This window comes from Lissotriton helveticus, chromosome 7 (genome assembly GCF_964261635.1).
Source record: "Lissotriton helveticus chromosome 7, aLisHel1.1, whole genome shotgun sequence".
Taxonomy (NCBI): Eukaryota; Metazoa; Chordata; class Amphibia; order Caudata; family Salamandridae; genus Lissotriton; species Lissotriton helveticus.
In genome coordinates, this window is record NC_136068.1 from 408494932 (window position 1) to 408639110 (window position 144179).

A 144179-nucleotide genomic window follows, 5' to 3' on the forward strand; every position below is an offset into this window, starting at 1 on the left:
ATACCACAAACACTAGACATTAAGGCGCAAACAATCACTGGTCTCCCTACTTTTCCATATCTGGGAGTGTCTTTTGAGTATCAGAACAATTGGCTTTCTTGCATATCTAACCAATGCTCCAAATTTAGTCAAGCTTGTAGCGCTCTGTTCAGATTTCCCTTGTCGATAGGCAATAAACCCATTCTGCCCCTACTGTAAATTTATAGAATGGAATGCCTTCCAGTATTTACTTACGGTGCGGCAATTTGGTGGTACCGTAAATGCAAGGTAATCAAGCAGGAAGAGGACCGGTTTTGTAGAAAATTATTGTGCCTGGGTATGAATAGTGCATCCTTTTTTATTTATGAAGAATTGGGATTGGAGTATGTGGGGAATCAGGTTTAATTGACCCAATCGTTACATTTGATCTCAATATGGTGTGACGAGGGATCACATTTTAACAAGAGCATGATTGAGGATTGTCTCTAGTGTATGTACGGCCACAAGATACTGTGATTAAATTATAATAAAACTGTTGCTCGCTCCTTAGACTGTATGGACCTTTTTAATAGGTCACAGTCTCTTAAGAAAGGAGATCGGAGCCTTCTCAAGGAACAATTTTTAAACCACCTGAAGGATGAGAGGGAAGCCAGGGCACTTGAGAAACATACTAATGGATCCTTCTTGCTTCCGAAAACTGTAACAGGCACCAAACCGTACCTTCAATTATCAATGAGAGAGAGAGGACTAGGTAGCTGGTCCATATTCCCAGGTATTATATGTTAATCAAAAAGAGGACTAGCCTATTTGTGAACAATACTGGACCCAGGACTGTAGGACAAGAGGGAAAACATTAGGTTTCTTTATGAAGCCCTCACCCACCAACCTAGTTGGTGGCACGCTTCATCATCGGGCCCACCCAGTGACAATGAGTGTGCCCCGGGTGTGCTACTATGGCTGAATACAGCGGAGCTGGTATGTTACTGAGTGTGTAGTGTGAGTGACGTGAAAGTGAAATTTTAAAAGTCTATACAGTGGTCCCAGTTCCCGAGGGGATAATTACATTTTAATGTCTGGGCCTCTGTTAGCATTGAAAACAAGTCCGGTGGATGTTGGTGGAGTGAGTATTAAGAACTCCTACATCCAAGGTGTGGTCTACATGTTTCAACCAGACCTTTTCTATGAAACTGGCTTTCCTCAGGACCGTTAAATAAGTGACTGTGCAATCTATACTTTAAATGAGTATGTGATCGAAAAAATTTGAAGCACACACTAAGGTGCTATATATGTAGGAGGGAGATTCGCTCTCCAGGCATTACTGGACAAACAACACGTATGACGGACAGTAATGCCTGGATAGGGAATCCCCCTTCTACATATATAGCACCTTAGTGTGTGCTGTACTTTTTTTTTTTGTGTAACTTTTTAATATTTGAAATACAAAGAAACAGAACATCAAACAAACAAGCAAGGCAGTACAGTAAGAATACAGCCATTAGGTCTGTGCTCAAGGAGGACGGGAGATACATGATAGCAGGAGAAAAAAGTCTTTGAATACAGATGAGGGGAGAGAGGCAGAGGCAGAATTGCATATGAACAGCACAATATACCACAGCTGGAAGGGAGGTAGGTCAGGGCGACTGGGAAGGACTCGGGATAGCGGTAAGCGGGGGCGTACAAATATCTCCACAGTATGAATTCCAAGGTTTCCAAATCTTCCCCCATTTTTTGGGCCTGCCTCTTGCGATATATACTGTTTTCTCTCGAAACATGCACCAGTCCAAACTCTCTTTCCAAGCAGTCACTGTAGGCGGCCTTGGGGATCCCCACAACTGAGCAATATCCCTCTTCGCAACCATACTGGCCGGCGTCACCCACCGAAGCTGCGACACGTCATAGTCATTCGGACCCCATACATTCAATAAACATTGTCGGGCTTCCGGCATCATCACAACACCCGTGACATCATCCATAATCTCATGTATACGTTTCCAGAATCGCACCACCTCAGGGCATTCCCATATGATATGGAGATAGGTTCCAAGGAGACCACACCCACGCCGACACATGCCATCCGTGGAGAAACCCATATGAATCAGACGGGGACCAGTGACATAGATTCTGTGCAGGATCTTGAGTTGGACCAGACGGAGGCGGGCCGGAATCGCCACCTCCTTGGGAGAGGAGATCGCGGACTGCCAGTCCTCGTCATCCAGTTCAATACCATCAGCAATCCAGGCCTCAAGCAGACTCGATCGGTCATTAATCATTTTCTTATAGAACAGTGAGATCGTACTATCCGGCACATAGCCATCCAATATACGATCTTCGAGGGGGTAGGAATCCGGAACAGCACTACCCACTGGCAACACAGAGTTCAGAGCATGACGTACCTGGAGGTAACGAAATCTTTCCCTGTCACTCAGCTTATGCTCTATTTGCAGTTCCGAGAAGGCCTTAACCTTTCCTTTAACCCAGAGATCACGCACTTTACCAATACCGATCATGTCCCACTTATCAAATCCCTTCGTCCTCCATAGGCCACCCAACTTCGCAGAGGCATAGAGCGGTGTTGCACCCGTTAATTTATCACTCCAGCCCATAGCTGCCGTTGCGCTATGCCATACCCGCACAGATATAGCGGTGGGTCCTGTGAGTTGTGAACGGGAGGATCCCGAATAAAGTGCCCTATAGTAATCACCACCCGGGAGCAGCCACTTGTCTATTTCAAATGCTGGATTCAACGCCGGGCCATACATCCCATGGTTGATAGCAGCAAGGTGGGAAGCCCAATAATACCTACGAATATCCGGGAGCGCTATACCGCCATCATACCAGGGAAGTGTCAATTTCGGAAGAGCTATGCGCAAACGTCCGCCCCATATTAGTTGCCTCTGCAACGATTCTACTTCCAGAAAGTATGTTGACGGGATGACATCAAAACTATTCTGGAGGGCATATAGGAACCGCGGTAAGGACATCATCTTAAAAAGGGCAGAGCAGCCTAGGGGAGACAACGGTAATTTACGCCAACGCGCTACATCGGAGTGTAACCGTTGGAGCGGGGGGAGCAAATTACGGTCGTAGCGAACCGCCGGATCCATTGAGACAAACACACCCAAGTACTTAAAGCCAGACTGCGACAACTGGATGGGACAGCCACCGTGGTAAACGAGGAACATCACCCGCAAGTACATAAATGTAGGATTTCGACCAATTAATGATGACGCCCGAGTTCTTCCCGAAGGAGGTAAGTACGTCAAACAACACATTGAGCGATTTTTGGGGAGATGTAAGGTACAATAAAATATCATCCGCGTATAAGGAAATGCGGTCCTCAAATTCCGGCGTCCAGCGTATACCCTTCATCGAAGGCTCCCACCGTAGCCAAGCGGCAAGAGGCTCCAACGCCAAAGCAAAAAGGAGCGGGGACAACAGACAACCCTGTCGTGTGCCCCTCCCAAGAGTAAAAGGCACGGAAACGCGGCCATTAACTACCACCTGGGCTAATGGTGTTTCATACAGGAGTTTGACCCAAAAAATAAAACCTGCGCTGAATCCAAACTTGGCGAGTACCGCCCAGAGATAAGACCACTCGATTGTATCAAAGGCCATCGTGGCGTCCAAGGTTCACGCAGCGTTGGGGCCCTCGCGAGAACACCATGCAAACGTCGCAAATTTAATGCCGTGTTACGGTGCAGGATAAAACCCGATTGATCCGGATGAATCAGGTCGCCAATAACCGTAACCAGACGATTAGCAAGCAATTTGGCGAGGATCTTGGGCTCCGCATTTAAAAGCAAAATGGGTCTATAAGACGAGCAGCGATCTCGTGGTTTACCCTCCTTATGGACCACAACAATGGTCGCAAGGCGCTGATCTCTGGGGAGGGAGCCAGTATCTCGCGCAGTCAAAAACATATCACGGAGATAGGGAGCTAAAGTATCAGGGTGTAGCTTATACAGTTCAACAGGAAGGCCATTGGGACCCAGAGCCTTGCCGGAGCGAAGGGAGCGCAGCGCGAGAGCCACCTCATCCACCGAGGGCGTGGCATCCAAGCAATCACGCTCCGATTCCGACAACATGGGAGCGCTATGTCCCGAAGCAACAAGTGCGAATCCTCTTCAGGCCGGTCGGACACCGAGGTATAGACAGTCCGAAAATAATCAGCAAAGCATTCAACAATGCCAACAGGATCAGTTACACTCACACCACCACACGTCTCAATCACCGGAACCACTCGATTCGCTCTCTCCCTTCTGTCCAGCCAGGCAATCAATTTTCCTGCTTTATCACCCACATCATAGAGCCGTCCCTGCTGTTCCCTACTCATTGTCTTTGCTGCATCAGTAACCACAGTTTTATATTCTAATTGTTTAAGGCGGAGGACATGTAATGCTTCTCGAGACACCCCCGCTTTAATGCCGTCTCCAGGTCTGTGATTTCAGTTTCGAGCCGAACAATTGCCTCGTTCTTACATTTCTTGGCACACCCCACCAAAGACAATGCCTGTCCCCTGATCACAGTCTTAAAAGCTTCCCACAACGAGACAGGTGAGGATACAGAACCAGCATTCTCAGTAAAATACAGATCAAACGATTTAATCAATTCAGCGCGTGTTTTAGGATTGAGGAGATACCAGGGGTTAATCGGGGCCACCCTGCCTTCGGTCCCGATGCTAAGATTAAAATGATGTCTTTTCGCGCCAGTGGAGCAGGGAGGCCGTCAATACACACTACAATTGACTAAAAAGAAATATAGTCCGTGGTACAATTAAGAAGTACTTCATGCCGTTACAAATAAGTAGCATCACAATCAAGGCTATAACGGTGTAGGACTCTATCTGTTTTTAAATTGATTTTATCTTGCAACTACCAAATCCAGAAACGGTGTCTCCCCTGGTACAATATCGTTACCATAACCATGACTCAAGTATGATTGCAATACCCGGATGTAAGTAGCTGATACCAGTATACATCGCAAGAAGTGCACAGCATCGAACCTGTCTTCTGAATCCAATATAAAGAGATTCTTTGATAAAACTATCCATTGAGAAACAGTCCTGAAGAAGGTGTAAAAATTGCTACTAGACCGAAACGCCACGTCGACAAGTTTTTTCAGTATAAATATTTGATTTGGATAATCAATTACCTTGTATGACTATTGTGATCTATTACTGTTTGTGACTATTGTTATTGGAATTTTGCTATGTTTTAATTGTGTGGATATTGCCCATGTCCTAATTTTAATTTGTTTTTATTGCCTAGACAACTGTTTTTTTAATAATGTATTGTACCCAATAAAATGTAATCAATACAATTTGGTATTAATGAACTCGCAAAATTTTTTTGTATGCAATCTCACAGTGGTTTATAGTGTAAGGTGGCATGGTTATTGTTGACTGTCAGTCTGAGATTTTATACTCTGAGCACATAGGGATTCTTTCCTTTGCAATACATTCTTCCCCTGTCCCTGATTGGATTTTCTAGGGGTCCTCTCTTTAGTTTCTTGTCTGAGGATACAGAACCAGCATTCTCAGTAAAATACAGATCAAATGATTTAATCAATTCAGCGCGTGTCTTAGGGTTGAGGGGATACCAGGGGTTAATCGGAGCCACCCTGCCTTCGGTCCCGATGCTAAGATTAAAATGAAACCAAATAGAGGAGTGGTCCGATATACCCCGGGCCAGGTGTCTAATCTCTCCAATCAAGGGGGACAGTGCCGCCGGTATCAGGATATTATCTAATCTAGAAAGACTGCAATGAGTTCCAGAGTGGAAAGTAAATTGTGTTTGCTCCGGATGCATTAATCTCCAACAGTCTATGAGGCCCAATGTTTCCAGGAAGTCGCCCAACCAGGATTGCGCAGCAGGAAGATCTCGGGGGGGGATAGCGGTCTATCCTGCCAGAAATGACGGAGTTAAAATCACCACCCAGTATCAAGACACCCTCCGGGAGACCCAGAACCATCTGCCCCAGGTCCGTAAATGTCGTGGATTGCAAGCCCGGCGGGACATAAACTGACACCAACGAGATTGGCTTTCCCTCCCACCTCCGGACAAGTGCAACATATCGACCCCTGGCATCGAGGATCACATCATCAACCTCGAGGGGGAGGGAAACCCTAAGCAGAATACCCACTCCTCTAGAACTAGATGTAAATCCAGAATGGGCAGCAAGACGATAGCCCTGTCTATTAAGGGCGTGACAAGTGTTTCCTATCAAGTGTGTCTCTTGTAGCAGAACGACATCAGGCGAAAGGCGCCGCAACAGCTGCATAACCACCCCTCTCTTTATGCGATCACCCAACCCATTCACATTCCAGCATAATACCCTCAACCCCCTAACCCCCATCCAGATCCACAATGAACTCCCATCGCAAAACGAGCATCACAGCAATGTCAAAGATAATGAAAGTAACCTGCCTTGAAGAAGAAAAAACAAACAATCCCAGGACATGTCCCTCCCTCCCCCCGAGGTTCCCAACACAACTCCCCCCCACCCTGCACCCCTGCACCGACTCAAAAGCCACCCCAATTTGCAGTGTGCCTGTCGCCCTAGCAATTACAAACATGAACTAATCTACACAAAGAAAACCCCAGAGGGGGAAAGGGTCCCGCCATCCCCGCTACCTCCGAAGATACGAACGGAATGATCAAAAAAGTCAGTGAACTCCGGCTGATCACGGTGAAAAGTGTTCCGGACACAGGCACCATAATCATTCTTGGTCCATCAGTCCCCCTTCTGCACCACCAGTATGTTCCTGGCCAGTACGGCGAGTCGGCAAAGTGTCCAACCAGTCACTCACTTCCTCAGGCCTGACAAAGAAAAATGTTCGATTGTCATATTCAACACGCAGTCGGGCCGGGAATAACATAGCATATTTTAGTTCCATGTCTCTTAGTCGCCGTTTCACACCTTGAAATCCCATCCGTTATTTCTGGACCGATTGAGAAAAGTCAGGATAAAAATTCACAGTGGCGCTCTCAAACTGCGTAGGGCCGCTTTGTGGTGTCGGGTTCTGTCAGGCCTACATACTCTGCAAAATGTCTCGAACACCATATAATGGAAATTGGCATGGAAACTGGAAAATGCAAAAGACAAGTTTATTAGGACCCCATGGGGTGGTGGTACATTCCTACAGCACCCTTCGGTAATGCAAGAAGTATCACACCAAACATCGGTGCGCGACCTCTTTTATACAAATTAACAGCAATAAAAAGGTAGGCGGTATACATTTGAACAGTTTTAGGTACATATAAGGACATTTTTGGAACACAGCCAGCATGTGGGAGGGACTTAATACCACTGGTCAGTTTGGGGAACATTCCTAAGGAGTGACCACTCGTTAGTCCAGAGATCAGATGTACCCACGCGCGAGACTGACCATTGCTAAAAATAGCCTGTTGCTGGGCAGGGTAAAGGTTCACTGGCATGGAGGAAGGACGAAAGGGCATGCTGACCACGAGGCCGCATGTTCATACAAAATGGAAGCCACCAGATACAAAATGGCCCCCGCACATTTGGTCAAGTTAACAGAAAAAGCTCGTGTAGCTGAGCTAAATGCTAACTCAGGACTGCCAAATTACGACAGACGGCCCTTTTAGCGTTTAGCTGAAGCTACCTCATAATGGAAGTAATCCGGATGTTCATCATCAATATCAATCCTCATTATTTTCATTGCTTCGACATTACTCATCTGTACATTTTTAGCAATAGCTCGTTTGGATGGGATACAGGCTGTAATACATACAGAGCATAAAGTAGGGCCACATTGAATACATAAACAACAGAAGAAGAATATCCCAATAATCACGCATAGAACCGTTAACAGTTTCCAACCCCATGTACTGAGCAGAGTCCAAAACCAGCCAGAGAAGTCCAAGTACCATTATCAGGGTGAATTTCAGCAGCAATTTTGTGCAATTTAGAAATGGCATCATACACAGATGGCGAATTATCAGGGACATAAACACAACAACTACTTCCGATGATGCGGCATGCACCCCCACGATCAGCTAACACTACGTCCAGAACCATTCGGTTCTGAAGCGTAACAATTCTCGTAATCTGGAGTTCTTCAGTTATATTCCCTAAAGCAGAGGCAGTTTCATTAGCAACTGCTTCCACAACACGTGTTAACCGCCTTATTTTCCTGCTGTTTAAAGCAGCACCAACAAAAGAGAACAGGCCTAAATTAAAATCCACATATTGTTGTAGTGAGGTATCAGTTTGGTCAACATCATCAATGTCCAATGTTCTCCTAACTCTATTCAATATAAAATCGTGATACAATACAAAATCATTATGGTACATAGGCGGGGCAATAAACACAGGGGGTAATACAAAAGATATATAACATGTGCCTAACCATCCAAGAGGAAGACGATGATAACCTTTATTACCGCAAATAAAATAAGTGTTTCGTGAGGCCACAAAAGAAATACCATTGGGTGTATCAAATGTGAGAGTAGTATTGCATTCACTCCTCCCTACCGGAATTGTTCCTTTATTTCTAATGCAAAGATCTGCTTTTGTATCAATAACTGTAATCACATGCAAACTAGACATATTTGTAAGTCTCTGATTAGTGAAGATACGAGGTATAGATACATTGTCCGGTAGATATTCTTCCCACTCGAATTTAGTTCCTTCTGCTTGTGGATAGCCATTTTGATCGTTATAACAGACCTTGTTCAATCGGAAAAGTAGTCCACCTTTTGTTGGCCATCTTAAGGTAAAGAGAAGAGTGTACCAAGCATTACACGAACCATTGTGAGCAAAAGGAAGAGGAATAAGTGGAGTTCCTCCTTTCTTCTGATGTCCAGGCAACATCCCACATACCCAACAATTGGAGGTATTTGTCATATTGTGTGTATGGTGTAGAATTTGAATGAAACTGTTATTCAAGTAAGTCTGTCTATGTCTCTCTTCATGATAGGGCAAAGTAAAATGGAAATGTTCGGATGGAATTGGAGTGGTAGGCAGTAAATATTCCCGTGCAGGAAACAATCTTTCTATAGTCCAGGCTATTACTGCTATTACCACTATTGTCGTAGCAAAAAGAACTGCACCCAAAATTCTTCTATTTCTCAATGTCATAGGTGCCATAGTACAAAGAACAAAGTCTCAAAAACCAAACTAAAAAATAAAAATATAGTGCTGAGAACCGAGGCTGCCGCTGGTTTCTTCTCCGAGATTCAAGACGGGTGTCGCTACACTGGGCAGAACTGATCCCCCCCCCTTGATATTCCCCGCTTCCGTTTTCACAAACCTCGGAACGGTTACTAACCAGTCACGAAAAATACAAAAAATATTATTTCCTTGGCTGCAGATTGTACTTCACTCCACCAGAAACAGTGTGGTCCGGGAAGGCTCCCTCCGACTCGTGAGGCATAACAGCTGGGCTCCTCTCCGCGTCCAAGATGTCTCGGTAGTCAGACAACACAGTAGGGTTCACCAGATCCGGAGAGACACGTCGGCAGTGCGTTGAATGTATCCACCGCTTCTTATTCGTGATGCGCACAGCCGTTCGCGTTGCCAGCAGTACCTGTTCAGGGCCACGCCACTTTGGCTCCAAACTGCTGGATCTCTCAAACACTCGGATCATGACATGATCGCCAGGACGAAGATTGTGAGCCTCTCCAATGGAATTGTCGGGGAGCGCTTCTCGAACCTGTTGATGAATAGAAAGTAAATCATTTGTTAATCGTGCCAAATAATCGTTCATCATTATACAAGGCACATCATGTATCAAACGAGGCTTTGGAACTCCCCAAATATTCATGGGCCTTACGAACACCACTTCATAGGGTGTGAGGCCAGATCGGGAATGTGGCACTGATCTAATAGACAGCAATGCCAAAGGCAAAGCGTCCGGCCATTTCAAAGACGTGGATGCCACGATCTTCGCTAACTTCAGCTTCAGAGTCGCATTGTACCTCTCTACCAGACCTGCTGACTGCGGATGGAATACAGCGTGAAATTTTTGCTTAATTCCCATTCCTTTCAGGACATGCTCCACTACTTTCCCAACGAAATGAGGACCATTATCATTCCACAAAAATTTACAAACACCATAACGCGGGAAGTACTCTTTGAGTAACACCTTAGCTGTTGTCAATGCTGTATTATCCTTCGTAGGGTAGGCCTCAATCCATTTACTGAAGGCACACACCACCACTAGGACATATGTGAGGTTATTACAGCGCTCAAGCTGGATGTAATCCATTTGCAGTACTTCGAATGGTGCAGTAGGTGGAACGAACTCTCCTTTAGGAGTATAGGTCCCTTTAGCAGGATTGTACTGTAGGCATATCAGACAGGTCTGCACTACTCTCCTAGCCGTGCTGGCAATCTCAGGATGCTCCCAAACTCGTGTAAGCAATTTAGTAATTGCAAGAGCTCCACCATGTGCCAGCCCATGTGTCATTTGAACCATTGCTTGCAAGTAAGCAGCAGGCAATTTCCATTTTTCCATGTCTTTGCTTCTCCAACAACCCTCATCATCCAGTACTCCTTCTGTTGCCCAGTTTGCGAGTTCTGCTTCAGATGCTGACTTCTGTATGTCTAGAATTTCTTCTCTAGCATCATGCTATCGCTCAGCTTGTGATCTCACCACATACATAGGGGAGTCATTTTGCAACATAGCAGTCTCTCTCGCTATGCGGTCTGCAAAAGCATTTCCTTGCCCTATTTTGTCTGTCACTTTCTTATGTGCACTACATTTATTATCGCAACCTTCTTTGGACATAATAGTGCATTCAGGAGGTCACATTCCAATTCGCCATACATGATGTGTGTTCCATGTGAGGTCATAAACCCTCGTTCCTTCCAGAGTAGGCCAAAATCGTGCACTACTCCAAAAGCGTAACGGCTATCAGTATAGATATTCACACATAGACCAGCACTTAACTCACATGCTTTCGTTAAGGCTATCAATTCAGCTGCTTGGGCAGATTTTTGCGGTATTCGTGCTGTTTCTACCACTGTTTTGAGTGTTGTGATCGCATAGGCTGCGGAAGCCGTACCATCTGGCAATCTCACACACGATCCATCAACCCACAGTTCCCCATCTACATCTGGAAGTGGCGTGTCCTGTAAATCGACACGACCCTTTGTTTGTTCGTCAGTCAGAAAAACACAATCATGTTGTTCTTCCTCATGGGTCTCAGTAACAGGATATGGCAATAAAGTAGCAGGGTTCAGAGTGGCGCACCTCTTCAGTGTAATGTGTGGCGCCAACAGTGTTAACTCGTATCCTGTTAAACGGGCACTGGTTAGATGCTGCGTTTTCGTTTGGTTCAATAGCGCATCTACCGCATGGGAAACTAACACCAACAATTTGTGCGACAAGACTATTCCCTCACTCTGCCGTATAGCTACTGCTGTTGCTGCAACTGCTCGGAGGCATCCAGGCAGTCCTCGAGCCACAGGATCGAGTACCGCTGAAAAGTATGCGCAGGGCCTCTGTTTGTCTCCGTGTAACTGTACTAAGACTGACAATGCGCACCCATCCTTCTCATCTACATACAATATAAAGAGCTTTGTATAATCTGGTGTACCTAACACTGGTGCAGAACAAAGAGCTTGTCTCAATTGTTAAAAAGCATTCTGACATTCGTCCATCCATTCAAGGGGAATTGGTGCAGTTTTGGACAGCAATGCTAACAAAGGTTTTATAATGTACGAAAATCCTAGTATCCATTGCCTACAAAAGGACGTCAAACCTATGAAAGCGCGAACATCCTTCTGAGTGCAAGGGACTGGTGTATCTAAAATTGCTTGAATTCGATCTGATGTCAATGCACGTCCCTCCTTAGACAAAAGATGACCGAGGTAGGTCACCTTTGGTCTACAATATTGTAACTTTTTTCGTGAAACCTTGTGATTGTGTTTAGCAAGGAAAGAAAGTAAGGAGAGTGTACTCTCCTCGCATTGCTCCTGTGTTTCTGCCGCGAGCAAAATGTCGTCGACATATTGGATAATAGCTACCCCAGACTGCAAATCAAAAGAATCAAGCTGTCTTTTCAAAGCCTGGCTGTAAATGCTAGGACTTTCTGTGTAACCTTGAGGAACTCGACAAAATCTATAAGATTTATTATTTAGTGTAAAACCGAACAAGTATCGGCTGTCAGGATGAATGGGGATCGAAAAGAAAGCATTTTTCAAATCGACCACCGTAAATGTAGTAGCTGTGGGTGGAACTAAAGTAAGTAAGGTGGTGATGTCAGACACTACTGGATACTGGGGTACAACTATCTTATTAATTTCCCTCAAATCAATAATGAAACGATAGATCTTAGTATCTGTATCTTTCTTTAGGATCGGAAGACTTGGACTGTTGCAAACATTGTAGGGAACTTCCTCTACCACCCCTGCCATTATCAAATCATTCACAATGTGTGTCAAAGCTTTTTCGCCTTCTCTGGAGATCTTGTACTGAGGAACGCGAGGCAAAGTTGCTCCCTCCTTTACAGTAATATGTACAGGAGGAATAATCATTTGACCCACATCAGTATCGGAAGTAGCCCATAAAGTGCTAGGAAGGGAAGCTAACGCATCGGCTTCCTGCATGAGGCACGATCTCTCAATTTCTGGGTAGTTCTCATTCAAAATAACCCGCACCCCTTCAGGGGCACAGCGTATTGTTGCACGAAAATGCTTTAGCATATCAAGTCCCATAATATTATCTGGTGTATTTGGAGATAATAGAAACGGACATGGGGCAATGAATTTATCAACGTGAAATGTAAGGGGTTGAGACAATGGGCTTAGAGAAGGTGTTCCATCGAACCCTATTGCTGTAATTGTTTCGCCAGACAGGGGAGCCCTTGGAACCAAGTGTTTGGACAGAGCGCTACGAGTAGCTCCTGTGTCAACCAGAAACTGATCAGTAGAACCCAAAACATGTGCTGATATATATGGACCACTTTGATCGACTGGTACTTCAACCGATTCCACACCCCATCCTACGCAATCCTATGCATATCTATTGTCCTTAGACTCAGCATTCTCTCCTTCAGCTATCTGATATTGATTCCGCCGATCAAAAGTATTATGTTCAGCCTGACCACGACCCCTCTCTTCAAACCTACCACGATCATTCGCTCCACCTCTCGGTCCTGAATAACTATTCCGTGACCTTCCACTTCCTCGACCCCTCTGACTACGCTGTTCACGAAGTACCGGACAATCTGCAATCCAATGTCCAAACTGCTTACAGTATGCACACTGATCCTCAGAAATGTCTGAACGAGGGGGAGACGCAACATACAATCCTCGTCTACTCCTATCATTCCCTCTCGATTGCGTAGCATGAACCTGAGCTAACATCACCTTCGTCTTTAAGTCCTTCGCTTTCTTATCACTACTTTCTTTAGCCTCCAATTCCTGTCGTTCATAATACTGAGCCATAGTTAATAAAGAAGCGGGCGTTGCAGTGGTCCATGAACTTTCGCTAGCCTTTAACCGTTTTGCAATCTCCGGTAGGAGATTAGCCACATACTTGTCTACGAACAAGTGCCTGCCCGTGTCCTCTGTTAATAATTGACCACTGTAATCATGGAATGCTTCCTCAAAACGGGAAAAGAAATCAGAGACCGATTCGTCCGACTTCTGTTTACAAGACGCCAATACTGTCCAATCAATTTTCTTAGGGGGAACAAGCGTTTTTAATTTATTTAAGATAGCCGTCGGTAAATCTAAAATCAATTGAGACGGCTTACATGCTGGTTCCCTATCTAAATCAGCTCTAGCTATGTCCTTCCACTCTGCACCTAAAATCGTTCGATCATCAAACTTACGAATCGCCCTCCACATATCAGGGGGCAATATCAAACCGAAAAAGAGATCAATATCAACTAATGTCATGATGCACGAAGAAATAGCGCCCTCCACACCTTCATAGAAAGCTGCTGGATTTTTACGGGGGTCAGGCAAAGCATTCTTAAGTGCCATAACATCTGCTCTATTCCATGGCGTATAAACCTAATTATACACAAAATAGCCCTTTGCATCTTTAGACATCTTATCATCATCCGTGCCTTCCCCTTTAGGAGGGACATACAAAGGCGCAGCTTCCCGCATAGGCATAACATTAACCGCAACACTCTTATCTGATCCATAGATAGGGCACTCTCTGGAATTTTCCGTCGATCCAGACGCTGATGGATCCGATGCCTTTTTCGCCGCTCGCAATAGTGTCGCCTCATCCCGTAGCAGAATCAACCGCCGGAAAAATTCATCCGCCTCTGAAAGAACAAAAATACCTTTACGAAAATTCTCACGACCAACTGATATATCTTTAGGTTCCAACTCAGGAGATTGCTTCCTAAACCGCTCAACAACTTCATCTGCAAAATGATCTAAAAAATACAATTGTTCCTTGTCAGACCACTTACTCATAAGATCATCAACCCCTGAAACAGTTATAGCATTGATATTAAGTTTACGAGCAACCGAACGCAATTCCGTCATACGATCGGTAGGTAACCTGGTACGCTGTTTATTCTGATTACCCTTGTCCGAATCCTCGTCCGGAGCCATAGGCGGAACATACGGAGGCGGGCAACGATCTAACAATGAAAAATCATCTAATTCATTAGTAAGGACAGGATAAAGAGGATGTCGAATAGGAAACTGACCATTAACTTGTAAATTACGTTCTCGACTCCTTTTTCTTTCTGTTCCTGCAATTCCTTCTCCTGCAGCTGTAAAGCTTTATCCCGAGCAGCCTTTCGCTGCTCTTTGTCCGCCAAGGCTTCTTCACGCTTCATTCGTTCACGCACCGCTTTCTCCCACATACGCACACAATCGAACATATCCTGTCTAGACCTGCGCTGAAACAAACATTGTTCCACATACTGAACTTTTCGTAAGTCAAACGACCCATGTAGTGGCCATTGCAATTCACAATCAGTTTTGGTGTATTTGTGCCATAATGTGCTATACATAATGGGAGGAAGGCCAAATTTAATATACATTTCGCGATTAGGAGTTCCCTCTGGGGGAGCCGGCTGAGATTCATTTAATCGATAATTGGTACCATTTCCAAAGCAGCACATTCCTCGGAGTGTGCTGAGAACAGGCATGTTCAAAATATCACGAAAACGCGATATTACAAAAAAAATGGCACTTAAATGTACTTTACGCACGGTGTGCCGTTCAAACAAATTCAAAGTCAGAGAAATATCCCTACATGCCTGCCTATGTGAGGTGCACTCCACATATAATTCAAATCATAGGTCCAAACGTTAGCTAACTCAACTCATACAAATTCAAATTCAAATTCAAAAAGCCACAGTAAGTGTCAGTAGACTACCTTACCAAACATAAGCTTACCAAATATTTTCAAAAGTGTCCAGATTCCAACTCCCAAGTTCCGTAACCGATTTTGGAAAAGGGGGTGGTGTTGGACAGAGTTTCTGAATGATGCAGAATACTCTTACTAAGTCAAGAGATCATGGTTTTGATCCATCACCTGTTTTTTAGCTCATTGCACCATCCCAGCTCAGAACCTGGCTATATGCAAATTAGTCTGTTCCTGTCCCAGTGCATGATGGGAACAGGGCAAACCAAACTACCAAGCCAATTCTTATACTGGGAAGGAAACAAGCTTCCGGGGACCGGTTTCTGGCATCACAGCCTTCGTCGGCCCGGCTTGCTTGAATCCTGATGGTGCAATATCCCTACATGCCTGCCTATGTGAGGTGCACTCCACATATAATTCAAATCATAGGTCCAAACGTTAGTTAACTCAACTCATACAAATTCAAATTCAAATTCAAATTCAAAAAGCCACAGTAAGTGTCAGTAGACTACCTTACCAAACATAAGCTTACCAAATATTTTCAAAAGTGTCCAGATTCCAACTGCCAAGTTCCGTAACCGAATCAGCCAAACGGGCACTACACGACAAGCCAAACGATCAGGATCTCAGTCGAAGACCGGCGCCACCTGGAAGGTCAGATCAGAAGGAAAGGAAAAAACACCGTGGGTGCCAAGACTCGGGTCACTCAGTGGCAGCGTACGCGTCCATAGCGAGTTTCCAATCCTTCGCCGCGACCTCTCCTTCGGGCATCCGAGTCGCCGATGAGTCCCTTTGTGGTCACCAATTGTGGTGTCGGGTTCTGTTAGGCCTACATACTCTGCAAAATGTCTCGAACACCATAATAATGGAAATTGGCACGGAAACTGGAAAATGCAAAAGACAAGTTTATTAGGACCCCATGGGGTGGTGGTACATTCCTACAGCACCCTTCGGTAATGCAAGAAGTATCACACCGAACATCGGTGCGCGACCTCTTTTATACAAATTAACAGCAATAAAAAGGTAGGCGGTATACATTTGAACAGTTTTAGGTACATATAAGGACATTTTTGGAACACAGCCAGCATGTGGGAGGGACTTAATACCACTGGTCAGTTTGGGGAACATTCCTAAGGAGTGACCACTCGTTAGTCCAGAGATCAGATGTACGCACGCGCGAGACTGACCATTGCTAAAAATAGCCTGTTGCTGGGCAGGGTAAAGGTTCACTGGCATGGAGGAAGGACGAAAGGGCACGCTGACCACGAGGCCGCATGTTCATACAAAATGGAAGCCACCAGATACAAAATGACCCCCGCACATTTGGTCAAGTTAACAGAAAAAGCTTGTGTAGCTGAGCTAAATGCTAACTCAGGACTGCCAAATTACGACAGCTTGTCCGGGCCGCCTGCAAAATGGCGCCGCGATCTCTAAAGTTGAAGATCCGTGCAATAATCGGACGGTGGGGGAAGACCAGGCTTCGCCTGCCCCCCTGGCACTCTGTGTGCACGTTCGATGGCAAAGAATTTGCTCAGGCCCTTCGGTGCCAGATGATTAAGAATGAGGTCCTCCACTCGAAGATCAGTGGCGAGTGGACTAGATTCTTCCGGGACCCCAATAATACGCACGTTATTGCGCCGTGCACGGCCTTCAAAATCCTCCAAGCGACGGGCAAAAAAGTCATTAGCAGATCTAAGATTGCGCACGTCTGTTTGCAAGTCGGACACGTCCGTGGTAAGGCTGGATGTCTTTAGGTCTAACGATTTCACTTTCTCATTCATCTTAGCCAAGTCAGTTCGAATGAGGTTGACATCGATAGCCACCGTGTCCAACTTCAGAGCCAAGGCTTCATACTGTTGTCCAATAGAAGATTGAATACCAGCAATGGCGCCCATCACGTCTTGTAGGGTTAAGTCCGCCAACATAGCAGGATCGACAACCTCCTCCCGGGTCTTAGGTGCGCCACCAGGGGATCCTTTAGAAAGTGTATAGCGATCAATGACATTCGTCTGGGTTGAGCCTCCGCGGATGGTGGTCTTGACCTTCCGTTTCTCACCCTCAGGCTTGCCCGTCATGGCGAGTCGGGTGTCCTGGAGGGAGGCTTGGGATCTGGTCCAAATGGCTCCTTAAAATTCACACACGGGAATACAGGAGGCAAAGTTGAGCCAAGTGGAGTCCACAGCCAAACAGTCACCCGCTCGAAACTCAATGAGCTGGCATCGGGGCTCTGCCGATCAACAGACACACCGCATATATGAGGCAGTGCGCCGGAGAAACTAAACCGAAAGTGAAGTGAGGCTGTGGTCTGATCCCCTCAAGCCGTTGTTGTTAAATTACGACCTGGGCACTGCCACAACTCAAGGTCCAGGCTGTTCCATGGAGAAGGCCGCAAATTTCAAGACAGCAAAGCTCGGGGACCCTGCGTCCGATTTCGACCCAAAAACCTGCTAGTACATCAGCCGGGTTGTGTCTTCAATGATCTTCCATCAAATCAGGATATTGTACAGGATAAATCGGGAGGGAGCGAAGGTCCTCAGGAGCCCTGTGCTCACGCGGCCATCTCGGGTGCGCGCGAAGCTCCTCCCGTGTGCTGCACTTTTAACTTGTCATTGTGATGACTGCCCCCCCAAACCCTGATACATCTGGTTTATTCTGTAAATTGTATGAATTTTTGTGTAAAAAGTATTTGATATCACTTTTAAAATCTATGGGTTTCGCCCAATTTTGACCTGCCTTATTACATTTACAGCTATGACTTGATCATGTGGTGACACTGGTGGTCACGGGCTATCTAAAAAGAGCTCCATATTGGAATTAAATTAAGTGCGCCTAACTTACAATGATTTGACAGATAGATTGGTGTGTTCACTCCTAAATTGTACCTAATGTTTATAGAGTAATGAATCTGCCCGTACTGTGGTGGATTGTATATTTTAATGTTTTTAATATATTTATGTGGTTCCTATACTTTTATCTTTGATGATTATGATGCATAATCGAATAAAGATTCATTACTACTTACTACTCCACTTTGTTGGAAGCAGGCTGAGATTGCATCTGTACAAAACAAGAAGTTGAGGTCCTGGAGTCTTCCTGAGTTTGAATTGACCTCCCTGCTGTTAACTGGTACAATTTGGACAAACTGCTTCCAACCATGCCCAGGGACAGCTCCTCCGCTAAAGTGGAGGAGGGCTGCTCCACTGCTCTCAGACCAGGAAAAACTAAAATGATAACATTGTTATTATTATTTTATTTTTTGGAGACTCAGAGCTGGGTTAGGGGGAGCGGAGCTGGTGCCACAGGTGGAAGAGTGGTTCATGCACTTGAGTGCGCATGACTGTTTGACCGGCCACCTTGGGACGACCAAACCATGATGTGCACTTAGCATATTATCCACTGGGCTGTAATACACAGCTTAGGTAAAGAACATGTCTAGTCTCCCGGTGCCCATCTGAGCACCAAACCACAGTGCTCAGACCAATCACAACCTTGAATTGCAGCATCATGATTGCATAGGGGAGCCTGTGTGCTTCCGGGACTCGTCAGCAAAGCAACAACCCAGGAGAGGTGGCTGGCATGAGGAGGTAAGTCTTTTTTTTAAATATATTTTGTACCCCCTATCTCTCCCCCACCCCGCCAACCCATTCCCTGCCAGCCACCAATGACCATATCCCAATCAGCTGGGACTGGTGGGGCTGTATTATACTATTAAAGGCTTTCCAGAGGAGTGTGTTTTCTCTGATTTCAGGTCCTTGATCGGTGTGTTGCTGCTCCTCTCTACTGTACTTGTGGTACAACTCCTCACAATGAATCCACGAGGTGTATCATTGTGCATTTATTACCTAGGTCAGAGGCCTCTGACATGAAGGAGTTTGTTATACTGATGAAGAGTATTATAGAGGGGAAAGCTAGTAGAGGCTATTGATAATTTGGTGCAACAATCTGTATACACTGCGTTAGCAGCTGCACTTCAACACTTTACTTGACAGATAAAATGTTACATGGAGCATTTGCCACTGCTTGAAAGGACTTTTCAGCTGTCCATCTGCGATGATTCTTTGCCTGCATGTGGTAAAGCTAAGGGAAAAAAATTACAAGTGGCCCCATTGGAAAGCTTTCGACAAACTTTCTGGATCTTTTATGTTGGACCATGGCTATAGTGCTCGACAGTCAGAGAATGCTGTCTCCAGGTCTTCTTCGGGGAAGAGTTCTAATTATTTGGATGCTTTGTCTGCCAATTCAGACCACTCCTATAAATCGCAGGATCTCTTGTTGTCTATGCATAAAAATTACAAATTCTCCGCCCCACTTTCAAAAGTGTCTGCTGAGGTTGTTGAGACTTCTAGACTGCCGTCCTTTGACCTGGATAAAACTGTGCACTCCTGATTGGTATTCCTGCAGTGGCTTAATACATGCAGTGCTGGCTTTAAAGTTGCTTTGCTTCATTTCAGTTTTTTTTTTGCAGTCCCATTTTTCTGGCGAACAAATGGGGAGGATGTTACAGCAGGTATTGAGCTTTAACAAAATTCAGAGGTAGCTTCCTGTACAGGCATTTCAAGATGGAGGGTACCCCCCTTTTGAGAGATCAACTTCAAGAGAATAATTGGATGGTTGATTTGGAAATAAAAGATGCCTATCTGATCATCCCAATCTTTGCCCTGCACAGGGGGTTTCTACAGTTCCAATGGCAGAACCTGTGGTTCGAGGATGCTGTGCTTGCCTTTGGTCTGTCCTCAGCTCCTTGGTGATTCACCAAGATGATGAAACCAAATATGGAAACTCTGAGATCCAGAAGAGTTAGATTGATTGGCTATCTGGACAATCTGATTCTGATGGCTCAGGACAGGGCATTCTAAATGATCTATTTGGGCTGGACAATTCATTTTCAACAAGAATTGGGGTTTATGGTGAATAACAGCAAGCCTGTGTTGGATATGTCACAGTGTTATCAAATATTTGAGATTTCGAGTAGATTCAGTGATGGCTCAATTGTTACCAACCCAGAAGATGAAGGACATCAACAAGGAGATATGTCTTGCTTTGAAAAAGGTATCCTAGCAGGTGACAGCCAAGTCCATCCAGACTATTTAACAGAGACCGTAAATTACAGGGCCCTTAAGAGACAGAAGAACCATCACCTTCAAAAGGGCCTGGTCTATGCAAACTGTATTCCGTTTTCTCAAGAGGCCAAGGTGGAGATGTCTTGCTTGCTGAACCACATTGAGGAGTTGAACAGCAGGGCACTTTTTGGTTCCCAGCCAGAGATCATAATCGAGTTAGATGCCAGTAGATAGGTAGTCAGCTGTTCCCCTGTCCCTACCAGCGGTCGCTTATCAGCAGGGGAATTGTGGCTCCATTTCAATTGAATGGAGCTGTTAGTGGGATCCTTTGCTATCAAGACCTTGTCTCCACAGAAGGCAAGTTCTTGCATTCTTCTTATGATGGACAAAGTGTTTGCGGTTTTTACATCAACCAGGTGGAAGGGACAAGGTCACAGAGGCTATTGGAGTTTGCCATAGATTTTGGCACTACTCCCTTCAACACAGGATGTCAATGGTTGAGGAGTATCTCCCAGGACATAACAATGTCATAGCAGATTGGAACTGCAGATATTTGTAAGATGTCAGCAACTAGAAGTTGCATCTACTTGTATTTCTGTACCGTTGTCTTTGAGGTCAATGCAAGATCAATCTCTTTGCATCTCACTTCAACAATCAACTGGAGAAGTTGTTCAGTTGGCGGCCAGATTCGGGAGCCCTGGTGACAGATTATTTCCTTCAGGTTTGGAGTTGAGCTGTACAGTACATCTTCTTTCCCTTCATGATGATTCTGAGAGTGAAGGCTCAATTAGGGAGATAGAAAGCAGATTTGATACTTGATGCTCGTTTGTGTAAGGCACAAACTTGGTTTCTGACTCTTCCAGAGTTTTTTGTGACCCTCTGGTAGGCCTTCTTTTGTTTCCAGAAATGTTGTTAGACCAAGAGCTGTACGGTCATCCCCTGGTGTTAGCAGGGAGTCTTGATCTCATGGGTTGGAGACATTCAGGGGACATTTGAAAATACCTGGCTTTTAAGAACAGGCTAACTTCTCAATCTAATAGTTTTGGTCTGTTAGTGACCATAAACAATATACTTAAGCCTCAACAAGATTGGTACGTTGGTGGGATGAACACCAAGTGGATCCAATGGGAGCAGAGATGCTGTTTGTGTTGACTTTGTTGTCATGATTGCCTTCTGAGAGTTTGCCAATAGGTCAGTTAACAATTTGTGATCGCCCATCTCCACTGGTCATTCTCACATTGATGGCATGGAAGGAATTTGTTTGTCTAACCCACCAAAACCATGGTATTCCTGTTTATGGAATGTGGTTATAAACATATGACAGAATTGGCCAGATAATTTTGATCTTTCTCTGAAGCAGCTGTATGTGAAGCTGTGAATGCATGTTTGCTTGATTTCATGCGAGAGGGTTTTGAATGTGGGAACACTAGATATAACAGGCAGAGTTCATTCTCCTGAACGTGTATAATTTCTCATTTTCAGACATACAAAGGCCTTTCAAAAAGTGTCTCTTATGCGCGTTTCTGAATAACCCCAAACTGTGTCTCATACAATGTTTGAAGGCATATGAGGATGGTACGAGAGAGCTTAAAGTGCCTTCGAAAGGACAACTTTTGATTGCTTTGCAAAAACCTTTTTCACCTGTCATGTCAGTTAATTTGGTGAGGTGAGTCAAGTGGGTAATTTCTGAGGCTAGAATTAATGTAGGTAGGTTTCGTGCACATTCGGGTGACAGAGCCCCTTCAACAATGTTATGGCACAGGGACACTGTAGAAGGGGCACTAGCGAAAGAGATGAAAATAAGATGCAGTAGAAGGGCCGAATTAATGCAGGGAGATCTGGAGATTTGGGCAGAGATGCTGGCAGCATTTCAGGCCATGGAAGGGGATATACCGTACTCAGGGTGAAGACACAGAGCACTAACAGTGGTACACAACACCACAATACATGGGTAGAAGGAGAAGAGTATAGAGGGGTGGACACCATAGTTAGAGAGGGTAGCTCTGATAAGGGTGGGGCTGTAGGGGGCCCTGGACGATTGAGCGTCTCTGGTATTCACACTGTTAATGGAAATGGATGCAGAATGTGTAAATCCTTGTAAGGGAGGTGTAGGAAAGCGCCGGTTTTGGATGGTCACCCTCCACTTTTTTCTCCAATGCTGATGGTTATGACTGTTAGTGCACTGGAGCTTACTGCCCAGGCGCCAGTGCTGTCTTCCAAAAACTGGTATGTGCAAATTGGCAATCCCAATTGACAATGACGTTACCCCCCCCCTATACGTCCCTAGTATTTGGTACCCGCAGTACCCAGGGCATGGGTGGTAAAGGGGTAACCAGAGCTTGCAACACTGTTTGCGCCACTCTGAGTGACCCAAGTCAACTTCTGACAGCAGGCCTACAGGAGAAGTGCAAACTGCTCGAACTCAACTTTGCCCTCACCATGTGGGGCAAAGTAAATGCACTATCTCTGGGGTATGCCATTACCCCCAAGGAAGGCCTCCTAAAACCCAGGAGGCAGGGTGCCTTAAATCAAAGGTATGTAAATGTAAGTACAAGCTTATGTGACCCTATAGTGCATTTTCCCCTTAAAGGACACAATAAGTGATGGACAGTCCATTGGATAACATGGTCTGGCACCAGGGCAAACCTGAGGTTGGCAGCTTCATTATGGCACTGTATAAATTTGTCATGTTTGGTATAAAACTCCATGCCTTATCACCCTTGACACAAATCTAGTTTTGAGGGTGATATGGCATGCACCCAGTTGGCTACCTTAGAGGTTGCACACTTGGTTGCCCAGCTTCTCTGTTCTCTGACTAGCAAACCCTTGTTTCCCGCATTTGCTGCAGCCAAGACAGGAATCTGACCCCCTACCAGGCAGTGTGATCACTCCCAGGAGTCAGGAACAAAGGCTAGGGCAGGAAGGAGGTCTCACTTCCCTCATCTCAAGCAGGCTAGTGAAGTGGCACATCAAGGTGGTGAGTTTCAAATGCTGCACTGCCTATGAAATGCATCCAGGCTGAATCCCAGAGGAGGTAACAGCCCTGCCACAGACACATTTGCACCTGACAGATAGGAAATTAGTTAGTCAAGGAGGTGTACACCCCTAAATGGCTAGCCACACCTCAAGGGGATCACCTTGGTTTGCATACTAAAATTAGATTTCTGTCAGCTTTAGGAGTTGCAAAATAGGGGGCCCAGGATAGGAAAGGTGACCTACACCCCGGGGATGTGGTTACCTCATGGGCGCATTAGCTTCAGGGACTAGCAGTCCATTGGATGCTTGATCCCACTCCCCTAACTCCCCTCAATCTAGGATTTATGGGACACCCTTGGCACGATAACCTCAGTTCTGAATAACCTGCATCCAAGAGGATAGAAGAAGAGTTACGTGTCAGCGACAACATAACTTGCACCAAGCAAAAGAGGAATACCCTGCAACGCAGGCAACTACCTGATTGAAACTTGCTCTAGACTATCTCTTGGTTCCCCCTGACAGAGGGACCCCTGTGGAAGCCTGAAGCACCCTCAGACTCCCCTAGTCTAGTGGCCTAAGTCCCCTGCAAACTGCACGGAAAACAATGCTCTGGATGAAAGAATCGCTGGCCATCAGGCTCGCCCAAAGCCAGATGGTCTAGTGCATTGTGGGAACGGTAGTCCTGCCTTCCACAAAGTTACAAGCAGCTACTGCATTCCCCGGGACCACCGGACATCAAAGTTACTTTCTGCCGCACTTACAAATGCCAAAGCATGTTGGTAACCAGTCTGGCATTCAACGCTGCACCAAGAGGAACTCCATCAGATGTCCATCTGACATCATCAGCAGCCCTGTTGTTTCATTTTTGCGTCTGTTTCCCGCAGCATCATTTCTGCGGTAAAAGAAGCTCTCCCACAGCTCCCGTTCAGCACAAGGGACAGCCAGGACAACTCTGCGCCCCTGCTCCACAGGTCAAGAAAATTGAACTGACTGTTGTGGTATGGTGCTGGGCCTGCATCATCTTTACCCTGCAAGGGTACAACGCAGCTCAACCTGCAAGTGACCGATTGTCACTAGTGGTATTTCTGATTGACCACAATGTTAAACTTTCACTATCTTATTTTGCACTGATTTTATATTGCCTCAAAAATCTATAACTCCGGTTATATGAATGATATTCCTTTCATTTTAGTGTCTAAATTAAGATACAAATACACTTTATTTTTATAAATGGTGTTGGATTTCCCTCGAGACTTGGTAATTACTTATCGTCCATGGTGGTACTCTGCAATGATTCAAACATGTTCCTCTGGTAAAGCCTGACTGCTCTTTGCCACACTACCAGGCCTGAGCTGAGGATTTATTATCCTTTCCCCTCCCAGATGTTTACGTTAGTTTTTACGGAGTAATGGCTACTGCACCTCTCTTCTGCTTTAAGAAACATTTAGAAGAAGAAGTAGTATTTTCCTGTAAAATATGGTTTGTTCAGGAACATTGTTTAAGTGATGAAGAGGAAGCCATTCATATGGCCAGGAGATGTTGTTTCGTTGGTGGTGCAACAATTCTGAATGCAGACCCTTCTGAGAAATGTTTTCATGCTAAGGGAGGTTCCAGACCTCTGGAGCAGTTTGGCACTGTTTGAAGTGCTCAGACATTCTTCTTTGTTGTATTTTTGATCCTCTCTAACTACTATGTGTATTTCCTTCATAGTTGCCTGATTTTGCAAAGGAAGAGGAGAAATTAAGGTGCCTCCAGCAGCTTTCTGCCCTGATGGTCATGATTGGTAGAATGGTTTCATGAGAAGGGTAGATTGTTGTCTTTAACTGTCTTTTACTAGCTATTGTACATTTTTCAGTAAAGAGAGCGAAAAGTATAATCCCCGCCTCTGGGCCTTAATAGAATTGAAAATTCTTCCCATGGCAGCGAAAAACATTACATTTTTTATCCTCATTGTCCTAGATATTCCTATAAAATAGCTCATGTGTGCACATGGTATCTCTAAATTGTAGTCCTTTGCTGACTCCATTTAGAATCGCTGTTTTGAGGCATTTGATTTGCCATGTAGCACTGTACAAACTGACAAAAGGATGGAATTATACATTTAACTTCTCCAAAACTCTCGAAACGTATTGAGACAGGCCACTGCACCAATGGATATATTACAAGTATCTAGAGTGCAGGTAAGAAAAAAGAGTTAAAAGTGTGGTCTTGGGTGACTCTTGAATTTGGTTTATATGTGTAGGTTACACTCAGACAATGCCTTATTTGAAAAAATTCGTAATATGTCCTTCCACGATCAAATGAGGGATGAAATCAGTGTTAAAACAATTATTCTATGTACTATTCTGCATCATGTACACATCTGTGAAAAAGTATTTTCTGATGCCCTTATGGCACTACACAAATTCAAGTAAACATAAATGAACAGTTGCATGCATGCATTGTCACCCTACTATAGTCACCTTCAGAAAATACATGGTTTGAATGGATTAAGGCCATTAGCAAGAGACCACATGGTCCAGTCATATGCCTATTTTATATACCTGAGTCTGGCCTGGGTTCTTGAGTATTGCAATTACAGGCCCTTTGGCTACATATCAGAATTATTAGTGGTATGGAAGCTTGATAGAGATACCATTTCTTTGTTTATGCTCGGCATGGGACTTGAGGTGGCTCTTGGTCAATGGGCTGTTTCTTGAAGCGAATACTCTCTTGTTTACAAAGCTATACCCCATGGATATGGAAACAGAATGCATACATGTGCAAGCCACCATGGGGGAAAGAATGGGAGTATGAAACATCAAACCTCTGTGATTTATGTGGATGAAAATAGTGTATCATGATTTGTGTGCTATTTGTGAACCATAGAGGTTCAAATGGCAAGCATTGATTGACAAACAATGTCAAATGCCATTATGCAGTACATTCAGGGACCCTAATATTAATGAATACGTAGAAAAGCTGTAATTTTTACTGTCAACGTTTTATGTGGCTGTATGCTAGAATTATTCTTGTGCTTTTGTTCAATAAATGAAATTTGGTATGCCATACTCTTATTAACATTGCATTCTTATTTCTCTGCAGAACTTCCAAATTTGAATCAAAATCCAAGCACCATGGTGAACGAAACTACTGTAGAAGACTTTCTGCTTTTAGGTTTCTCTAAAAACAAAAACCTGGAGATCTTGCTTTTCTTTGTGTTTCTGATATTCTACATTCTAACGTTGCTTGGAAATCTACTCATCATTGTGACAGTAAAAGGTGAATCATCTCTTCACTCACCTATGTACCATTTCCTCGGTAACCTGTCTTTTGTTGACTTGTGCTACCCATCCGTCTCTGCCCCTAACATGCTTGTGAACTTTTTATCTGAGGCAAAAAACATCTCTTACAATGGATGTATGTGTCAAATATTCTTCTTCCACTTCTTTGGCTGTGTGGAGATTTTCATTCTTACTGTCATGGCTTTTGATCGATATGTGGCAATATGCAATCCTTTGCGTTACACCACCATCATGAACAGGCGAATTTGCAGCTTACTGGTATTTGCTTGCTGGGTGGGTGGAGCGGTGCACTCCACAGCACAGGTTCTTTCAATGATGACCTTGCCATTTTGTGGACCAAATGAAGTTGACCATTTCTTTTGCGATATCCACCCCTTGCTTAACTTGGCGTGCACAGACACTTTCATTATTGGAGCTTTGATTATATCCAACAGCGGACTGATCTCACTGGTGTGTTTTCTCATACTGCTCATTTCTTACACATTGATCCTGCACACAGTAAGAGGACGCTCAACTGAAGGGAAGCGTAAGGCCCTTTCTACATGTGGTGCCCACCTTACTGTTGTTACTATATTTTTTGGACCTTGTGTCTTCATTTACCTGAGGCCCGCTACCACATTTTCATTTGATAAGATAGTTTCAGTTTTCTATGCTGTTATAACACCAATGCTTAACCCTATCATCTATACTTTGCGTAACGCAGAAGTGAAAATAGCCATGAAGAAACTTGTGAGCAGAAGAATATGTTTTTCATAATATAGCACAATGTGTAATTGTGTATATCTGGCATGTAACTTGCATACAAGATATTATATATATCAAGAGAGATGGACTCGGAGTGCATAAGGTCCAGCAAACATGCACTGATTAGGTAATCATGATCACCAATGCATGCAGTTCCTAGTGAGTACAGATTTGTCTGCTTAGGTCAGTTAAGTGCCACAGAGTCTGAAGGCAGCATTGCTCTGCAGGAAAAAATGCCCTCGCATACCTAGATAGGTGTCATGCTTCATCATTCGGCTTTTACAGCACATCGGCTGGCGCTGCAATGCCTGCCCCCTTTTCTGTATCGTTTTTGGCCACTATAGGTGTGGCAGGGTATACTCAGACATGAGTCCATTTCTCACTGCTCCATCAGGATTCAAGCAAGCCGGGCCGAAGAGGCTGAAATGCCAGAAACCGGTCCCCGGTAGCTTGTCTCCTTTCTGGTGAAGAATTGGCTTGGTAGTTTGGTCTGCCCTGTTCCCATGATGCACTGGGCCAGGGACAGACTAATTTGCATATAGCCAGGTTCTGAGCTGGGATGGGGCAGTGAGATAAATAACGGTGATGGATCAAGCCCTGATCTTTGGACTGGGTAAGAGTGGTCTGCTTAATTCAGACACTCTGTTCATCACCACCCCCTTTTCTGTATCGCAATGCCTGACAGGCACCCTAAATGGGGGCTCTTTACCGGAGATCTTTATAAGTCAAATGGTGAAGTGTGGGTAAAATAGTAGATTGTTGTATTTTAAGTAAATATGTTAAAGAGCGGGATAAACATAGGACAGGGTATACTCTACAGAAATATTTTAATGATTGAGTCCTACTCCCTATGTTAAACTATGTGGCGCTACCTGCTAGAAGTGAATATCTAAGGTAGCTGAAGGTCGACATGTTTCAAGCGTAATATATATACACTGAACAGGAGTGAGAAGTATATAGTAAGGGTATACCCTCGGCTTTCATATTTACTATTGAATAAACACAAGGAGAAGGGAGACCCAGTTATTTGTGACATTGTCTGTCTTGCCTGCATCCGAGACAAATGAGCGTAATGCACCCAGGTAAAGTGGTGCTTGCTTCACAATTTCTCAGACAGTAAACTTTCTCTGAGATAGTGTGAAAAATGAAATATATATATATATATATATGTTCCAATCCCATTTTCCCGAAGAGAAACGGGTCTGACACATGCTCAGAGTTTGTCAGCAGCCTTTATTCAAAAATTAAAGCGCTCGAGTATGATGTTTGGTGGAAACGATTGGCAGACGCGTTTCAGCCTGTCGGCTTTCATCAGTGCCCAGTTCCATCAAGTGAAAGTTGTTCCTACTGAGTGCTGGTTTAAAATGAGTAAAGGTCCACTCTGATTGGCCTTTGATGTTGACCCAGCCTCCTCAGTCACTTTGGCGCTACTCCATGCCGGGGTTTCTTGCATACCCAAGTGAATGGATCATACAGTGAGGACCCACTCGAACAGCCCAGTGGCTTCCCAGTCATGCCGGAAAAGGTATGCAGTTATGCCCCGCACCACAGTGGAGAGTAAAATTCCAGAAAAGTGTCACCTCTGTCAAACTCCTTATCCAGCACTCGACTGGGTCCTCTCTCCCTGTCTGGCTTGTCTACTCAGGTGAGTGTCCTTTCCATGCGGGGGGGGGGCGCCGCGCTGTATTTTCGTACACTACCAGAGTCTTTAGCAGGTTATACGCGGAGCTCCAAACCAGAAGGGCGTGCCGGAAAGCGGTTCCTGCTGATGCCGCATAAACATAAGTTCCAATCCCATTTTCCCGAAGAGAAACAGGTCCGACACATGCTCAGAGTTTGTCAGCAGCCTTTATTCAAAAATTAAAGCGCTCGAGTATGATGTTATATATATATATATATATATATATACAGAGGACATACAGCAATGGTAAGAATCTTTCGAAGAAGGAGAAAATGGCATTAGATACATTGGCAAAAGACAAGTCCATCATTATAAAACCCTCGGACAAGGGGGGTAATGTGGTGATACAAACAAGGGAACAATACCGAAATGAAGCAATCAGGCAATTATCCGACAGCAGCTGCTATCAAAAAACTACTTAAAAAATATACCAACAATGTATACAAGCATATGACGATCTAATAAACAAGTGGTATAACAAAGGGATGCTTGGAAAGGAAGAACATCTGTACTTGCGCAGCTCTAATCCTACTTGCCAACATTTTATCACATCCCAAAACTACACAAAGACACCCTACACCCCCCTGGGAGACCAATCGTTTCTTCAGTACAGGGACTAACAGAACATGTCTCAAAGTTCCTTGATTATTTTCTTGCTACATTGGTGACTAAGTTATCTTCTCATGTAAAAGATACCAAGGACTTCCTAAATAAAATTCAAAATGTGCAATGGAAATCTGACTACCTTCTCATAGTACTTGATATTACAAGTCTTTACACCTGTATTGAACACTCAAAAGGAATAGAGGCAGTTACTGTTTACTTAAAGAGAAGACAGCTAAGATATGCACAACACAACTGCATGTTAATTGAGTTTTTGCAATTCTGCCTCACAAATAACATTTTCCTTTTTGTAGATGAGTACTACAAACAGGTGTTTGGTACGGCGATGGGCACCTGCTTCGCTCCCAGCTATGCGAACTTGTTCATTGGCTGGTGGGAGGAGCGGGTGCCCAGAACCTACAGGGATGACATATCAAGTGGCTCGGTGATTAGATGGCATCGATATATCGATGATTTATTCATCATCTGGCAAGGAACAGAGGAGACTGCACGTCACTACATCGCTACTCTAAATGACGATGACAACAACCTGCACTTCTCTGGAACAATTAGTCCAGTGGCAGTGGACTATTTGGACCTGAGAGTGCAGGTTGAAGGGGGGCAAATTGAGACTTCTTTATATCGAAAAGCTACAGCTGGCAATTCAATTTTGTTTGCAACTAGTAGTCATCCCCCTAAACTAGTACAAAGTATCCCCTATGGGGAATTACTCAGACTTAAGAGAAATTGCACACGCGATTGTGACTTTGAAAGAGCAGCATCAGAAAGTGTGGAAAGATTCATTGTAAGAGGATATAATCCTGTAACCCTAAATAAAACACTGGGCAAAGTAAGAGCCATCCCGAGAGACACCTTATTGACTCAAAGTAAGAACAGGAAAGCAGAAGGAGGCAAATTTCGACTCATTACTCCATATTCGGCAGAGGCAAACCATTTAAAACATATGCTGAAAAAAAACTGGCACATCCTGAAAACGGACAGTGTTATAGATGGAGATGTTCCCGATTTCCCGTTAGTTACTTTCACAAAGGCTAGGTCCATTCGAGATCAGTTGGTACGAAGCCATTTGGAAAGGGTACCACCAAAAACTAACACCCTCAAAGACATGAGGGTTTTTTTCCCCAGCAATAAATGTAAGGTGTGCTGTAACAGCAAAAGAGCGCTTACATACACCATTCAGGATACAGGCATGGTCAAGAAGATTAGCAAGTTCATCACTTGCAGCACACCATATGTGGTGTACTGTCTTATCTGCCCTTGTGGGTTGCGCTACATAGGGAGCACTGTGCACCCTTTAAAAATACGAATACTTAAACACATGAGGGCAATAGACAAGGTGGACCAATCGTATCCGGTCGCAAGACATTTTGCCGAGAAACACAAAAGCGATCGGAGCAAATTGATTTGTCTAGGTCTTGATCAAGTCCCTGATAGTGTTAGAGGTGGGGACCGATTAAGAAAAACTTCGGAGATTGGAATCGAGGTACATTATTGACCTTCACACTAAGTCCCCATGGGGCATAAATAGTGGGGAAGATCTTATGGTACACACTGGAATATAATTATTTGGTAATGTTAAAGCTGTGATACTGCTGGGAATGAATTTCATATGATGGCTCTGAAAAGAACAATGTTTGATATAACTTTAATTTAATAAGATTACATCTTTGGATTTGCTGCAAAATTCTATTTTGAATTTGAATTATGAGTTAGGATACGTTCCTTGATTGATTGAAAAAACTGGGACATTGAGTGGGCAATGAAATATGAACACTGTCAATATATATATAACCTTTTTTGCTAAGGTGAACATGCATTCAAAATATGTTTAAAATGTACATATAAATGAGGGTAAAAGAATCGTTGATTCGTTTAAACATAGACTTGATTAACATAAGAGGGAGGATAATGGCCGATACACGGCATAATTTGACTTGTTTTGAGACCAAGTAAATTGACAATATATGTGACTATACTTGGATAATGGAGAGTATATATGTAAAAAATGTGAATATTACATGTCCTAGATCAATTAGGTCTATGGTAACAAGTACTACTCCAAAATGGCGCTGCTAATTGTCAGTACGCCATAGTCCTTCCTTTGTTGTGGGGAAAATGTTTTAAATGTATGCCGATGTCTAGTGGCTACTGACATCGAGAAAGGCTAGGTGCCGAAACGCGAAGCGTCTGTCTGTTGTTGCAATAAACAACCTTTGAAACTAGCCCCGTGAGTGCCGTTATCTCTTTTCCGAGTTGAGAAGAATTGGAGCTTAATATATTTATATACATCCAAGAAAACTGCTCCGTTTGGGAAGAAGAAGTAGAGGCCACTCTGGGGACACGTTGGAAGACCTTTATTAGCACAGCTCAGGCATGATGCATTTTGGACTTACGGCCTTCTTCGGATGCCGCTGGACACAAGGAATTGCTCCACCCCCACCTTTTAGCATGTCAGGATTCTCTCCCATAGGCGGTAGTCCGCTTGTCCATAGGTCACCTGGTTGCCACTCCCCTGTAGCCTTGGAAAAACTACAGATCCCAGAGTGCAAGGTTTTTTGAAGGTTGTTTCCTGGGGAGAGCCTGAACGTTGTCAGCTTCTTAAAAGGTGCAGAGTGTCCGAATATGGGATCCTTGTTTGTAGATCTGCCACAAGGCTTCCTCGAGTCCCCAATACGTTCCAGCCTTGTAGTACAAATGCCCGCCGGGCCGTGAGTCAAGTTTGTCGTGAACTTGTCTCTTCGTTAATAACGAATTGCACTAGGCAACAGCCCATGGCTAGGCCAGCCTTTCAAGCCGTGCGGGAGTGTTCCAATCACTTGGATGCGAAGAAAAGCAACAGCAGTAGCAGGTACCAGTTTCACTCCGGCCCTTTGTCGGAATGGAGCCCCTTACGCGCCTCTGGTCAGCGTGAAAATATCCAAGAAAACTGCTCCGTTTGAGAAGAAGAAGTAGAGGCCACTCTAGGGACACGTTGGAAGACCTTTATTAGCACAGCTCAGGCATGATGCATTTCGGCCTTACGGCTTTCTTCGGATGCCGCTGGTCACAAGGAATTGCTCCACCCCCACCTTTTAGCATGTCAGGATTCTCTCCCATAGGCGGTAGTCCACTTGTCCATAGGTCACCTGGTTGCCACTCCCCTGTAGCCTTGGAAAAACTACACATCCCAGAGTGCAATGTTTTTTTAAGGTTGTTTCCTGGGGAGAGCCTGAACGTTGTCAGCTTCTTAAAAGGTGCAGAGTGTCCGAATATGGGATCCTTATATTATATATATATATATATCTCCACTGGTTCTCACACTCCTTCTGGACCCCACGGACACGTGATCAAGCCAGTTTGTCTGGCGAAACGCGTTGTGGATTAAACAACACTACTATCATTCTGAGTGCTGATTTCTGTACTTTCCTGAGAGCGCGCTGATTTTGGAACTTCTGTGAGTGATATATATATATATATATATATATATATATATATATATATATATATATAAGAAGGTTCATACCGAAACGCGTCTGTTGTTGCTGTGTTTGTTTTTTTGTCTATAAAGACTCAATCGGCCCCAGGGAGTGCTTTTTTCCTAATGGATGGAAATCCGGAGTGAAGGAGAGTGAAGCGGTAATTGATTTGCGGGAGCACCCCTGCATTTAAAGCACCCGCCTGAGAGTGCATCACTCTGGTGTTGTTGGAGCTGTGATATATATATATATATATATATATATATATATTACCTACTGGCGGTCGCCAGTAGGTATATATAGTTAGGATTTTTTCCCTATGGGATTTTTGAAAATTCTATGTCTAATAACTTTGGCGTTTGTGGACGGAATTGGCTGAAATTTTCAGGAAAATGGAACATTTTGTTTCTGAGCAGCCCCTGAAAATTTGGGGGGGGGTTCGTCAAGGGGGGGCCGAGAAAAAAGGGGGGTCCCAAAACGTGTTTTTCCAATGTTAATTTCCATAGGGCGGTTGGCCTCACTTTTAGCACGAACGGCTGAATGGATTTGCACGAAACTTGGCAAAATTGTAGGGACTGTTAGCCCGATGTGCCTTTGCTAGGTCTCAATATATGTGCTCCAGTGGATTTTGAGAAATTAACGTTCAAAAAAAGATATATATCTGTAAGCGCGCTCTGGGCAGCGCTCCGGTTCGCGTACTTTACGCGTAACGGAACTTCGCGAAGCGAAGCTGATTGGCTCTCCGGTGTCTGTCAACATTCTAAACAGTCCGGAGCGGCCGCCATCTTGTCTCTCGGTAGGATCGAGAGACAAGAGGAGGCCAAAACAAAGGGGGAAATGACCATAAGGGGGCATAGTAGATCCTCCCTGACCCCCTAGGTTTGATGTTGAGGCTTTAAAAGGGCCCCGCAGGGCAAAAAAAAATAAAAAAAATAAAAAAAATTGCGTGGGGAGCGCCCGGTTCGCGAACCGGGAAGCGTTCTGGGGAGCGTACTATAAGGAAAAAAGAGGTTAGCTTCCGGTTCGCGTACTTTGTTGAAAATTAGTGAAAAAAGTTAGAGTAAAATAATAATTGTGAGTGATCTGTGTAGTTGAAGCACACTAAGGGGCATATTATGAACACAGCCAATAAAATTATTGCTGTTTTTATTGGCAGAAAAGTGTTGCAAAAGTGGTTTTAGCGGCAGTTTTCCGCCGCAAAAGCGGCTTTAGCGACACATTTCTGCCGATAAAAGCTGCAAAACTTTTATTGCCTATGTTGATGATATGGCTCTATGTTATTTACATTTCTTTGCTGTTTCAATTAATCTTTTTCTGTTATTTTTTCTTTTTTGTTTTCTGTTTTTTCTCTCTGTTATTCCACATGTTTTACTCTGATTTTGAACATTCACTCACATTCTCCAAGAAACTCTTCTTTGTTATTGTTCTACTCTCTTTTTTTTCTTTCACTTCCTTATCTATTTTGTTTTTCACAATTATACCCTCTTCCATCTTTTCTTCGGTAAATAGATCTATTAAACAGTATCTCTGGTTTACTCCCTATAGCTGTCTTTCTTTTAACATTACTCTCTGTTTACTTCCCTTATACTTACTCTTCTTTTTTTTTATTTATTTTTTTTTTTTTGGTTCGCTCCCGGTTCGCGAACCGGGAAGCGAACGGGGAAGCGAACTAAAAGAAATAGAGCTTGCCAGAGTGCTAAACATTCTAGCAATTTTTTTTTGAAAGGGGAGGTAGTTCTGAAAAGAACTTTTTTTTAATGTTTTTGTTGTTTTATATATATTTTTTTTTTGAACATTTTTTTTTTTTTTTGTATTTTTTGAACAGTTTTATGTTTTTTTTTGTTTTTGATGGAGGGGAAACAACAAAAAACAGGCATTGAAAAGGGCTCAACAGGAGCAAAAAAAAAATTACTGTCTGGGGCGGTTAGGGCAATTGTGATTTACATAAGCTAGGTTTATTAACGTAATGCTCATGTTACCACATGACAGCAATGCACCGCAGTACATACAAGTAAATTTCATATGAGCAAAGTTCTCCTGAATGTTTGGCACGGTTTCCCGTGCCTCTGCTCCTGTCAACGATATTAGTGATGTTGACCTGGCCACAGGAGTTGTTGTTGGGTTAAATTGCATGTCACGTATCTCCGCCTGGCTGTAGTTCAATGGATGCCACCTGTTCATGTGACGATGCATTGTATAGTTTCCGTAGCTATATTTTTTATCAGTGCCTCTAGATAACCGGTCTTTACAAATCAGGCAGGTGACATACCTAGCATTTACTTTTTTTTGCCCTCGAGGGAGTGAAAAAAACTGCCAAATAAAGCTGGCTTTCCGACGGGAAACCCGGGGCACCTCTTGTAAGAACTGTGGTCCTTCGGTCTCCTCTTCCTCTAGTTCATCCTCTTCCTCCTCTGTCTGGCTGATGGACTGGGGAGGTGGTCCTCTCTTCCCATGAGGAGGTGGAGGTGGTGGTGGGGGTGCACCAGCTGAAGCAACTAATGAAGCCATTGCTCAACTATCAAAAATGGTCTTCCTCTCACAAAGATGAAAGTCAGAGTGAGGAAAGAAGGAGGGGGTTTTATCATTTGGGAAAAACAATAGTTCTAAACCAATGAAAAGTGTTATTTTTAGGTCACCTGACCTAGCCTTACATCATTATGAAACCAAAAGTGAAATGAACCAATGAAAAGTTTTATTAACAAGTCACATGACCTCTTACGCTTAAGTTACGCGCTGCGGAACGCGCCCCGGATCACTTCCGGGTCGCTGCGCTTCGCGCCTCGGTTCGCGCTCCGGAGCGCTTCCGGGTGTGCTAACGCGGCGCGTCATAAGACGCATTACGCGGCAACGCGATACGTCGCGCTTTCGCGACGCGCCGCGGATCGCTTCCGGGGAGCTGCGCTTCGCGTCTCAGTTCGCGTACCGGAGCACTTCCGGGTGCGCTAACGCAGCGCGTCATAAGACGCATTACGCGACAACGTGATACGTCGCGCTTCCGCGACGCGTCACGATGTTGATTTCTAACGCGGCAGTTGCGCTAACGGAAGGTTTACCATTTCGCGGACTGGGTCGCGGCATCAAGATGAGCTAACGGGAAGCTTCCCGGTTCGCGAACCGGGAGCGAACAAAAAAAAGTATTAAAAAAAAAATTATTAATAAACATATAAAATATATTTTTGGATTTAAAGAAGAATACATTTTACAGCTACAGATATTAGCTTTTAAAAAACCAATGAAATTCACTGAAAAAACCATAGGTTATAGACCATATATAGTTAGGAATTAGCATTTACAAAACCTTGAAAATTCACTGAAAAAACCATAGGTTATAGACCATATATAGTTAGGAATTAGCATTTAAAAAACCTTATTTTACTCACACAAAACCATTGAAATTCCATATATATTTAGTTGTACTAACTATATATCGCGCACCCGCAATCCACTGCTGATGATGTCACATATTACGTCATTCATGACATGGTCAGTGACATCACTGATGACATCACTGATGACATCTCAAATGACATCACTGATGACATCACTGATGACATCTCAAATGACATTACTGATGACATCACTGATGACATCTCAAATGACATCACTGATGACATCACTGATGACATCTCATTTGACATTACTGATCACATCACTGATGACATCATTCAAGTGATAATACGATGAACCTCTTCAGACTCTAATATAACCTTAGATACACTCAGTGTAAACAGACACTCATAGACTGTCACTCATCCATGGAGTTACTCAGACACTTAGTCAGTCATGCAAAGAATCAATCACACCTCCATTTCCTCAACTATACAGTTATACACACCTTACTTATTCAAACATATACTAAAACATATTTACTCACTTATACAATCCTGGATACAAGTTCACAATGATCCATACAGCCACTCACACATTCACTGGCTCTTATGCACAGTTATTTATATATGTCAACTCTCACATGTACTGTATTTTACATATGTACTTACTTTAACATGTAGCACTGAGATATCCATTCACTCACCAATACACTCATGCACACAGTCAACTGCCCATACAGCTGTTTCCACATGCACTTTTGAACCCATACATCTAGTGAATCAACTGCTCACACATCTATGCAGAGAGTCATACACCTCCCAGCCACCCACACACAAACTCAGTCTCCCATACAAATGCTTGGGCAACCAATCAATAACCCATATAGTTAATCATATAGCTACTGATCAACACATGCAGCAGTTTACAGAACAACAGACATAATGATGCACAAATTAAGACAGTTTAGTCACTAACCCATGCACTCAGTGAGACACATTTAATCAGTCACTCATACAGTCAGTCATGCCCCTACTAAATCCTTCATCAAGACACTTATACATCCACTCATTCTTCAATATGTAAGACATATTTTAACTTTACAGAAAAATACAGTCACTGGATGTTGTCATCAGTGATGTCATCAGTGATGTCATTTGAGATGTCATCAGTGATGTCATCAGTGATGTCATCAGTGATGTCATCAGTGATGTCATTTGCGATGTCACTGACCATGTCATAAATGATGTAATATGTGACATCATCAGCAGTGGATTGCGGGTGCGCGATATATAGTTAGTACAACTAACTATATATGGAATTTCAATGGTTTTGTGTGAGTAAAATAAGGTTTTTTAAATGCTAATTCCTAACTATATATGGTCTATAACCTATGGTTTTTTCAGTGAATATATATATATATATATATATATATATAGGTCATGTGATCAAGATCCCTGGAGGCGAAACGCGTCATGGCGGCAGCGCTGGTTTTACGAGATTAAAATCACCTTTGCACCAGCACTTCTGGGTCGACTCTTTGTTGCTGGAGACTGTTGGCGAACTGTTCTTTTTTGCCTAAAGCGACAATACTCGGAATATATATATATATATATATATATATATATATATATATTGTTAGAAGCGGTTGTCTCTAGTTGGCAGAGGTATACACTTCTGACAAATAGGGACACACCTTTTCTAGTCAGGGCAAGGGGATCACACACTTAGATAACCCCTGCTCACCCCCTTGGTACTTTGGCAAAGCAGACAGGCTTATCTCAGAGGCAGTGCGTTAAGCATTTATGACCACATACAGTAATACAGTGAATACACTACAAATGGCCACGACACAGTAGTATTATAAAAATAAGAATGTTTATATAAGACTTAGCACAAGACTAAATAACGACAAAAATATACCACAATCTTAATAAATACTCTTGGAAGGAAAAAATATTAGTTCAAGCATGGTTTCTTCTTAGCACAAAGTCTTTAGTAACAAAAGCAACTCTTCTTCTTTAAAACACAGTTCTTGGCAACAATGTAACCCACACAGGAGTCACACGACGTCGAGGCAAAGTTAATCCAAAGGTTCGGCGTCGACCGCGAGGAGCGCTACGTCGAGCCCGGAGTCGCACAGACCCCAACAACACAGTACCTTGGAAAGGTGAAGCACTCAATGATCAGCGGCTTCGAGATGTCCGGCGTCGCGTCTTCGGCGTCGATCGGGGCCTCGGAGTCAGGGCGATCTGCAGCGGCGTCGACCGAAGTCAGGCAGGAGCAGCGCTCACGAGATGAAGCAGGATACGTCGTCGTCGATGTTGATGTCGATGTTGCAAAAGTGAGCAGCGCTCACGGCGTCGAGAGGGCTCGGCGTCGATGCAATCAGCGGCGGCGTCGACACAGGGTCACTTGGAGCTGGAGCCGAACTCGCTACTCACTGGCGTCGCTACTGGCGTCGATCGGGCCCGGCGGCCGGCGTCGAAGGGGCGGGACACTGGAGCCGTTACTCACGATGTCAAGCTGGATTCGGCGGCGTCCGTCGGCGTCGAGATTGCTGGATTCTTCAGAGGTGCTGGATTTCAGGTTCCAGCAACAAGCACTTTTAGCAAATAGATGAAGTCCTTTGGCCCTGTGACTTCAACAGGAGGCTGGCACTCTTCCAACCCTTGGAGATTTTCTTTAGCAAGTTTGAGAGTACACACTCAGTTCCTCTCTCCTGGTTCCTTGGCAAAAATAAAGAAGCGACTGCAGGATTCCCCCAACAAACAGCACTCTGGCAGAAGCGGTAGGCTGTCCTTGGATCAGCAGGCTTCTTGTCCTTGGTTCAGGTTTCCTTGTCAGAAGTGATCTAAATTCTTGGTTCAGGGGTCCTTCTCTTATACCCCTTTTTGGCTTTGATCCCTTTGTCCATGCAGGGGAATTTCCCCCCATCTTGGGTTTGTTGTGGGTGTTGCCAGGCCTAGGCACCTGGCCTATTCACTGTGCAGGGCAGAGTCTTCAGCCGCCCAGCAGGAGCGGAGCCAGCATTGTCACTGGCAGCGGCAGGGCCATCAGTTGCCCGGCAATAGGTGGGGCCAGGAAAGTCCCTGGCAGGCACAGAGTCATCAGTCGCCTGGCAGGGGGGCGGAGCCAGCATTGTATCAGGCAGGGCAGGCTATCAGGAGCTACTCTTCCCCTACTCTCAATGCAAATGCCCCACTCACCCCACACTGACTCATTCAGACCTCTGGAGCCACCCAGCTCCTGTCACACGCACACCAGAACCAGCAGAGACCGGTAGATAGTTAGACAAGAAAATAGCTACTTTCTAAAAGTGCTATTTTCAAACACAGAGTCCAAAAACCATCCACACAAATGGATGCGTTATTAAACCCTGAGTTCAGGGATACCAAACTCGACATTGCACCATGCTCCCCGAGCCCGCTAGGATTATAGCATTAATAATCCTGGCAGCCCATTCTAACTGATGGAGAGCAGGTAACCTTACAATAGTGAAAAACGAATATGGCTGTAATTCACTATTAGGACATGCCAACCTTGTCAGGCTTGTCCTACCTTATGCTTAAAATGCACCCTGCCCTTAAGCCTACCATAGGGGTGACTAACATGAAGTTTAAGGGAAGGTTTAGGGACTGGCAAGTAGGTGTACTTGCGCAGACTGCGTGACAGTACCAGACTGCACGTAGGTCTTGCAATAGCAGACCTTCAGACATACTTTTACTAGGCCGCTCTTGTGGGTGGCACAACACGTGCTGCAAGCCCACTAGCAGCATTTGTATTTACAAGCCCTGGCACTCCTGGTGCACTCTACTAGGGACTGACAGTAAACCAAATAAGCCAAACATGGAATTCAATCAATACAGCAATTTCACATAGGGAGCACTTGCACTGTGGCACTGATCAGCAGTGGCACAGTGCCCAAAGCAATATACCAGCAAAAACATCGTAAACAGAGGAGGCAAACAGAAAAAATGGAGGAGAGACTCATGCCAATGATGTCAGGTCTAACATATATATATATATTCACACGAGTTCGCTCATCTGAGGCGGTTAAATAGTGGGAGTGTCAAAGCGTCTAACTCAAGTCGAGCCTCTGAAGACGAGCGTAGGCTCAGAAACGCGTCAGGCTTTTAATCGAGACATGAGAAGCTGCAGACTGGGGTGCGGAGATGTCTTTACCCGTTTGAAGCAAGGGCTGCTGGATGAGTGCATCCTTAACCTGTGGGTAACTCGGAGCTTTCATTTGCACGCGGCAGCCCAGCCGCGAAGGGTGCACCCCCCCGCGGAAGATCCATGGGGGTCACGGGTCGAAAGTCGCCGAACCTGTTGTGAAGCAGCAGCCAAGGGATCTATGGACATCTGCAACCCGGGGCCCATCCAGGGCTATGAAATGGCAGAACACGCACCCATACAGGGAAGAGACACGAACTACAAGTCCCACAAGGCAGTGCGTTCCAACTCACATGAGTTCGCTCATCTGAGGGCGGTTAAATAGTGGGAGTGTCAAAGCGTCTAACTCAAGTCGAGCCTCTGAAGACGAGCGTAGGCTCAGAAACGCGTCAGGCTTTTAATTGAGACATGAGAAGCTGCAGACTGGGGTGCGGAGATGTCTTTACTCGTTTGAAGCAAGGGCTGCTGGATGAGTGCACCCTTAACCTGTGGGTAACTCGGAGCTTTCATTTGCAGGCGGCAGCCCAGCCGCGAAGGGTGCACCCCCCCGCGGAAGATCCATGGGGGTCACGGGTCGGAAGTCGCCGAACCTGTTGTGAAGCAGCAGCCAAGGGATCTATGGACATCTGCATCCCGGGGCCCATCCAGGACTATGAAATGGCAGAACATGCACCCATACAGGGAAGAGACACGAACTACAAGTCCCACAAGGCAGTGCGTTCCAACTCACACGAGTTCGCTCATCTGAGGGCGGTTAAATAGTGGGAGTGTCAAAGCGTCTAACTCAAGTCGAGCCTCTGAAGATGAGCGTAGGCTCAGAAACGCGTCAGGCTTTTAATCGAGACATGAGAAGCTGCAGACTGGGGTGCGGAGATGTCTTTACCCGTTTGAAGCAAGGGCTGCTGGATGAGTGCATCCTTAACCTGTGGGTAACTCGGAGCTTTCATTTGCACGTGGCAGCCCAGCCGCGAAGGGTGCACCCCCCGCGGAAGATCCATGGGGGTCACGGGTCGGAAGTCGCCGAACCTGTTGTGAAGCAGCAGCCAAGGGATCTATGGACATCTGCATCCCGGGGCCCATCCAGGGCTATGAAATGGCAGAACACGCACCCATACAGGGAAGAGACACGAACTACAAGTCCCACAAGGCAGTGCGTTCCAACTTACACGAGTTCGCTCATCTGAGGGCGGTTAAATAGTGGGAGTGTCAAAGCGTCTAACTCAAGTCGAACCTCTGAAGACGAGCGTAGGCTCAGAAACGCGTCAGGCTTTTAATCGAGACATGAGAAGCTGCAGACTGGGGTGCGGAGATGTCTTTACCCGTTTGAAGCAAGGGCTGCTGGATGAGTGCATCCTTAACCTGTGGGTAACTCGGAGCTTTCATTTGCACGCGGCAGCCCAGCCGCGAAGGGTGCACCCCCCCCGCAGAAGATCCATGGGGGTCACGGGTCGGAAGTCGCCGAACCTGTTGTGAAGCAGCAGCCAAGGGATCTATGGACATCTGCATCCCGGGGCCCATCCAGGGCTATGAAATGGCAGAACACGCACCCATACAGGGAAGAGACACGAACTACAAGTCCCACAAGGCAGTGCGTTCCAACTCACACGAGTTCGCTCATCTGAGGGCGGTTAAATAGTGGGAGTGTCAAAGCGTCTAACTCAAGTCGAGCCTCTGAAGACGAGCGTAGGCTCAGAAACGCGTCAGGCTTTTAATCGAGACATGAGAAGCTGCAGACTGGGGTACGGAGATGTCTTTACCCGTTTGAAGCAAGGGCTGCTGGATGAGTGCATCCTTAACCTGTGGGTAACTCGGAGCTTTCATTTGCACGCGGCAGCCCAGCCGCGAAGGGTGCACCCCCCCGCGGAAGATCCATGGGGGTCACGGGTCGGAAGTCGCCGATCCTGTTGTGAAGCAGCAGCCAATGGATCTATGGACATCTGCATCCCGGGGCCCATCCAGGGCTATGAAATGGCAGAACGCGCACCCATACAGGGAAGAGACGCGAACTACAAGTCCCACAAGGCAGTGCGTTCCAACTCACACGAGTTCGCTCATCTGAGGGCGGTTAAATAGTGGGAGTGTCAAAGCGTCTAACTCAAGTCGAGCCTCTGAAGACGAGCGTAGGCTCAGAAACGCGTCAGGCTTTTAATCGAGACATGAGAAGCTGCAGACTGGGGTGCGGAGATGTCTTTACCCGTTTGAAGCAAGGGCTGCTGGATGAGTGCATCCTTAACCTGTGGGTAACTCGGAGCTTTCATTTGCACGCGGCAGCCCAGCCGCGAAGGGTGCACCCCCCTGCGGAAGATCCATGGGGGTCACGGGTCGGAAGTCGCCGAACCTGTTTTGAAGCAGCAGCCGAGGGATCTATGGACATCTGCATCCCGGGGCCCATCCAGGGCTATGAAATGGCAGAACACGCACCCATACAGGGAAGAGACACGAACTACAAGTCCCACAAGGCAGTGCGTTCCAACTCACACGAGTTCGCTCATCTGAGGGCGGTTAAATAGTGGGAGTGTCAAACCGTTTAACTCAAGTCGAGCCTCTGAAGACGAGCGTAGGCTCAGAAATGCGTCAGGCTTTTAATCGAGACATGAGAAGCTGCAGACTGGGGTGCGGAGATGTCTTTACCCGTTTGAAGCAAGGGCTGCTGGATGAGTGCATCCTTAACCTGTGGGTAACTCAGAGCTTTCATATATATATATATATATATATATATATATATATATATATATATATATATATATATATATATATATATATATATATATATATCAAACATCCAAAATTGAATGCAAAATTGAATTAAATGCAGTAGAGGAGTTTATTTCCAGAGCTGGAAATAAACTCCTTTACTGCATTCAATTCCCGAGTGCGCCTGTTGCTTTGAAGCACAATTTTGGATGTTTGATAATACTTCGGCTTTGGGAGGTCCGCCGAATGCGAGGCGCCACCTGACTTGGGAGTGAGAATCCCGAAAGGACCCCGCTGTGGAAGTTTGGATATATATATATATATATATATATATATATATATATATATATAATCCAAAGAGACGATCCCGAACCTCCAACCAGTGGCGAACAGAGACCAGTGAATCCCAAAGTTAAGGCAAGATGTTTTATTTCAAGCACCAATCTTCAAAAGCATACAGCGGACTGACGCGTTTCGGGCAGATGCCCTTGATCACATTGAAATGCATTTTTTAAAAGCCTGATTTATATACGTTGTGAGATACACCATGTGATTAATAGAAGTAAACAAAATACTGCAGGGCCAACTGGGATACTTCATATAAATGTTAAAAACATTTCAATTCTATTGCACGGATATTGCAAAATGGTTCCACATTTAATCACATTGATAAATACATCTAAAAGTGGCAAATAATACCTATATATATATATTACCTACTGGCGGTCGCCAGTAGTTATATATAGTTAGGATTTTTTCTCTATGGGATTTTTGAAAATTCTATGTCTAATAACTTTGGCGTTTGTGGACGGAATTGGCTGAAATTTTCAGGAAAATGGCACATTTGTTTCTGAGCAGCCCTTGAAAATTTGGGGGGGGTTCGTCTAGGGGGGGCCGAGAAAAAAGGGGGGTCCCAAAACGTGTTTTTAACATTGAGTTTTCCATAGGGCGGTTGGCCTCACTTTTAGCCCGAACGGCTGAATGGATTTGCACGAAACTTGGCAAAATTGTAGGGACTGGTAGCCCGATGTGCCTTTTGTAGGTCTCAATATATGTGCTACAGTGGATTTTGAGAAATTAACGTTTAAAAAAAGATATATATCTGTAACAGCGGACCGGGCAGCGCTCCAGGACGCGTACTTTTCGCGCAACGGAGCTTTGTGAAGCGAAGCTGATTGGTTCTCCGGCGTCTGTCAACATTCCAAACAGTCTGTAGCGGCCGCCATCTTGTCTCTCGGTAGGATCGAGAGACAAGAGGAGGCGAAAGCGAAGGGGCAAATGACCATAAGGGGGAATAGTAGATCCTCGCTGACCCCCTAGGTTTGATGTGGAGGTTTTAAAAGGGCCCCGCGGGGCAAAAAAAAAAAATAATAATAATAATCGAACGGCTGAATGGATTTGCACGAAACTTGGTAAAATATTAGGGACTGGTAGCCCGATGTGCCTTTGCTAGGTCTCAATATATGTGCTCCAGTGGATTTTGAGAAATTAACGTTCAAAAAAAGATATATATCTGTAACAGCGCTCCGCTTCGCGTAACGGAGGTTTGCGAAGCTGATTGGTCATTCTGTCACTGGGCTATAGTTGGGCTACATCTGGCTGATATTTGGGCTACATTTGTTTTTTTTCGTCTCTGGCGGCCATCTTTGGGCTACATTGGGCTACATTGGGCTTCATTGGGCTTCATTGGGCTACATTGGGCTACATTTGGGCTCCAACATATATATAGGCCAATGTAGCCCAATATATATTTTTCAAAGTTAATTTTCGTAAAAATCACTGGAGCATATATCTTGAGACATAGCAAAGGCACATCGGGCTACCAGTCCCTACAATTTTGCCAAGTTTCGTGGAAATCCATTCAGCCGTTCGAGCTAAAAGTGAGTCCAACCGCCCTATGGAAATGAAGGAAATGAATGGGTAATTTGTAATTAGCAAATAGCTCATCGCAAACTAGGAATGGTAAAGAATCGCTATTTATTCCTTAAAGTTCGCTATTTAGGAAATGCAAAAAACTTTGATGATACATATGGCGGTTCATCTCTAACAAGATAAGAAGCATAGGGATAGATTTATGATGACTGGCGCATCACCAGGGATGTGTTAGTCATTCTGTGCCGCTGTTCCGTCACCTATGGTGTGCTGCATTTACAATGCGGCGCATCATGGGGCAAAAACAGCACAGATGTGTGATGTATCTGTGCCGTAAAGGTGGCGCATTGCTGGAGTTGTATCGCAAGTGTGATGAAGCTCCAGCAAGGGTCGGGGGTGCCCCTGTCGCAGGGTTTCTGTTCTCACACAGAACTGTGGACAGAGGATTGGAACCTCGGCGAATTAGGGTGTCCCAAAACTCACCTTAGTAATCAAAAACCCCTTAGCAAGCTAGGTACAGTGTCACATTGGATATAACAAACTCTCAATGTTTAGACAATCCAGAATATGAACTTATAGTACCTCAGGATACGTGGAACTCATGAACAGTCGGTCGTTATATATTTCTTAGAAACCAGAACATGGAGTTAAGAAGAACACATGTGTATTTGAAATGTTTATTTACTAATGCCGTCTTCTCAGGCATAGTATCTTAGATAATACAAGTACACATATTATCAGTAGCAAAATTACCAGCATAGTTACTAGTACATAAAAAGCGAATGGTGACAGTATGTTAACATGCTGTAAATGAATAAGAGTTAGCAACACTTATAAGCAGCCGCGGGCCGTGGAGGGAGTTACGGTGGGGCAGGGAGGCGGGGAGGGGGAGGGGCAGGGTGGAGAGGGCTGCACCCTGCTTCTCCCCTTCCCCGCCTCCCTGCCTCACCGTAACTCCCTCCAAGGCCCGCGGCTGCTTATATCTCACCCTCCCTAATACACATATTATATTATTTGCTAAGAAGGTCTCTTTGTGTTGGTTTAGGGCGTGCCCATACTTTAGTGTCTTAGATTTGAAGGAATCACATCAGCATACACCAGCTCTCTCTTCATGTGAACCGCATCAACTGTTGTGTATGTGTGTTCGGCAAAGCAATATAAAACCCGCCTCATGCCCAGAATTGGCAGAAGCTGCACTTATGTTATGAGTATGAAGTCGTGGAGATCAGACCTCATAACAATTCTGTATCGTGTTGTTCTTGAAACTTTAGCACTCACTGTACAGATATAGTTTAACAAGCATAGCAGATAGTAGAGCAATAACATATTATTCTCATGTAAACCACGATGAACTACTAGGTTGAAAGCTAAAGCAACAACTAAGTGTCGTGTGCAGAAGTTGCAAAAAAGGAAAAATGGCGTTTAAACCGGTAATGAGCCCATGCTAACTTAACACGGTGTAAAGATATCCAGGACCTAGATGACACCTCCCCATGATCCGGAAACGAACTGAATAAGATAATAGAAGTGCCATCTCATGAGAGCAGATTGCAAGTTTATATGTGGACGGTCCGCAAGGTAAAGCATTAAAAACTAGGAAAATTTAATTCTAAAGAAAAATAAAACAGCCAAGTACTTTATCGAGTCTTAAGCCAATAGGCAAGGTAAATAATAAAAACCTGACAAATAAGTCAATGAATTGTCAATGAAATGCTAGTACTCAGCATATCAAACATGAAAAAGGTCTATGACATAACTGTGTATGCAAAATAAGCTGCAACAGCCTCCAATAGGAAGTCACCGTCTTCATCCGAAAAGAGTTCAGCCATCCAATTTAAAAGCGGAAAAGAACATACGTGCTCTCCCAGCACCGGATCCTCTATCACCATCAGAGGACAGCTCGGTGGGTTTTCAAGAAAGCTCTGTTCCAAGAAAGACTGTGTTGCCGCCAGTAAATTCCAGGGACCAATTAGTCCATGCATCAATGCCACAGCCATAATCCTTTCGCCAGGACAAACCAACTCGTGAGTAATGATAGGAGTCATCAGCTGATTAAAGTCGACGTCAGGAGAAACCGGTCCGCAGAGACACAAATCAATGGCCCAATCGAAATCACAGGTCAGGCAGTGAAATACAGGCTGGACACAGGTGAAGTAGGAGAATCGAAAAGATAATCCATATGCCGTGCTTAATATCGCCAACGGCATTGTGCCATAATATTCTAGCATGCGATTGCGGAACAGTGTCAGCAGCTGCAGGGCGGGAGGTTGCATAGGAGGGACATCCATATTTAAAAATGTAAAAAAGCACAAGAGCGTCCGCTGGTAATGCAAGTAAAAATGGCAATCCACGAAGCAGAGTGGAAAAAATAGAATGAAAGAAAGCAGGGATGACTCCAAAGATTTTCTCAAATGAAGTCACGAGACCACTGGTAACAACTTTAAAAAAGTGCGCCAGGGCCTTTGTGGAGGATGCGTTAAAGATAGTCCGAACCATGTCGCTGAAATGCAAAGGCAAATCTGAATTGAAAAGGGTCTGCACCTCTGTACGGGTGTTCGCTATGTGAAGCACGAAAGTTTCACGGGCCGAACTCAAGGCCACCTCTCTCTGAGACAAAAGAGCTCTTATTCTTGCCATGCCGTTGAAATCTGCTCCCAAGGTTGGTATTTGTGGCCAGATTGAAAACTCCCTATGTTCATGTGTGGGAGGAAATAGAACATTTCTGCAGCAAATAACCCGTTCACTTACTGTTACGATAAAAGGAATACTTTTAATTAACCCAGAACAATCTTCATTATTGAGCATCAAATAACTACCATTTTCCAACAACTTGAACGTGGGGATGATAGCAGGAACTGGCGTGCCTTGCAACACGCAAGCCATATTTGGTCGGTGTTTGTTGCATGAACCGTGTAACTGTATGTGCCTACACATTAGTGAATGATCTGGCGTCTCAGTGCATTCCTCTCCATTCAGATAAACTTCTTGATCATCTTTGAAACATCTGTATGTGTATGGAAGCGACCAGACCTCATGAAGAAAAGCACTACCTAAAGGTTCATAACGACCTATTGGTATATATTTCATACAATTTGAAAACTTATATAAAGCAAAAGGCAGCGTTATTAAACCGTGGATAAGGCACGTTGCCAAAAAACCCGCAATCCTCTGCTGATGATGTCACTGAGCATGTCATGAATGATGTAATATGTGACATCATCAGCAGTGGATTACGGGTAATAGTATCTCTAGTTTACTCCCCTATAGCTGTTTTCTTTTAACATAAGTGTCTGTTTCCTTCCCTTATACTTACTGTTTTTGGTTCGCTTCCGGTTCGCGTACCGGCGAGCGAACTGGGAAGCGAACTAAGAGAAATAGAGGTTGGCACAGTTCCAAATATTGTACCAATTTTTTAATAACGGGGAGGTAGTTCTGAAAAGAACTTTTTTTTTTATTGTTTTTGTTGTTTTATATTTTTTTTATTATTTTTCGGAACTTTTTTTTACTTTTTTTGAATTTTTCTGAACAGTTTTATATTTTTTGGGGTTTTTCTTGGAGGGGGCAATGAAAACGATTCATTGTAAAGGGCTCAACAGGAGCAACAAAACAAAAAAAAAGTATTTATTATTTTGGGCGTTTCGTACAAACTTGCATATGATAGTCAATAGCTCTGTTGATCAGAGTGATGCTTCTTTCTCCGTAGCAAATGAATCCATCGCAAAATACGCAGATGTGTTTTACTTCACCAAATCTCATTTGTATATTTGGCACCATCTCCCTGCCCTCTGGTCCCGTTACTTCCGGTACAACAGATCTTCTGGCCATAATAGGGAGATTATCTAGGTCGTTCCAAAACTGTGCAGCACTGTAGTTGTTAGGATGCCACCTAGTCATATGGCGATGCATTGTGTAGTTTCCGAAACTGTATTTTTTCTCGGTTCCTCTGGACAGTCTATCTTGACATATAAGGCAAGTTACGTATCTTGCATTTACTTTTTTCTGACCTTTGGGAATTTTAAAAAATTGCCAAATGAAGTTTTCTTTCCGGTGAGACGTCCTGGGCACCTCAGGCAAAAACTGCCTCTCTTCCTGCTCTTCCTCGTCTTCTTCCTCTTCTTCCTCTTCTTGCTGAATTATAACTTGAGCAGGTGGTCCACTCTTCCTTGGATGTGGTGGAGGTGGTGGGGAAGCACCAGCTGAAGCTACTAAAGAAGCCATTGCTCAGTGATCACAAAGGGTCTTTCTCTCACAATGATGAAAGTCAGAGTGAGGAAAGAAGGAGGGATTTTCATCATTTGGGAAAAATAAGAGTTCTCAACCAATGAAAAGTGTTCATTTTAGATTATATGACCTAGTCTTACATCATTAGGAAACCAAAAGTGAAATGAACCAATGAAAAGTGTTATTACCAAGTCACATGACCTGCTGTGTTTACGTTAAGCGCTTTGCAGGGCCTCCCGGTTTGCTTCCAGAAACCTGCGCTTTGCGACTCGCTTCGCGTACCAGTTCGCTAACGTAGCACGTCATATGACGTATCACGCGACAACGTGAAACGTCATGCGGACGGGAGGCGTCACGATGTTGTTTTCTAACGCGGCAGTTGCGGTAAAGAAACGTTTACCGGCTCGCGGTCTATTTCGCGGCATCAAGGTCAGCTAACGGGAAGCTTCCCGATTCGCGAAGCGGGAACGAAGAAAAAAAAATATTTAAAAAAAAAATTATTCATAAACATATAAAATATATTTTTGGATTTAAAGAAGAATACATTTTACAGCTACAGATATTAGCTGTTAAAAAACCAATGAAATTCACTGAAAAAACCATAGGTTATAGACCATATATAGTTAGGAATTAGCATTTACAAAACCTTGAAAATTCACTGAAAAAACCATAGGTTATAGACCATATATAGTTAGGAATTAGCATTTACAAAACCTTATTTTACTCACACAAAACCATTGAAATTCCATATATAGTTAGTTGCACTAACTATATATCGCGCACCCGCAATCCACTGCTGATGATGTCACATATTACATCATTCATGACATGGTCAGTGACATCACTGATGACATCACTGATGACATCTCAAATGACATCACTGATGACATCATGACACACCAATACCAGTTACTACATACACACTCACTGATTCCTACGTCTACACACACATTCACTCATTCACCCATACAATCACTCATACATACAGTCACTCATTATTACAACACTATCATATGCACTCATACACCTATGCAGACACTCACACACTGCCACTCATCCATGGAGTTACTCACACACCTAGTCAGTCCTGTAAAGAATCAATCACACTTCCATTTCCTCATCTATACAGTTAAACACAGAACACCATACTTCAGTGACATCACTGATGACATCACTGATGACACCTCAAATGACATCACTGATGACATCTCAAATGACATCACTGATGACATCATGACACACCAATACCAGTTACTACATACGCACTCACTGATTCCTACGTCTACACACACATTCACTCATTCACCCATACAATCACTCATATATACAGTCACTCATTATTACAACACTATCATATGCACTCATACACCTAGTCAGTCCTGTGAAGAATCAATCACACTTCGATTTCCTCATCTATACAGTTAAACACAGAACACCATACTTTTTCACACATATACTAACACATACTTACTCTCTTATACAATCACTGATACAAGTACACATTGATATGCACAGAGTCACACACCTCCCAGCCAGCCACACACACACTCAGTCTTCCATACATCCACTCATTCTTCAATATGTAAAACATATTTAAACTTTACAAAAACACACAGACACTAGATGATGTCATTTGAGATGTCATCAGTGATGTCATCAGTGATGTCATTTGAGATGTCATCAGTGATGTCATCAGTGATGTCACTGACCATGTCATGAATGATGTAATATGTGACATCATCAGCAGTGGATTGCGGGTGCGCGATATATAGTTAGTGCAACTAACTATATATGGAATTTCAATGGTTTTGTGTGAGTAAAATAAGGTTTTGTAAATGCTAATTCCTAACTATATATGGTCTATAACCTATGGTTTTTTCAGTGAATTTTCAAGGTTTTGTAAATGCTAATTCCTAACTATATATGGTCTATAACCTATGGTTTTTTCAGTGAATATATATATATATATATATATATATTACCTACTGGCGGTCGCCAGTAGGTATATATAGTTAGGATTTTTTCTCTATGGGTTTTTTGAAAATTCTATGTCTAATAACTTTGCCGTTTGTGGACGGAATTGGCTGAAATTTTCAGGAAAATGGCACATTTTGTTTCTGAGCAGCCTTTGAAAATTTGGGGGGGGTTCGTCAAGGGGGGGCCGAGAAAAAAGGGGGTCCCAAAACGCGTTTTTCCCATGTTAATTTCCATAGGGCGGTTGGCCTCACTTTTAGCCCGAACGGCTGAATGGATTTGCACGAAACTTGGCAAAATTGTAGGGACTGGTAGCCCGATGTGCCTTTTGTAGGTCTCAATATATGTGCTCCAGTGGATTTTGAGAAATTAACGTTTAAAAAAAGATATATATCTGTAAGCGCGGACCAGGCAGCGCACTGGTTCGCGGACTTTTCGCGCAACGGAGCTTTGTGAAGCGAAGCTGATTGGTTCTCCGGCGTCTGTCAACATTCCAAACAGTCCGTAGCGGCCGCCATCTTGTCTCTCGGTAGGATCGAGAGACAAGAGGAGGTCAAAACAAAGGGGGAAATAACTATAAGGGGGCATAGTAGATCCTCGCTGACCCCCTAGGTTTGATGTGGAGGTTTTAAAAGGGCCCCGCGGGGCAAAAAAAAATAATAATAATAATAATCGAACGGCTGAATGGATTTGCACGAAACTTGGCAAAATTGTAGGGACTGGTAGCCCGATGTGCCTTTGCTAGGTCTCAATATATGTGCTTCAGTGGATTTTGAGAAATTAACGTTCAAAAAAAGATATATATCTGTAACAGCGCACCGCTTCGCGTACTTTTCGCGTTACGGACCTTTGCGAAGCGAAGCTGATTGGCTCTCCGGTGTCTGTAAACATTCCAAACAGTACGTAGCGGCCGCCATCTTGTCTCTCGGTAGGATCGAGAGACAAGAGGAGGCCAAAGCGAAGGGGCAAATGACCATAAGGGGGCATAGTAGATCCTCGCTGACCCCCTAGGTTTGATGTGGAGGTTTTAAAAGGGCCCCGCGGGGCAAAAAAAAATAATAATAATAATAATCGAACGGCTGAATGGATTTGCACGAAACTTGGTAAAATATTAGGGACTGGTAGCCCGATGTGCCTTTGCTATGTCTCAATATATGTGCTTCAGTGCATTTTGAGAAATTAACGTTCAAAAACAAGATATATATCTGTAACAGCGCTCCGCTTCGCGGAGATAAAATTATATCTGTATTACCTAGGTGTTGCTAACACCAGTTAGCGACGGCTAGTAGGAGATAGCGACCATCTTGGGTCCCACTTTGCATGTGAGTGATATTTATCACTAATGACATGCAAAGTGGGCATGCCAAGATGTTAGCGACTGGAAACAGTCGCTAACATCGCTATCTCCTATTATCAACTTTTGGAAATATTCGAGATAAGCGCGAATATCTCCAAAAAGTAACAGCTGCCCTGAGCAGTTCTTAGCCATGTTATCCAATGGGAGGTGGATAACATGGCTAAGAGCATTAGCTCGGTAATGCATGAATATCGCGGAGTTTTCAGCGATATTAATGCATTGCGCTAGTTTTTTTATCGTATTTGCGATAAACCTTGATAATAGCAAGGTTTATCTGCGATAATTTCTGACGGTAAAAAAATCTTTGCAATGCATCGTTAGGGATAAATATCGCTTAACTTTGGTAATATGCCCCAACGTCTGTTAACGTTCGATTCGAAGGAAATCAGGAATTGTTGAAAAACATTGTGTGCGCCATCTTGTCTTTTTTCAAATGCCACACTTTTGTCGTGCATGGCAGCCATTTTTGATGCCTTGACCAGACCCACTCTGTGCACGCTGTCGATCCTTAGCATGGCTCCCCACCCTCGCAAGCATCTCACCCAGGCAGTGGTCACCCCCGCTCTCTGTCTTATGCATGGGTAATAAACCTCCCCCCATCTGCGCTGCTCTTCCCTGAGAATCACACCCTGTGCCCGCCCGACACCTCCCTTTCGCCCTATTCACTACCGCACCCTCTGACACTCCTTTTCCTCTGTGTCCGATTGTCCAGGCCGGTCCTAGGCTATCAGCTAGCCCTGCAGATGTAGTTTATGGCCACAGCTGTAAAGAATCACCCCTCTTCAAAGGAGTTATAGTAGATCAAGGCCCACACTCGATGAGATCCGTCACAGCAGAAGCGTTGCTATTATCTGAAAACCATCCTGTATTGTGATTGGGGAGGGGACCGAGCGTGAAGCGGAAGATTCCAGGGATGACTCTTTGTACATCAAAGTTTTTACAATTATGTGTCACATTAAAAATATATAGCACTCCGACAAAGTAGTAAGATTATAAAACTTTAATAATTTATAAATATATACAAGAAAACAAAAATAGTAATAACATATAAACATTTTTAGAGAAAAACAACGAAGTAGCGGTCGGCTGTGCGAATAGTCCCAACGCAGCACAACGTCCAGATTTCCGGCGTGGGGCGTCGCGGGGGGTGGGTCATCAGTAGCAAACTGTTGTGCGAATAGTTCCAAGGCAGCAGAACGCGCCGAAATCTAGATGACACGAAAGTGATGTCTAGTAAGTTGCCACCCAGCAAATAACGGCGTGGGGCGTCGCGGGGGGTGGGTCATCAGTAGCAAACTGTTGTGCGAATAGTTCCAAGGCAGCAGAACGATGGCACCAAGGTGATGTCCAGTAACTTGCCGCACTGGTTTTGGTATCCTACAATGCTGCTCCGAATAACGGCGTGGAGCGCCCCGGGGGAGGCGGCGTGAACGGGCCTCTCCAGGTGGAGTCTCATCTGTTTTAGTGGGGCGCCCCTTTACCGTTTCAGTTGCCATTCCGTCCGCTTTTGGTCCACTGTGTCAAAATCCGCCATTCAGCTGAGTTGCGCCCACTCTTGCGGTGCAGCGATAGGCGGCTGCCACAGGACTCTCAAAATGGCGGCAGGCTCTTTCCTTTTTGGGCGTGGTCCACTGAAATGGCCCTGGGACACCTTGGAAATCGGACGCTTGTCTGCTAGGTCTTGGACCCCATTCTCGAAAGCGTCCCCTCCGACTTGAGAATTCATCAAAAGTTTTGGGGGCCCCGACTCCTGCAGGCTTCTGGTGGGGAGCGGCTGCCATGATTGCTCGCGGAATGACCACGACGGAGCTACGAGATGGTGGTGCTCTCATGGTGACGCCAGTTTAGTCTGAAACATCCAGAAACAAGGTGGGGCTTTCATCGTTTGGGGGAAAAAAAAAGTTTTCATCCAATGAAAAGTGTTGTTTTTAGGTCATATGATCAAGCCTTCCATCATTAGGAAACCAAAAGTAAAATGAACCAATGAAAAGTTTTATAAACAAGTCACATGACCTGTTATGCGGCATAGGGTATAAAATGCGGAGAAAATACGTTGGCACGTGAGGCGGCGTCAGTAGCGGACCGATGTGCGAATAGGCCGAAGGCAATACAACGCGCCAAGATCCGGATGGCACCGAGGTGGTGTCATAGTTGAGAGTTCTGAGCAGCGGTTGTAACACTGTCTGAAGCTTATTTGCAGCTGCTGCAGCTTCACTACGCGCCAAGATCCGGATGGCACCGAGGTGGTGTGTAGCAAGTTGCCGCACTGGTGTGGCCATCCTACAATGCTGAAAGTCGGCGTGGGGCGCCCCGTTGGCCTGTGAGTTTGCGTCAGTAGCGGACCGATGTGCGAATAGGCCGAAGGCAGCACAACGCGCCAAGATCCGGATGGCACCGAGGTGGTGTCTAGTAAGTTGTCGCACTTCTGTGGCCATCCTACAATGTTGAAAGTCGGCGTGGGGCGCCCCGTTGGCCTGTGAGATGGTGTCAGTAGCGGACTGATGTGTGAATGGGGCCAAAGGCAGCGCAACAATATTTTCTACTATATTTCCGGAGTAGAAGACACCACAAGGCGCTGAGATGCCAAGATCCGGATGGCACCGAGGTGGTGTGTAGCAAGTTGCCGCACTGGTGTGGCCATCCTACAATGCTGAAAGTCGGCGTGGGGCGCCCCGTTGGCCTGTGAGATGGCGTCAGTAGCGGACCGATGTGCGAATAGGCCGAAGGCAGCACAACAATATTTTCTGACTGACACCACAAGGCGCTGAGATGCCAAGATCCGGATGGCACCGAGGTGATGTCTAAGTTGCGGACTGATGTGCGAATGGGGCCAAAGGCAGCGTAACAATATTTTTTGTATGGAAGATACCACTAGGCGTTGAGATGCCAAGATTCGGATGGCACTGAGGTGATGTCTAGCAAGTTGGTGTGGTCATCCTACAATGCTGAAACTCGGCGTGGGTCGCCCCATTAGCCTGTGAGATGGCGTCAGTAGCGGACCGATGTGCGAATAGGCCGAAGGCAGCACAACGCGCCAAGATCCGGATGTCACCGTGGTGGTTTCATAGTTGAGAGGCACTTCATCTGCAGTGGGGCGCCGAGATCCGGATGGCACCGAGGTGATGTCTAGCAAGTTGCTGTACTGGTGTGGTTATTCTACAATGCTGAAAGTCGGCGTGGGGCGCCCCATTAGCCTGTGAGATGGCGTCAGTAGCGGACTGATGTGCGAATGGGGCCAAAGGCAGCGCAACAATATTTTCTGACGAGAAGACACCAAAAGGTGCTGACATTCCAAGATCCGGATGGCACCGAGGTGGTGTCTAAGTTGCGGACTGATGTGCGAATGGGGCCAAAGGCAGCGTAACAATATTTTTTGTATGGAAGATACCACTAGGCGTTGAGATGCCAAGATTCGGATGGCACTGAGGTGATGTCTAGCAAGTTGCTGTACTGGTGTGGTCATCCTACAATGCTGAAACTCGGCGTGGGTCGCCCCATTAGCCTGTGAGATGGCGTCAGTAGCGGACCGATGTGCGAATAGGCCGAAGGCAGCACAACGCGCCAAGATCCGGATGTCACCGTGGTGGTTTCATAGTTGAGAGGCACTTCATCTGCAGTGGGGCGCCGAGATCCGGATGGCACCGAGGTGATGTCTAGCAAGTTGCTGTACTGGTGTGGTCATCCTACAATGCTGAAACTCGGCGTGGGTCGCCCCATTAGCCTGTGAGATGGCGTCAGTAGCGGACCGATGTGCGAATAGGCCGAAGGCAGCACAACGCGCCAAGATCCGGATGTCACCGTGGTGGTTTCATAGTTGAGAGGCACTTCATCTGCAGTGGGGCGCCGAGATCCGGATGGCACCGAGGTGATGTCTAGCAAGTTGCTGTACTTGTGTGGTCATACTACAATGCTGAAACTCGGCGTGGGTCGCCCCATTAGCCTGTGAGATGGCTGTTCTTTGGATTTGGGCCTGGTCCACCAAAATGGCCCTGGGACACCTTAGAACTCGGACGCTCGATTTTTTTTTCCTTTCCTGTACATGCAAAAAAAGGTAAATGCCCGGTACGTTACACGCTTCATCTGCCACGATGAACTCTCCAGAGGAACCGAAAAAAAATATAGTTGTGGTAACTATACCATGCATCGTCATATGGAGAGGTGGCACCAATTAATTATAGTGCTGCATAAAAGAGAGATTTGGAGGAGAACCCCTGACCTGCTAGTACATTCATCAAAGAAGTGGCACTGAGAGCTTCAGAGGCAAGGGAAACGGTCCCAAATATTTAGAAGAACTTTGGAAAGATTAAAATGACATGTTTAGATTGTGGCAAATTAATTTCATGTGGACAGATGAGTGTTACTCTAATAAATACAGCATATGAAGATCATCATAGTCGATGGTTGGTAGAGACATTTTGACTATATCCTGGACCTGCCCGTCCTCGCCCAAAATGGCGCCAGAATAAATGGGACTCGTAACTCCTTGTTGTGTACTGGTTGCAGAACCTTGAAATCACGTGATACGTATGCAGTTTTGAAGCACATGGCGGGCGGGGACGAGAATTGATTGAATATTTCGACATCCCTATTGATATTAAGTTCTGATGTGTTATTGATTACTGTACTGTTGAAAGTTCGAATTAACGTCACCCATGGTACTTGCCCGCAAATGTATATCTAGATAATTTTATTGTAACTGGCCCTGTCGTATTTTAATTATAAAATGTACGTCCACCGATTCCGTAACTGTTAGACACCTTAGTTCTTGCAACCTAATGGCCCGCCCGTTACGTTCCTCTACAGTGTAAATGTCTATTCATCATATACGATTACAGTTTGCTCTGTGGCAGGCCCACGTGGTTATAGGCTCGTATTTGTATAATGAAATTTTCTCAATAAAGGTTTTTAAAAGAAAACATGGTAGTAGTATATACATTGGTAAAGTTTTTAATAATAGTGACTGTTTTAGAATCATTAAAAGGCAAGTGAAATAAAGCAGACCAATTACATGAAGGGTAAAAGGTATAATACGAAGGAACGCAGTAAAGATAAATGGTCAAGGGCTGTTGTGTTTTCTATTCCTGCAACATAAAGTGATCGATAAGAATCTCATATTCAGGCGTATCGGCGACTAAGACAGCAGGTCGACCCTCTTTTGCTCAACGGCTCCGTCATGGGACGAAGAAACGCTCTTTTTCTCGAAAAAAGAATATATTTTACTTGCAGGACAGTTGTAAAATTTCCGGGAAAGTACATTAGTCTGGAACATTATAACATATATTTAAGAAAAAATAATGTTCGGAAGTAATGAAAAGCGTAATTTTTAGGTCATATGACCAAGCCTTTCATCATTACAATAAGAAAAGTAAAATGAACCAATGAAAAGTTTTATTAACAAGTCACATGACTTGTTATGCTTACGTTACGCGCTGCGCGCCCCGGATGACTTCCGGATGCGCTAACGCGGCGAGTCATATGACGCATTACGCGACAACGCAGGTACAGAATATAGTCAAAATGTCTCCACCAACCAGCGGTCGGAACACAACCCCTTTCAGCAGGCTAAATAGTTCTGTTAAATGACAACAGAAGGGACAGGCAACAAGAACCATCAGTCAAAGAGGGGAGAGCTAGTTCTTCTCTACCGGGTTACATTGGGGCGCTACCGGAACTGATCGAATTGGTAGTCTACAGTGTTTCTGGATGTTTCAGACTAAAGCTGGGGTTAGCATGAGAGCAGCACCATTTCGTAGCTCCGTCGTGGTCATTCCGCAACCAATCATGGCAGCCGTTCTTTATCGTTATTTTGGGCGGGGTGGGTGGCGGAGCCGAGTTGTTTTGCAGCCATCATTGTGTGGAGTTCAGTTCATCTCACTAGTTTTGTATTTGTCATGAGGGGTTGTTCCTAATGTTTCTATTTTAGCGAGGTCAAAAAGAGATCCCATTAGTGGCCTACTGATTTTGCTCGATTCCTTTTCTTTTTTTTTTACACGATTTTTCGTTATCTGCAAAGACTGAACAGAGTATTGCGACTCTGTGTTTGTTTGTAAATAGAGAATGAACCAAAGAGAACTAATTCTAAAACAGTAAATACTTGGATAACAATCAATCAAATGGAGAGAGAAGCAGGCACGACGGATTACAATGGGGGCAAAGACCTGCGTTAATTACCTTTCACTATCTGCAAAGAGAGAGTACTCCTAATAGAAATGAGGGGGGGGGCACCATTCAAAGCAGATCAGTGTGCATAAACACGAAAATGTTTTCACTTACCACGTACTTGACATTCGACAGCTTATGATATTTGCTATTAAAAAACCATTGAAATTCACTGAAAAAACCATAGGTTATAGACCATATATAGTTAGGAATTAGCATTTACAAAACCTTGAAAATTCACTGAAAAAACCATAGGTTATAGACCATATATAGTTAGGAATTAGCATTTAAAAAACCTTATTTTACTCACACAAAACCATTGAAATTCCATATATAGTTAGTTGCACTAACTATATATCGCGCACCTGCAATCCACTGCTGATCATGTCACATATTACATCATTCATGACATGGTCAGTGACATCACTGATGACATCACTGATGACATCTCAAATGACATCACTGATGACATCACTGATGACAACATCCAGTGACTGTATGTTTCTGTAAAGTTAAAATATATCTTACATATTGAAGAATGAGTGGATGTATAAGTGTCTGGATGAAGGATTTAGTAGGTGCGTGACTGACTGAGTGATTAAATGTGTCTCACTGAATGCATGGGTTAGTGACTAAACTGTCTTAATTTGTGCATCATTATGTCTGTTGTTCTGTAAACTGCTGCATGTGTTGATCATTAGCTATACGAGAGGCTATATGTGTTATTAATTGCTTGCCCAAGTATTTCTATGGGAGATTGAGTTTGTGTGGGGGTGGCTGGAAGGTGTGTGACTCTATGCATAGATGTGTGAACAGTTTATTCACTAGGTGTATGAGTTCAAGAGTGCATGTGGAAACAGCTACATGGGCAGTTGACTGTGTGCATGAGTGTATTGATGAGTGAATGGATATCTCAATGCTACATGTCATAGTAAGTACATATGTAAAACACAGTACATGTGAGAGTTGGCATATATAAATAACTGTGCATGAGAGCCACCGAATGAGTGAGTGGTTGTATCGATCATTGTGAACTTGTATCAGGGATTGTATAAGAGAGTAAATATGTGTTAGTATATGTTTCAATAAGTAAGGTGTGTTTAACTGTATAGTTGAAGAAATGGAGATGAGATTGTTTCTTTGCATGACTGACTGGGTGTGTGAGTAACTCCATGGATGAGTGGAAGTGTGTGAGTGTCTGTATACACTGAGTGTATCTAAGGTTATATTAGAGTCTGAAGAGGTTTATCGTATTAGCACAAGAATGATGTCAAATGAGATGTAACTATATATGGAATTTCAATGGTTTTGTGTGAGTAAAATAAGGTTTTTTAAATGCTAATTCCTAACTATATATGGTCTATAACCTATGGTTTTTTCAGTGAATTTTCAAGGTTTTGTAAATGCTAATTCCTAACTATATATGGTCTATAACCTATGGTTTTTTCAGTGAATATATATATATATATATATTTATATATATATATATATTTCCCTCAAAACGCCTACGAGCTTTTGGCAGTGCACACAAAGCCACTGACACCATCCGGTTTTGTTTAAGGCAACTTGCTTCTTTATTCAGGGATGTTTAGAAGCGATAGTTTCATGGTGTAATCGTTCCTTTACTGTATCCACAAATGCTTCCACAAGTTTTGTCTCCCCTTCAGTGACAATGCTTCATTTCGGCAGGATTAGTTCCGACCACAGCCTCCTTGTAGATTTCAGGACGGTGCTGCTCCCCACGGATGTTCTGAATGGGACTACTTTACCCAGCATGCAATAGACTGTAAAAATGAACGCAGCAGATACCGAATGCGCATGCACCCCAAACTAATTATGCCGGAACCACCTGTGTAAGAAACGTGACCTTTGAGAAAGAGGTGCATACCTTGAAACGCGTCAGGTCAGGCAGTAATCGTCGTCCCCGAATAAAGAAGCAAGTTGCCTTAAACAAAACCGGATGGTGTCAGTGGCTTTGTGTGCGCTGCCAAAAGCTCGTGGGCGTTTTGTGGGAATATATATATATATATATATGTGTATATATATATATATATATATATATATATATATATATATATAAAAATATATATTACCTACTCGCGGTCGCCAGTCGGTAGTTACAGTTAGAGACTGAGACGTAATTGTTCTCTCGAATCAGATTTTATCTCAGCAGCTAAAGAGTGCATTGCCAGATTTCTGATTAGGGGATATGATCAAGCCCTCCTAGACAATACTTTTAAAAAGGTATTGAAAATCCCCAGGAAACATCTTCTAGAACAAAATACCAAAAAGAGTGAGCATTCGGAAATAAGTAACAAATTTCGTATGGTAACCACCTACTCAGACGAGGCTAATAAACTTAGACAAATGCTCACTAGAAACTGGCAAATATTACGCACTGACCCTATTATAGGAAATGATGTCCCTGCGAAACCACTACTCACGTTCAGGAAATTGAAATCCATCAAAGATAATCTCGTCCAGAGTCACTTAATGCCCACTCATCCCAAGAGTAGCCGTACCCTGAAAGACATGAGGGTTTTTTTTCCTTGTGGAAAATGTCGAGCTTGTGAGAACAGTAGACGCACGCTGATGTATAGTGTTCCAGGCCTAGGGAGACCTAAAAGCATTAGCAAATGTATCACTTGTTTGACACCCTATGTAGTGTATTGCCTGGTTTGTCCTTGCGGGCTTAAATACATCGGGAGCGCCATTAACAACGTAAAACTGCGGATACTGGAACATCAGCGAGCAATCGCAAACAAGGATACAACTTATCCTGTTGCTCGGCACTTTGCCAAAAATCATGACAGCAATAGGGAGTTGCTTCGTTCTTTTGGCATTGATCATGTACCGCTAAACCCTAGGGGGGGAGACAGGCTGTTGAGCCTTCGGAGACTAGAATCCGATATATCATCGACCTGCAGACGAAGAGTCCCCTAGGGTTGAATATAGGGGAAGAACTGACAGTTCACCTGGGAAAATGAACCTTACATTATCTTACCTTCTGTTATTTACTGTAATATGATATCCGAGAAATTCAAAGTACATGAAATATGAGTAAGATGCTAACTGCACCTGATTACCCATGATTTGTGATACTGTCATGAGTTGTCTGAGATTTTCGAAGATACATGAGGTTTTTTGAATTCCGCTTACTACTTAGGAGCCTAGGGGCCCTATCTAGATGTGTCCTTGTCCTTATTGTAATCTATTTTCCATTCTTGGTGTCCCTATTTTCTACTTCCTATTCTCTACTCTCCGATTTTTCTCACATTTTTTCTCACTTTTTCTTATCTTATTCTTATTGCGTACAGCAGATGAGGGATCTCATGACGGTGGGAATATGTAATGTCTTAATGGTGGTCTACCGTTCAGTTTGTAACTTTAGCGAATATATTGCAAGATTGTGTTCCTTCCCCGGTTGGGAATGTATATTACCTCAATGGATTCTATACCGGGGACTATGCCGATACACAGCTAGATTTTACATGACACCTCACAACCGTATACTGTGTACTGTGAAATTGTCGGGCGCTTCTGAGTGTGGATGGGTAACTATGCCAGTGACATGCCGATACACGGTGAGATTACAACTCTTACTGGCAGTGGCAGTTTGCCTGGTGTAATGATTCCATATTGTATCAGGGATCTATCCGAAATAGGAACATTACCTCATTGCATATGTGCTGTTTATAAATGGCTGCCATGTTTTACCAACACTCAAGTATTTATACTAATAGTCCGTTTTCACTTTTGTGTAAATGTTTACAAAAACGAGCCGCGCGCAGCGCAGCATTGACACTGAGGAAGGACTGTTGTCTGAAACGCGTTTGTCGATTCACTGCTGCTGTTGGCGTAAATAAAATCTTTGCCGTCTTACCCGGAGTGCTTGAATCGTTTTCGAAGAAGTGGAGAGTGATCACTGAGCTTGTATATAGATATATATATATATATATCTCCACGTTGGTTCACCATTCGGGACTCTGCAGCGCTCGCGTATGTGCGTTATCCTGCGACTGAACCCACGCCGCTTAATATTCACCAACTTTCCACGCAGGGGGAGAAAAACGGGTCGCACAACCAATTGCAGTATTCGCAATCTTCTTTATTTTTCTTAGTTACAGGGCATATAGCGCATTAGATCAAATGCGCTATATGCCCTGTAACTAAGAAAAATAAAGTAGATTGCGAATACTGCAATTGGTTGTGCGACCCGTTTTTCTCCCCCTGCGGGGAAAGTTGGTGAATATATATATATATATATACATATATATATATATATATATAAATATATATTACCTACTCGCGGTCGCCAGTCGGTAGTTACAGTTAGAACCTTGTTTCTAGACAAAAAGCATATTTTCTTTCGCCAATATCTTTGGTACTGGTTGAAAAATGTTCGCAAAATGTTCAAAACTAATGGGGCGTTCTTGTGAGCTCCTGTCTTCGAAGTTTCAGGGTGATTTGTCAAGCGGGGCCGAGAAAAAAGGGGGGTCCCAAAATGTCTTTACTCCATGTTAATTTCCAGAAGAAAATTTAGGCCCGGCTACAGCCCGAACTGCTGAACAGAATTACACCAAATTTGGGGAAAAAGTAGATTTTGGTCCAGAAAGTGTTCTTTTGTTTCAATGGTATAAATCCTTTTAGTAGTGTTTGAGAAATTGAAAGATATACAGATATCGATATTTGACAATTGTGAGATTTGATTGGCTGAATCCTCTCGATCTCGAGCTTGTTTCTGATTGGCTGACAACGCTTCAAACCAGGAAGTATTGCAGCCATCTTGTGACTCTACTCCTGAGGGACTTTGGGGGCTAAGATGCCCTGTCACCAGTGATGTCACTGACCATGTCATGAGTGATGTAATATGTGACGTCATCATCAGTGCATTGAGGGGGAACGCATTATAGTTAGCTCACATATATGAACTCTGTTAGACCTGGCATCATTGGCATGAGTCTCTCCTCCATTTTTTCTGTTTGCCTCCTCTGTTTACTATGGTTTTGCTGGTATATTGCTTTGGGCACTGTGCCACTGCTGATCAGTGCCACAGTGCAAGTGCTCCCTATGTGAAATTGATATATTGATTGGATTCCATATTTGGCTTATTTGGTTTACTGTCAGTCCCTAGTAGAGTGCACCAGGAGTGCCAGGGCTTGTAAATACAAATGCTGCTAGTGGGCTTGCAGCACGTGTTGTGCCACCCACAGAAGCAGCCTAGTAAAAGTATGTCTAAAGGTCTGCCATTGCTAGACCTACGTGCAGTCTGACTGTCACGTGGGCTGCGCAAGTACCCCTACTTGCCAGTCCCTAAACCTTCCCTTAACTTCATGTTATTCACCCCTATGGTAGGCTCAAGGGCAGGGTGCATTGTAAGCATAAGGTAGGACAAGCCTGATGAGGTTGGCATGTCCTAATAGTGAATTACAGCCATATTCGTTTTTCACTATTGTAAGGTTACCGGCTCTCCATAAGTTAGAATGGGCTGCCAGGATTATTAAATGGTATAAGCCTAGCGGGCTCGGGGAGCATGGTGCAATGTCGAGTTTGGTATCCCTGAACTCAGGGTTTAATAACGCATCCGTTTGGGTGGATGGTTTTTAGACTCTGTGTTTGAAAATAGCACTTTTAGAAAGTGACTATTTTCTTGTCTGACTGTCTACTGGTCTCTGCTGGTTTGGTGTGCGTGTGACAGGGGCTGGTTGGCTCCAGAGGTCTGAATGAGTCAGTGTGGGGTGAGTGGGGCATTTGCATTGAGAGTAGGGGAAGAGTAGCTCCTGATAGCCTGCCATGCCTGACACAATGCTGGCTCCACCTCCTGCCAGGCGACTGATGGCTCTGTGCCTGCCAGGGACGATCCTGGCCCCACCTCCTACCGGGCGACTGATGGCCCTGCCGCTGCCAGTGACAATGCTGGCTCCACTTCCTGCTGGGCGGCTGAAGACTCTGCCCTGCACAGTGAATAGGCCAGATGCCTCGGCCTGGCAACACCCACAACAAAACCAGGATGGGGGTAAATTCCCCTGCATGGACAAAGGGATCAAAGCAGAAAAGGGGTATAAGAGAAGGACCCCTGAACCAAAGAATTTAGATCACTTCTGACAAGGAAACCTGAACCAAGGACAAGAAGCCTGCTGATCCAAGGACTTGCCTACCCCTTCTGCCAGTGTGCTGTTTGTTGGGGGAATCCTGCAGTTGCTTCTTCATTTTTGCCAAGGAACCAGGAGAGAGGAACTAAGTGTGTACTCTCAAGCTTTGCCAAGGAAATCTCCATGGGTTGGAAGAGTGCCAGCCTCCTGTTGAAGTCACAGGGTTAAATGACTTCATCATTTGCTGAAAGTGCTTGTTGCTGGAACCTGATAGTCCAGCACCTCTGAAGAATCCAGAAATCTCGACGCCGACGGACGCCGCCGAATCCAGCTCGACATCGTGAGTGCAGCTCCCGTGTCCCGCACCTTCGACGCCGGCCGCCGAGCCCGATCGACACTAGTAGCGACGCCGCTACCGACGCCTCGACACCGAGCCCTCTCGACGCCGTGAGCGCTGCTCACTCTTGCAACATCATCATCGACATCGACGACGACGCCGTATCCTGCTTCACCTCGTGAGCGCTGCTCCTGCCTGACATCTGTCGACGCCGCTGCAGATCGCCCCGACTCCGAGGCCCGATCGACGCCGAAGACGCGACACCGGACATCTCGACGCCGCTGATCATCGTGTGCTTCACTTTTCCAAGGTACTGTGTTGTGGGGGTCTGTTGTGACTCCGGCTCGACGTAGCGCTCCTCGCGGTCGACGCGGAATCTTTGGATTAATTTTGCCTCGACGTCGTGTGACTCCTGTTGCCAAGAACTGTGATTTAAAGAAGAAGAGTTGCTTTTGTGACTCAAGACTTTGTGCTAAGAAGAAACTACACTTGAACTATTATTTTTTCCTTCCAAGAGTATTTATTAATATTGTGGTATATTTTTGTTGTTATTTGGTCTTGTGCTAAGCCTTATATAAACATCCTTATTTTTATAATACTACTGTATCGTGTCCATTTGCAGTGTATTCACTTTAATACTGTATGTGGTCATAAATGCTTAATGCACTGCCTCTGAGATAAGCCTGTCTGCTTTGCCAAGCTACCAAGGGGGTGAGCAGGGGTTATCTAAGTGTGTGATCCCCTTGCCCTGACTAGAAAAGGTGTGTCCCTATTTGTCAGAAGTGTATACCTCTGCCAACTAGAGACAGCCGCTGCTAACATTGGTGGGTCAGCGGTGAGGATTTGAACTTTGCATTTATGACCCATGTGCAGTGATTAGTGTGCGCTACATAGTGAAAGCAGACCATAGCGCAGCCACAATCTAGTTTGGTTAGATATTCTATTTTTGTTCTCCACTTTCCTGGAGCTTGATTTTTGAACACTGCCAGTTTTGACCATGAGTGATGCTGGAGTCACTACCCCTGTTGTTGTGGAGGAGTTTGATAGGAGTAAGATAAAGGACTACAAGAGGAAGCAATTAGACCATTTTTGCAAGCAATTGGAAGTTCCTACCACAGGCTGCAAAACCAAAGAGGAAGTTCTCAAAGCATTGGAGGCCTGGTTGGAGGCCAGAGATCCCTCTGTTCCAGTGGTGGTACCGTCAGGTCTTTCTCCTGAAGAATTGGAAGACAGGGCGAAGGAGCGAGCATACCGGTTAGAAATAGCAAAACTTAAGATAGAAGGGCAGTTGGAGTTAGAAAATGCAAGAAGCAGGAGAGAAGCTGATATGGAGATCAAAAGGTTGGAGTTTGAAAGAGAAAAGTTAGCTTTTGAGCGAGAGAAAATGGTGAGGGAAATGGAGCTCAAAGCAAATAATTTAGAATTGAATCCCTCTGGTGGCCGCATCCCATCTGTGCCTGCAGAAAGTAGGTTTTATTTTCCCAAAGATGTTATCAAAGATTTTCATAAGAATGAAGATATTGGCCAATGGTTTAAAGCATATGAGTTAGCATTGTTGGCCCACCGGGTCCCTGAGAAGGATTGGGGAGCGCGGTTGTGGGGTCGCTTTGTGAATGAGGGGAGAGATACCCTGTTAGACATGCCTGTTGAGGATAGGACGTCTTATGCTCATATGAAAGATGCTTTAATGTTAAGGTATGGCCTAACCCCAGAAAAGTACAGACAATCCTTTAGAGAATGTAAGAAATTGCCTGGTACTACGTGGGTTAAATATGTGTCATTTTTTTGCAGAGCCATGGATGGTTGGGTAAAGGGCAGCAAAGTGGAAAGTTATGATGCTCTTTATGATTTGTTTGCTTGGGAGCACTTGTCTAATAACTGTTTTCCAGAGCTGCGCCAGCACCTTATTGATAGCAAGATATCTAGCCCTAGAAAACTTGCTGGGGAGGCGGACCGCTGGGTCAGTACCAGGGTCCACAAGGGTCCAGTGGGAGGCTCAGCCAAAGGTGGGCAGGGTCCCCACCAGAAGAGTGGGGGGACAAGGGTAAACAGAGGGAGTTCCAGAAAGGGCCCCAAAGTAATCCCCAAGTGAACCAAAGGAAGGGTTCCCAGCCTTCCCCAGTGAAGAAGTCAGAGGCCCCGACAGCTAAACCTGCTCATAGGGGCCCAATGACCTGCTATGTTTGTAAGCAGGTGGGACACCGTTATTATGATCCCCAGTGTCCCATGAAGAACTCTAATGCACCACCGGAGATGGTTGCCCCTGGTGGGGAGGGCCCCGCAGAGATGTCCCTGGTCTCTTTAGGAGACATGGAAATGGTCCCTCCACCCCCTCTACCTAGTAACACTAAGAAATATAGGCAGTGGGTGACCATTAATGGCCATAGGGGGGAAGCTCTCAGAGACACCGGAGCGAGTGTGACAGCTGTCAAGTGTCACTTGGTGTCCAGAGAGCAGGTGGTCCCTCATGCATTCTACCCCTTGATAGCTGCTGACAACTCCCAGAGAGAGTGTGAGGTAGCTCAGGTTCCCTTTGAATGGGGGGCGGTTTCCAGGTACTCTTCCGGTTGCTGTAAGGCCTGCCATGCCTGTTGATTGTCTCCTGGGCAATGATTTGGAGAACTCCCCCTGGACTAGGGTGGAGAGGGAGACCCATTTGAAAATGTTGGGCGTGCCAGAGTGGGGGTGTGCAACCACTCGATCGATGACAGCAAGTAAGGGTGTTGATGGGGTCCCGGAGCCTGAAATTATGGCCCAGGACCCAGCTGTGAAGAGAAGAGGCAGGAGGCGCGGGAAACCGGCCCCCATAGTTCCTGACGTCCAGGAGGAGGCAGACCTTGAGGGGGATGCCCTGAAACCCACAGGGGAACAAGTTGCTGAACTGGGAGACCTGCCCGAGCTGACCCACTGGCAGCAGGATGGTGGTCCCTCCAGGGAAGAATTTTGTGCTGAACAAAAAGTGTGCCCTTCTCTTGTGGGTATGAGGCAGCAGGCCTCAGCCCAGACAACAGGTGATCAGTCAGGGTCACATTTGGTCTACTGGGAGAACGATCTCCTGTATAGCGAGCCTAAGGCTGCTGAGCCTGGGTCAGCCCGTGTGCTGGTGGTACCCTAGCGCTTCAGAGCCTTCTTACCTGGTTTGGCTCATGACGTTCCGTTAGCTGGACATCTGGGGCAGGACAAGACCTATGACAGGCTTGTCACCCATTTTTATTGGCCTCAGATGAGAAGGGATACAGATATCCATTGCAAAACCTGTCAAACTTGCCAGGCAAGTGGTAAAAGCGGGCGAAAGCAGAAGGCTCCCCTCCAACCTTTTCCCGTGGTCAGTACCCCCTTTGACCGGGTGGGGATTGACATTGTTGGGCCCCTGGACCCCAAGACAGCCATGGGCAACAGGTTCATCCTGGTCTTGGTGGACCATGCCACACGGTACCCGGAAGCCATCCCTCTCAGAACAGTGACGCCCCCGTGGTGGGACGGGCACTGCTGGGTGTTTTCTCCCGAATGGGGTTCTCCAGAGAGGTTGTGTCAGACTGGGACACCAACTTCATTTCCAATTATATGAAGTCTCTGTGGAAGGAGTGTGGGGTAACCTACAAGTCTATCACTCCTTACCACCCTCAAGGTAATGGGTTGGTTGAGAGATTCAACCGTACCCTTAAAGGCATGATTATGGGTCTTGAAGAACCAATGAGGCATAAATGGGACGTCCTCTTGCCATGCCTGCTGTTTGCTTACCGTGAGGTGCCACAGAAGTCTCTAGGGTTCAGCCCCTTTGAGCTTTTGTATGGACACCCGGTAAGAGGACCTTTGAGTCTGGTCAAAGAAGGCTGGGAGCAATCTCCCAGGAAACCTCCCCAGGATGTATACAGTTACATGCTGGCCTTTAGGAACCAGACTAGGCACTTCAGAGATCTTGCTCAGGCAAATCTGGAGGACAGCCAGGAAGAGATGAAGCGGTGGTACGACCGGAAGGCCACTCTGGTGGAGCTTCAGCCCGGTCAGAAAGTTTGGGTCATGTCCCCTGTGGAACCTTGTGCGCTCAAGGACAGGTGGACCGGACCGTTTTAAGTTGTGGAGAAAAAGAGCGATGTCACCTACATGGTGGACTTGAAGTCTCCCAGGAACCCCTTGCGGGTCCTGCATGTCAACCGTTTAAAGACCCACTTAGAAAGGTCTGAAGTGGGCATGCTCCTAGCTACAGATGCTGGAATGGAGGAGGAGAGTGAGCCTCTTCCTGACCTCCTGTATGCAAAAGAGCAAGATGGGTCAGTGGATGGTGTTGTCCTCTCTAACACACTGACCCCTGAGCAGCAGCAAGATTGTCGCCAACTGTTGGGACAATTCCCTGATCTGTTCTCCTTGATTCCTGGTGTCACTCAGTGGTGTGTCCATGATGTGGACACCGGGGACAGCACTCCTGTGAAGCACAAGGCCTACAGAGTGACTGACAAGGTCAGAGCATACATCAAGGAGGAAGTCTCCAAAATGTTTGCCTTAGGGGTGGTTGAGTCCTCTAGCAGTCCTTGGGCCAGGCCAGTGGCATTGGTCCCGAAGGCTGCAGCGCCTGGTGCTTCACCAGAACTTCGGTTCTGTGTGGATTACCGAGGACTCAATTCAGTCACCAAGACTGACGCGCACCCCATCCCCAGAGCTGATGAGCTCATCGATCGGTTAGGGGCTGCCCGGTACCTTAGTACGTTTGATCTAACGTCTGGGTACTGGCAGATCGCCTTGACTGATGGGGCAAAAGAGAGGTCAGCATTCTCCACACCAGATGGGCACTACCAGTTCCGGGTTATGCCCTTTGGGATGAAGAATGCCCCTGCCACCTTCCAGAGGTTGGTCAACCAGGTATTGGCTGGACTGGAGGATTTCAGTGCCGCCTACCTGGATGACATAGCAGTGTTCAGCACCAGCTGGGAGGAACACTTGCGCCACCTCCAGGAAGTGTTGTCGGCCCTGCGCAGAGCAGGCCTCACAATCAAAGCCAGTAAGTGCCAGATTGGGCAGGGTTCAGTGGTGTACTTGGGGCACCAAGTAGGGAGCGGCAAGGTGGCCCCCCTGCAACCCAAGATTGATACCATCCTGGCTTGGGCATCACCCAAAACCCAGACTCAGGTGAGGGCCTTCTTAGGTCTCACGGGTTACTACAGGAGGTTTGTCAAGGATTATGGCAACATTGTGCACCCCTTGACTTCGCTGACTTCCAGGAAGCAGCCAAGACTTGTGATCTGGACTGACGCCTGTCAGACAGCCTTTGACACCCTGAAAACTGCAATGTGCACAGCACCCAAACTCCAGGCACCCGACTTTTCTAAAGAATTTGTTGTCCAGACGGACGCTTCAGAGCATGGCGTGGGGGCTGTTCTAGCTCAGGTGAATGAAGAGGGCCGAGACTTACCTGTAGCCTTCATTAGTAGGAGGTTACTTCCCAGGGAACAGAGGTGGAGTGCGCTAGAGCAAGAAGCATTTGCTGTGGTCTGGGCGCTGAAGAAGCTAAGACCCTACCTGTTTGGGACTCACTTCCGGGTTCAGACAGACCACAGGCCCCTCAGATGGTTGATGCAGATGAGGGGTGAGAATCCAAAGCTGTTGAGGTGGTCCATTTCCCTACAGGGGATGGACTTCACGGTGGAACACCGCCTGGTACAGATCACGCCAATGCTGATGGTCTGTCCAGATTTTTCTGCCTTAGTGATGAGGACTCCCTAGGGTAAGGGTAGTTCTCCCCACATTTCCGCTGGAGGGGACACGTGTTAGACCTGGTATCATTGGCATGAGTCTCTCCTCCATTTTTACTGTTTGCCTCCTCTGTTTATGATGTTTTTGCTGGTATATTGTTTTGGGCACTGTGCCACTGCTGATCAGTGCCACAGTGCAAGTGCTCCCTATGTGAAATTGATGTATTGATTGGATTCCATGTTTGGCTTATTTGGTTTACTGTCATTTCCTAGTAGAGTGCACCAGGAGTGCCAGGGCTTGTAAATACAAATGCTGCTCGTGGGCTTGCGGTACAAAAGGGGGGTGGTAATGGACGGAGCAAATGAACCAATCAAACACTCACACCCAGTCAAAAGATCTGGGTTTAATCCATCACCGTTCTTTAGCCCACTCTGCCACCCCAGTTCAGACATGGCTATATGCAAATCAGTCTGACCCTGTGCCTCATGGGAACAGTCCAGCCCGAACTGCCAAGCCATGTCTTCCCTGGACCCGAAACAAGCTTCCGAGGACCAGTTTCTGGCATTCCAGCCGTCTTCAGCCCGGCTTGCTTGAATCCAGTGGCAAAGTGAGCAAGGGACTCACGTCTGTGCATACCCTGCCACACTTATGACGGCCAAAAGCGGTACAAAAGGGGGTGGTAATGGACGGAGCATATGAACCAATCAAACACTCACACCCAGTCAAAAGATCTGGGTTTAATCCATCACCGTTCTTTAGCCCACTCTGCCACCCCAGTTCAGACATGGCTATATGCAAATCAGTCTTACCCTGTGCCTCATGGGAACAGTCCAGCCCGAACTGCCAAGCCATGCCTTCCCTGGAAGGGAACATCACCAGACGTTGCCTTCCTCACCGAAACATGGATGAACGCCTCCTCAGCCCCCGACATCGCCATCGCCATCCCGAATGGGTACAAGATCATCAGGAGGGACCGCGTCAACCAGACCGGAGGAGGCATCGCCATCGTCCACAAGAACACCATCCGCATCACGACCAACACCGACGACACCTTCACCGCCGCCGAGCACCTCCACTTCCAGATTCACACCGACCCAAAGACGACCCTCAGAGGCACCCTCATCTACAGACCCCCGGGACCACGCACACAATTCAGCGAAGACATCACGGACTTCATCAGCCCACACGCCCTCCCCTCCGCCGACTACATCCTCCTAGGGGACCTCAATTTCCACCTGGAGAACAACAAGGACCGCAACACCGCCGCCCTGCTGGACAACCTTGCAAACCTCGGACTCAAGCAACTGGTCAACACCCCCACCCACTATGCCGGCCACACGCTTGACCCCGTCTTCTCATCCAGCAAGCACATCGCCTTCAGCCACTCCACCGGACTTCACTGGACTGACCACAGCTGCGTCCACTTCAGCTTCAGGAAAACCACCACCCACCACCACCCGCAACAGGTCCCTCACAGAAGCTGGAGCAAGATCACCGATGACCAGCTGACCACCTCCCTCAGCCAGAACCCACCTGCCAGCACACCGGACCCCAACGAAGCAGCCCGCAACTTCACGCAGTGGCTGACAGCCTGCGCTGACGACCTCGCACCACTGAAGAACCCCCCCAGCAAACCCAGGAGCAAGAAGGCCCCCTGGTTCACCGACGAACTCAAGGACTCCAAGAAGACCTGCCGCACCCTCGAGAAAGTCTGGCTTCTCGAACGAACCACTGACAACATGACCGCCCTCAAACACGCGACCCGCAAGCACCACCAGCTCATCCGCACCACCAAGAAGAAATCACTGAAGGATCGACTGGACAACAACGCCCACGACAGCAAGGAATTCTTTAGCATCGTCAAGGAGTTCTCCAACCCCAGCACCGGCAACAACGACATCACCCCTTCTCAAGATCTCTGCGACTCCCTCACCTCGTTCTTCCACCGCAAGAATACCGACATCCACAACAGCTTCGGCACACCATCCCCGCACCCTACCGCCGAACCAACGCACCTCGCCACGACCTTCCGCACCTGGACCGCGGTGACCACCGAGGACACAGCCCGCACGATGAACACCATCCACTCCGGATCTCCGACTGACCCCTGCCCCCACCACGTCTTCAACAAGGCCGACTCCACCATCGCACCCCATCTCCGAGACGTCATCAACACCTCCTTCAACACGGCCACCTTCCTGGAGAGCTGGAAGCACGCCGAGCTCAGCGCCCTATTGAAGAAACCAACAGCGGACCCCACCGACCTCAAAAACTTCCGCCCTATCGCGCTCCTCCCTTTTCCTGCCAAAGTCATCGAGAAGATCGCCAACAGACAGCTTGCCGCCTTCCTCGAGACGAACGGATTCCTCGACCCCTCGCAGTCCGGTTTCAGAGCCAACCACAGCACCGAGACCGCCCTCATCGCAGCCACCGACGACATCCGAGCCCTTCTCGACAACGGGGAAACAGCAGCACTCATTCTCCTGGACCTCTCCGCCGCGTTTGACACGGTCTGCCACCGCACCCTAGTCCAACGCCTCAGCAACACCGGCATCCAGGAGAAGGCATTGAAGTGGATCATCTCGTTCCTCGCTGGAAGAACACAGAGAGTCCGCCTCCCCCCGTTTCGCTCCGAGGCCACCGAAGTCATCTGCGGCGTCCCGCAAGGATCTTCACTCAGCCCCACCCTCTTCAACATCTACATGAGACCTCTCTCAGCCATCGCACGCCAACACAACCTCAACATCATCTCCTACGCCGACGACACCCAGCTGATCCTCTCCCTCACCAGAGACCCCGACACCGCCAGAACCAGCCTCCACGAAGGGATGAAAAACGTCGCAGAGTGGATGAAGAACAGCCGCCTGAGACTGAACTCAGACAAGACGGAAGTCCTCATCCTTGGACCTTCACCCTCCGCCTGGGACGACTCCTGGTGGCCCCCAGCACTGGGCACCGCCCCCAAGCCGACAGACCACGCACGCAACCTGGGCTTCATCCTGGACTCCTCCCTCTCGATGACCAGACAAGTCAACGCCGTCTCCTCTTCATGCTTTCACACCCTCCTCCTGCTCTGCAAGATCTTCCGATGGATCCCGATCGAAACCAGGAAGACGGTCACCCAGGCCCTCGTCACCAGCCGGTTGGACTACGGAAACACCCTCTACGCCGGAACCACAGCCAAGCTACAGAAAAGACTACAACGCATCCAGAACGCCTCCGCCCGACTCATCCTGGACATCCCTCGACGCAGCCACATCTCCGGCCACCTAAGGAACCTGCACTGGCTTCCCGTCAACAAGAGGATCACGTTCAGGCTCCTCACCCACGCACACAAGTCTCTCCACGACCTGGGCCCCAAGTACCTCAACGACCGCCTGACCTTTCACACACCCACCCGCCAGCTACGGTCCGCCAGCCTCGCCCTCGCCACCGTACCACGCATCCGAAGAGCCACCGCTGGAGGCAGATCCTTCTCCTACCTGGCGGCCAAGACATGGAACTCCCTCCCCATCCACCTTCAGCTGACCCAGGACCACCTCACCTTCAGGAGACAGCTCAAGACCTGGCTGTTCGAGCAGTAGCGGACCCCTTCCCCCAAGCGCCTTGAGACCCTTCCGGGTGAGTAGCGCGCTATACAAGTGTTCTGATTGATTGATTGATTGATTGACCGCCTTTTGTACCGCTTTTGGCCGCCATAAGTGTGGCAGGGTATGCTCAGACGTGAGTCCCTTGCTCACTTTGCCACTGGATTCAAGCAAGCCGGGCTGAAAAAGGCTGCAATGCCAGAAACCGGTCCTCGGAAGCTTGTTTCCGGTCCAGGGAAGACATGGCTTGGCAGTTCGGGCTGGACTGTTCCCATGAGGCACAGGGTCAGACTGATTTGCATATAGCCATGTCTGAACTGGGGTGGCAGAGTGGGCTAAAGAACAGTGATGGATTAAACCCAGATCTTTTGACTGGGTGTGAGTGTTTGATTGGTTCAGATGCTCCGTCCATCACCACCGCCTTTTGTACCGCTTTTGGCCGCCATAAGTGTGGCAGGGTATGCTCAGACGTGAGTCCCTTGCTCACTTTGCCACTGGATTCAAGCAAGCCGGGCTGATGAAAGCTGCAATGCCAGAAACCGGTCCTCGGAAGCTTGTTTCCGGTCCAGGGAAGACATGGCTTGGCAGTTCGGGCTGGACTGTTCCCATGAGGCACAGGGTCAGACTGATTTGCATATAGCCATGTCTGAACTGGGGTGGCAGAGTGGGCTAAAGAACAGTGATGGATTAAACCCAGATCTTTTGACTGGGTGTGAGTGCTTGATTGGTTCAGATGCTCCGTCCATCACCACCGCATTTTGTACTGCTTTTGGCCGCCATAAGTGTGCAGGGTATGCTCAGACGTGAGTCCCTTGCTCACTTTGCCACTGGATTCAAGCAAGCCGGGCTGATGAAAGCTGCAATGCCAGAAACCGGTCCTCGGAAGCTTGTTTCCGGTCCAGGGAAGACATGGCTTGGCAGTTCGGGCTGGACTGTTCCCATGAGGCACAGGGTCAGACTGATTTGCATATAGCCATGTCTGAACTGGGGTGGCAGAGTGGGCTAAAGAACAGTGATGGATTAAACCCAGATCTTTTGACTGGGTGTGAGTGTTTGATTGGTTCAGATGCTCCGTCCATCACCACCGCCTTTTGTACCGCTAGTGGGCTTGCAGCACGTGTTGTGCCACCCACAGAAGCAGCCTAGTAAAAGTATGTCTAAAGGTCTGCCATTGCTAGACCTACGTGCAGTCTGACTGTCACGCGGGCTGCGCAAGTACCCCTACTTGCCAGTCCCTAAACCTTCCCTTAACTTCATGTTAGTCACCCCTATGGTAGGCCCAAGGGCAGGGTGCATTGTAAGCATAAGGTAGGACAAGCCTGATGAGGTTGGCATGTCCTAATAGTGAATAACAGCCATATTCGTTTTTCACTGTTGTAAGGTTACCTGCTCTCCATAAGTTAGAATGGGCTGCCAGGATTATTAAATGGTATAAGCCTAGCGGGCTCGGGGAGCATGGTGCAATGTCGAATTTGGTATCCCTGAACTCAGGGTTTAATAACGCATCCGGTTGGGTGGATGGTTTTTAGACTCTGTGTTTGAAAATAGCACTTTTAGAAAGTGACTATTTTCTTGTCTGACTGTCTACTGGTCTCTGCTGGTTTGGTGTGCGTGTGACAGGGGCTGGGTGGCTCCAGAGGTCTGAATGAGTCAGTGTGGGTGAGTGGGGCATTTGCATTGAGAGTAGGGGAAGAGTAGCTCCTGATAGCCTGCCCTGCCTGACACAATGCTGGCTCCACCTCCTGCCAGGCGACTGATGGCTCTGTGCCTGCCAGGGACGATCCTGGCCCCACCTCCTATCGGGCGACTTATGGCCCTGCCTCTGCCAGTGACAATGCTGGCTCCACTTCCTGCTGGGCGGCTGAAGACTCTGCCCTGCACAGTGAATAGGCCAGGTGCCTCGGCCTGGCAACACCCACAACAAACCCAGGATGGGGGGAAATTCCCCTGCATGGACAAAGGGGTCAAAGCAGAAAAGGGGTATAGGAGAAGGACCCCTGAACCAAATAATTTAGATCACTTCTGACAAGGAAACCTAAACCAAGGACAAGAAGCCTGCTGATCCAAGGACTTGCCTACCCCTTCTGCCAGTGTGCTGTTTGTTGGGGGAATCCTGCAGTTGCTTCTTTATTTTTGCCAAGGAACCAGGACAGAGGAACTAAGTGTGTACTCTCAAGCTGTGCCAAGGAAATCTCCAAGGGCTGGAAGAGTGCCAGCCTCCTGTTGAAGTCACAGGGTTAAAGAACTTCATCATTTGCTGAAAGTGCTTGTTGCTGGAACCTGAAAGTCCAGCACCTCTGAAGAATCCAGCAATCTCGACGCCGACGGACACCGCCGAATCCAGCTCGACATCGTGAGGGCAGCTCCCGTGTCCTGCACCTTCGCCGCCGGCCGCCGGGCCCGATCGACGACGCTACCGACGCCTTGACACCGAGCCCTCTCGACGCCGTGAGCGCTGCTCACTCTTGCAACATCATCATCGACATCGACGACGACGCCGTATCCTGCTTCGCCTTGTGAGCGCTGCTCCTGCCTGACATCTGTCGACGCCGCTGCAGATCACCCCAACTCCGAGGCCTGATCGACGCCGAAGACGCGACGCCGGACATCTCGACGCCGCTGATCATCGTGTGCTTCACTTTTCCAAGGTACTGTGTTGTGGGGGTCTGTTGCGACTCCGGGCTCGACGTAGCGCTCCTCGCGGTCGACGCCGAACCTTTGGATTAATTTTGCCTCGACGTCGTGTGACTCATGTTGCCAAGAACTGTGATTTAAAGAAGAAGAGTTGCTTTTGTGACTCAAGACTTTGTGCTAAGAAGAAACTACACTTGAACTATTATTTTTTCCCTCCAAGAGTATTTATTAAGATTGTGGTATATTTTTGTCGTTATTTGGTCTTGTGCTAAGCCTTATATAAACATCCTTATTTTTATAATACTACTGTGTCGTGTCCATTTGTAGTGTATTCACTTTATTACTGTATGTGGTCATAAATGCTTAACGCACTGCCTCTGAGATAAGCCTGTCTGCTTTGCCAAGCTACCAAGGGGGTGAGCAGGGGTTATCTAAGTGTGTGATCCCCTTGCCCTGACTAGAAAAGGTGTGTCCCTATTTGTCAGAAGTGTATACCTCTGCCAACTAGAAACAGCCGCTTCTAACAAACTCCAACTCCAATTTTCTCAATTAGAAATGGACACCAAACAGTTAATCCTGTTTAATGTTGTACACGTAAAAAAAGATTGTACGAGAAACAGTTATGCTTGAAAGAAGGAGCTAAATGTATATATATGGCTGCATTAATGTTCTGTCCATATTTTAATATTGTGTATCTATATATAAATATATCTGTATTGAGTTATTTTATTTTTATCTGTGCACTTCATTTAACAAACTTGCATGGAGTGGTTACTTTCAGCACAAATTCTTTTTTTCAGTCTTTTAGTTTTTTGTTCACCACTATTGTTTGAATTTGTGTTTCTTTTGTCCTCATTTGTCTTTTCATTTTAGTGTCTGTGCTAACTTTTCAACATCTCAAATCTACCTTCTCTCTTTCTTCTCACATATATTTCCGAACCTAGGCAGTTTGCATGTCTTTCCAAGACATGCACTTGTCACTCCACCATAGTGTAAATAAAAAATAATCGCTTAGTTCAAGTATTCAACGCCCCTCTATTCCAGGAGAGAGAGGCTCAGATCTGTAGGATTTTTAAAAAAAATTATAGAATGAAATAGTAACAACGTGAATTAAAGAGAACTGAGTATGATTTATCATCTTTCTCTTGGGTAAAAAATGAAGCCTCCAGGTTAGCCTGGCATGAAAAGAACCATCACAGAGGCTAATCCTGGTCACTTTTTGGTTCCCCCACTTGCCAAGATCTGATGCCATCAGATCTCGGATGTTTTTACTGAGCCGTCCACAAAAAGTGTGATTAAAAGTTGTGTTCACTGTTGTGTTTACAGTATACACATCACTGTTAACAGAAGCAACCCACCATGAGACATGTTGGGTCTAACACTTTGCACTCAGCTGGGGAGACCAGCTTTTTGACAAAAAATAAAGCATTGTCTTGTTTTTAACTGAAAAAAAAAAGAAATGGACACCAACCCAGGGGCTAGATTATTAATCTGTTCTGTGTTCATTCATTACAATGTTGAGCGCTTCGGCATTTCCTGCCTTGCTCACACAACAAACGTCACAGTTAACCATTAAAATGGCAGAGCTACAGGTCACATGGTTTTCTCTTCACATAACCTTGGAAAACAGACTCAAGGCCCGAATCTCCTTATGCATGGCTTTTACAATTACTAAATCATCACAACTTTAAATAATACTTATTCATGATAATAAAACCTTCGGGTGTTTATTTTCCACTCATAGTAAGCATGATTATATTGAATTGAATTGAATTGAAAATTCCACTTATGTAGCGCATAACCACCCGGAGGCCTCGCAGCGCTATATCTCTAATTCTTTTCCAATACTTCTGTCAATGCCTTCCTCTGCATAAAAAGTGTGAGTGCTTAATCGATTATCATTATAAAAAATCTGATAGTCTCTACAACATTCAGGATTAAAATAAAATTATGAAAATAAAAATGAATAAAACCTAAAATTCTGCAATGGGTGTGTTTTTTTATAACTTTTTATCAACATTGCAAATCAAGCAAATATCATTAAATTCCAGAATTACTCTGTAGTATATTTTCCTAAAATGAAATGAAATCTTTTGTCAGTATAAATTCTGCAAATTTATCTCAGTTCTGATACAGCCTAACACCCCAGGTTGAAGTCTTAGACTCAGTTATCCTGCATCACTAAATAAAGTGCAAGTGCAACAGTAACAGTTATTTAGTTGTGAAACTACTCAAATAGTAGAGTGTCTCACGTCTAATGATGTATAAACTATAACCTTTATAAAGTGCAAGTACTTTCACAGCCTTTCACTCCGAGTCATCACCTCTCTCGGTTGACCCGAAGCATATATTACATAGAGTGCAAATGCAACATTAATCAACCTACGTGACTACAGTCAATAAAGCCTAATGGCTTAAGGAAAATGACCTTTATAAAGTGCAAGGGCTTTTCAAGTATATCACCATAACCGTAAGCCATGTGGGTTTACACCAGGAATAAGTTACCTCCATCTGAGTTAACCTTCTGGGGTGTAAAAGAGAAAATGCAATGTATCTGATACACAAAAGTGCCAGTGCAATAAATCCAATACGCAACATATTTAGTGTTCACATCTTAGCTACACCACCTCCAAATCAATGAGTCGTTACGCAATCATTAACACTTCACATTTTGCTTAAATTACAAATTGCTAGGTTCTCCCATACACCTGTGAGAGGCTTAAATGACTTTTAATATTTGCAACTACAAATACAAGCTGCATTTACTCCAATTCTTCCTCCTCTTGAGTTGTCCCTGCTGTTGTGCATAAAACTTTCCAAAGAAATATTCCATATATAAATAGCCTTTACAAATTAAACTTGAATGCTACCTATGACCTACATTGAATCCCAAAATGTATCGTTCATAAATACATTATGTTTTCATGTGACCTGTAATTCCCTAATGACAATTCAAATCAATCAAATCAAATAATTCTTTATTCGGTTTTCAAATATTATAAAAAACATAAAAGTACATTTAAAAGTTTACACAAGGAAAATAATTTAAAATGTATTCTTCTAATGAGATACATATAAAGATTCATTAACACTTTTGACATGATATAAAATACAAAGGTTCAGTCAATTTAAAAAAAAGTCTAAAACATAGTACACTATACAAAGTATAAAAGTAAATATGATCTTAAAGTGCAGTTTTCGGAACCCTTATCTAGATTTGGCCTATGTCTGACAACAAACTTCAGAAATGTAGCAATGTCTTTTGTAATACACTCTTCATCCAAAAATTGGAGAGAGAGAAATGCAGGACGACACCTTGAAAACCCATAGTTTTTAAAATCGGGATTAGCCAACGTTTTCTCGGTTCATTATAGAACTAGATCGTTGCCCAATCATTTGTTTTAGAAAAGGTGACTAAACGGTGGAAAGTGTCCAACCTAAAATGTATTGATAGGAATCTTTCGTAGCTGGACAGATTGAAGGTTAAATAGGGCTGTATAGTCATGCTCGTTTGAATTGCTAACATGTGTTGGACTGATGTGTTGCTGACCTCATTAGTTAGCCACAGTTGTTCTAAGTGCATCATCATAGTTTTTTAAACACTTTTCTAGGATATTCTGAGATTAATGTGGGAGAGTGATAGTATTTTGCTATGCCCAAATCCTACAGAAAATGTTTAATATAGGCAATCCACCCAATATTGTGAGCATTCTCTAGAGAAAGACAGTCCTGTATAAACCCTTGACAAAAGATAGTTTTAGTGGACGTCCAAATACGGTGCCATAAAAGAAGTGGTTGGATTTTAACTATGTCTATCAAATATGACAGGCCCAGTTCCAAGTGGCACGAATAGGTCGAAGTAACTTGTGGTACAGCAAGAAGAAATCTTAAAAAACTATTTTCGACCTTTTGTAAAGCATCCACCTTTCCATAGCCCCACACTCCAGCTCCGTAAAGCACGATGCTTATACATTTTGCCTTATAAATTTGAATGAGTTCAGTGGGGAGCATTTTTCCCAATCTTCGTGAGAAGTTGACTAGAGCAACTGTTGCCCTCATAAAAAGCAGATTTCTGGTCTCAATGGCCTGCCTCCAGGAGCATTTATTGACTAATAGGATTCCCAGATACGAGTACGTATTTGTGTTCTCAAGTTTCATGTTATCGATAAAAATAGCCCTAGTTTTCTTTGTTCTGGAACCTGTGGACATAACAAAGGTTTTTTTGATATTGATTTTCAGGTCCAGATTGGCCATAAAAATATTATATCTCAGAAGGGCGCGTTGTAGTTCTAGGGGGCTACGTGCTAAAACCACGTCGGCGTCGGTGGAGAGTAAGGCCGGTATTGGGCATTTGTTGATAGTTGGCAGGTCCTGGCACCCTTTTATCATATCCTGTTCTAAGCCATTGGTGTAAAGTGTGAAAAGAAAGGGCGCCAGGACCCAGCCCTACCTAACCCCCCTCTCTACCCCGAATGACGCTGTTAGTTCCCCCCAACACCATACCTCACTCTTGCTGTAGCATCAGAATATAGTTCATGCAAGAAATTTACAAGGGCCTGCCCTACCCCCATTTCCAGTAGGATGGACCATAATTTAGAGTGACTTACGCAGTCAAAAGCTGCTGATTAGTCAACATACACCATGTACAAAGCTCCCCCCTTAGCATTTACATATTTGCCCATCAGAAGGGACAGATTAAGAGCTTGCTCTGTGGTACCAAGTCCTTCTCGGAACCCAAATTGAATATTTGATAAAATCTTGTTATCGTCCGCCCAATGCTGGAGTCGCTCGAGGATAACTCGGCCCGCCACTTTCCCCAGGGAAACCAGCAAGGATATAGGACGATAGCAAGAGGGAGATTGGCGGTCCCCTTTTTTAAAAATAGAGACAAGAATGGATTCTGACCATGAGTCTACCAGCCCTACAGCACATGACGCTTGTAAAACTCTGGTCAGAATTAGGGTCCACAGCTCCAAATTAAATTTAAAGACGTCAACTGGGACCCCGTCAGGGCCTGGTGCCTTTCCATTTTTGCTAGCCAACAGGGCAAGCTCTACTTCACTATACGTTATATCAAGGGCTATAGGGAATGAAGTTATTTTCAATTCAGAATTGATTTTTTCCCGGTCATTAAGTACTTCCTGACCCTTAGGTGACTCTAAGTCTGTGTAGACTTTGAGTCTACACAGACTCTAAGTCTTCTGTGTAGGGTGTTCCAATGGCTGCCCCTATCTGTCCGAAGAACATTGATTCAGGCACTGGTCATTGGCCGACTTGATTACTGTAATGCTCTTTTATCATCAGCAAACAAATCTCTTCTGAGAAGACTACTGATAGTCCGGAATGTGGCCGCACGCCTGGCTCTAAGAATGCTGCCTCGTACCTCCTCTAGGCCCCTGCTGAGGCAGCTTCACTGGCTTCCTATTCACCAGAGAATTAAATTCAATTCTACTGCCTCACTAATAAAGCTTTTTATGGTATGAGTCTTAGCTATTTGGCGGACAAGTTCACATTTTACTGTCCGAGCAGGCTGCTTAGATCCAAAGGTAAAGGGCTGCTTGTGGTCCTCTGCTACAGGAAATAACGAACAGGTGGCAGATCTTTTGCATTCCTTGCCCTGAAATATTGGAATACTCTGCCAGAGGCCCTGCGCAAATGCCCCAGTTGTCTTTGCTTCAGGAAACTCCCGAAGACTGAACTATTCCGGGACTAGTTTGGTGTGGTTCTTGTACCCTTTCTGTCTTGAAGCGCGGAGATACCCCTACGGGGGTGATTCCAACGCTTTACAAATCCATACAAATACAATATCACCACCACCAATACCACCGACACTACCAATACCAATACCACCAACAAAACCAAAAATGCCAATACCACCGCCACCACCAATACCACGACCTCCAATACCACCACCAATACCACCACCAAGACCACAATCACAAATACCACCACCAATGCCACTACCAATCCCAATACAACCAACACCACCACTAATACCACCACCACCACCAATACCTCCACCACCAATGCCAATACAAAGAGCACCACCACCAATACCAATACCACCACCACCACCAATACCACCAGTACCACCACCACCATCAATACTACCACCAATACCACCACCAATACCATCAATACCACCACCAATGCCACCACCACCAATACCACCACCACTACCACAACCAATACCACCACCAATACCAAAACTAACAATTCCACAAATACCATCATAAATACCACCAATACCACCACCACCACAATACCAATAACCATCACCACCACAATACCAATACCACTACTACTAATACCACCACCACAAATACTAATACTTCTGCAAATACTAATACCATCACCACCAATACCACCACCAATACCACAACCACCAATACAAATACCACCACCAATACCACCACCACCAATACCATCATCACTACCTATACCACCACCAATATCACCACAACCAATACCACCACTATTACCAATACCACCACCAATACCAATACCACCACCAATACTTCCACTACCACCACCAATAGCACCACCAATACCACTGCCAAAATCAATACCACCAATACCAATACCACCAATACCATCACCAGCACCACCTATACCACCATCACCTATACCACCACCAATACCATCATCACCACCAAAACCACTGCCAATCGCGATACCACCACCACCAATACCATCCCCAATACCACGACAACCACCAATAACAACGCCACCACCACAACTACCACCACCGATACCACCACCACCAATGCCAATACCAATAGCACCGGGGTGCCGCTCGTGAAGCGGACTTTGGAGCTTCCCTGTGCCGTTTTGTGTGTGCCTGCTGTTGGGGGGTCAGTGAAGCCTGCATCAAAGCTACAACAACATTTGGGGCAAACGCGAGGACTCCAGGGACCAGGAGCCTCGCGGTGAGAGTCACCTGAGCTGGACCTAGCGGACACGCCCTCTCCACCTCAAAACGCCTCCTGGCCACCGCTCGTGAAGCGGACTTTGGAGCTTCCCTGTGCCGTTTTGTGTGTGCCTGCTGTTGGGGGGTCAGTGAAGCCTGCAGCAAAGCTACAACAACATTTGGGGCAAACGCAAGGACTCCAGGGACCAGGAGCCTCGCGGAGAGAGTCACCTGAGCCGGACCTAGCGGACACGCCCTCTCCACCTCAAAACGCCTCGCGGCCCCCGCTTCGCGGGAGACGTTCGTGAAGCGGACTTTTGGAGCTTCCCTGTGCCGTTTTGTGGTGCCTGCTGTTGGGGGGTCAGTGAAGCATGCAGCAAAGCTACAACAACATTTGGGGCAAACGCGAGGACTCCAGGGACCAGGAGCCTCGCGGTGAGAGTCACCTGAGCCGGACCTAGCGGATACGCCCTCCCCACTATTTAAACAATTAACGTCCCCGCTACGTGGGACGCGAGCGGGCGCCGGGCGAAGCCCGGGCAAAGGGCGGGCTGTCTGTGGCCATCCGAGGCAGTCCAAGGCTGGGCTGGGCCACGTCCCTTTTGTCTACTTTGATGTCCTGGATAAATATCGTAAGACATACGCCCTTCCATTGGTGTTATCACATACTGTTATCACATACCATTAGAATAACAGCAGGAATCACGCTTACGGTTGTGACCTAATTGTGTTTTTAGTTTGTTGCCTTTTGCTGTGCCGGTGTTTGTGCCTGATATTATATCTTAGTAAAGCATGGCTTCCTGCATTACTAAAGGCAGGAGGTCTCTAGTGGGAGGGTCAGTTAGAGGGACCTTGGACAATTTTATTACTAGGGCTGCCTCGGTTTTGGAAAAGGAAATTGCTATCACCGAGCAGCATTTGTCTGCTGAGCTTCTCCATAAAAAGCGTCTGTCTGCTGAGCTCCTTCACAACAAACGGTCATCTTTGGGCTCCATTCAGCAAGCCACTTCACCCCGAGCAGATCGTCTTGACAATGAGCATACAAGTGATAATAGTATACCTTTACTCTTACAGAACATATCACCATCGACTAAGTCACTTAGTAACTCTTTTATTGATGACATAAACCTAGCTTCATTATTGGAAGTCAGCCCAGGGAACAGTATGCCATCGGTACCGCTATCCCAAACGCCAACACTGAGGACCCGCGACACAAAAACAGCCCCAGGCCCCTCTGCAATAAAAAAAGCGGGGGGACTTGCTTTAATGGAAAACGCCAAAATATCCAAAACCTCACTGAGCCCCTCAAAGGTCCATAGCATAACAATTAAGAAAACCCAGTCGGAAGTTCATGCACCTACTGACTCGCTAACCAAGGACCTACTGGGGAATATCGAACAGTTGATCAGATCTCTCTTATTACCACTCATAGAGAGGGTGAAAAGAGTAGCTGACTAATTGGGGTCCCTTGAAAAAACTATCGTAACTAAAACAATTCTAGTTAAGGAACTGTCTTCATTTGGTGTACAACATCCTACCTGTACTATTCCAACAGAACCAAATAGAATGGCACAGGTAAACCAAACTAAGACAGCAAGCAATAGGGACCCACTGCCGGTAGTCAATGTAAATAGCCTGACACCCCTGCCAAAGAGTAAAGATGAGATAGATCACAGGGGGGAAGGGGTACGAAGGCAGCCACCTAAAGCCAATAGCACTCAAGCCAATACTGCCAATGCACATGCCCCAGGCAAGCCCCCAAGAGGATCCCGCCAGCAAATAGATCTACCCCCATGGGCGGCCCCATACGTGGTAGCACTTACTGGTGTCCCAGAATTGGGGGACAGGAAAATAGAAGGCTACCACGACCTCAAAAACAAAGTTGTACATTGGTTAAAACTTTATAGGCCACTTCCCCCTAACATCAACGGGGAAATCCTCAACGTACGTCGTCTTGACTGGGTGAGTCATAGACCTAAGGACTTCCAGGGAGACGTAATTATCATCAACTTTAGGGACCGCAGGGCAACCACACATATTGTTGATTGGTATGTGGAGAGAGTCAGGGGTGGAATTATGGCATATGACTTAAGCTACTTTTATCCCTGGGCTTTGCTGACGAACCCTCCAAAGCCACAGTCACTGTATATGTGTTACACAGAAGGTCCTAGCTTTAACATCCCAACTTACAATTGCTATGCTGCTTTTTCTGGCCTGGATGGAGTAGGCTGACTGCCCATTCCGACTTTTAGTGACCATTCAGCTAGGCATCACTGGCAACAGACGAGGGCAGCATATGGTGGACCGATAAGGGGTCCCTCTACCATAACAAACCCCAGTACATGTCAAATGAGTACTGAGGTGCAAATGGCCCTTTTTCCATGTCTGGATGTAGCAAATAAGACAGCAGATCTAACTACATTTCTGAAAAAGGGTCCTGAGGTAAAAGGGCAAGATGGGCAAGGCATGGGGAGGCAGGAAATCCAGGTGGGAAGCAAAATGGCTCTAGGCCCAGGGTAGTGTGTGATCTTCCCTCAGGACCAAGCTTTGGTCGAGGGGCTTGCAACTATGGTGCTTCTATGGCGGGATTGCATGCAGATAGCAATGGGCATATTTTAAACAACTTAACTCTGATTTCCTGGAATATCGCGGGGTTGTTTAAAAATCTCTGCGATCCTGACTGGTCAAGTTTCATAGACTTATGTGACATTTTCCTGTTACAAGAAACATGGGCCTTAGAAACCCCATATAGAGTTGGCTATAGGACTTTCAACACAGAGGCTATACCCTCAGTCAGAGGCAGACCATCTGGAGGGTTAACTATATGGGTAAAGGTATCATTGGATATTACCATTACCCAATTAGTTATTGATTCAGTCAATATACTAGGGCTGAGAGTAAAAACAAAAGATGGGAGGTGTTTATTTCTATTCAATGTATACAATCGTCCAGGCAGTTCCTCAAAAGAGTCCGTGACCTTAGAAAAACTAGATCTTTTCTTAGCTAAGCAGGACGAGTTACCAACCATGATAATAGGTGGGGACTTGAATTGCAATTTTGAGCCAATTACTGGTTTTAAAGATGTTTTTGGTGACGAGGACATTGCAAATAAGATACCATCTTTGAGCTTCACTGAAACAGTGCGCTGCAACACCCTAGCACTTCAAATACTGAGGTTGACTGTTACGTTTGGGCTAAGGGCCTGTAATGGCCACCTCCCATCCGACTCTACCAAAGCTGCAACCTTTGTTAAAAACTATAGCAAAAGCAGGATTGATTATATTTAGGCTATCTGGTTTTAGGTTTAAACCTATAATAACTGATAAAACACCACCAAAAGGATAATAGCCATCACCTGTGTAAACATATAAACACTGAAAAAACACCTTTGCAACCACAAACAAAGTGTCATTCAAAGAAAGGAGAAGATGAGTGAAAGAATCATTTCTATGTCTTCCTGAAGGAGACAATACAATGTAATTTTGTTATACAAGGTAGCATCAAGAAAGACTGGTCTAACATTATTCTGCTTGAGTTTTGTTGTTAAGGCATGTCACTAAAACATTGTCTCTTCTTCAGTCTGCTTTTTTCAGGTTTGTGGTCTTTGGTCTAAAGATGCAGTGTTTAGAAGCATGTTTTAGGTCTTATTTAGTTATTTTAGTAACTGTAGAGACTCTGGAAATATAGAAATCATATTTGATATTTTGGCTACATTTGGTTTCATTGATGGGTAAAAAGGCTGGTTTCATAAGAATCTTTCCTAATATGTATCATAACATTTACCCACAGACAGAGAATGGTTGAAATCCTTTGATACGTCAGCCCCCTTTTCTAGTGAGTCAGTGTTGATTGCAAGTGAATTGTCAAACACCCCAAGCTTTAAACATTTAATGTAAGATGTAGTGACAGGTCTATGTGAAAATAATGTTGTCACCAAGCATCTGAGATAGTGGTAAAAACATGACACCAGACGTTTGGTAAAAATGGAACACAGGGACACTTAGAATGCTGCTGAAAAAAGTTCCTGCCAAGTTCAATAAAGATTGGAGTGATATTGTTTGTATTTGCAGTAATTCAGCTACGTATGTGAAAAAGCTGTGCAATGGTCTGTCTAAATCAATACTTGAGTTGAAATGCTTCCCTGTAAGAGATTCTTGTCACTTGCTAGACGGTATGCTGGAAGCATCTTTACAATCTTCAGAGTTAATGAAGAATGCTATCGACTTTATAGTCTATTCTGGTGCAGTAAAAATGCATTTGGATCTCACATACCTCATCAGTGCAGAAAGCAAGCAATAATTCAAATTAAATTAAAATTCCATAAACACCAGAAAAATGCGGTTTCTGTTGTTTTTAATGGCGCGAAAATATGTAACCACTGATAATCACTAATCCACTATGCTAAGATTGAGTGGGGAAATGAAAATTGGGCAAAGTTAACATCGGCTCTAGCGGTTAAAGATGCATGGAAGTTCTGGCAGATTGTGAGTACTGACTCGGGTGAACCAGAGCTGGCAGTAGCACCGAACATTGCTGCATAGGTATGGGAAGAACATTTTAGTACCCTGTATAAGGGAGATATCCCTTGCACAAACTACCCCCCAACTGATGTATTGACCGTTCCTGTCCCTGTCTCATTTGAGATTAGGTTCACTTTAGGCGAGGTCCGGGCTGCCATAGCTAAGCTCCCTGTGGGCAAAGTCCCAGGGCTGGATAAGGTCCCGGGCGACCTTTACAAACATGAACCCGAGATTTGGGCTCCCTATCTTTTAACAATTTTTAATGCAGTCCTGGGGGGAATGGCAGTCCCAAGCACTTGGCTGGGAGCAGGGTTGGTCCCTATCTACAAGAAGGGGTTGTCTCTGCTCCCAGCCAACTACAGGCCAATCAGCCTAATAGATGTATCTCAGAAACTCTTCGCTAGGCTGATTTTGGACCGCCTCCTGGACTGGATAGAGGACTTTGAAATTTTAAGCGAGTACCAAGCGGGCTTCAGAAAGAATGTATCCACCACCGACCAGATCTTCAGATTAACCATGCTCTTTTGGAAAACGGTCAAAGTGGAGGGCGGCTCATCATATACAGTTTTTGTAGACCTCCGCGCGGCCTTCGATTTCGTCCCACGAAGGAAACTTTGGAGCGTTCGAGGGGACTTAAGCATCCCAATCCCCCTCTTGAACATCATAATATGACTCCATAATCAAAATTTTGCAAGGGTCAGGTGTGGGAGAGAAGGCAATTTGTCATCTAGCTTCTCCGTTGGCAGGGGGGTAAGGCAGGGTTGCGTTTTGGCGCCAACCCTGTTTTGCCTCTATGTCAATGGAGTAATCACTCATCTGAACGCGGTCCCCAACAGAGATGCCCCAAGGCTCGCTGGTTCAGGGATCTCTGCGATTATGTTCGCAGATGATACCCTGTTACTCGCTAAGACTCCGATGGGTATACAGCGAGTCTTGGATGGATTTGTCTCGTTCTTTCATGACCGGGGACTGGAAATAAAAACATCCAAAACGAAATTTATGATTTTTAATCCTCCGAAAACATCACGCCCAAATCCTGCCATAGGTGGTCTTCATCTGGAAAGAGTGCAGACGTTTGACTATCTGGGTCTAACTCTTAATGAAAATATGACCTGGGTTCAACACCAGATTAAAACTCAATTAAAGCTCTCTCAAAAAGCAGGTGGGATTCTTAAACTACTAAAAAAATCCACGTCAAAACCTATCGGCCCACCTCTTTAAATTTATAAAATGCAGGCACGGGGAGCAGTGATTTATGGAGGCGAACTGTGGGGTCACAGTTGTCCCCCAGCAATTACCGTTACGGAAAATAGGTTTCTTAGGCAGTTGGTATCTTTACCCCCTAGTACACCCCTGCTCCCCCTTAGGCTTGATCTGAGACTGAGATCACTTAAGGAGGAACTGGGACTCAAGCCCTTAACTTTCTGGAGGCGACTCTGGGTAACCCCAGAACTCGCCAGTTACAGGCATGAGCTTTCAGAACTCTTAAAACTCCCAAAAGTCTGGAAACCCCCCTCGTTTAAATATATAAGGCAGGAATTTGAGAGGTTAGGTTGTCCTTTATTGTGGATTAACCCGGAACAAGCTTGTAGTGGCATATCCCATAAAGAGCTAGTTAGTCTGTATTATGATCACAATCTGTCTGCTTGCTTATCGAATGTCCAAATGGGGACACTGTCGACCACATTCTTGGTAGTGAAAGACTATTATAAATTGGAGATTGTCCTTGATGATATCAGCCCTACTGGTTTTAGGAAGCTGTATCTCCAATGGAGACATGACTCTCTACCAATTAGAGCCCTCACTAGTCGATGGCGCCCCCATACCCCCAAAAATTATCCAGCCTGCACCGCGGAGTTAGAAAATTATCTGCATGTAGTGTTCTTCTGTCCTTCCTACCAGACACCGAGGAAGAAGTGGATTGTTCCAATTTGCAAAAACCTGGGGATTAGGCAGTGTTTTCACTCCTATCGAATATTAAAAAAAGACTTATCTCCAGTAATTGTTTTTGCTGTAACAAAATTTTAGCTGCCATGTGGAACATCAGAAGAAAGTATGTGGTAAAATGAGATCTAATGTACCTGTTTACAACTTCAGCGTGCTTATAGGGTATTAGTGACCTGAGGGACTTTGAGTTGATTTTCTTTTTAACTGTAGATAATGTTTTTAGGATGAATCAGTTTTATCCCAAGTTTTACTCCTGTAATTTTATCTAAAAATTGTAACAATGCGTGCTGTGATTCTATTGTGTCCTCTTTTATGACATTTCTTTGTCGAAATAAAGATGAAAAAATGAATGAAATGATAACCACTGTTTTTTAAGGTATTGAAAAAACTGATAAAACCCCACCCGAATTTACCAAAAATAGAAACTGAAGACAGGAAAGCCTAATTATATTCTAGTATCACTCGACACCGGGCCTCACATGTTAGATCTGGAGATTATTTCTCGGTTTGAAAGTGATCATCGCCCTATCAAACTATCAACAAACCATAGTTTGTTGTTTAGTGATGACTTGGAGAAGGAGCGCTGTTTTTTGGTTATTGGTTCTAATGATTTACCACTAGTAAGTAACAACAGGTGTTCCCTAAAATGGGCTCATTTATTAGATAATAGGGAATTATTGGTGGGCATCTATAAGTTGTTTTCTGATACCTTTGACAGTATTGGAAGTAAATTGGCTGATGGTAACAATTTTATGGATCTTCAGACGGGGTTCTTTAGTTCTTTATTGCCCCTTGTGTCTAAAATGCCAAACAAATTATCCAAAGGAAATTCAGCGCAGTTGGAACCATCCCTGGTACAATAAAGATTGTTGCATAAGCAAGTCATTGTTGGTTGAGGCAATCAAAAGTAAAAGCCCTGAAACTATTAGGGCATCAAGGAAGAACTACAAGAAAACCCAGGCGATAGAGAGAGCTAATTGGGACGAGGACTGCTGGGGAAATATGCTTCTGGCTTCAAAAGCAAAGGATAGCCGAGGTTTTTGGAGACTAGTAGCCAATGGGAACCACGTGGGTAGATTGGCCCAGGACGTGTTCATTGATGAACAGACCTGGGTCAATCACTTTACTCACCTATATGAAATCCCCGATACTGTTGAGATTAATGTATTAGAGTATTCCCTGTATTCAAACAGTACTGAGAACTTAACATTCTCCCTAGAGGAAACAGAGCTAGCCATTAGTCTAGTAAAAAATGATAAAGCACCAGGTCCAGACAAAATTCCCGGCGATCTGTATAAACATGAGATCCAAGTCTGGGCACCATATATAAACCGGCTTTTTAATATTATAGCAAACGGGGCAGTCCTACCTGATAGTTGGAGGGGTGCGGAGATAATTTTAATCTTTAAAAAGGGCGATAGAAACGATCCATCAACTATCGGCCAATTATTCTAATGGACATTTTACAGAAATTATTTGCAAGGCATATTTTAATGCGTATGAACTCCTGGATGATTGATAATGCCATCCTCACAAAGGTTCAGGCTGGGTTCAGGTGTAACATTAGCACAATTGACCACGTTTTTAGATTTTGTTGTCTTTATTGGAAATACGTTTTATTAAAGAAAGGGCATATTTATGTTGCTTTTGTTGACCTTAGGGCAGCGTTCGACTTAGTTCTACGTGATCGTTTGTGGAACTGTCTGCTTTCACTGGGGTTGCCGGGCTGTTTACTCCACCAGATTATAAGACTGCATGATAACAACTATGCCAGAGTACGTTGGGGCCAAAATGGGGAATTATCAAAACCTGTACCAATTAAGCAGGGAGTAAGTCAAGGATGCGTGCTGGCCCCTACGCTCTTTTCGTTATTTGTCAATGATATGCCAGCCTATTTGGATGAATGTAGCAACGATTCACCAAAGTTGAATGGCATAAGGGTACCCGCACTCTTATTCGCGGACGATACGATCCTGATCTCGCAGATGCCCAAAGGTCTCCAAACCCTTTTAAACATATTCCAAATTTACTGTAACGAGAAAGAGCTTGAGATAAATGTTTAAAAAACGGAATGCATGGCCCTAAACCCCCATAAATCGTTCAAGGGGAGTTTTTTCTTGAACAAACAAAAACTAGAACTTGTGCCCAATTTTATTTATTTGGAAGTTTCGCTAGACACAAAAAACTCATGGACTACCCAAATTGAAAAAAGCAAAACCATCCTTATACAGAATATCCTACCTATTTTAAAGAAACATGGGGAGAGTCTTAACAAATCAAAATCCCCAGCATTAGAAGTTTTTAAATATAAGGCCCAGTCCGCAGCTCTTTACGGGGCTGAAATCTGGGGTCCGAAAGCTGGGAATTTATTTGTAAAGAGTGAAAACAGTTTTTACAGAAGTATCTTAAGACTACCAAAAAGTACCCCACTTTTACCATTGTTCATAGATTTAAGTGCAAAACGTACAGACCATTTTGCGCTTTTGCGCCCACTCTCTTATTGGGTGAGACTTTGGTGTACTGCAGAACTCAGTGACTATAGAGATGGCCTTCTCGAAATAATGAGGCTGGACCATCATAATTCAAACCCCTGGTTAAAACATGTCCAAATCTGGCTATGCAGAATTGGGTTGTCACACTTTTGGGAGGAACCTCAATGTCTTTCACATAGCTGCAAAAATTGGTTAAAAACTCATTTTGGGCAGATATAGCACAAAGCCTCTCAATTAGCCATCCAGGGGGCTCTATCACAAGTAACTTCTTGGTTTTCAAGGACTTACCATACTTCAAGAATTTCCTTGATGAGGTCCATCCTCCCCTTGCAAAATGTCTCTACTTGAAATTTAGATATGGTATACTCAAAACTAATGCAATGACTGCTAGCTGGTCGTCCAAGTTGATGCCTTTAAAAAACACAAGATGCTTGTGTTGCACGGCCAGCTTAAAAGAGGATGATATCCATATCCTATTTTTCTGTAGCGCGTATTTATTGGCAAGGAAAAAATGGATTAGGCCACTATGTAATTCAATTGGTGTTCGTTCCTATGTTGAAGCATACAGAATCATCAAAACTGATTCCAGACCAATGGCTGTTTTCTCCGTAAGCAGATTTCTATTGTCGATATGCTACACTCGAAAAAAATGGGATTTGACTTATAATTGGCTAATTCTGCCCATATATGTTGATGATGGTTCTTTCTTTTTCTTTTTATCAGCAATTACCTTTTGCAATCAAATGTATTGGTCTTGTGCATTCGTTTTTTAACCACTGTTTATATGTGCCTTTTTAATTAATTTATGGTTTTTATGTACTCCAGTAATACCCAATCCAGCATCATGTACATTGCCCTCTTTGAAATGTGCAAAGTATTTTGTTTTATGTATCTTTTCTGGCCGCAATGTGCCGAAATAAAGATTTAATAATAAGAATAATAACAATAGCACCACCACCAATACCAATACCACCACCAATACCACCACTACCACCAATACAACCACCAATACTACTTATACCAATTACACAAATACTATCACAAATACCACAAATACCACTGCCACCAATACCATCAACACCACCAATACCAGCACCAACACCACCACCAATACCACCACACCAATACCTCCAACAATACCACCACCTCCAATAAAAACTACTACCACCACCAATACCCTACCACAACTAATATCACCACCACCAATACCAACACCACTACCGATACCGCCATCAATACCACCCCACCACTAATACCACCACCAAAACCACCACCACCAATACTACCAATATCACCAACACCACCATACCGCCACCACCAACACTACCACCAATACCACCATCAATACCACCACCACCAATACCAATACCACTGCCAATACCACCCTACCACCACCAATACCACCACAACCAATACCACTACCAGCACCACCAATACCACCAACAACCATACCAATACCACTAACAATACCAATACCACCACCACCAATCCCACTAATACCATTACCAACACCACCAATACCACCACCAGTACCACTGCCAATCCCAATACCACCACCACCAATACCACCACCAATATCTCCACCACCAATGCCAATACAAATAGCAGCACCACCAATACCAATACCACCACCAATACCACCAGTACCACCACCACCACCACCACCACCATCAATACCACCACCACAATTATTACCACCACCACTACCACAACAAATACCGCCACCAATACCACAACTACCAATTCCACAAATACCATCACAAATACCACCAATATCATCACCACCACCAATACCACGACCACAATACCAATACCACCACCACCAATACCACCAGTGCCAACACCATCAATACCACCACCAATACCACCAATACCACCACCACTACCACACCCAATACCACCACCAATACCACAACGACCAATTCCAAAAATATCATCACAAATACCACCAATACCACCACCACCACCAATACCACCACTACCACAATACCAATACCACCACCACCAATACTAATACTACTGCAAATACTAATACCACCACCACCAATACCAATATCACCACCAATACCACAACCACCAATATCACCACCACCAATACCATCATCACTACCAATACCACCACCAATATCACCACAACCAATACCACCACTATTACCAATACCACCGCCAATACCAATACCAACACCAAAACCACCACCACCAATAGCAACACCAATACCAATACCACTGCCAAAATCAATACCAATATCAACACCACCAATACCACCACCACCAGCAATACCATCACCACCACCAATGCCACTGCCAATCCCAATACTACCACCAACAATACCATCACCAATACCACCACAACCACCACCACCAATGCCAATACCAGTAGCACCACCACCAATACCAATACCAATACCACCATCACCAATACCCTACCACAACTAATACCACCACCACCAATACCACCACCACTACCGATACCACCATCAATACCACCCCACCACTAATACCACCAACAATACCACCACCACCAATACTACCAATATCACCAATACCACCACAATACCGCCACCACCATCAACACTACCACCACCAATACCACCACCACCAATACCAATACCACTACCAATACCACCACCACCAATACCACTACCACCACCACCAATACCACCACCATCAATACCACTAACAATACCAATACCAGCACCACCAAAACCACTTATACAAATACCACTACCACCAATATCACCACCACCACCAATACCACCACCAATACCATCACCGCCAATACCAGTACCTCCAACAATACCAATACCGCCACTAATTCCACCACCACCAATGCAACCAATGCCACCACCAATACCACTGCCACCAATACCACCACCAGCAATACCACCAATACCGGCACCACCATACCACCACTACCAATACTAATACCACCATTTCAGTGCCTCTCAATCACTAGTAATAGCAGGGGAACTGTACGAGGCCGGAGCTGCACCTCAGACTCTCTCTACCATCCTCCATGCCTGCCATAAAGCACAGCCCGCCCTGCACCAGGAGGTGAAGCCAGGGCCCTACTACAGCTGGAATGTTTTTTATTTGGCCAAAGATAGCAATGACATTACGCGATGCCATACTGCACACTCAAATCACAGAGAGGGCAGGAAATAACCCCCTTATGCTCTTCCTCCTGAGCTGTGACAGTTTAATCACAGAGGGAAAGGTGTTAGAGCTCTTCGCTAGTGTTTATAGCTCGGATCATATGTAACTCTCACTTCACACTTTGTGTCTGTGTAATTTACAACACTTATACACCTTCTTCACAGCAATATTTATCACTACATTGAAGAAGTCATAGGGCGGTCTCTTCCTCTGATATTTACGATTTAAGAAGCGGTCGAGAAGGCCCTTTATTGCAATACAATAGGTCTTGCATTTGCGAGAGTTTAAGCTCTTAGCATTGTAAATGACAATGCCTTTCATTTATGTTTTAAAACCCAAAACATAAATAAAAGGCATTGTCATTTACAATGCCAATAGCTCAAACGTGCGTGCATGCGTGACCTATTGCATTGCAAATGCTTGTTTTTCATGTAGATGCAAGACCTCAAGTGACACAAAGGCTATTCCTACTCTTTATGTATAAACTTGATTTAGCCAAATGCATGTTTTCTATGAGTCTATCTTCTTGTACAAAAGCATCTTCAGACTGAAGCTACACAAGTTCCTGGATAAATATTTTTCTCCTGACATTTCTTCCCATATATCTTTAGATTTTTTTTTCAGACTTTTTTAATAGGATGTGACATGTGCAATAGTAATGGAATTGATTGCAGCAAAATGAATGTCCATATTTTCATTCCAGATAAACAAAACCACCACGTTGTAGTCACTAATATGTTTGGAAGACCCCCTTCTCTTAATGTTGAATATGTTATTTGGTGATTTGCCAGTGATGGTATGTCTGACTGCAGGAATGGAATTGCTATTCTTCCTCTAAAAATAACAGGCCTAGGGAAACCAAAGCAACACAGTATTTCCCTTTTGCTCAGTATCAGCAATGACAATACATTCCTCATATGTATGACTGAAATCTCCACAAATGCAGTCTAAGGTTCTATTCTGGGATGCATTTCGGATCTCACAAGTAACATAGTGCTCGATAAATGACAAAACTAATTTTAATTTTGATGTACCTTTTATCATGAGTAAAATCTGAATATCGGGCACCTTTGGATTGACACTCCTTCCTCCAAAAGTAGTGAACAGCCTCACCAAGTAGAGTATTTTTTTGTGCCAGATGAAGCAAAGTATAGCTTAAAACATGTGAATAAATTACTGTTAAGAAGTACAACTGATGCCAAGTCAAGTTTAAATCTTCTTCTTTATTCCACCAACATGAAGCACACCTGCTTGTCTCTTCCATCAAAAGACTCCCCTTTTCTCTCTAACTAGGTGTTCTGTTATCACCATGGTAAAATCATGACATCACTTGGAATCTCTGTGAGCCATGATTCTTTGAAGAAGTAGGTTACAACACATTTCCCTTTTATTGATATGCAACAAGGAGTATGAAATATGCAATTGTGGAACTAGAAACCATAGAAAGCTCTGCAATCACCACCTGAATGTGTGGAAAATATGATAAAGAATGTTAACAGAATTAAAGCTAATAATGGAAAAGAAATAAATTGCCATAATTTCATTACAATACTCAATTGGACTACTAATGCAAAGGAAAGAAAACTAATAATGAAAACAAATCACATTATCAAAAATATAACATTATGTATTTCATAAACGTACTTGTGACACCAAGCAACTCATAAAGACGTAACTGTGACACACTTTAAGATAATGTACGCCCCAATTACCACCTTGTGTTAGATATAATCCTTCAAATATCAAGGCTTCTTCCTGAGTCACTGTTTGCAATGCACTTCACCTTGACTCAGTACATTTTCCTCTACAGCACTCTCCCCTTCATTCATGATGCTCTTCTCCAGTGATGTACTCATATGCTCATCATTATATTCACTCCTTGTAGTAAGTAAATGGTCATAGGAAAGCAGGTAAATAAATCCAAGAGTCTTCCAATAGGATGAGAAGTCAGGTTTATTCCAATAGGTAGACCCACGACTGTTCACATCAACAGCAAGGCATCAACTGACATTATCTGAATACATTCTAGAACATCGCTATGTCAAAGAGGTTGAAGGGAAACAACCTTTCATTACAGAGACATACATATATATATCTAACTACTATATCTTACCTCACTACACACATCCCCCTTTCAATGAAGAAAAGAAACTCATATACAAATGAATAAAACAAAAGAAACTTAAACAAAATGAGAACATGAATGCATAACAAAATCACGGAAGCGTACAGGTACACTTCGGACGCTTCCACCAGCACTAGCATTTATTCCAGTTCTACTGTCACCTTCTCCTGTACTGGAACAAACAGCTTTTGCACTGAGACGATGATTCACAAACTTGGAATCTCCATCACCTGATGATAAGGTAGAGGCTGATGGTAAGGTAGAACAAGGATCATTGGAATTAGGAATAGTGTTGGACGTATTGACATTGTCAAAGACACCAAACCAATCTGAACCAGAATGATCATTCACAATATCATTACGTTTGTTTTTAATAATAATACTTGCTTGTTTTTTTAGTTATTTTAACCAGAGCATTTATATTCCACCATCCTCTATCTTGTAAAAGAACAGACATCCGAGAAAATCTTAAAACTTGGACAGGAGCAGAACATTTTGACTGACCTTTGGATACTTTAATGGGTTTTTTAATAATAACCCAATCACCTGGAGACAAACTTTTATCCGAAACATGCATATGTTTGTCATAATTTTGTTTACATAATTCTTGCTTATGTTTCACATGATCCCTAATTTTTGTTAAATCAACAGGAACTTGAATGCATTTTTCAAGTAACCAATTAGGATTTAGTTTGGAAGAAGGCATGCAACCCCTTAACAAAATAAAAGGAGCAACTCCAGTGGTACTGTGTGGAGTTATGTTGTAATTCCAAACGTTTTGGACTAGGAAAGAAGAAACATTTAAACCATTGGCTCTTGCAGTTTGCACACTTTCTTTAAGTAAGCGATTAGCTCGCTCCACCAAACCATTAGAGGCCGGACTATACAAAGGAACTAATATATGTTTCACCTCTAAATTATTCAAAAATACTTCTAAATCATGAGCAATAAAATGTGAACCATTATCGGTTACGATCTCTTCAGGTGTGCCTTCAGAACAGAACAAGCGTTGTAGAAATGATACGACTGTGCTAGCATCAGCATTTTTCACAAATGCACAGTAAATCCATTTGGAGAAATAGTCAACTGCTACAATTAAATATTTCTTGTCAATACCCAGAGAAGAAAATGGACCAGAAAAGTTTAAACCAATTTTTTTCCAAGCACCACTAGGCCATTGTACAGGACATAGGGGAGAGTTAGAAACCTTCCAATGCTTATCAGAACAAAGACATTGGGGACACTTATCAGTATATGTTTTTACTTGATTGTCAATTCCAGGCCACCAATACATTTGTTTGATTTTGTTAATGGTAGCTGTAGTGCCGGGGTGTCCTTCGTGAGCTAATGTAATGATAGCGTCTCTTAAACCTCTGGGAGGAACACATTTTTCTTGTCTAAGTAGTATGTTATTAGAAAAAGACAATTCTGAAGCAACTTGAGCAAATGTTTTTTTCTTCAAAAGAAAGATTTCTGTCATTTGGCCAGCCTTTAACTAAATATCTTTTTACATTTTGTAAACAATCATCTTTTGCAAAATCGTCAGCCCAATCTTCTTGAGTGATTTTGTAATTCTAAACAACATCTTCAAGAGCATACACACACTCAACATCATCCACCGATTTACAAGAATCTTGCCCACTTGGAAGAGGAATGCGAGACAAACAGTCAGCCCTCACATTACTGCCACCGGGGATATATTTGACATCAAAATTAAACTCTTGAAGTCTTGCTAGAAGTCTGATGAGTCAAGAAGATGCTCTGTTTGAACAGCTATCTCCAAGCATGTACATTAGAGGTTTATGATCAGTATACAACAAGAACTTTGTACCCCAAATATATGTTTTACATTTTTCTACTGACCAGGTGCAAGCCAAAGCCTCGCGTTCTATTGTACTATAATTTAGTTCAGCTGAATTTAAAGTGCGAGATGCAAACGCAATGGTGCATTCTTTTCCATTAACCATTTGATTTAGAACAGCTCCAAGGCCTTTGGCACTAGCATCCACTGTAATGATGCTTTGAATCCCATATGTAAAAGGTTTGATGGCAGGAGCAATAACCACTAAATCTTTAACAGAAGAAAAGGCATTTTGTACTTCAATTGACCATTCAAATTTTGCATGCTTTTTTAACAAACTTCTTAAAGGTTGCACTACTAAAGCATACCCCTGAACAAATCGAGTGTAGTATTCGCATAGACCAAGAAAGCTCTTAAAGAATCCTTGTCAGTAGGAGGAGGAGCACATTTTATAGCATCGAGTAATGCAGTTTTAGATTTAATGCCCAATTCTGATAGATTGTGACCCAAGTAATCTACATTTTGAGAAAGAAATGTACACTTCTTTATATTGACTGTCATACCACAATTTTGTAAAATATTCAAAACTTTTTTAAGCAAAAGATAGTGTTGTTCTTTAGTTTCTGAGTGAATAAGGATATCGTCCTGAAAAGCTTGAATACCAGGACAAATATCAAACATTTTGTCCATCAGTCTTTAAAATAAACTAGCTGCCGATGCTAGACCAAAAGGAAGCCTTTTATACATATAAACTCCCAATGGAGTAACAAAAGTGGTAAGTGGTTGGGAAATAGGATACAAAGGAATCTGATGATACGCTCAGCGTAAATCGATTCTAGATTTTTTTTTGCTACAGCCGATCTTTGCCAACATATCATGAATTTTTGGGAGTGGATGTGCATCCACAATAATATTACGATTAAGAATCTTTAAATCTGCGCACAGACAAATGTCTCCTGAATATTTTTGAGCTACTACCGAAGACGAACCCCATTCCGAAGATTCAACGGGACAAATAATACCTTGAGAACACAGCACAACATTTTTTCATAATGGTTTTTCCGACCATGCAATGTTGGTAATTGAATTTATGGTTGGCCAAGTAACCAGGGCCCCTAAAAGATGGATATTCAATACAACATACCTACAAAATGGTGATTGGATCACCTTTTTAAAATTGGAAACCGCAGAGTTTATAGTTCGTAATTCTGGTACAGCTCCTCTGCATATAATCTGGGATTCACTAAAAGCCTATATGCGTGGCATTATTATCGGTAAAGATGCAGAAGAATGGCGTGCTATTAAGCAAGCCAGGATTTTACTTTATCGAAAAATACATTCGCTAACTTTGCTGCAACAATCCGACTTTTCTAGCGCTGTCCAAAGTAAATTAAATGAGGCCAAACGTGAGCTTAGTGCACTTTTTTTTACACAGAGTGAACAGCAATTTTGTTCACAATCTCAGCGGATCTATGAGGATACAATTTCACTGGCAAACTCTTAGCCTGGCAGGCGAAAGAGCAAGTCGCCGCAAATCTGATCCGTTCGTTAAAGTGCCCTACTACACAGATAGAAACATCACAGTCTGAGGCTATCGGCACTATAATGTTGTCCCATTATAAACAGATATATAGCCAACATCAAAAAATAGATCAATTCAGGCTCACCAATTTTTTAGACAGATATGATCTCCCCTCTCTTTCACAGGTAGACCATGAAGTAATGATGACTCCATTTTCCAAAACGGAATTAGAATTAGTGGTTGAGGACTTACCAATTGGTAAGGCTTGTGGCCCGGACGGCTTCCCAGCCGAATTTTTAAAGGTTTTTTTAGTGCTTTTTCTGATTTATTACTTCAAATATGTAACTCTATGTTAACTGGTGGGCAGGTTCCAGACTCCTTCGGAGGTAGTACAGTTGTTAGTTTCCTGAAGAAGGGTAAAGATTCAAAAGACCCCAACTCATATAGGCCTATTACTCTATTGAATACGGATTATAAGATCATTACTAAATTACTATAATTACGTTTTAATACTATAGCGTCAGGCCTTATTCATCCAGATCAGAATGGCTTTGTCGCCGGTCGGCAGTTAGCCACTAATACACACTTTCTTACTGAGGCTTTAGATTACTTTCAGACTAAACAAATTTCTGCTTTAATTTTATTATTAGACGCCGAAAAGGCTTTTGATTTGGTGGTATGGACAATTTTATTTGTTATTTTAAAGCACTTTGGCATCCCTTCGCCAATTATTAGTTTAATCCAAAATTTGTACACAGGTGCTAAAGCAAATATAATTATTAATTCGGCTATGGTGGGTACAGTATTGGTTCAACGGGGTACCAGGCAGGGCTGCCCCTTGTTCCCGATTCTTTTTGCTTTCTTCATTGAGCCATTAGCTGCAGCAATTAGTAATTCGGTGAACATTGTTCCTCCAATTGCCTCCATGGCCAAAATCAAACTGTATGCTGATGATATCATGCTATTAATTAATACGGATATTCGATCACAGACTGCTGCCGTACAGCTTTTTGAAGAATTCGAAGCCTTGGGAGGCTATCGGATTAATAAAAAAAAGACGGGAATTCTAGTCTGTGGTGGGGCTGATGTGGATTTACATTTTGATTTAGTCGGCTGCATTAATTCAAGACCTAAGAGGTATTTGGGGGTTATGTTTTCTGCCCTGGTCTCTGATTTATATAAACTGAATTTTGAACCTCTTCTTTGGAAGGTTCATTCCATGTTCACCAGATGGAATCCGTTGCCTTTCTCCATCTTGGGGCATGTGGCATTGATTAAAATGTCTATTCTCCCGCTTTTTAATTTTCTATTTTCTGCTATTCCCTGCTTTTTGCCCGGTGCCTTCTTCTCTAAAGTTGAATCTTTATTTTCAGGGTTTATATGGGCAAAAAAAAGTCCTCGTATAGCAATAGGGACACTTTATGCAGAAACTGAGAGGGGAGGCTTATCCGTACCTAATATCAGAGATTAATATAGCGCATATTTTGCCCAATACTTAGAGCGATTTAAATCTGGAATGCAAGGTCCAAATGTATTTATTAACTTTTTTTTGGAACAAATTTGTCTTGAGGCTCAGATTCCTTCTCCGTTACAGGTCCCTAAATCCCCGAAATTCACTCGATATAAGATTATGAATTGGTTCTTTAAACGTTGTGATGCTATTGTTAAAAGATATTCTCTCCCTCAGTTTAACTCTAGAACTCCCTTAGCGCATGTTCTCACTTTCACGGGGATTAAAATCGGAGCTGATACTGTAAGGCAATGGGAGCGTGCTGGGTTTCATACACTATCAGATTTTCTTAGGGAGGGAATATGGTTAACGCCCGGAGAGTTGCAATATTTAATTCCGGGGAATTTTTTGTTAATAGGCTCCTATACTCCGATTTATAAAATGCTTGAACAAGTGGAGCCAAGACTCATGTGTTCCCCTAGCCCGTTATGGGACAATTTGTTTTTGATTTCATGGATTAGGAAGCCAGGGGAATGGAAACGTTGTCTAGCTCAACATATTGAGGTAGATTTGAGTTTGAAAGCTATTAAAAAATGGCAGGAACAGGAGAATCATGTTCTTACCATTAATACCTGGAAATGTATTAACAAGTTGAACTTTAGTGTGATTCGAGGATCTAACTGGAGAAGAATGCTATTTTTCAGTAAATGGCTTCTGTATCGCACCCCTGCTGCCATTGCTAAAATGTACGTTAATTCGAGCGCCATTTGTTTTAGATGTCTGCAATTTACACCTGCTAATTGGTCTCACATTATAGCTCACTGCTGTAAAATTGTGCCTTTCTGGAATGAGATTTTTGAATATTTGCAAATATATAATGTGAGATTCAGATTACTTATAACGTTAAATTAATACTGTACGGATATGACTCCGATCTCGGTTTTGTAGAACAGATAGTTAAATTGTTGTTCATTGCAACGGCAGTGGCAAGGTCTCTGGTGTTACAGAACTGGAAATCAATCCAGGATCCTTCTTTTCATACTTGGTTTCAAAAAATGAAGAATGTTAGAATGAGTGAATTACGATACGCACAGCGAATTGGTGGGACAAGGAAGTTTGATAAAATTTGGAGATCCTATTTTGAGTAATTTTGGATTTATGTATTCCAGTCAATAATCTCTTTTCTTTTTCCTTTCTGTATGTTGAGATATTTGTATGATTATTTGTGGTTGCCAATTTGTGTTGTATTCGTTTTGACTTTATAACCAAGAACTTCAATAAAAATAAAATAAAAAGAGAACACAGCAAATCTAGATGTCTTTTTAAGTCGTCCCTAACTGAAAGAGGTACAGGACGTACTTTTTGAATTACAGGAGTTACATTCTCTTTTAGCTTAATGGTGTGTTGAAATTTTTTAACAAAACCAATATCACAGAACACACTCTTGTATTCATTAAACAGCATGTTTAAAGTAGGATCATCCATAGTACTATCAGTGACAGCTAAAACAGGAAAGTCTCCTAGAACCACAGGTTCAGGGTGTCCAGGCTTGAGTAAAATTCCTAAGCTAGCTTGGTCCCGCCAACCTAAAATGTCTCTGCCGTTTACCGCGACATACATTTTTGTGTGAGTAACTCTTCCTTTAAAGACAATAGTGTCATTAAAATAGCCACATATAATTATATCATAACCACCAAATGCTTTGGGATTGATATCAGTTGAAAACAATTTTGTGTTAGGCCACAGTTTATAAAAAGTTATTTCATCTAATATGGTAATCGGTGAACCCGACTCTACCATGACATTAAGAGAAATAGGACCAATTAGAACACTACAATTGGGTCCTTTCACAGTATTACCATCTAAAGAATTAATCTCAATGGATAAAGCAGAAACATTAAGAGCTTGACATATTTCATCCTCTGTGTAAACTAAATTGACTTTGCTTTTATCTTTGGGTGCTTTGCAAACATTAAAGAAATGGCCAATTTTCCTACAATTGTTACACCTTTTTCCCTGAGCTGGGCAATTTGGATTGTTACCAACATGAAATCTTGATCCGCACCTGTAGCAAGAAATATTAGGTTTCTTTTAAAAAAATGTCTTGTCTTTAACACGAGAAATTATAACATTAACATTGCATTCATTATTGTCATTCGGAGTCAACAACATAACACTAGTGGTAGGAGTTACAGATGAAGTTTCAGCCAATATTTTCGAAGTAACTGAACATTCAATACTTTTGGCGATAACCATGACTTCATCTAATGTAGGATTCATGCATGTTAACATTTTTTCTTGAATTTTTTTATTAAAGCAGTTGAAAACAAGTTGATCCCGAAGAGCAGTATCGAGATATGTACCAAATTCACATTTAGAAGCAAGTACTCTCAATGTAGCCAAATAATCCTCAATTGATTCTTCCGATGACTGTTTACGTTTTACAAAAACATGAGGCTCAACCATTATTGATGGTTCATCCTTATATTGCTTTCCAAAACGAGCTAAAGCTTCTGTAAAAACATTCCATGACTCATCAGAAGTTGGATTTTGAACCACAGGTAAACTGTCAAAAAGTTGTTGCCCAGCATCCCCAAGGTGATTAAATAAAATTGCTCTATTTCTTGAAGGTGAATACTCAAGACCGTCTATAGCCTCTAAATAGTTCGTAAAAACTCTCAACCATTTATGCCACAGTGTAGGGGGCTTACCTGGAACTTTGAGAAAACAAGGAGGAGCCAAAATGCTGTTGTTAGAGTCAGCATTATCAAACCAAAAAATATATATATAAGATTGTAAATGACAAAATGTTGTCTTGAGCGATTTACGTTGTGAAGAAAATGAGTAAATTGCAGTTCTTCGTGACAAAACAATATATTAAACAAAATGTATATCGTCGTATTCCGTGAAATCAATGGAGTTAGATAGACATGGTCCCAATCACTCAAAATGGCCGCTAAAACGTGCTGACGTCATGACACGCTGGACGGCAAGCAAGTAGAATCAATGTCCACGGGCGCCAAATAGAACGATGTACAAGCGCTGGGAGTAGCAGCGAAACGAGGGTTGGATGCAAATTCAAAGAATCACAACGCGTACTTCAACAGGCGAGGTAAGACTGTTGCCATAAATACAACGAAACACACTGCAACAATGGATAAAAGCCACAGTACTTACAAATCTGCTGCGCTCCAGATAAGATAGGCAATCAAGCAGCCTATAATTATTAAAGTCAATAATCCAACTTTTAGATGGTCGGTGGGTCTACAGTTTCCAAATGTTATCCAGATAAGTTTCCCAAGCAATCATCGTCAAATGTAGTAAGTAAATGGTCATAGGAAAGCAGGTAAATAAATCCAAGAGTCTTCCAATAGGATGAGAAGTCAGGTTTATTCCAATAGGTAGACCCACGACTGTTCACATCAACAGCAAGGCATCATCTGACATTACCTGAATACATTCTACAACATCGCTATGTCAACGAGGTTGAAGGAAAACAACCTTTCATTAAAGAGACATACATATATATATATATATAACTACTATATCTTACCTCACTACACTCCTTTATAGACATGACATACTCCAAACCTCCCCACCCTCTAAAGCCAACACATTTTTCTGCACTTGGATTATGCATCTTGGGCCTATGAGCTTTGACCTGCCTTTAAGTGACCAGTCAGGCTTCTTTTATGAGAGTCATATCACTTACTCGTTCACCCTCTTTATGTTTGTCATCAAACAGTTTTTTGTACCTTTGTTGGTAACGTTTCACAGCCTGTGAGTCAAAGTTTTGTGCATAATGTTTTTAAAAATCCAACCAGGCAGGATTTAACTGACTGCCAGCCAATCTCCCCTGCCAACACTGAAAGTGGGAGCATTTGGTGATGGAATTTGGAGTGTTAAGTTGTGCCCATAGTTTCTCCCGAAGCACCACTCTTAGAGATACCCTGTTGTCCACTGCTCTCTGAACACATGCTTTCACCAATCAGTTCATTCTTTCTACAAAGCCATTGGCCTGGGGAGAATACAAGGCTTTGCAATATTGGTTTATAGCCAGATAATGCTATTACAAAATATAATTTTTTTACAAGGATTGTTTATGTGCAGGAAGGGTCACCTTCCTACACGTAAACAATTGAAGGCATTTTGCTTTTTCCATGTGTACTACACAAGGTAGCACACATGGAAAAAGCAAAAACAAGGAGAAATAAAGAATTTCTCCTTGTTTCGCCGTAACACTGCCTTGTAAATTAGGCTCAACCCTATTGCCACGGAAATGTCACAAAAAGTGATGTTCCCATGGTGAAAGGGGCTTGTACATATACCCCATAGTTCCTACTTGACACTCCAAAATAGTTTTACCTTGTCATGATTATTCTTTAAATCAGGCCTCCCTGCCACAACAAACTGCATGAATTGCTTCCTTGTTTCATCTTTCTCTGCTTCAGATTCACATTCAGTCTTGTTTATGGCTGTCTCCTTTACCAACCAAATCTGCTAATCTACTTCCTGACCAACTGCCCTTGCAAGTGGTAACCTGGACAGGCAATCCACATGTACATTCCTTGCTTATGGCAAGTGTGAGAAGTTGGTCTGGCATATGATGTCCAGTATTCTAGTGGGCAACTTGCACCAGGCCAAACGACCCTTATTGATGGTAGGTTTATGACAACCTTTATCGAAAGCTATCCTAGTGGTAGCTGTGGAGAGCAGCCTTCCGGCTAAGTCTTGAGAAATGTAAAGCAGCTAGTTTTACCAGTCCATAATCTCTTGAATAATCAAATGAAAGTACACAACACAAGGTTTATATATACAATATATGTATTTATTCTAAACACAACCCTCTAGTCTCTTTGTGAGGCTAGAGGCCAAAGTACAACACAAGAACTTTAAGGAGCACACAGTAAATAGCACAGTATACGTTTTGCCTTAGGGGCCTCACAAACCATATACTAAAATAGTGGTATAAGAACCATGTGAGGGATAGAAGTGAGGCCTATGGCCTGTAGAACCACTGGGGAAATAAGGAACCACCCAAGGTAGGGACGCAGGAGACCCACGGGGGGCGTGTGTAGTGTTTAAACACAGCCGCGTATCACCATAGATTTCTATGAGGAAAGTTTAAGTTACAAAGTTAAAGACTTATGACATTTAGCAGTGGAATGAGAGGGAATCCATTCAGTACTGGACACTTCGGGAGTCAAGACCCACAGGAGCACCGAAGAACTCGTGTTACCGCACCCAGGGAAGCCAGGTACATAGGTGTCTTTTCGTGTCTGGTTTCGTCGTCGATTCCTATGGAGAGCTGCAAAGAAGTGCTGCTGGCGACCAGGAGCAAAGTGTCAGGATGGATCCAAGGGTGGATCGAAGATCAGAAGAACCTGAAAGCCGAGGGGACAGATTCTGGGTCACTAGCCAGGGACCAGGATGGCGACAAGAAGATGCCAGCCGATGTCGGGTGCTTTAAGGTGAAGTAGGTGAAGCTTGATTCTACAGCCACAAGGACCAGGAGGCGTCGACAATGACCAGGAGCTGGATTTGATCTGTCCCAGAAAGGATGTCAAGTGCTGTTGTGTCGGTATCCGGATTGGTCCCAACAAGCCTTGGCAACAGCAACCCATGCAAGATGACAAGATTGGTTTTGGTGCAGACCAGCAAGGTCTGAGGGACTCACCCTTTGGAGGGGAGTCAGAGCACATCTGAAACAACCAGGAAAGCTCAAGAAACAAAGGATTGTTCTTCGTGGGGACCCACTAGCCAACGGACTAGGGATTGGGATGGAGCCTCGAGCTGCAAAGAAGAAAATGAGCCTTCGGAACACTCATGGAGAGTAGACATCGCAGATTCAGTGCAAAAAGTGCTTGGGGCAAGGGCAACAAATAGCCTACTGAACAACTTTGAGAAACTTTGGGAAGTAGGTGCAGTTGCAAAATTGCAGGATGTCCAGGAGTTCTGGTCCCATGTCTCTCGTGTCGGCTGCGGGTCCCAGCTTTGCTGGGATCTCGTGTCAGCCTCAGAGATGTCTGGAAATCAATGTCTTGTGTTGCAGATTCTTCAGGATCCAGCAGGAGCCTTGAAAATGCAGACTGGCAAGTTGCTTTTTGGTGCTTGTTTGAACAGGGAGGTCACTCCTTGACCCCAAGGGAGATTTCTTCTGTCTTCCAGTCGATATGGAATGTCGAAGGTCCAAGATTCCGCCTTCAGTGTTTCATCCTGGGTAATCTAAAGTCCTAGTGACTGGGTTCCTATACTTATACCAAGTTTAGGGGTTGGACTAACTCTAGGGTCCCACCTATGGGAGGACCTGGGGAGGGGGTAGTTACACCCCTTACCCTTTGTCCAGTTTCATGCCAGAGCTGGGGCTGAGTGCCCCAGCAACTGGTTTGAACTGGGAAATGCATGGAGCACCTTGTGTGCCCCAGGCAGTGTCTCAAAAGCATTCACAGAATGCAACCCACCCTGCCCCAATACACTAAAGCCTTTCTGGGGAGGTGCTGGCACCTCCCTGGACAGGAAACCTATTGCCCAGGCCTCCCCTGCCAGAGTTTCGTCCAGCAGCTGGAGGTCAGACTTGTGTCTGTGGCAGCAGCATCCATTTTGTGATGCTGAGGCTCTTTAAAACTTTTATCGGGTATACCAGTGTGTACATGTCTTCTCCCTCTAGAAGGGTGGAATGCTCCCCTGCCGCCAGAACTGGCAGGGGGGTAGTATTCCAAAGTGTTTGACACCAAACACGACAGGTTTTGATAAAGCCAAACCAAAGTTAGCATGAACCGCGAGGATTATAATGCACTTAAGAGTATATGGTATGGCCATATCCCAGAAAAGCAAAAAGAAAGGTATTCTGAAAGCTGCAGAGAGGATCAGCTCATGTTAGGGCACCCTCTCACACAAAACCAAGCACTCTGCCTTCAGGTTTGTCAAGCCCTGCCATAGGAGTAACTTATAGGTTAATATATGCCTGTTTTAAGTGGTGGATATAGGTATACTACATCCCAGTAAGGGGTGCTTACACCACCTTACCCAGGCTGCAAATGCAGACCTGTGGTGCCATTTTGAAAGGCTTCCCAGGGGTGGCATAATACATGCTTCAGCCCCTGGTAGGCCTCTGGGGTACCTATACCCTTGGTACCTCAGGTACCATGTACTAGGGGATCACAAGGTAACTCAGTAACCAATCTGGTGTGTGTCTACTGTACATGGAATCAATTTAGACAGAGAACAGCGAGGCTGTGGTCCCGATTAGCAGGGCCACAGCCAGACTAAAGTAAAATAAACAGTGAAACACAGCAAAAAGGGGGGGTAACCATAGGAAGCAGATCCTACTCTCCTACAGCAGGTTCTCTATTTGGTATTTACATTCAATCAAACTTTCCATCCACCTTTTGATTCATGGTGTAGTGTTATCAATATTCCTACACCCTAAAAGTTGAATGAACAGTTTATGGTCCATCCTCAAAACAAATTGCAAACTCCTTTGAAAGGATTTATAGTGACGCACCACCCACATGCAAGCCAATGCTTCTCGCTCTATCACCAAATATCTCTCCTCTGCCCCTCGAGGGAATGAGAGGCACGGGCAACCTCCCTTCTACTCTAGTGATCATTTGGGGCAACACTACACCCAAACATTTCATACTTGCATCCATGGTGAGGGTGCTTTTAAAGAAGAATTAAAATGTCCCAAGGTAGGCATTTTGGCTATTCTGTCCTGACTAAACCAAAAGCCTTTCCGCAATCCTCAGACCAATCAAACCTTGACCCTTTCTTTAGAAGAAGTCTGATTGATTGTTTCACACTGGCCAAATTTAGAATGAATTTGGTGTAGTACTCTGCGAAACCCATGAAACCCTGATTGATTCTTTATTGATGGGAGTAGGTGCTTCCAAAGTGGACTTGACTGGATCTAACCTGGGACTTATCCTATCCCCAGAAAAAGTATTTTTAAGTAGGACACCAAATTTACACCAATTTTTGCATTTCTCTCTTTTGAGTGTGAGGCCTCTTTCTCTCAGTCTCGCTAGAAATTGCTTCAGGACAAGAAAATGACTCTGTTTGTCCTACCCGTATACCAAGATTTCATCTTGGAAGAACATCACAGAATCAATCCCTTTTAGCACATTCTTCATGATGCATTAAAAACTTGCTGCAGCTAAGGCTAAACTGAAAGGCAATCTCACAAAGCTAAATTCCTCTAGCCGTGTCACTCATGATGTCAGGGCCTTAGCGTCCTCATGCAACTGTACCTGTTGGTATCCAGCCAACAACCCCCATTACACTAAGCACTCTTGCATCCTTAAGTAGTGCTGAACCCTCAGCTATGTTGGGCAGGGACTGACTATCAACCCAAAGACATTGATTAAGGACCCTAAGGTCCACACACCTCCTGATTTTGCTCCGATTGCCCTTAGGAGCCAACACAATGGGAGCCAACCACTCAGATGATTCAATCTCTTCGATCACCCCCAGGGACAACAGTTTATCAATCTCCTTTTGCAGTGGCTATAACATTAAATTATGCACCCTTTTCACTTTATGCACCATGGACTTGGCATTGTTTTTCAAAACATTTTCATGTTGAAAATATTTTTGTGAGCCCTGCTCATCTCTAAACACATTCTGGAATTCTTGTAATACATCCAAACTTTCCCACACAATGGCAACTAATTGGACCTATTCTTGTGCATTGGGACTGAGTATGATCCTCAGGTCTCTGGTGCCACCAACCTAAGAGATTGTCCCCATATTTGGCCATGTAAACGTTGCCTATTGTCTGCCTATCCTTAAATTCAATGTCCATGACCATTTATCCAATCAAATCAATGCTCACTTCCCCATAACCCTCCAGGTTTAGTTCTGGAGTAGCAACTATATATTTCCTTTCCCATAAATCATCTCCCAATTCCTATCTTCTATGAGTGTGTAAAGAGAAACCAAATCCGCAAGGACCATGAGTTTCCACTCACCAATGGTAATTTCACATTAAGGCATTCTGATCCACCCCTCATCAACATCCCTCTCCATCTGGTTAACACCTCCCGATGAGCTTTTCACTTGTAATATAACCTTTTGACAACCCTCTTGTACTTCATAAACTTCATACACCTTACTGTTTGTGCATATGTGGGCATAATGCCCTCTCTTACCATAGTTCCTACAGAATGCATTGCACGCCCAACAGTTAGTTGTATTAGACAAGTGGTTAGGGCTTCCAAACTTAGAGTCTTTATCCTGAACATACCCTTCAGTCCATGAGAGTTTTGAATGAGTTTTTTGTTGTCCTCATTTGTCTCCTTCCCTACAGTGCCATTGGATACTCTCTACACTGTGTTAGGAAGTGTGCTTCTGATTTCCTTGACCAACCAGAAGTACTCTCCATTCCAGACACATTGTCTACTGCCTCCTTCAGTGAAAGGGTTTTTGACAAGTTTTTCCTGGCTCTAGTATCATTAGTACAATGCACACGTTGGTCCCTTATAAGCAAGTCCCTCAGGTCACCAAATTTGCGAGTTCTTACTAAACTTTTCAGATACACAATATAATTGCCCGCTCTCTCACTTTTTGTTTGTACTCTAGAATATAACTTGTACCTCTCCATGGCAAAATTGATGCATGGGCCAAAGTGCTGGTCTAACATCATAAGTGACATATTATAAATATCTCTTAGTTGGCCCTCCTCATCGCCAAGTTCAATCTCATCCAGACTTTCAAATAAATTATGACCCGCAAAAGCCAGGTTGTACAATAAAATCCCTTCTTTCCTGGCTGCAAAGATATTTTCTTTTCGATGGCAATCAGATACAAGTCAAAACATTTTTCCCCTTCTTCCAGGGTAAAAGTGGCTCCCCACAGTCCGATAGAAATTGTGGAGGCTATGACATTCCTATTACTGCTATGCTAACCTGTAAATAAGTACAAACAATAAATTAAAATAATAGATTGAAACAATTAGCTACACAAATTGCCACCTAAAATGGTAAGTCCTCAAATAACAAAGTAAAATAAAACTTCTGTGATTCATTTACTAATATAATAACTTAAAATGAAATACTGGTGCTTGACTATGCTAAAACTACTATGAGTTAACCATGAGTTCCAATGAGTTGTTTTCATCTTTCCTCATCAGTAATGTGCTGCTCGAAAACTGAATGACTGAAGTTAGCGTTTTTGCATTGTTTGTTGTGCTCAAATATGAAGCTACATCACCACTGATTGATGCCTGGTAAACCTACCGCTCAATTTGGCTGCAAGTAACAGACCAACCAGAAACTTAACCCAAGTTTGGAAACAAAAAAACCACAGTCTCAAATGATGAAGTTGAACACACTCATCCTGCAGAGCCCACAACTCCTTCAGAGCTCCCCACAAAAGTCAAAACATGCTGCTGCTGCTCCCGCGGCCACAAAGAATGTCAAGATTGTTGGGGCAGCCATGCTTCAAAACTCACAAGCGCCACCCAGCAACAAGGAGCCTGCACGCAACCTTTCAGCATGCAGCCCACCCATGCGACTTGGAATCCTTCCCAAGGTATGCACTTGTGGTGTTTTGGGTCCCAAGCCCACATGCTGGGCAAATAATCACATGGACACCATGGTATGGTACTGGGAATTGACCCTGGGCACGAGTGCCCGGACCCTTTTATTAGCAGGGTCACCTGCTTGGTGACGCCTGTGATGGGTGGGTGTTGGTGTGAGTGTACGAACAGGCAGAACACTAGAACGTGTCCCGCAGGAGACTGCATCCCTCCCAAACTTTAATAAAAAAGAAACAGCCAAAAGTCCAAACTATGAAGAAGACAAAACAATGATACCCAGCAGCAATGAGTCTCTTCAGGCCATCTGCTGGGCAGTGTTGGAGTTCTGGACCACACGGCCAGGAACGTTTCACCATCTCAGGATATAGTGCAGACTGACCTGGTCTCGCGCTGTTGCAGTCTATGTACAAAGTTCAAATATTGGTGCATCTGGAGCGGTGGTGGAGTCCACTTCTGAGATCTTGCAGGCGCTCAGGTTCTGGTGAATGACAAACCTACAGCTATTGAAAGAGGATCTTGGTGAATGAGGCTTTTCCTTGCAGGCAACGTACTTGATGATCTTTTCAGCTCCTGACAACCGAGCAACTTCAGACTTGCCTCTTTTGCCTGGACGGGCTGCCATGGGACCGTGTGGACTGTGCTTGCTTCGTTTAAGCCACGCGTAGGCATCTCTGAGGAACTACCAACAGGACCACAGCCAAGTCACTCATGTACCACAGAGGGTGGTGTCTCAGTCTGGGTGTTCTCGACATCAGGGCTCAGGTTCTATGCCTTCCTCAGATTGTCTTTGGATGACCAGTCTTCATCTGTGACCTCCCTGCTTACTGGTGCCTATCATGGAGCTGCTGCTGATGCATCTCTCGATCCAGGTTCCCGTCTCAGAGGAGCTCAGTTGAGGCCCTTGCCCCTGGATTGCCATGTGACCGCATGGAGTGTGTGGGACTTTCGTAGGCCACACGGAGGGGTCGCTGCAGAACTCCCAACAGGGCCATGGCCAAGCCTTGCTAACCCTACTGCTCTACTTTGGCAGGCTTCAGATTTACGGGGCGCACCAAATGTTCTTGGGAGCCTAGCCTTGTTGAACTTAGGTTGTTTGGAGTTTTGGGATACACTCTGGTGGGGCGATGCTCCTTTGACATCCTTGGTGATGATGCATCTGGATGACGATTACGAACACAATAATTTTCCTTCAGTTGGGCAACAGGCGGCGATATCTTGCCTTGGGAGACCTCGTGGAGTGAGGAGGACTGGAGGATCTTCGTGGCCACTTTCAGTTGTCTTCCAGCAGGTGCATTTGCTAGGCATGGTGTTTTTGATACCAAACAGCCGGTGACAGGTGAGAGGACGGTTGAACTGCGAAGCGTGGAGCCTGGATACAGATGGCATTTGCTAGCAGCCTACGGTTGGTCCTCCTGCGAAGCTGTCTCCAGTGACGTCTCTGCACGCCGGTGGCTTGTGCTCATGAACACCTTTCCCAGTGCTGGTGCAAGTTCTCTGTCCTGTCACTCTTCTCCTTTCCTTTCCTTCTTGCGCGCCTGTGGGTGTTGTTTGCCCTGTGGTGTCGTGCCACCCTCTTCTCCTTCTTCCGACCAGGTTCATCACTCGGATGTGGCAGCCTACCACTTGTCTCAAGTTTACGCCGCATGGACATCTTACTGGTCGTGTCCAGTTCTTAGGATGGTGTTTACTTGTTGCGGACCTGTCATAGGTTTGTCCTGTAGGTTGGCCTTGCTTCTTCCTCTTGAGGGCTTTTCACGAGTACCATCACCTCCTCAGGGGTTCACGATGCTCCTCTTCTCTTTCCTTGAGAGGGTTGTGTTTGCACCTTGAGGCTGCACTGTCGTGGCACTTGATACTGCACCTGTTTGGGCATGCTTGGCAGGGTTGGTCACTTCGAGGGACGTGCTCCATCTTTGCTGTACAAATGTGGAATCTGGCCATGTGTTGAGTGTCTTCGGAGCACATCTTGCCGTGGCAGGTTGCCATGTGGAGTGTGCGACTCTCCTCTTGCCTGCCTTGGGTCATTAGCAACTCCGTCTTGAGGCAGTTTGAGGGAGGACACTCTGCTGTCTTCGGACTGCTGCGGGACTTTGCTGGTGCAGTGGAGATGTAGAGGCTCTTCCTCCTGCCTTCAGCATTGCTTCTCCTCTGTGGAGAGGTCTTCTCTCTCCTGGGCACCTGCCCATGTCGCCAGCTTCTGGGTGCCAGCGTCAGGGCACCTCAGACTCTGTGCTCTTGGTCCTTCTTCGTGGCAGCCCCTTCTGGTGCCTGGCATGCTTGCTCCTCTTTTTTACGGTGGTGGCCGTTCACCACCAGGAGAGTGTGGCACTGTTTCTTCACTTGTGGTGACATCAGACAGTCACTGAGGATGCGCATGCACAGAGCACCTTTTCATGCTCGTTACGGGGAGTCCTGCTTGTCGTCTTGACTTCTTGAGGCTTTATGTCCTTGGGTTTCAATACACTCATGGCATCTTTTTTGGCTGAGGCATCTTTGCACTACTTAATGCTCTCTGCTGTGGCTTGGTATCGCTGCTGTCCTCGCTGCCATGACAAGTGGTCACTAGGTGGTGTGTGCTTTTCCCTATAGTAGGTTTGCAGTTCAAGTTCGGTACTTGGCATGGGACTCTCTGGTTGTAAGCTGTTCTAGGCAGAGGCATGAGCCTGGAGACACTCCTAGATCTGCAAGTGGTGACTCAGTGCCATGGTCTTGTCCTTCCATCTGCATTTGCTGTATGAGGTGAGGATGCAGGCCCACATAGTCTTGGACCTCCAGGGTTGCATGTTCTGTGTGAGCTTGCTTAAGTCGTTCCCTTTGTGTCTTTCTCAGACTCAGTGTAGCTGCAGGGCTTTCGTAGCTGCCTTTACTCCCTTTTTTTTATATGTCCTGGCAGCACCTGTCCTCTAGGTGATGCTGTAAGCTATTTTGAGGAGTCAACTGTACATTTCCCGAGGCTGTGATCAACTTGTGAGCGCTACATAAGAGGTGCTGGGTAAGTGTCTATGCAAGTTCAGAGAGTCTTCTATTGTGAGTGCTTTCACATTGCTGCTCAGTGTAATTTGCTGGGCGCTCCTGGCCCTTTTGTGATTACCGTTGCTTCATTGATGCATTCCCGGTCAGGCTATTTTCCTTACATTCTTTATCGATGCAGAATGTAGTTTAGTGATCCACCACTAGGGGGTGCTGCCATTTCCCCACATAGTCCAAAGCAGCCTGCCTGACACTGCAAGCTTCTGATCTGTTGGTGTCCAGACAGTAGCTTCTACGGGTGTGGCCTTCTCGGACGGCTGTTATGGTGTCTCCTGGAGTGGTCTTTCTACTCTGGCTAGCAGTTTATGGGGAATTAGCTGATGCGGCACTCACCAGGTGGGTGGACCAGTGTTGCTTGGCTTTCAGGAAGGTTGTCTCTGTTCACACATGGTGAGGGTCGCAGGGCTCTTTAAGTACAGCTGGGACCGCCTGAGCCCCGCAGTGAGCTCATTCCTGGCGTAGCAAGGGGCTCTCGCTCTCACCGAAATCAGGCAGCTGTTACAGCAGGGGTTGGTGCCTCATTGAGAGCTCTCTTTCCCCTCCTAATTCTACTGAAAACGGATGGGGGTAGGAGACGGCCAGTCTCAGTTCGCCCCTCTTCAAAGGCAGAAGGCTGTGTTGCAGTGCCAAGCCGGTTCTTCTCTGCAGGCACAAGTGGTGGCACACAGCAGGGTGGGGGATGTCGCAACCTCAGGGTCCTTTTCTCTCCATAAGGGACGATGGAGTGCCTTTCAGCTGGCACGCAGGTCAGACCATTCTAGTTGCCATTGTGGTGTTTTGGGCCCTAGGCCGACATGCTGGAAAAATAATCACATGGACACCGTGGTATGGTACTGGGAACTGGCCCAGGGCACGTGGGCCGGCCCTTTTTATTAGCAGGGTCACCTAACTGGTGAGGCCTGTGATGGGTGGGTGTTGGTGTGAGTCTATGAACAGGCAGAACACTAGAATGTGTCCCGCAGGACACTACAGCGCTGTTGTTCAAAATACACCAGTGCTTGCATGTAGTCCTCTCCTCTCAAGGATTGCCTGATTGTGCTCCGAGATACGCACTCAAGGAGACAATGGCCTACGCATGGCCTGCTCCCCTCGTGAATCTATGGCATACGTTACCAGCACTCAATCGGCATAACGTATTTCGAAATCACTAAAACAGCCTAATTTTCAGGTTACTAATGGTACCAATACAAGCTGTAACAGCAACTCTTCATAAGCAGTACAATGTTCGAACTTGAAGCATTCAATGAGGCAGGGTACATTTAGATTCTTCTGAGGGTATTGGTGGATCTCCTGCCCATCATAGTAACTTGTTGCCAGTGTTCAGAAGTAGTTCTGAAGCCTAGTGAAGTCTAAATCCTCTTTTTTATTCCACCATGAAGCACAACCTGCTCAACTATTTGCCCTTCAACAGACTCTCCTTCTGTCTTTAACTAGGAGTTCTGTTATCACCATGGTTGAATCATGACATCACATAGAAGCTCCCTGAGCCATGATTCTATGAATAAGTAGGCTGCACCAATTACCTACAAACATTAGATTGCTGTATGAAACACAATTCTTAAGGTGTCTTAAAATTGATACCGAGAATATTTGCATTCGCTTGCCTGAGAAGGTTGTGGAGATCATACCAAGCATACTCTGCACAGCTGAAAGTTACAAACCAGATAGATACACTTAAAATTACGCAACATGCTTAACTAACTTGGCATGCGGACAGAACCTGTACCCATTTGAATCATGCTCACAATGCATCAGACTCATGTGATTGCACTTGAGAAAATGTAATCTTTACCAAAAACGTTCTCAAGAAATTCCCTGGCACTCATGTTATGGTATCATGCTCCAGTTTTTAGAATATGTGCTACAACATAGCAGCAAACAATTAGTTCACTTTCAAACAGTAGATGAAAAACATATTCAAGGTTCTGTACAAATTGTGGATCTTCAGAATATATTCTTAGTTGACCTATAGTCAGAAAGTCAGAAGCAGAGATATGTACTCGGTGATAGTTGTAATGATCTCCTTCTTAACCCCTTCGATGCTGATGACGGAGCGGTTCCGTCATCAGCATCGGTTGGGCTGTGCTGATGACGGAACCGCTCCGTCATCAGTACAGCCCTGGGGGGGAGCGCTGGCGCTCCCCCCTGGGGCATTGATCCTAGTCGTTTTAGCAGGGGTGGCCCCCCCACGCTTCCTGGTGACGTCAGCGCGCACAGCGCGCGCCGACGTCGTCAGGAAGCGCTGGACGCGCTGGAATCCATTTCATTCCAGCGCGTCCAGCAGACAGGTTGGTGTTTGCTGCTCCGGTGGGGCGGGGGGTGTTTTTCGGTGCCTTGAGGCATTGGGGGGGAGGAAACTGTGTTTCCTCTCCCCTGATGTCCCAATGCAGGGCATTCCTGGTGCACGATCGTGCACAGCGTCGCGATCGTGCACCAGGAATGCCCACTAGACACCAGGGATTCTGTTTGTGTTTATGTATTTGTGCAGGAAGCGACCCCTTGGGCAAGGGTCTCTTCCTTTCGGGGCCATATTATTTTTCAGACTTTTCTGACCCCCTGGGGCAGATCGGCCGTTTTTTTGGCCGATCTGCACCCAGGGGGGGGGGGCAGACAAGTCCACTAGACACCAGGGATGTGTTTACAATTGTAAAGGAAGTGACCCCTTGGGGAAGGGTCGCTTCCTAGTGGCCCTTATTTTTTTTAGTCTTTTCTGCCCCCCCTGGGGGCAGATCGGCCGTTTTTTGGGCCGCATCTGGACCCAGGGGGGGCAGAACAGCCCACTAGACACCGGGGATTGAATTATATTTGTAAAGGAAGCGACCCCTTGGGCAAGGGTCGCTTCCTTAGGGGGATACATTATTTTTCAGACTTTTCTGCCCCCCCCGGGGGAGATCGGCCGTTTTTTTGGCCGATCTGCACCAAGGGGGGGCAGAAAAGCCCACTAGACACCAGGGATTTGTTTATAATTATAAAGGAAGCGACCCCTTGGAGAAGGGTCGCTTCCTAGTGGCCCATAATTTTTTTTAGACTTGTCTGCCCCCCCTGGGGGCAGATCAGCCGTCTTTTGGGCCACATCTGGACCCAGGGGGGGTAGAAAAGCCCACTAGACACCAGGGATTTTATTATATTTATAAAGGAAGCGACCCCTTGGGCAATGGTCGCTTCCAGGGGGCAGATCGGCTGTTTCTTTTACCGTTTCTGGACCCAGGGGGGATAGAAAAGCCCACTAGACTCCAGTTTTTTTTTTATTTGATAGGCAGCGACCCCTTGGCCAAGGGTTGCTTCCTTGGGCCCTATTGTTTTCAAAAGTATGTTCTGCCGTGTCTTTATTTGGCCTCTCTGCCCTCCGTAGGGTTGCTTCCAGGGGGCCCACGTTTATAATGATTTATAATCTTCCCCCCTTGGGGACAGACACCCCATTTGTGACATACCTTGTGACATAGCCTGTTGTAATGTGTGTTGTTTTTGTTTCTTCTAATGTGTATTTTGTTTTTTTTTCTCTTTAGATTATTGCAATGTGCGGTTCCGTTACTGGTGGTTCTGTTGTTCTGCTGTTTCTGTAGTTGCATGTGTTTGGTAAGAGACCTCTTTTTTGTTCAATTGTAATGTAATTGTTTATTTTGCAAAGTGTGTAGTAATACGAGTATGTTTGGTTTCTGTTTTTTGTGATTGTAAAACATGTTTTGCATTTGTTTTTGATGTGTCCTACTGTAGATGTAAGTTTTTTTTTCTTCTTTCTAGTGGGATATCGTTGCCTATTTGCTGTGTCTTTGCAGAGTAGGTACTGGTGAGTGTAGTTGTGTCTTGTAAGTGAATTGTATATTTTTTCTAAGTATAGATTTTTGTGAAAAAGGCTTATATTTTTTATCTTACTTTGCACAGTGTTGGGGTTGTTGAGTTGTTTGTGCAGACTCCTTTATTTGTAAGGATACTGGCTAGCCGCCGGATTACTGCTCAGCAAGTTGTTGGAATGCTTTTTGATTCTTCCTCTGACCATGGTCCAGAGACTGACTCTGATTCTGAGCCAGAGGTGGGAGGTGAAGATTCAGGTAGTGAGTTTTCTCTACACATGGCTTCATCTGATGATGAAGACACTCTGAGTGCTGATGAAGCTACATTTGGTGTGGATGATGTGCCTGTGGTTGCGGAGGACATTGCTGTGCCTGTGGTTGCGGAGGACATTGCTGTGCCAATAGTGCGACAAGAGACATCTGGGCTGCAGCCTGGGGCTGCTAGACTTCCAGTTGGTGTAGTGAGACAAGAGGCAGCTGGGCGGCAGCCTGCGGCTGCAAGACTTCACGTTGAAAGTTCTGACCTCTGGGTTGCACCAAGCATGGTGCAGCCGGCATTGCCTGAATTTACTGGTGTTCCAGGGTGTAGGGTGAACACTGAAAACTTTTAGCCTATTGATTTTTTCAAGTTGTTCATGGATGATGTGTTTTTGGCAGAGATTGTAGAGCAGACTAATTTGTATGCGGACATTTTTTTGAGGGTGAACAGTGCCAGCCTTAAGCCCCACACTAGAGCTACCCGGTGGACTCCCACAAATTTGAAGGAGATATAAAAGTTTTTGGGTTTAACTTTTTTGATGGGCTTACTTAGGAAACCATCAATGGCTTCATATTGGTCTACTAGTCCCTTGATGGCAACAGCTATATTTCCGGCAGTCATGAGTCGTGATAGGTATTTGCTTCTGCTTCGGATGATGCATTTTGTTGACAATAGTTCTGCTTTGCCACGAGATCACCCTGATTGTAACCGTCTTTTCAAGATTCCGCCTGTCATTGATCATTTTGTTGATCGATTTCCTGAGGTCCTTTATCCTGGGAAAGAAATTGCAGTGGGTAAGTATTTGCTGTTGTTCAAGGGCCGCTTGGTTTTTCGGCAATACATTCCTAGTAAGAGGGCACGCTATGGAATTAAGCTTTATATGCTGTGTGACAGTGAGACTGGATATGTCTCTAATTTCAGGGTGTACACTGGTAAGGAATCCAGGATTAACCCCCCCTGGTTGTCCGTCGACTTTTGGAGTGACTGAGAAAATTGTGTGGGAACTTGGTCGTGGATTTTTTAACAAAGGCCATCATTTGTATGTCGATAACTTCTACACTGGCGTGCGGTTGTTCAGGGAATTGGCCAAAGTGGACACTGTTGCTTGTGGCACAATCCGCTCAAACCGTAAAGGTTTCCCAAAATAACTTGTTTGTCGAAAGCTTGCTCGGGGACAGTGCAGTGCATTGCGTTGTGAGGAGCTTCTAGCTGTGAAGTTTTCAGACAGGAGAAATGTCTACATGTTGACTACAATACATGATGAAAGCACTGAACCGGTGACTGTTTGGGGTCATGTTGCAGAAGTGCGCAAACCTGTGTGCATAATGCACTACAATAAGTACATGGGTGGTGTTGACAGAGTAGATCAGAGTTTAAAACCGTATGCTGCTCTTCGTAAGGCTGACATTTGGTACAAGAAGTTGGCTATCCATCTTTTCCACTTGTCAACCTTTATGCTTTTGTTGTGTTCCAGAAATCTTGTCCCCAGTCAAAGATGACTTTTGTAAAGTTTCAGGAGTCTGTAATAGGCAGCCTTGTTTTAGTGGAACAGGCAAGTGTTCCTAGAGTTGGAGTGGTGGAGGATGTTGCCAGATTGAAAGATCGCCACTTTCCTGATACAATTCCTCCTACAACCTCAAAAGACTCTCCCAGTCGGAGATGTAGAGTCTGTTGGCAAAGAGGTTTACGGAATGAGGTTCGTATGTACTGCCCCGACTGCCCTTCAAACCCCGGGCTGTGTGTACCTGCTTGTTTTAGATTGTACCACACGCAAAATAATTTTTGGGAGTATCAATGAGTGGTAAAGTGAACTGGTTGGTCTTATTGTTCAGTTTCAAAGTTTGCATTTGTGTAGTCTTTTTAGGTTTAGTTGTTGAGTTAGTAGATTTGTATCAATTTGCAATTTGTTTTTGTTTTTCTTTTATTTAAAAAAAACTAAAGTATGATGTTGGTTTGGTGTAGTGTCCATTGTCTGACGGTGTGCATGGTTTGGCGCTTGGCTGCCGGTGTCTGTGGACTGGTGCTTGTCTGGCGGTGTCTGTGGACTGGTGCTTGGCAGGCGGTGTGCGTGGTCTGGTGTTTGGTTGGCGGTGTGCGTGCTCTTGCTCTTGCCTGGTGTTGTGTTTGGATTTGTCCTTGGCTGGTGGTGTGCGTGGAGTGGCGCTTGGCTGGTGGTGTGTGTGGAGTGGCACTTGGCTGGTGGTGTGCGTGGAGTGATACTTGGCTGTCTGTGCACGGAGTGGTGCTTGGTTGGCGGTGTGTGTGGAGTTGCGCTTGGCTGGTGGTGTGTGTTGAGTGGTGCTTGGCTGGTGGTGTGTGTGGAGTGGCGCTTGGCTGGTGGTGTGCGTGGAGTGGTACTTGGCTGTCCGTGCACGGAGTGTGCTTGGCTGGCAGTGTGTGTGGAGTGGCGCTTGGCTTGCAGTGTGCGTGGAGTGGTGCTTGGCTGGTGGTGTGTGTGGAGTGGTACTTGGCTGTCGGTGTGCGCTGAGTGGTGTTTGGCTGGTGGTGTGCATGGTCTGGTGCTTGGATGGTGGTGTGCGTGGAGTGGCGCTTGGCTGGCGGTTAGTGTGGAGTGGCGCTTGGCTTGTGGTGTGCGTGGAGTGGTGCTTGGCTGGTGGTGTGTGTGGAGTGGTACTTGGCTGTCGGTGTGCGCTGAGTGGTGTTTGGCTGGCGGTGTGCATGGTCTGGTGCTTGGATGGTGGTGTGTGTGGAGTGGCGCTTGGCTGGTGGTGTGCGTGGAGTGGTACTTGGCTGTCTGTGCACCGAGTGGTGCTTGGCTGGCGGTGTGTGTGGAGTGGCGCTTTGCTGGATGGTGTGCGTGGAGTGGTACTTAGCTGTCTGTGCACGGAGTGGTGTTTGGCTGGCGGTGTGTGTGGAGTGGCGGTGGCGCTTGGCTTGCGGTATGCATGGAGTGATGCTTGTCTGGTGGTGTGTGTGGAGTGGTACTTGGCTGTCGGTGTGCGCTGAGTGGTGTTTGGCTGGCGGTGTGCATGGTCTGGTGCTTGGATGGTGGTGTGGGTGGACTGGCGCTCGGCTGGCAGTGTGTGAGTAGTTACTTTCTGTTGGTCACTACACACACTGCTAGTTGAGTGACACTCCACGCAGTCCATCATTTTGTGTAGTTGCAATGTCAGAAATGTGGGCATGTGAAAGTGATGGGCCTTTGAATGGCGTTGTATGCTGGTGTGAGTGTTGAAATGTGATGGGTCCGCGGCTGGCGGTGTGAATGTTTTGTATGTGTCACACGTACGAAAGGTGTATGAATGGCCTGTAAAGAGGTTGGTGCCTTGACGTGGCTTTACAGCTCACGAGCTGTGAGTCGGTGGTTCAGTTTATCATACTTTCAATTATACGCAGTGTATTTCATTTTTGTGAAATTACTTGCGAATACAATTGTATGTACTGAATCATCACTCACCTTCGTGCCAAATCCAACCAGTATGTGTGTGTGCTTGCGGATTAGATGGCTGTGCAGTAATATTTGTCTTTTATCTCTTTCAGAAGTAGGGTGTACCTTGTCCCTTATTGTGATTGTTGTAATGTGTTGCTTTTCCTTCCGGATGGTGTCAATGGTCTGGTTTGTATCAGGTATGAAAGGTGCGTGAATGGCCTGTAAAACGGTTGGTGCCTTGTCGTGGCTTTACAGCTCACGAGTTGCGAGTCACTGGTTCGGTTTTTATGCATTTATTTATTGACAGAGCATTTCATTTATTTGAAATATCTTGTTAATAACATTTTATGTACTGAACCATCACTTGCCCTCGTGCCAAATCCAACCTGTTTGTGTGTGTCTTTGAGGAATAGATAGCCGTGCTTGAATGTTTGACTTTTGAGTAACTCTGTTAAGGTGTACATAATAGCTATAATTAACTTACTAAATTTAGATATTATTATTAAACCATGGGAGTATATGGTCATGTCTTTCTGGTGAATTCTATTGTTGTTTTTTATCCACAATCTTTTGCAAACTTGACATTGTCTGTCACAATTTCCATGCAATATTGTCCCAAGAGTCGCACGCTCTCAAATTGAAAACTTAATTTTTTCAAAACAGTTTGGTTTTGCAAGGGGGTTCCCATGAGTTTTTGGCCCGGGGCTTGGCGGGCATCTTTGGAAACTACCAAACCCAAACAGTTCTGAAAATTGGCCCCCCGGGGGAGTCCAGGGAGGTATGGCATGCGTGGGTCCACCAATGTTTTCCTACCCAGAAATCCCTGCAAACCTTAAATTTAGGTTAAAAAAAACCCACTTTTCCATACATTTTTGGGTGGGATCTCCCTGCCGGCACAAATGTCCTTCCACCCAGCGTTCCCCTTGTTCTCCCGAGTAAAATGATACCTCACTTGTGTGGGTGGGCCAAAGGCCTGTGACTAAGGTGGGGTGCTTAATTTGTCAAACTTAAATACTACATTTTTTAAAAATTCATTTTTAGCCTGTTCTGCTTTGGGGCACCCACACAAGTGAGGTATCATTTTACTCGGGAGAACAAGGGGAACGCTGGGTGGTAGGACATTTTTGCTGGCACGGAGATCCCACGCAAAAAAATTTGGAAAAGAGATTTTTTTACCTAATTTTAAGGTTTGCAAGGAATTCTGGGTAGGAAAACATTGGGGGACCCACGCATGCCATACCTCCCTGGACTCCCCCGGGTGTCTAGTTTTCAGAACTGTTTGGGTTTGGTAGTTTCCAAAGATGGCCGCCGAGCCCCGGGCCAAAAACTCAGGTGCCCCCCCCAAAAATCAAGGTAGTTTTGCTATAGGGTATTTTAAATTCACCACAGTACGATTTGGACCTTTCCTGTTGCAGCCACTATGCCTACCCACGCAAGTGAGGTACCATTTTCATCGGGAGACCTTGGGGAACGCTGGGTGGGAGGAAATTTGTGTGAGCCCAGTAATGTAGCTGAAAAAATCAGTTTTTCACACTTTTTTGTGTGGGAAAGCGTGGCATCACTGGGCTCACACAAATTACCTGCCACCCAGCGTTCCCCCAGGTCTCCAGATAAAAATGGTACCTCACTTGCGTGGGTAGGCATAGTGGCTGCAACAGGAAAAGGCCCAATTTTTACGGTGGAGACTTAAAAATTACCTTTAGTAAAACTATCTTATTTTTTGAGGGGGTCACCTGAGCTTTTGGCCCGGGGTTTGGCTGGCATCTTTGGAAACTACCAAACTCAAACAGCTCTGAAAACTAGACACCCAGGGGAGTCCAGGGAGGTATGGCATGCGTGGGTCCCCCAATGTTTTCCTACCCAGAAATCCCTGCAAACCTTAAATTTAGGATAAAAAACCCACTTTTCCATACATTTTTGGGTGGGATCTCCCTGCCGGCACAAATGTCCTACCACCCAGTGTTCCCCTTGTTCTCCCGAGTAAAATGATACCTTACTTGTGTGGGTGGGCCAAAGGCCTGTGACTAAGGTGGGGTGCTTAATTTGTCAAACTTAAATACTACATTTTTTAACAATTCATTTTTAGCCGGTTCTGCTTTGGGGCACCCACACAAGTGAGGTATCATTTTACTCGGGAGAACATGGGGAACGCTGGGTGGTAGGACATTTTTGCCGGCACGGAGATCCCACGCAAAAAAAATTTGAAAAGTGATTTTTTACCTAATTTTAAGGTTTGCAAGGAATTCTGGGTAGGAAAACATTGGGGGACCCACGCATGCCATACCTCCCTGGACTCCCCCGGGTGTCTAGTTTTCAGAACTGTTTGGGTTTGGTAGTTTCCAAAGATGGCCGCTGAGCCCCGGGCCAAAAACTCAGGTGCCCCCCCAAAAATCAAGGTAGTTTTGCTATAGGTTATTTTAAATTCTCCACCGTACGATTTGGACCTTTTCCTGTTGCAGCCACTATGCCTACCTACGCAATTGAGGTACCATTGTTTTGGGAGACCTGGGGGAACGGATTCCAGAACTTTCCACCACAGAAATGTGAGGAAAATGCGTTTTTTGTCAATTTCTTAGCTTTGCAAGGGATTCTGGGTAACAGAACCTGGTGGTAGGCAGTTGAGTCACCCCATCCTGAATTCCCCTGGGTGTCTACTTTTCAAAAATGTATAGGTATGCTAGGTTTCCCTAGGTGCCGGCAGAGCTAGGGTTCAAAAACAAAAGGTAGTCTCTTTGCCCAAAAAGGGCAGGATTTCACTGCGAAATTGAGGTGCGACCACGTTGCGTTTTGTGCTGTTTCCTGTCGCAGGCACTCGGCAGACCCAGGCAAGTGAGGTACCATTTTTTTCAGGAGTCCCGGGGGAACACTGGGTGGGTAGAAATTTGTTGATCCACGCAGATTCCAGAACTTTCTACCACAGAAATGTGAGGAAAATGCGTTTTTTTTTGTCAATTTCTTAGCTTTGCAAGGGATTCTGGGTAACAGAACCTGGTGGTAGGCAGTCAATTCACTCCATCCTGAAGTCCCCTGGGTGTCTAGTTTTTAAAAATGTATAGGTTTTCTAGGTTTCCCTAGGTGCCGGCAGAGCTAGGGTTCAAAAACAAAAGGTAGTCTCTTTGTCCAAAAAGGGCAAGATTTCACTGTGAAATTGAGGTGCGACCACGTTGCGTTTTGTGCTGTTTCCTGACGCAGGCACTAGGCAGACCCAGGCAAGTGAGGTACCATTTTTTTCGGGAGACCCCGGGGAACGCTGGGTGGGTGGAAATTTGTTGATCCACGCAGATTCCAGAACTTTCCACCACAGAAATGTGAGGAAAATGTATTTCTTTTTGTCAATTTCTTAGCTTTGCAAGGGATTCTGGGTAACAAAACCTGGTGATAGGCAGTCGAGTCACCCCATCCTGAATTTCCCTGGGTGTGTACTTTTCAAAAATGTATAGGTTTTCTAGGTTTCCCTAGGTGCCGGCAGAGCTAGCGTTCAAAAACAAAAGGTAGTCTCTTTGCCTAAAAAGGGCACGATTTCACTGGGAAATTGAGGTGCGACCACGTTGCATTTTGCGCTGTTTCCTGTCGCAGGCACTAGGCAGACCCAGGCAAGTGAGGTACCGTTTTTTTTGGGAGACCTGGGGGAACGCTGGGTAGGTGGAAATTTGTTGATCCACGCAGATTCCAGAACTTTCCACCACAGAAATGTGAGGAAAATGTGTTTTTTTTGTCAATTTCCTAGCTTTGCAAGGGATTCTGGGTAACAGAACCTGGTGGTAGGCAGTCGAGTCACCCCATCCTGAAGTCCCCTGGGTGTCTAGTTTTTAAAAATGTATAGGTTTGCTAGGTTTCCCTAGGTGCCGGCAGAGCTAGGGTGCAAAAACAAAAGGTAGTCTCTTTGTCCAAAAAGGGCACGATTTCACTGGGAAATTGAGGTACGACCACATTGCGTTTTGCGCTGTTTCCTGACGCAGGCACTAGGCAGACCCAGGCAAGTGAGGTACCATTTTTTCGAGAGATCCAGGGAAACGCTGGGTGTGTGGAAATTTGTTGATCCACGCAGATTCCAGAACTTTCCACCACAGAAATGTGAGGAAAATGCGTTTTTTGTCAATTTCTTAGCTTTGCAAGGGATTCTGGGTAACAGAACCTGGTGGTAGGCAGTTGAGTCACCCCATCCTGAATTCCCCTGGGTGTCTACTTTTCAAAAATGTATAGGTATGCTAGGTTTCCCTAGGTGCCGGCAGAGCTAGGGTTCAAAAACAAAAGGTAGTCTCTTTGCCCAAAAAGGGCAGGATTTCACTGCGAAATTGAGGTGCGACCACGTTGCGTTTTGTGCTGTTTCCTGTCGCAGGCATCGGCAGACCCAGGCAAGTGAGGTACCATTTTTTTCAGGAGTCCCGGGGGAACGCTGCGTGGGTAGAAATTTGTTGATCCACGCAGATTTCAGAACTTTCTACCACAGAAATGTGAGGAAAATGTGGTTTTTTTTGTCAATTTCTTACCTTTGCAATCGATTCTGGGTAACAGAACCTGGTGGTAGGCAGTCAATTCACTCCATCCTGAAGTCCCCTGGGTGTCTAGTTTTTAAAAATGTATAGGTTTTCTAGGTTTCCCTAGGTGCCGGCAGAGCTAGGGTTCAAAAACAAAAGGTAGTCTCTTTGTCCAAAAAGGGCAAGATTTCACTGGGAAATTGAGGTGCGACCACGTTGCGTTTTGCTCTGTTTCCTGTCGCAGGCATTAGGCAGACCCAGGCAAGTGAGGTACCTTTTTTTTGGGAGACACGGGGGAACGCTGGGTGGGTGGAAATTTGTTGATCCACGCAGATTCCAGAACTTTCCACCACAGAAATGTGAGGAAAATGCATTTTTTTTGTCAATTTCTTAGCTTTGCAAGGGATTCTGGGTAACAGAACCTGGTGGTAGGCAGTCGAGTCACCCCATCCTAAATTTCCCAGGGTGTCTACTTTTCATAAATGTATAGGTTTGCTAGGTTTCCCTAGGTGCCGGCAGAGCTAGGGTTAAAAAACAAAAGGTAGTCTCTTTGCCCAAAAAGGGCAGGATTTCACTGCGAAATTGAGGTGCGACCACATTGCGTTTTGTGCTGTTTCCTGTCGCAGGCACTCGGCAGACCCAGGCAAGTGAGGTACCATTTTTTTCAGGAGTCCCGGGGGAACGCTGGGTGGGTAGAAATTTGTTGATCCACGCAGATTCCAGAACTTTCTACCACAGAAATGTGAGGAAAATGCGTTTTTTTTTGTCAATTTCTTAGCTTTGCAAGGGATTCTGGGTAACAGAACCTGGTGGTAGGCAGTCAATTCACTCCATCCTGAAGTCCCCTGGGTGTCTAGTTTTTAAAAATGTATAGGTTTTCTAGGTTTCCCTAGGTGCCGGCAGAGCTAGGGTTCAAAAACAAAAGGTAGTCTCTTTGTCCAAAAAGGGCAAGATTTCACTGTGAAATTGAGGTGCGACCACGTTGCGTTTTGTGCTGTTTCCTGACGCAGGCACTAGGCAGACCCAGGCAAGTGAGGTACCATTTTTTTCGGGAGACCCCGGGGAACGCTGGGTGGGTGGAAATTTGTTGATCCACGCAGATTCCAGAACTTTCCACCACAGAAATGTGAGGAAAATGTATTTCTTTTTGTCAATTTCTTAGCTTTGCAAGGGATTCTGGGTAACAAAACCTGGTGATAGGCAGTCGAGTCACCCCATCCTGAATTTCCCTGGGTGTGTACTTTTCAAAAATGTATAGGTTTTCTAGGTTTCCCTAGGTGCCGGCAGAGCTAGCGTTCAAAAACAAAAGGTAGTCTCTTTGCCTAAAAAGGGCACGATTTCACTGGGAAATTGAGGTGCGACCACGTTGCATTTTGCGCTGTTTCCTGTCGCAGGCACTAGGCAGACCCAGGCAAGTGAGGTACCGTTTTTTTTGGGAGACCTGGGGGAACGCTGGGTAGGTGGAAATTTGTTGATCCACGCAGATTCCAGAAGTTTCCACCACAGAAATGTGAGGAAAATGTGTTTTTTTTGTCAATTTCCTAGCTTTGCAAGGGATTCTGGGTAACAGAACCTGGTGGTAGGCAGTCGAGTCACCCCATCCTGAAGTCCCCTGGGTGTCTAGTTTTTAAAAATGTATAGGTTTGCTAGGTTTCCCTAGGTGCCGGCAGAGCTAGGGTACAAAAACAAAAGGTAGTCTCTTTGTCCAAAAAGGGCACGATTTCACTGGGAAATTGAGGTACGACCACATTGCGTTTTGCGCTGTTTCCTGACGCAGGCACTAGGCAGACCCAGGCAAGTGAGGTACCATTTTTTCGAGAGACCCGGGGAAACGCTGGGTGTGTGGAAATTTGTTGATCCACGCAGATTCCAGAACTTTCCACCACAGAAATGTGAGGAAAATGCGTTTTTTGTCAATTTCTTAGCTTTGCAAGGTATTCTGGGTAACAGAACCTGGTGGTAGGCAGTTGAGTCACCCCATCCTGAATTCCCCTGGGTGTCTACTTTTCAAAAATGTATAGGTATGCTAGGTTTCCCTAGGTGCCGGCAGAGCTAGGGTTCAAAAACAAAAGGTAGTCTCTTTGCCCAAAAAGGGCAGGATTTCACTGCGAAATTGAGGTGCGACCACGTTGCGCTTTGTGCTGTTTCCTGTCGCAGGCATCGGCAGACCCAGGCAAGTGAGGTACCATTTTTTTCAGGAGTCCCGGGGGAACGCTGCGTGGGTAGAAATTTGTTGATCCACGCAGATTCCAGAACTTTCTACCACAGAAATGTGAGGAAAATGTGTTTTTTTTGTCAATTTCTTACCTTTGCAATCGATTCTGGGTAACAGAACCTGGTGGTAGGCAGTCAATTCACTCCATCCTGAAGTCCCCTGGGTGTCTAGTTTTTAAAAATGTATAGGTTTTCTAGGTTTCCCTAGGTGCCGGCAGAGCTAGGGTTCAAAAACAAAAGGTAGTCTCTTTGTCCAAAAAGGGCAAGATTTCACTGGGAAATTGAGGTGCGACCACGTTGCGTTTTGCTCTGTTTCCTGTCGCAGGCATTAGGCAGACCCAGGCAAGTGAGGTACCTTTTTTTTGGGAGACACGGGGGAACGCTGGGTGGGTGGAAATTTGTTGATCCACGCAGATTCCAGAACTTTCCACCACAGAAATGTGAGGAAAATGCATTTTTTTTGTCAATTTCTTAGCTTTGCAAGGGATTCTGGGTAACAGAACCTGGTGGTAGGCAGTCGAGTCACCCCATCCTAAATTTCCCAGGGTGTCTACTTTTCATAAATGTATAGGTTTGCTAGGTTTCCCTAGGTGCCGGCAGAGCTAGGGTTAAAAAACAAAAGGTAGCCTCTTTGTCAAAAAAGGGCACGATTTCACTGGGAAATTGAGGTGCGACCACGTTGCATTTTGTGCTGTTTCCTGTCGCAGGCACTAGGCAGACCCAGGCAAGTGAGGTACCATTTTTTTCGAGAGACCCGGGGGAACGCTGGGTGGGTGGAAATTTGTTGATCCACGCAGATTCCAGAACTTTCCACCACAGAAATGTGAGGAAAATGTGTTTTTTTTGTCAATTTCTTAGCTTTGCAAGGGATTCGGGGTAACAGAACCTGGTGGTAGGCAGTCGAGTCACCCCATCCTGAATTTCCCTGGGTGTCTACTTTTCATAATCGTATAGGTTTGCTAGGTTTCCCTAGGTGCCGGCAGAGCTAGGGTTCAAAAACAAAAGGTAGTCTCTTTGTCCAAAAAGGGCACGATTTCACTGGGAAATTGAGGTGCGACCACGTTGCATTTTGCGCTGTTTCCTGTCGCAGGCACTAGGCAGACCCAGGCAAGTGAGGTACCATTTTTTCGGGAGACCCGGGGGAACACTGGGTGGGTGGAAATTTGTTGATCCACACAGATTCCAGAACTTTCCACCACAGAAATGTGAGGAAAATGCGTTATTTTGTCAATTTCTTATCTTTGCAAGGGATTCTGGGTAACAGAACCTGGTGGTAGGCAGTCGAGTCACCCCATCCTAAATTTCCCTGGGTGTCTAGTTTTCAAAAATGTATAGGTTTGCTAGGTTTCCCTAGGTGCCGGCGGAGCTAGGGTTCAAAAACAAAAGGTAGTCTCTTTCCCCAAAAAGGGCACGATTTCACTGCGAAATTGAGGTGCGACCACGTTGCGTTCTGCGCTGTTTCCTGACGCAGGCACTAGGCAGACCAAGGCAAGTGAGGTACCATTTTTTCGAGAGACCGGGGGGAACGCTGGGTGGGTGTAGATTTGTTGATCCATGCAGATTCCAGAACTTTCCACCACAGAAATGCGAGGAAAATGCATTTTTTTTGTCAATTTCTTAGCTTTGCAAGGGATTCTGGGTAACAGAACCTAGTGGTAGGCAGTCGAGTCACCCCATCCTGAATTTCCCTGGGTGTCTAATTTTCAAAAATGTATAGGTTTGCTAGGTTTCCCTAGGTGCCGGCAGAGCTAGGGTGCAAAAACTACAGCTAGGCACTTTGCCATAAAAGGGTCAATTTGTAACTGCAAAATTGAGGTGTGACCACGTTGCATTTTGCGCCGTTTCCTGTCGCAGGCACAAGGCCGACCCACACAAGTGAGGTACTGTTTTTATCGGGAGACTTAGGGTAATTCAGATTTTTAAATCAACTGTTATTACCAATTGAGTTTTTATGCATTTCTCCCTTCCCAATGAAAGACATTGTGTAAAAAAAAGAATCTTTTTCAAAAATGACCAATAATTCTCATGCTAGTATGAGTATTCCCAATTTTGAAAATGTGCAATTATATACTGTTTCTAAACTCTATAATTTGTACCCAATTCAGAAATACATAGGTGTCTTTCATACAGATTTTTCCATGTATACATTTTCCAAGACAAAGTGCTCTATACCCAGTAAATAAAAAAATACCATTGCAAGTTGCTGCTCAGTTTTTGGATCTGGGTTCGTCGGGTTCTTGGTGAAACTACAAGTCCTATATATCCCCACAAACAGAAAGGTCTAACGGATGTAACAGTATATTGCTTTCCAAGAGGTGTCAAAATTACAAAAAGTTATAGGTGAAAACGTTGAGACAAAAGGCTGTTTTTTTCAACAAATTTTCAATTATTCCAATATTTAACTGTTAGTTTCTATGAAGAAACCTTCATGGATTTAGACAAATGACCCCTTTCTGAATTCAGAATTGTGTCTACTTTTCGGAAATGATTAGCGTTCCAGGATCCATTATTGCTTTCAAACTCATTTCTACCATTAACTGGAAGGAGGTGGAAAGCTCTAAAAATAGCAAAAATAGGCTATGTCCCAGAAAAATGCCAAAACGTCTGTGAAAAATGTTGGTTCTCTGACAAAAGACTGTCATTCCCTAAAAGCTGAGAAAATGGAGATTTCAGCCCCACAAACCCTTTTTTGATAACATTTTCAGGGAAAAACCCAGAGGCTTTCATTTGCAGCCCGTTTTTCCCATTTTTCTGAAAAAAACAAAAATGACACTATATTTTGGTTAATTTCTGGGACCCCTCCAAGGGAATCCACAAACCCTGGGCACCTTTAGAATACACATGATGTTGGAAGAAAAGTACGCAAATTTGGCGTAGATACCTTATGTGGTCAAAAAGTTACAGGGGCCTAAGCGCGCACTACCCCAAATCGCCAAAAAAAGGCTTAGCACAGGATGGGAAAAGGCCTAGCAGCGAAGGGATTAAGAAAGAGATGTGGAAAACAAGTGGCTTTAAACTCTTTTCCCACACACTCATAAGCTCACTTTTTGGCTGCCTCATTTGCTACAACTCCAAAGGATCACCCATAACATATCTATAATAGATGAATACTGTGGTGCTTATAGATGTCTTCTGGTTTAGCAGAATCTACTATCAGAAACAGAGCACTCTCTTTAGACTTTAAACGCTGTGTGCCAATTGCAGATAGTTGACACATGTCTGTATCTTCGTAATACTTGTTTTCTACTTTCAAGTACAGGAGAGCTCTCTTCGCCTTATCTAAGCTAAGAAGTTCTTGCTTACATTTGTTGGCACACCATTTACAACAACCACTAGTTGTTCATCAATGTCTCAGGCTCCATCTAATGTTTTCCTTCCAGTGTAGTGGAAGATTCACAGCTTCGCCCTTCAGGCCTTTCAGTAATTCACTTGGCGGTAACTTTGCACTTTTTGGCTGCAGACAAATTACAGCTTGATAAGGATGCACGATATTGAGTACAGTACTCTCATAAAGATTCAGCTGCTGCAACTCACCTGGAATAGGGTAGATTTCCAAGTTATTATGAATGCTTCTCAAAAGCAGTTTATTATCATCCAGTTTACTTGGACAGAATTGCTGGAAATTTTACTGATACACAGTTTAAACTGGTCCTCAGTTGCTAAGTATACAACATGATTAAATAACTGTACCAGATGTCTATCTTCATTTTTGCTTTAAAGTCGATCGTTTTTGTCAGAGCCATGTAGTTTGTATGATGACTGTGAGAATTTGGCCAGGTATATGCTATCCACTAAAGTGGGCACCTTGCACCAGTCCAAACGACCCTTATGATGTATAAGGTCAAAGATAAACCTTTAGAAAGCTATCCTAGTGGTAGCTGTGGGGAGCATCCTTCAGGCTTAATCTTGAAGGAATGTAAAGCAGCTTCTTTTACCAGAATATCACCTTTAGTATTAATTAAATGAAAGGAGAGCCAGACAGTAGTTATAAAAATATGTATTTATTCATATAACACTCTCTAGTATCCTCTACATGAGGATACAGCGCAAAGCACACAATACTTTAGCAAAGAAACAGTTGTAAGTAGCACAATACAAAATGGGCTCCAGGGGGAGACCAAACCATATACTAAAATAGTGCCATAAGAACCACGACTGCAGTTGAGACAGTGTCAAGAACACGTAGAAGCGCTGGAACCCCAAGGAACCATCCAAGGTGAGTAGAAAGGCACCCCACGGAGGACAGGTGCAGTGTGCTAACACAACCGCAGGATCTGTGAAACAAGAATTGGTAGTGGTGTTTCCCACAATGGGAAAAACAGCTGATGGAGCAAGGATTCGCACGTAAAGCGACTTGCTCGTACTCATGAACCTCGAATAATGTTAATAATATAACCAACATGTTCGTTTTACTAAAATTGCATATTTTCCCTTTACATGGGGTATCCGAGAGACGGTTGCTTATGTGTTTTCTAATCCTAATACGCTTGCAAATAAAATGGCTGCTGCTACGCGGGAATTTCTACTACGCATGCGTCGGTCATACCCATGTGACGTGACGTACTCGCAGTACTGGAGGGAATCTGTTTGCATCTGCGCACTAAAGCTAAGATGGCTGCTTTGTGTTCTCATATGCAAGAAGCTTGCACTGCTGCTTTTGCTAAGCTGTTCATTCTGCTTAACCTTAATGCTATAGTTTACTATGAAGTAATGGGAATAGAGTAGAAGTTCATGGTATACAGTGTATTATTTTTTCTGTGTTCTAAAACTGTTTCTTTTCCATTTCATGGTACATTACGAAATATAGCCTGTTGTCCCTTGCTGCACCCCATCTTGCTTGAAACTGCGTCTGCGCGAGATCTGCGAGTCTCCACAGCAGTGACCTTCGAAAACCCAGCCAGATGGCAACACCAGCCAAGATGTGCCTGGGAAGATAACCCTCACCTAATCAAAGAAGCTGAACTGTACTAAAATATTAACATTGTATACAAAGTAAAATTCACCATTGTTATGTATAAAGCATATGTCATGAGAACCTAAAATTCAAGGGGCGTAAACGAAATGCAAATGAGGAGCCTGAGAAAGTTCAAAATATAGGTGGTGTGATGACCTGTCCTCTTCTCTTGTCCAATTGAAATTGGGAATCCTTCCACTTGTAACATTGGGGGGTGGTGCACTGACCTAGAAAAGAGTATAACTAGCATAGGTTTAGCTAGAGAAATTGTCTGACTTGTCAGAATAGCTGACCTGTCACTGACCCAACGCACTCAATAGCTGATCGAGAACAGAGGTGCTGCGGAGCACTCTGTCAGAAGACTCGCTGACCCAATCGGGGTTTTGGGACCTTAAGTGCTTGCGAAGCACTTTGCTGGGGAAATTGCTAACCCAATCGGGGTTTTGACTGATAGCTGCAGAAAGGGAGTAGCGCAGGCGTTGCAACTGAAACTGCGGGTGCTGGTCTCAACTTTTGGTGGTCCTGTTCTGATCCTAATCTGGTCTACCCTGTCCTGGTTTCCATACTACACATTCTGGCCTACTGGCAACTACATTCTTGGGGTATCTTCTGTCCTTAACTAACCCGTGGCCAGGGTTGGTCTTCACACCGTGCTAGGTAAATATAAATCTGTGTGGGTAATAAGCAATATATTTGCATCCTTTCCTTACCTTCCCTGAAAGTGCTAACGTCTTATTTTGCATATGTTCCTTTTCTTTTTTTTTAATATATTTTATTTGGGATTTGCAGTGCATCGTAAGAAAAACAGATATTAATATATTAATCCAGTCATAAAAAAATAATCATATATCGGGTATCAACAGCAGTTCATAAACACAATCCATAGATAATAAATAGCAGAATACATCTTATCTTACAATACAGATTGACTCATCATATAAAACGGGGTGATAGAAGCAGATAAAAGAATAAAGAACCAATATAACTCCAGCGATTACAACTTATTCTGCCTCCAATTAGTTACTGGGGCCCATATCTTCCTTCCAAACTCTCTTAACTTCGCCCCTTTTTGTTCGTATAAGCACAATTCATTATTATGGATTCCCAGAAACCTAGAAAGCCACATTTGAAAGGACGGGGCCACCACATCCTTCCAACCTGCTGAGATTAAGATCCTGAGCACAGCCACAGAAATAAAAACAAGGGCTTCTTCCTCTTTCCCCAACTTTTGATTAAAATCAATGCCCATGATTGCTAGGGTAGGGGATAGGTCGATCTTTTTACCTAGCAGCCCCTCCCAGAACTTCTCAATCTCATTCTTCACGGGGGTCAAGAGATTACAATTAGAAAACATATGCAATATATCTGCTTGTCCAGCCCCACACCTAGGACAGGTATCGTCATCCCTCTGTCCCCAGGAAAACAATTTAGAGGGAGTGATGTACACATTGAAGACAGTTTTGTAATGCTGGGCCCGTAAATTTGAGGCTCTAATGATCTTTTTATTCAGTAATAAAGCCAGATCGAGATCTACCTCAGGGTTCCCAAGTTTCCTAGACCAAGCTGCTTCCACCTTATCAACATCATCTTGAACTTCCAAGAGAAGTATGTTATACAAAATCTTGATTTTTTTACATCCTTTGGTCAGTGCCTCCAAAAGCGGGCAGTTATCCTGAGGTGGCCGTTTTGGTCTGAGTGCCTTCAAAGATCGCAGCAGTTGACCATAAACAAAACAATGATTGGAGGGGATTCCAAACCTATTTTGTAGGGCCAAAAAACTTACAACTACGTCTCCATTCATTACTTCTCCCAGGGTCTTAATGCCCATCCCCCTCCAAATTTTAAAGGTCCTGTCGGCCCCTATCCCTGAAAAGAGGCTCAAATTATAAATCTGTAGGAATGGGTTAACCTTTGGAATGTTACACTGCTTTCGACAGGCCTTCCACACCCGCCAAACACTATCCATGACCTTATACCTGACTTTCTTATAAAATCTACGGTCCACTTCACATAGCATTAAGCCCATCGCCTTCCTACCTAGCAGCAGCTCATATATAGAAGGGGTTTGCTGATCTTCAAAGTTTACATCGTTAGAGCGTGCCTCTGTCTGAAAAAGTACCGACATTTGTGATAAAAGACAAGTTCAATGGTACAGCCTTAAATTCGGCAGAGACAACTCACCCCTTTCTCTTGGAAGTGACAATAAATTTGTTGACCGCCTTACTTTCCCGAATTGCCAAATGAATCTAATAAAGACAGATTCCAAATCTTTAATTATTTTCTCTTCCAGGAGTAGCGGTATAGCCCTGAAGAGATATAGGGCCAGATGTAGGTAGGGTTTTACCGGTCGGTAACGGCCGAATTCGGCCGTTACCGACCGGTAAAAGGAATTTGAGATGTAGGGGGCAGAATCGGTAAATTTACCGTTCGGTATATTTACCGATCGGTAATTTTACCGCATCTGTAAATATACCGGTCGGTAAATTTACCGACCGGTATATTTACAGAATCTGTAAAATCGATATGTAGGTGGGACTCTTATGAGTCCCACAAGGCCTAAGAAATCGGTATTTTACCATCAAATTCAATTTGATGGTGAAATACCGATTCAGGTGTGCATGCACATGTGTGCATGCACACCTGTGCCATATGACAGGCAGACCTGCCCTTAGGGCAGGTATGCCTGCCATATGGCCCCTGAACCTTTTTTGGGGGTGCTAGAGGGTGTCAAAGTGACACCCCCTGCACCCTTGCCAAAAATCGGTATTTACCGATCGGTAAATACCGACCGGTAATGCCCCATTCATTCCTATGGGCTTCAAAGCCCATAGGAATGAATGGAGCATTACCGGTCGGTATTTACCGAATCGGTAAATACCGACTTTTAAAGAATCGGTAAATCCACATCTGGATTTACCTACATCTCGGTACTTCATATTTACCGACTCTTAAATACCGAATCGGTAAAATTCGGTATTTAAGAGTCGGTAAATATGATTTACCTACATCTGGCCCATAGTATCTTAGGGAACATTGTCATCTTGACCGCGTTAATCCTCCCTATCAATAAGAGATGTAGCCCATCCATTCTTCTCAGATCAGTCTCTTTGGATTTACTAAGTGGTATATAGTTCTCTTCAACTATTTTCCCTACTGAGGCATTAATTTTCACTCCTAAATAAATTGCTGCATCAACAAATCTGGAATCAGTCTTTACTATATTTTTTGTACAAATAATCTGCGTCTTTGCCTCGTTCAATAAATACCCTGAGGAGGCACCAAACTGTTTGGTGAGCTCGGACAAAACAACCATTGCCTGCTGGGGGTTTGCTGAAAAAACCGCGAGATCATCTGCGTACGCTAGAATTTTATTTTCGAAACCATTAAAAACCACTGGTCTTAGCCTAGGGCAGCCCAAGATAGCTTGAATGAGGGGGTCAATATAGAGAGAGAAAAGGATCGGGGAGCACGGGCACCCTTGGCGCGTTCCTCTCTCTATGGAAAACAGGTCAGACTTCTCACCCATAACTGTGACTCTGACCCTAGGCTCTAAGTACATTGCCCTGAGTGCTCTGATGGTTTTCTGCCGAAACCCTCTGCCTTCCAAGATACCCCAGAGAAAGCTCCAGTCCACACGGTCGAAAGCCTTCTCTGCGTCGAGCAGGATCATGGCCATCTCACCTCCCGTGGCAGCATGGGCGTCAAATAGGGCTATTGCCCTGCTAGTATGATCCGTAGTGCCACGCCCGGGGACAAACCCATGCTGCTAAGGGGAAACGAGGCGGCCAATAATCCTGCCCAACCTCAAAGCCCAGATCTTTGAACACAGCTTGGTATCAGCATTGATTAGTGAGATAGGTCGATAAGACCCAGGGTTCTCACTAGGCTTCCCCTTTTTGTGGAATATAACAATATTGGTTTCTTTCCACGAATCCGGAATCAGCCCGGTGCATATAACCCCATCAAAAAGATCTATTAATAGCGGCATGATTTCTGGTTCAACACGCTTGTACACCTCTAATGGAATGCCATCTGGGCCGGCAGCCTTCCCAGGGGCTAGCTCCTGTAAGGCAGCCTTAATTTCTTTTTCCGTAATATCCCTATCCAGCTCCTCCTGAAATGACTTATCCAGTCGGGGTTCTATATCTAAAACATCATCCACTTGTCTCCTATCCAAAACCTCTCCGCCATACAATTTCTGGTAAAATTTTCTAAACACCGCTAGGATTTCTTTAGCCTCTGTGAATTCCCTACCGCTCTCTGCTATTTTTAGGATGACATTTTTTGACTTCTCTTGCCGTAAGCGAAGGGCCAGGGCTCTGCCTGCATGTTCTCCCATTTCATACCTCTTAGTTCTGGTGGCCTGATATTCCCCTATCGCCTTATGAGTAATCCATTTCTGTAATTCTGCCTTAATTGCCGATAGAACATTATGGCTGCTACTACCATCACCCCCAGAAGTGATATCATTAATGTGCTCTTCTTCTACTGTTGCTAACCTCTTCACTAAGTTCATTTCCTCAATCCTATCTTCTCTCCTCAACCTGGCTGCGATGCTGATTGTTTCGCCTCTAAATGCCGCTTTAAAGGACTCCCACACTACATTACGAGAGGAGCTGCATCTGTTGGCAGCGAAAAAGTTATCCGTCCAACTCTTGATCTGGGCTACATATCTAGTATCTTCCAATAGCCTCCTCTCGAAGGACCAAGAGGACCTTACCCTTTCACACCTCTCTCTTTGGTTTGTAATTACTAGAGGATTATGGTCGGAGATTACCATTGGTAGCCTGGATATATTAACTCTATTAATTTCGGGGGTGGAAATAAACAGGTAATCCAATTTGGAATATTTTTGAGCTGGGTTTGAGAAATAGGTAACTCCAGGATTTTGGGGCTCCTTAGTCCCCCAGATATCCACTAATCCGAGCGAATCCATGAGGGCATTTATGGCCCTGAAAACCCTCGGTTTGCGCCCAGCATAATGCCCACCATTTACCCAGTCTGCAGAGATATTTAAATCCCCGCATACTAACAGCGGTGCTGGCCAACCAGCTAGTTCAATTTCCAAATGGTTAGAAATCTCAGGGTCATAACTATTCGAGCCATACACCACGCACAAAGTATAGCCCATTTCTGCTTCTGCTATAGCCCATCTACCACAGCTATCCATCTTTGTCCTTTTCACACCTCCCAAAGATTTCCTGATCAATATAGCAACCCCCCTGATTGTAGAGGATTGGGATGAACAGGCGGCCAACTCAAACCCATTGATAGCCAGCAAATTCCGCTTAGACCAAGGAATGTGGGTCTCCTGGAGGCATAACACATCGATCTTATTAAATTTTACAAAATAGGCCAGTCTCTGTCTCTTCCGCCAGTCATTCAATCCACCCACATTCATGGTACATATTCTAATGTCTGCCATCCTTACTTTTAATTCGGCCCTCCAATCAACCATAGATCTTATACCTTCCAAGGTTCCTTAGATACCCTTTAAGTCCAAATAATGCAACCACAAATACCTTACCGATTATGCACCTTTTCCTCCCATTTTCTTTTTTCCCCCTACCACACCCACCCACTTCCCTCAGATTCCCATCCCCCCACCCAACCCTTCTGCAACCCGACCCCCCCTGCATTCCCCCCCCACTCAGTGAGGCGTACAGAACTAAACTGTGCTTGCGATGAAAGTGCAGTGTTTGCGGTGAGGACAGCAAAAAGCACCTCTTAAACCTAAATTAAGCCCAAAAATACAAAACATGTGGAAAACTAAACACTAAAGCAAGACACAAGGGGCAGCTAACCTTCAACTAGAGGCACCGACTATTACCCTTATGATATGCCCCATATAAAGCCTATTTGCCCAAACTGTCCAGGTACTTACTCCTTGGCCTTGATTTCTGAAGAGTAGTACAGTGTTTTCCCCTCATTAATGACTTTTAACTGCGCCGGGTTGATTAAGTAGGCTTGGAGTTTCCTGTCCTGGAAGGGTTTGATCAACCCCCTAAGACGCCAGCGCCTTTCCACAGTCACGTGGCAAAAGTCAGGGCGGACAAAAAACGACACCCCATCACAACTTCTCCTGGCATCAGGTCTTGCCCTCTCTGCAATTGCCTGTCTTAAAATGAAATTGCCAAGGAATATAAGCACCGCCCTGGGTTTATCACCTTCTTTAGCATTCCGTCGTACTTTAAAAGGGGTACGATGAACTCTTTGTAGTTCATTTGGCCAGTCCCATCCGGACAGCTCGGGAAAGGCTTGCTGGAAGAGCTTAATGACGTAAGACCTGATGTCGGACCCCTCGATCCCCTCCGGAATTCCCAGGACTCTTAGATTGTTCCTTCGAAGCCTATTTTCCATCTCCTCCAGCTTCCATTGTATGTCTGAGACCTGGGAGTTCTGTGAGTCCACCTTAGCCACTGCTCCTGCCACCTCGGCTTCTGTAGCCACCACCCTCTCCTCCAAATTTGACACTCTATCCCCCGTGGTAGCACAAGCCCTGGAGAGTTTCCGAACCACTCCCTGCATTTTCCTCATAGCGGCCTGGGATTTATGACTGTCTTGACGCGTTTCCTCTCTGTGTGCTAGGATCTCTTGGTGAATCGTCTCCAGCAGAGACAGTTGTGTCTGTTCCAACAGAGGGCTGCCTTGCAGTGGTAGAGCCGAGGAGTGGTCCCAGGTTAGTTCACGTCGCAAGTGAACTTCACCCCCAGCGGCATTTTGGAGTTTCAAAGCTGTAGCCGGCTGATCATTCTCGGGGTCGCTTTCTGATTCTACAAAAGAGCTACGTTCATCCTCGTCTTCAGACCACTCTGCCCCCCATCTGAAACCGAATAGAAGGCTTCACTTGGGACGCTTTCTTTTGCGATGCTGTTTCCGGTCGCCCCTTCTATAGCTTCATCCAGTACAGCTTCTGGGGGTACTATTGTGCCAGGGAGTTCGCCACTGATCCCCACACCAGCACTTTGCGCCGAGGATTGAGGGTCACCAACTAGCCGCCCCGTCCCAGGGGGGCTCGTAAGGGACTCCTGGCTCCCCTTACTAGCGGTAACCAAATTTACTGCCTCCAAGCCGCTTTCCATGCTTGCAATCTCAGTTAGAGTCTCAGGAGCCAGATTCAAGTTGCCGGCTACATTGGAGACATTATCCACTCCCGGCTCTTTAGAGCTTTTCTCCTTGCTCACTTTTGTAAATAAATCAACAATTGTAGTAGCCTGCCGGGTCTTGGGAGCGCCTTGCTGCCTCTTCCTTAGCTGAGGCAGGGATTGGGGCTGGCTATCCTCACATATGTCCACAGGGGCGATGTTCTCATTTTCCCCCTTTAATGCTCCCTTTTTCTTCAGACTGCTAGCTTTTGATCCCGGATTCTGTTTTGGGGCCATACCTCTGACCAGCAACCGTCTCTGCAGCCTCCCAAATTGGCTGTGAGCACTACCAGCGCCCTCAGTCTCCGACAACCGCCTCTGCTGGGTTCCAAATCGGCTGTGTCCACTAAAGGCTCCCGCGGTCTCCGCTCCCGTTTTTCCTTTGCTCCGCAGACTCCGCCGGTACCGCATCAGGCTCCGCCCTCCTACTGCTGAGAGGCGTCCTCGACCGGGAGCGAGTCTCTCCAGCGTCCACACCACTGCCCGCAAAAGCAATCTCGTCTGGGCGGACCTGGTAAGAGCCGACAACATTACCGCGGTCGGACACCAGGTTAGAGCACAGTTTTTATTTTACGCTGCTCCTTGCTTTCTGCTTAGGTCGCCATCGGGCTGAAACCAAACAGCTTCCTCACCGCACCTCCGCACCGGCCACTAAGCGGCCACCATCTTTGCCTGGCATATGTTCCTTTTCTTGCCCTCCCCTTATTGACAAATGATAAAGTCTGATGGTCTAACTGTTTATTAGCATGTTCCATTTCTTCCCTTCCTTTAAGATAATTGCCAAACATTTTTCATGAAATATAGATGTTCCTTTCTTTCCCTTCCTTTAGCCGAACTAAAGTGGTTGCTCTATATTATTAGCGTGTTCCAATTCTTACCTTTCCCTTAACCTCATGGTTAAATCAGTGTTGTCATAATAAAATTGAGTTCCTTTATTTTACCCACCCTGTCATATTGATTAAACTGTGATTTCTATCATGTCCCTTATTTTTCCCGTCCTTTAGATAATACTATTTTAAAGTCTGATTTTCCGTGGGTTCATTACAGTATGTTCCCTGTTCTTACCTTCCCTTTAGACTTCTAAATGGTTAGCATAATATATCTTTTGCATAGTTACACACTTTTCATGATTTTAGTTATCGATAGCTTGCTCGCTGTAAACTTTTGGCTCTTATTACTTGAAGATGATTAGATAAAGGTTTTCAAAACTTCTTGAGTCTGTGGGT

General features: G+C 44.8%; 1 protein-coding gene across 1 annotated transcript; it reads left to right on the top strand.

The window, feature by feature from the left end:
* Positions 1 to 26441: 26441 nt before the first annotated feature.
* Positions 26442 to 112601, top strand: LOC144769104 (olfactory receptor 4E2-like). Its single transcript, XM_078653107.1, has 4 exons — positions 26442 to 27354; positions 34659 to 34684; positions 101890 to 101962; positions 112462 to 112601. The coding sequence occupies exons 1-4, from the start codon at positions 26442 to 26444 to the stop codon at positions 112599 to 112601; spliced, it is 1152 nt and encodes a 383-aa protein (XP_078509233.1).
* Positions 112602 to 144179: the final 31578 nt, after the last annotated feature.

Excerpts from the sequence above, each read along its gene's own strand:
- LOC144769104 (XM_078653107.1), top strand. The coding sequence starts at position 26,442 with ATGGTGAACGAAACTACTGTAGAAGACTTTCTGCTTTTAGGTTTCTCT. Across the intron at positions 27,355-34,658 it reads ACTTGTGAGCAGAAGAATAT|CTGTCTTTCTTTTAACATTA; the intron begins GTTTTTCATAAT and ends TACTCCCTATAG. Across the intron at positions 101,963-112,461 it reads GGTTGAGGACTTACCAATTG|TGCCATTGGATACTCTCTAC; the intron begins GTAAGGCTTGTG and ends CCTTCCCTACAG.